Source organism: Pelmatolapia mariae, linkage group LG7 (genome assembly GCF_036321145.2).
Source record: "Pelmatolapia mariae isolate MD_Pm_ZW linkage group LG7, Pm_UMD_F_2, whole genome shotgun sequence".
Classification (NCBI taxonomy): domain Eukaryota; kingdom Metazoa; phylum Chordata; class Actinopteri; order Cichliformes; family Cichlidae; genus Pelmatolapia; species Pelmatolapia mariae.
Window position 1 is genome coordinate 28,655,962 of NC_086233.1, and position 123,312 is coordinate 28,779,273.

Genomic DNA, 123,312 nt, shown 5'->3' on the forward strand with positions numbered 1-123,312 from the left:
ACATTTGCCCCCTTTTCACAAAAAACATGTGTTTCCTTTAGCCTACCGTCCCAGAGTTTCCTCTCCAGTGTGATACTCAGCATCTCGTGAACACAGGCATTTTATCTTCTAAACGCTATTCAGTTTATTTAAATCATTAACGCTCAAACATGGAAATATTGATATATGCTTCCCAGTTGCTCCCTAAAAAATTCTGGGAACAATAAGGTCATTATCAGCTTAAGTTTTACCATACCGACATTATTAAACACACAAGTAAAGTCATAAAAATGTTCATAACACCATTGTTTTATGTTAAACTCAACTTCCCCCCCTTTTGACACAATCCCTTGTGTCGGATTCATCCGAGCTAGAAAATTAAAAGAAAAGGTTAGTGACATCATATCTCAGAAAGTATCAGAAATTCTCTTCTCCCGTGTTGTTGCTCCAGCCTTGTCTTCCTGTGCTAGGGAATGAAATCAATTTAGTTATCATGATTGACCTGTTACACTCCGGGCTCCGCCCAGAGCCTGCATCCGCAGAATTGCCTAGAAACAAAACCTGTATTAATATGAACTTCACATATAAAACGCCTTTCTAAATTTTTATTTCCCCCTTGTTTTCCCTCGCTGACCACAGCAGGGGAATCTATGTCTTGATTCAGCCATGAATCCAGCTCACCTGATTCATCACTGAGCCCAACCGTCACTGGCATCTGATAGTGTGGCACTGCATCTTCTTCTCTTAGTGTCACTATTTTCAATCTGTTAATTACAATTCTTGAACATGAAGTAGACTGTGTTTATAACAAGTCAATACAGCTGTAAATGTGGCCAATTATCAATCAATTAACAGTCAATAACAAAATCATAGCTTTTATTTTATGCATGTTTAAGTCAACCACTTACCCAGAGGATCCTCAATCCCAGAAAATTTCTTCTCCACCTTTAATACTGTCTGTCATCCGTCCATGCCCTGGCAACTGGGCTATCCAGAGCTGTATCATTTTGAAATATACATACAACAAGCCAAACCATACCTTGGTCACACCAACCCCTCTCTCCACCCTGAGGATGTCCAACGCCATCCTAGTCTGGACTGTGAAAGGTGACTTTAACGCCGACTGTTTCAACAATCCAGTTTACTGCCTTCCCTGGTCAGGTTAGCCAATGTCTGCACACTAGTATAAACATAATCAACATGGTCCGCATTATATTGCATGTTATTTCACAGTATTATAGACTCCAAACCTCCATCCTTCTGTGGGTCGCTAAATTACGTTTATCCAGAACTCCGTTCTGTCTCTAAATTTTGGAGAATTTTATGCTTGTTGTCAAGATTTGAAGAACCTTGAGTTGTTAAGTTCTCCCAATTCTTTCGGTCCTTTGGGCTAAAGGAAGGACACTGCTCGGTGTATAAATGCTTGATCGACCATTACTTTATTCCATACAATTCAACACTTTTAAGCATAAACCATCGTAAAAGCCTAAACATGCACATTCTTTCTCTCACACGGCGCCTAAGTAGCGGCCTTGGCTCCCGTTTTATCTCCTCCTGATGAGATGAGGCAGAAAACCTCTCCGGTATATTCTGCTCTCTTCTAATCAGACAAATAAGGTCATAATTCTCTAAAAACAGTATTTCTTATAACTCCCCAGTATAATGCATTATAAAACAATATCATTCATGCACAATAAATCAGCAGTCCAATGTAATACAAATCAGTTTAAACAAGTGTAATAGTTATCACCTTCTTTTAATCCAGGAGAACAATGCAAACTAAAACTACATAATAGTTTCACCATCTAGTTTCACAATATAATAATCTTACAATTCCCCCTTTGTGATCTCTTTTTTAAAGAGATCACCTACACCTCATAATCCAGTTTTGTGAGGTCCATTGCTTTCTTTTGCTCCTAAATCTAAGGTCCTCTGTCCCCCTTTAACGAGTGGAGTATAATGACTTCTATGTTAGCGCATATCAGATGCAACACAAACTAAATTTACAACAACAACCCAGTTTTTAATTATAAGAATTCAATTCAAATCTATGGTTTTATCACCCCCATCGGGGCTTACCTTTCCCACTACTGATAATATTTCTCCCTCGAATATTGGCAATTGCCCTCCTTTGGTGGCGAAAAGCTGTTGGTGTGGTCAAGCGGGTGCTATAGGAAACAAAAGCTCAGGACAGAACAGTTATCAGTCATGTACTTCATACAGAATTTGCATACATTTTGATTTCATATTGATCCTCTGAGTGTAGTGGTACATTTCACCTGAATTTGTCAAAAGGAATTTTATAAAATACACGAAACACAATAGGTTTTCTTTCTTCACTTTGCTCTTGTTCTTATGCAGCGCCACATCCTATCACATGGCCCTGTCGGTTATATTCTACTTTTTAAATTTCTGACCGTTTCAAGAAAGAACCTAATTCACATGGACCAGTGTTTGTTATTACATATCTCTTATTCTGAATGTGAAGTTTTCCATTTCCCTGATAATCATGCATTTTATTAAAGTTTTGGCTTTTTCTCCATAAACGTTAATTGACTTTTTACAGTGGCCTGCTATGGTTAATAATAACATGTTCAGTCATTAGTAACATCAAACCTTTCTTTCACTGTAGCCTTTGACATTCCCCAACATTTTTAAGGTGGATATAATGTAATGACTTTAATCGAAACACAACTAATAAAACACAATTTTCTTAATACAATACAATACAATACAATTTTATTTATATAGCACATTTAAAAACCACAGGTATGCCAAAGTGCTTCACAAAATGAGTTAAGAGCAATAATAAATACAAATATAAAGCATAAAATACAAAATACACATAAAATATACTAACAGGCAGGTGACATAACTAACCAATAATAGACCAGGCATAGTAGGCACAACCCGAAAGGCTGAAGGTTAAAACATTATAATCATTAAGAAGTAATAAAAATAAGTTCCAATACACTAAGGATGTGGGCTCTAAGAGCTGGGGAAGGCAAGGCTAAACAAATAAGTTTTTAATCGAGATTTAAAAGATTGAATTGAATCAGACGCCCGAATAGCTAGGGGGAGGTTATTCCAGAGGTAGGGTGCGACAGCGGCGAATGCGCGGCCACCTCTGGTCTTGAGCCGAGATCTCGGTTGCACCAGGAGCATTTGGCCTGCTGATCTAAGCGCTCTCCCAGGGATATAAAAACTGAGGAGATCCGTAAGATAGCTGGGCGCGGTGTTGTTTATGATTTTAAAAGTGAGCAATAAAATTTTAAAATCAATACGAAATTTAATAGGGAGCCAGTGCAGGTCGGAAAGAACTGGAGTAATAGACTCAAACCTGCCAGTTCCAGTTAAGAGACGCGCAGCCGCATTTTGAACAAGCTGCAGTTTATGAATGAGGGCAGAATGGAGACCAGTATACAGGGAATTACAATAATCTAACCTTGATGTAACAAAGGCATGGATAAGTTTCTCCAGGTGCTTACGTGGTATGTAGGGCCTGGCCTTAGAGATTAGACGTAGTTGATAGAAACTCGATTTAACTACGGAGGACACATGTTTGTCCAACTTGAAGGAACTATCCAAGACAACACCCAGGTCCCTCACAGTGTCAGAAAGGGAATCAGCAAAGGGCCCAAAAATACCAGTTGATTCAGCCCGGGAGAAGGGAGTATCAAAGATTAGAATTTCAGTCTTCTTATCATTTAGTATAAGAGAATTGCTCAGTAACCAGTTTTTAACTTCATTCATACAATCAGAGAAGTGTTGCAATGACGACGTGACATCCTCAGCTAGTTCAAAATAGATTTGAATGTCATCCGCATAAAAGTGAAAAGAGAAATTGTATTTATCAAGGATTCGACCCAAGGGTAACAAATATAATGAAAACAGCATGGGACCCAGCACAGACCCCTGGGGGACACCAGAGGTAACAGGGGCAATGGAGGAGGCATAGGTACCCATGGTGACAGAAAAAGACCTTTCTGAGAGATAGGATTTAAACCAGCTAAGGGCACTGCCTGTGATTCCCACCAGATGCTCAAGCCTCATTAAAAGGACACTATGGTCCACCAAATCAAAAGCAGAGGACAAATCAAGCAAAATTAATACCACAGGGCGCCCTGAATCAGCAATTGAGAGAAGATCATTAAAGACTCTCAGTAATGCAGTTTCTGTGCTATGGCGTGGCTTAAACCCCGACTGGAATTTTTCCCCGATATTATTTGCATCCAAATAAGCTTGAAGTTGGGAATGAACAATCTTCTCTAGGATTTTAGACAGAAATGGGAGCTTAGAAATAGGTCTAAAGTTAGCGAGGTCATTCTGATCAAGGGAGCTCTTTTTGAGTAAAGGTTGCACTACAGCGTGTTTAAAGGCAGCCGGAACACAACCCGATAACAGTGACAGGTTAATTAATGATAAGATACAGGGCCCGATAATGTTAAACCCGTCTTTAATAATGCGAGATGGAAGGATGTCATGAGCAGCGTTTGAGTTTTTTAGGTGATCAACTATACCCTTAAGAGTAGGAAGCGAAACTGGATTAAACTGATTGAGGTTAGTAGAGCATCTTAATGCTGGAGCCTGACTCATCACAGGGGGGTGTGAGACTCTAAGAGATAAGATTCTGCCTGTAAAATGAGTTAAAAATTTTTCACAAAGGGCTAAGGAAGCCAATCTAGGCGTTTCTGGACAAGGATTGATCAATGAGTTAAAAGTTTTAAATAAAAAGCGTGGGTTGTGACTGTTATCCGCAATGACACCCGACAGAAAAGCCGTTTTAGCCAACTTGGCAGATTTCTGAAATTCCAGGCGGGTCCTGCGAAGGATATCAAAAGACACCTGGAGTCCATCTTTTTTCCACCGCCTTTCAGCCTGGCGGCAAACGCGTCGTAAAGCGCGTAAAGACTCATTTAGCCACGGCTGAGAGCAGCTTCTAGGCCTTTTTACTTTCATAGGAGCCACAACGTCCAGTAAAGAGGAGCAGGTAGAGAGAAAGGAGCTAGCAAAATCATCAACTGAAGAGGGTGTAGAACAATCAATGTCAGGGAGAACAGATTTAGAGAAAGCAGCTGAAAATTCAGCTACAGTCCCAGGATTGATAATGCGCACAAGACGTCGAGGACCCTCAAAGCCCTGGTCCAATTTGCAAAGATCAGCATCAAAGATGACTGGGAAATGATCGGAAATTCCAATGTTGCTGATGTCCCTGATGCAAATGTCCAGTCCATAAGAAAAAATCAAATCAAGAGTATGACCTTTAAGGTGGGTAGGTGCATGAACCCACTGGATAAGATTAAAAGAGTCAACCAAGGTTAGAAAATCCTTGGCAAACACATCATCTTTGCAACAAATGTGAATGTTAAAATCACCAGTGATAAGAACACGATCATAATTTAGGTAAAGAGATGCTAAAAAGTCACCAAAGTCGTTAATGAAAGTCTTATTATATTTCGGGGGACGGTAAATCACAACACAGAGAGTCAAGGGGGTACCAGCAAGTTCCAGCAGCTGGGCTTCAAAGCTAGGGAACATTGGGGAGGGCAGGTGCCGTACGCGGAATTTATTCCTAAAGACCACTGCCAGTCCTCCACCCCTGCCCGAAGGTCTCGGTGAGCTAAAAAAGGCACAATTCGGAGGAAGGAGCTCTGAGAAAGGGAAAGACTCACCGGGACGAATCCAAGTTTCCGTCATGAATAGCAAATCCAGTCCTGTAGCAGTAAAAAAATCGCTCACAATAAAAGTCTTATTCGTCAACGACCTAACATTAAATAGCGCCATCCGAGTCGAAGTCGCCGAGTCGCAGTTGGAAGCACGTCTCAGGCGGCAGAGGTTGCCATAGCACACACCGCCTTTAGGAGGCTTAATCCAACATCGAGCCGACGAATAAACCACTGGGGCGGCAGGGCGGGCCTGGAACTCAGCATGGCGAATCCATCGATGCCTAAACAATCTAAAGGTAAAGTGCTCCCAGAAAGTCGGGGGAAGGCGGAGAGGATCCACATCGACGTCGAAGCCAGCCACATACCGTGCCTTTAGGTAAGCCTTAATGCGGACACGGACACCACTCCGTTTACCCCTTTTCCTGTAGCGTCTCCTGCGTGAAGGAAGCGGAGGAAGCGGAGATCGGCGGTACGTTCCTGAGAGGTGATCCGTCCGCGGCAGACTAGTATCTCCTAAATTACACCACGGGTCCGATCCATGAAAATATGACCCGTAGGTATAGGGTGGCCGGAGACTTAAAAGAGTAAGCCGGTCATAGGTTAGCAATGCAGAGCCACCTGAATAGCATATTAGCAGAAAAGTAAGAAGCAGCAGAGAGCAGTGGAGACGGCCTGCCAAACACACCGGCGCCATCTTCTTGGATTGGAAAGAACCCAAACTACCTACCTTCTGATGCAAACATCAATAACTCAAAATTAGCAACCAAACGGTTAAGTCCGCAGCTCCACACTCTCATGTGAAGCTACATTCTCCCCCTCCAGTCTCTGTTATCTTCCTACAAAAACAAGGCAAGACAAAACATCCACCCTTCTCTCACAGGCTGGGTGAATTGTCTGTCGACATTTATTAATCCTAAAGTTGGTGCAGTCTTTATCTCAGTCTCAAGTCAGTCCATCACAGTCCAGTTACATGCATACATTCACACACATTCGTACCAGATATTGCTGATAATGGAGTCTCACACGCAACCTATTCGAGTATCCATCACCAGCAAGATGACGCCATCATTTTAAAGGAAACAATTCCTTGTTTTTTAGACTGGATTGACTCGCTGCAATCCTTATAGACTCAGGACTTCTCATGTGATCAGTGTCCCATATAAGTGAAGTTCTCCCAAGCCCATTTTAATCATGGAGAAAAACACTTTGCGACTGTTTTCAGTAAGAATATTTTATCGAGCTTTAAAGTTCAATCTCTCAGGCCTGGATTAAAGAGCTGATTTGTTAAATCAGGAACTCTCAAAATACCAAAATATCACCACCGGTGGATCACACCTCTCAGATTTTCTTATCTCAGTGCACTGTAACAAAAGCAAAAACAAACGTCACCAATAAAATACTAATAAAATACCAAATACTGGGGCCCGTTGCAGACATGTCCACGCATAGACCCATCTCTCTCTCTCTTAGAGAAAGAAAACAACCCAAACCTCACTTATAAAAATCGACCTAGTGTTAAGCAAAACCCAAAAATTAACCAAAACTTCACCACAAAGTTCTCCTAACTCCACGGACAATATCGTGTAGGAATGCAGGTACCATAACTCCTTTTGCACTGAAAAACATGTTGGATTTACTTGATTCAATAGTGGACACCGGTTGCACACAAATATTTTGTATTGGCAGAAACTTAAACAACTGAGTTAAATCAACACAACTTTTCCATATTCAGTAAACCTGTGCCTTTTGTGTTCATAGAACATGATTGAAACATATTCAGATCAAGTAAGTTGAGCTCTTGGAATATTTCAATCCTTCACAATTCTGTCAATTTATTTCAACACTATTCAATAACACTTATATAAATACTACTCGGTCACTTAAATACTACATGTTGTCTTCATATCACATACTGTTTAACAAAGTCTAGGTCCCGGTTACCATAAAAATTGAATGGGCCTACAACAACTACCATCCTCCTATCTTTATCCTGGTTGCAGGAGGGCTGGGAAACAACCCTGAAGAGATAGGTTACTAGGCGGGGACGGCTCGCCAGTTTATCACATAAAAACAAACAACCATTTACACTTACATTCACTGGTAATTTAGAATCATCAATTAACCTAGCTCTAATAACTGCATGACTTCTACCTGTGGCAGGAAACCAGAATACCCAAAGAGAAACCACTGCAAACTAGCCAGACTGTGGACTTGAACCCAGGACCTTCTTTTTTTCTTCCAGTGTGTTCCTCCTTTAATTAAGTCTCCATCACCAACATGTGGTGCTCTGAAATAAAACTCACACCGTTAATTCAACATTTTCACTCTGTACCACACAGGCTGTGTGAAGCACAGTAAACAATTCAGTCGAGGCCCTGAGCCATAAACAGACATTGTTTTCATAACCAAACTGCTTTAGACCCTGTCCCTTAAATCTACACAAATGCCCTCTGGGTGACATGAAACGCATTTACCAATAAACAATCAATGGCTTCTTGTTGTTGTGACAGATTCTGTGTTTGGATGTTTGTGTGCAGCATTTTTTCTTTTTTTTTTTGCGTATCAGCATAAGCATTTGTTAGCAAAGCATTCTTCATTGCATCAGCGCATGTGTGTGTGCGCATCACTCTTCATTGCACAAGCGTGTGCATGTGTATGTATCACTTCTAATGCCTCAGCATTTCGATTCAGGTGTGTGGTTGTGTGTGTGTATGTGTGTGTGTCATTTCTCACTCAATCAACGAGTGCACATGTGTTCATGTGTGTGTTTCTCTTCATTCTGAGTCAGTGTATATATATGTGTGTGTTTGTGTGTTCATCACTTTCCTGTTCTGGTGTCTTGGGTAAACCACGGCCTGAAGCGTGCCCTGGGGTCCTGCCCTCCTCCATTTCAGCCTGTTCGCCACCCTTGCTGCTGTTCAAAGTTCAGTCTGTCCTGGTTCTGGCCCCAAATCAGGCAGTGCTTTTCTCCAGTGTCCATGTTCACCGCAGGTGAAACCTGCATCTTCTCCTTGTCCAGCTCCTCCTGAGCCATGCTCAGTTTCTGCTCTGATGCCTTGAGCTCTTACTGAGGACAGAAACCTCAGAGTCTTTTCCGTACACGTCAGATTGAAGTTTATTGATGTTTTCCTTGCTTTGCTCCACGGACTTCTGCACCTCTGCTGTCCGGCTCTTCTCAGAGGTCAGCTCCTGGCTGAGCCCCGACACCTGTGCCTTCAGCTTATTTTCTTCTTGTGCTTTTGTCCGTTCTGAGGTGCCTCCTGACCTCAGTTACTCCTCCTGTCTCTGGCACGCCTTTTTTGCTGCCGTGTTGGTCCATCACTGTCCTGCACAGTGTTAATGCAGAGTTGTTAAGGTCAGCATTCTGTTGCTCGGCCTCACCTTTCATCCGGGCTTAATGGGCGTCTCGTCACAGCTCTGTCAGCTGAAGCTGTCTCAAAATCTCCCCCGTGTAGTGAAACGAGCCTTGGGTTTAACGCGCTCCGTCTCTGCTGCATGAGATCGCTTTCCTGCAGCACTGTTTACATTTTCAGGTTGTTGTTGTGGGTCCAGCTGCTGCAGCGTTTGGTCAGGGTCACATCAAAGATGGCAGAGGGGAGAGCAGGAGTCCAGGTCAGCCTCGGCTTTCCGGGCTGGCAACGCAGCCTGCAATTAAACATAAAGAGATAAAACAAAACAAAACAAAAACAGACGAACAGGAAAATGATGTTGTTTTGGCTGTGTTATTCAGAGAGGGGAGAAACACCGGGCCAGGCCCTGTGTCAGCCTTCTCTCACCCTTTTGTTTTTTCTCACCGTATAATCAACCCACCAAGTTGACAGGACAACACAGGTACATGTTAAAATTCTTAGGATCGTGTTTAAAAGCCCAAAAAGCAATTTCCTTCCTTCAGTAATCACTTATATTATTCAATCAGCAGAAACATCTCACAATTTGACTCTTAACCACTAAATCTGTTGTTTCAACACTGGTTGGTCATACCAGTATCTTTCTTTTTGAAGTAAAGTTGTTGTCCTGCAACCCAGAGAGTTTATTTGTTAGTAGTGGATAAACTTCATCATTAAAACAACAGGTGTCTGTTCATTTTCGCTGCTTTAACCTTGCTGGAAAATCTTCACATGTTCATGAGTGTAAGCTGTTTCTTCATTGCATGTGTGTGCGTTTGTAGGTGGGTTATTTTAACTTGCTTCTCCAGCAAGGCATTCCTCTAACAAGTGCCTTTCTCATACATTTCTCTGGTTGTGTGTGTGTTTTTATTTTGTTTCCCAACTTTTGATTTCCCACCTTAAATAACAGCATTCCTTGTCTTCAGCCAGGAGTTAGGGCTTGCTCGTGAGATTCAGGGACACATGGTGCTAACAACAATTTAGCCAAAAACTTGCCTGAAAATTTCCAGTGATGGTAACCGATAACCGGATGAGAAGATGTCTTTTAAGCTTCTTCTCAGGGTGGGGACCAAGTAAGAGGTCAAGGCTGTAAAATTTTGAGCCAGTCTGTCGTCCTAATCCTGTTAATCTATCCTTTTTCGCTGTACTCAGGTTTCCAGGTTGAGAGAAATCCACCTGTATTAACACACTAAAACATTCAATTAGTATTCCATTTCTGAAAACCGCCATTCACTTCATCTACCTAGATTTTACTCTCTCTCTGTCTGGGTGCATACTCCACACAGTCTGGCAGTTGCCTTTTATGGGCATGCAGAGTTCCTGTCACACACACACACACAGCTACTCACACCCAGCAGCTGCAAAGTTGTCTTCACGGTATCTATCCGCACACTTAGCCACAATCATCCGCTCCTCAATATCAATGTATAAAACCAGTATTACCCCTAGAAACACACACACCCTCAAGAATTCACTGTATTTAATCCTTTATTCATACTCACTGAGACAAATGCAATTCATGTAAAGAAAATCCCCTATAGGTGAAATTTCAATTTGGCACGGCCCTGAAATAAGCATGCCCTTTATCTACACAAAATTAAGTTGCTACACCACATATAGTGGTGAAATTCATGCTTAATCACACCCTATATAATGATAGAACCAAACAGTAAAGTAAATTAAATGTAAATGCTTATATTATTCAACTAAAACAATAACCACTTAAAGATCTTATAAAATCATGCTTCACACCGCAAACATGATCCAAATCATTTTATGATTTTATCATTACAAATACAATTTTCTTTAAAGTCTGTCTGTAAGTACAAATCAATTTAAACTTTTCACCAGACTTAAGTTAAACTGCCCCTAACAAGTCCACTTTATTGCGTGCTCATAGATTTTTTTTATCAGAGAGATTCACCAAATGTACTTTGTTTAAGCTTATTGCTCTGTCACGCTCATTAGGCTACGTTCACACTGCAGGCGAAAGCGCATCAAATCCGATTTTTTCGACCCTATGCGACCCGTATCCGATCATGGTATGACAGTGTGAACGGCACAAATCCGATATTTTCAAATCCGATCTGGGTCACTTTCGTAAGTGGTACTGAATCCGATACGTATCCGATGTTTTAGAAAGCGACTGCTGTGTGAACGGTCAGGTCGCATTAAATCCGTCTTTTACGTCACTGACACAAGACAGACGCCGATTATCAGCGCCGGAGAAGCGCCCGATAGGACATCGCGAACGCTTCCTGGCCATCCAGTGTAGATGTTAGTGAAACTGTTGGGAAGACAACGTTGGAGAAACGTGAACATTTTATTTGTACTGTATAATCTGCAGAATCTGACAGTAATCTGCAGCTATCCTTTGAAGCACCGCTCCTCTAAAACAGCAATAAGGATAATTATTAGGTTATATACATTATTATGTAAATAACAAAATAACTTAAAGCAAAAATTGTGAAACGTAAAGTCCGAAGTCTTTATTTTAAGGGCCATCAGTCAAACAATATTGTTTGCTCTGGGTCTAAATAGCACCTTGTGTGTGACATCTTCTTTTGCGCATGCGGGCCGCTTTGAGCGTTCACACTGGAGAGCGTTTGCTGTCGCATTTTATGTGTAGTGTGAACAAGCAGACAAAAAAAATTGGATTTGATCAAAAAATCGGAATTGAGCATTAAGACCTGCAGTGTGAACGTAGCGGCTCATGACTGCTTAAAGCCTGTGTCTGGAGTTGACCACAGAGGCAGAACATCATTCAATCCTCCACGATGGCAAACTCCACTTTCTCTGTATCAAGATAGCTCATACTCTAAATACACCATACATTATACTAAAGCCAAACGGTAACTTGATTTATCAAAAATATCTATCTATGTGTTTTCAAGCTGAGAGAAAAAGAAACTCAACCTTTTGTATCATCATGTATACATTACTTGAATCAAAAGCATTTTCAAACTCTAAAACATCCAGCTTTGCATCACAATATGCCAACCACAGCCATTAATCACATATTCACAACAAAACACTTCTCATGAGGTTTTCACCAAAATCAAAACAGACCTTTACCAGTAATTTCAGTGAGCAGACTTTTAATTTTGTCAATGTCCAATTTGGCACACTTCGGAATAAATCAACAGGTAGTGCCTCACCTTTTAGATGTGACCGGTCTGCCCACTCACTTCAGCTCACTGGCTCGCGCCTGTCCGTTCGACCACCTCGGACCGTCCAAGCCTCCAGATTCAACTTCCACCCCAATACCTCAGGACGAGCCCCCATAACTGTTATGAGTTCAAAATATTGGGGATGGATACAAGAGGAAAACCAAAATAACAACACTGGTCCAGCCGGGTCAAGTCAAAACGATGATTTTAATGCACACGTGTGGGAGATGAATACTGCGCCGACAGCATCGATCTCTCACCGAAAACCACACAACAATAGTTTTTATGAACCTCAGGGTATTAGAACGCCCCCTCATGCGTAAAGTAGGTACAATACAATCAATGTTGACAACTTTTAACACATTAAAAGTAGAGATGGACCGATCCGATATTACGTATCGGTATCGGTCCGATACTGACGTAAATTGCTGGATCGGATATCGGTGAGAAATAAAAAATGTAATCCGATCCATTAAATATCAAAAAAGCACCTCACAAAACTTGCGACACGGCGTAACTCGGCTCATAACCGTAGCATGTCGGAGCAGTGTGCTCACGTGATAGAGCGGCTGTGTGTATTTGTAGCCTCGCTAGCAAACCAGCATTTCATCTCCGAGGAAGTTATCCCAGAGAGAAGTAAAGCAAGTGTGTAAGTTCATCTCTGAATGTTTGTAAAGCGTACCTACGTTAAGCTTAACAACCGATATATGGAGCGACTGCCTCTCTCTCCCTCCCTCTCCTGCCGCTACTTCATGAAACTGCTTAATGATCAGCTGATCGGCTTTTCTGTCGCGAGTCCGTCTCTCTTCTTTGTTTTTGGCTCACTTTGCACCAGAAAGAGGAAACCAGCGGCTGAACAACAGCAGCACGTTTAACCTTGATAAGCTGTCGTTAGAATTTATTTAATATTACTTTCTAGACCAGGATCCTTTGTATGTAGCTGACGGCTGGTAACTGTGCAGGGGCGGATCTAGCAAAGTTTAGCCAGGGGGGCCGATAGGGCATTAACAGGGAAAAGGGGGCACAAAGACATACTTTTCTTTCTTATTCTCATTTAAAATGTCTAGCTTTTAATAAATAATTATCTGAATCTTACACCCAAAGTTTTAATCTGATGTAAAATGTATAGAAGTCCATTACTGTATATAGTAACTGTTAAGTCTAATATACCCTAGTAAGCTATAGTACTTTTTCCTTTGGGAAGATACCATCTGTGCAGTCTGCAATTCTGTAGAAGAAAGATGTTTAATCTATTTAATTATTCTTGAAAAATAATTTATTTCTGTGCATTTTTTTTTCACACTGCATCAAATTAAAGTTGATTACGTTGATTAAGCATCATGAGGTGGGGGGTGGTTCCCTTTTTTTTTTTTTGCTGGGAGTTTGCAACCCTATTAGTTAGGTTGCTTAATATTTCTGCTAAGTACTCTTTAAAATACCAGAATAGGAAGGATGGAGTAGGTTTAAGTTTATTAGATTGATCAGTATTGCTGAACTATGAAATATTTTGGGTGCAGTGTATTTTTTACATACAGGTATAACAGAATAGCTTTAGTGTTGTTGTTTATTTAAACTTGAGTATGAACTTATACAAAATGCAGCAAGATATTAAAAAAACAGTTTTATTGATTAAAAAACACACTATATCGGATTAATATCGGTATCGGCAGATATCCAAATTTATGATATCGGTATCGGACATAAAAAAGTGGTATCGTGCCATCTCTAATTAAAAGAACATCTTCCTCTTCCCGAGGCCAGATCCTTCCTAGTAATCTTCTAACTCTGCTTATCCCCTGGAACAAACAGTCTCTCCTGCAAGCACAATCAAACAGCTACAAGGCCTTGCAAACTGTTTTCTAAATATTTGAACTCTCCCCTTCACATGAGTTTAACTACTGCTTGTGTGTGCGTGTGTGCCTCGACCTCAGCATTCACTCTGTCTGTAAGGACAGAGGCCAACTCTTCATATGTGGAATAACCTAACTGAAACCATACAGCTAATATGTTGAATAAATGTTCTAATCAAATGCCACTACTCAAAGCTTAATAAAAGAATATAAATGAATAAAGGATAATGATGCATAACATGGTATATGTGTTTTGTAAGCGTGTGCGGCCTTCTACGCTCTGAGCCACTTCCCTCAATAGATCAGTCAGACATCCCGCTGACTGTAGCTTTTAACCCTTACTGACTTGAGCACAACTCCATAATAAGCACCAGGGGGCAATATGTATAAAGATGATCATGGTTACACCTGCAATGAAAGATTATATGATTATACTAACACCTGTAAATAGAAGATTAACATGAGGTTATAACAGTCACTGTCATCCAAACTTTAATGTAATGTCAATAGCTTCAATAAATGCTTTAATGTAATGCTTATTACATATGATTCTGATGCAATGATAAAATAACAGTAAAATATATTTTCTCAACACACAATAATGTCATGAAAGCATCATTTTAAAAAGGGCTATGCAAACATGGCCAATAACTTTCATTCTAATGATGTGCAAAATGATTTGGGCACAAAACAAATTTTGCTGTTAGAAAACTTGCAGACTTCACTATATACAGTGTAAACCCTCTAAACTAAGTTTGGGGGATGTGATCTTTCAAGAAATGCAGACCAAACTGTTGTTGTTTGTTTACTTACACAGCATGTCTTGTAGAATTAACTGGAGTCACAGCAACAGCATAGTGCAGTCATATCTCAAGTCTAATAACAGAAGACAGGAAAAGATCAGTAAAGAAACAACTTTCCCAAACCATAGCAAAATTAAACAATAAGTAAAACAGGCTGATCTAAAGTATGATTAAAGTTCAGCCTGATTAATATAAATCTCACTGACAGTTGCTAATATATTGGAAAACCAAAACACTGAGTTGATTTCTTTTTGTCCAACAACAGGAGTGCTGGTCCCGAGCCTCAAAGACAGTAAGAAGCAAGCAGAGGGAGAAAAAAACAGAACATTTTTCAGAAACTGATTTCATCCTTAATGGCTGTGCAATCACGGGCAACCGTGGCTCAGGGGGTTGGGAAGGGCACCTGTAACCGGAAGGTCGCCGGTTCGATCCCCGGCCTCTGTCCTGGTCGTTGTGTCCTTGGGCAAGACACTTTACCCTACCGCCTACTGGTGTTGGCCAGAGGGATATGGCAGCCTCGCTTCTGTCAGTCTGCCCCAGAGCAGCTGTGGCTACAACCGTAGCTTGCCTCCACCAGTGTGTGAATGTGAGCGTAAATGAATAATGGCATTGTAAAGCGCTTTCGGTGCCTTAAAGCTCACAAAACTATTTCCACAACCACCAAACAGCAAATGAGAGCAGGCACACGGATTCCACACAAAGACGTAACACAGAGCGGACCCGACGCATCAGAATCAGCTTTGTCTTTCTCGGCTTTCTCACCCGATGATAACATCTTGAGCTGACGCTTCTCCAGGTTTGATCAACATATTCCATAACAAATGCTGGCACTATGAACATGCGGACTGATCCGCGAGGGAGAAGGACGGTAGTGACCTGGCATTTTCAAAACACATCTTTCATCCTTCCGCAGTGAGAAGCAAAACTTCCGGCTTACTTAGTATTTTCTAAATTAAGACAACTCAAATAAATTGAGTTTATCAGCATTTTTGCATAAAAAGTACTGGTAACTTTTGACCAGTTGGTCTTCCTCGTATACGAGAAACAGCCAATGATGTTGCCAAAATGCTGCTGTAACAAAGACTTTCTGAATCCTGCTTCTGAAGTCATGTGTAGGCAACTCCTCACAGGTTCTCTTGGTTGTCCTTTTGTGTATTGTTCTAAATAATAAAGAAAACCTCTAGGGTTTTATTTCTGCTTTCAATGTTGTGTTCAAATCATTTAATAAAAGTCTGCGTCACAGTCGTAGCCGACCCGAGAGAAAAGGACTCCAATGCAGGATGCAGATGGAGCACAGGGAACGTTTAAGTGACAAAGTTTATTTAGAAAACAAGTGAATGCAACAAGGCTATTCAACTGTGAACTAAGCAGCGAGTTTACACTTGTGCCGTGAACAAAGCCAAAACTATGGAGCACTTATGCAATCAATCTGAGCTAAGCAAACAGTAAGTGAGATTTCAATTAATGAAACTGCAGTTCTGCGATTTGGGGGCCAAAGGGAGAGTCAGACTGGATGGAGGGTCCTGGGCAAGGGTCAGAGTCACTGAAACAAGAGTAACCAAGTTCAGGTATGGTTCCAGAAGAATGCTGGCAGATATTGGCTCTGAAAGTTCCTGTAAACTGCTTCCTTGTCGCAGGTGGATCAGCAGCGTGGAGGGGAGAGTGATCCGGATGAGTGGTAAGAAATCCAAAACTCCTGATGTTGAGGCATGCAGGTACAAGGGCAAGGTAATTTACTATGACGTTTACAAAACACAACAGTGGCCTGCATTAACTGTGGTTAGCTGCGAATCTGGCAAAGCGAAGTTGAGAGCGCTGGCCTTATAATTCGACAGCTTTATTACCCACAGGTGAGAGCAATTAGCAGGGACACTGTGGATCCTCCCAGAGGGAAACTGCCGGCTCAATGAAAGAAAAAAAGAAAAAAAACAAAACACTGGCACACAAACACACCCAGACCATGACAGGTACTGAAGTAGATCACCATCAAAAACTGGGCTCTCCTTTTTAGGTAATGAAGAAAAATCATGCTGTTGGATTAATCAAGCAGTGGGTTCATTTTGCTTACTTGTGACAGATAAGATGTAACATTCTTCTTCATGACTAGAAACTTGAGAACATTGTGACAAAGTGGGTAAGAACACCACTTGTCCATATTCTTAGTTAACATTCTTGTTTTGATTTAACCATATTTCATATGTAGTCTGCAATAGGCAAACATCTACTATCCCGGGTTTGTTTATGTTTTGCTTTTTTACAGATTATGTAACATAACATCTTGGTTTAAATCAATTCCTACAAGTTTGTTAAGTTAACATGTATTTATTTTAACTGTTAATTGGTTTTGTTTGAACTCACCTACCTGTGTTCTAGGAACAAAAGGAGGAAATATTGTTTTACTTCCTGCATTTATAGCTTCCTGGTTAATCTGAGGTCACAGGAAGAGACCAGGAGAAGAAGGGGGAGAATCCCTGTAATTTAATAAAGCTGATTTTAGAGTGTTAGTAGAGAAACAGGATTTGTTGTAAGATGTCTAGAGTATACCGTAGAGTTTTATTGCTAGGAAGAGTAGCAGTATAGGTCGGAGAATATGTTTGCCTTACCTACCCTAATGGAATAGTCCAGGGTGAATTGACTATTTAAGCAGATGAACGCAGGTGTTCAGGAATAAAAAAACAAAACAGGTCAGTTTAGCTGTGTGCAGTTTGACCTTAAATCCGTTGATTTAAATGGTGAATAAATCACTTGCTACACTGGACAGCATTTTTCTCCTGCACTTCTTTGGCCACTTCAGTCAAGTCTTACCACACACACTTTTATTTTCATGTGAATTTCTAATGTTTGACTGCTATGTCAAGGGATCTTCAGAAAAAGTCTGTGGTTAATTTGGAACTTTGCCTCCAGTTAAGAGCGTGTCAATCTGCAACATTATGCTCCTTAAAGATATGCACATGTTGCTTTTCATGTACAGGATCATCAGGACTAGTATTCAATGTATTAGTTACCTTTTGTCCCTTTTCAAAATAAGACTCCATACCATCACATATTTTGGTAAGTTTACTTTTAATGCTGGATCCTTTTGAGTCTCCAAGTACTTTCATTTTTGCAACCGTGGCAGCTATATTTGTTTCCAGCTCCAGTTGCTCCCGCTGTCAAACAAAATCATTATTACATTTTGTGATGCGTCCCAACCAGTCAACATGAGTGTCTTGTTCATCTTCCGGAATCAGTAAAATGAATGCATCATGAACTGCTTCAGCATTTTGATACAAATCATTCAGTTTTTCCAATTTGAACTGCACAGCTTTTGCTTCTTTCTTTTTTTTAATCAGTTCTTTACGGTGACCCTTTCTTTCTTTACGGTTTCCAAAAGCAATAACCCAACAGACCAGTTGCAGGAATCCAAAACATGGTAGATGTGTTTTATCAAGATTCATATAATACTGATGACGGATTTTTAGGCTAACCCACTTACCTCTCATCTTTTTTCCCCCTCACAAAACCGATAGATCCTCCACTTCTTTTAAATGTCTCCCAGCGCAATTCTTGGCATATTTTGGTTCCTGCAACTGCTCCGTCGGGTTATTGTCTCCCCAGAAACACTTCCCTTGTGCTTTTGGAATTTTTTTCCCCCCATTTCAGTTGCGTTTTGCGTTTTTGCGGCGTTTTTCTTATTGCGGGTGGTTTCTGTGTTTTCTTAAGTTGCGGGCCGTTTGGCCTCTCAGGGCAACCGTAGTTCTTTAACAAAATTCAAGGGTTAACACGTGATATTAACCTGAGGTTTTCGCTCTTTCTGTGGTTTCCATTTTATAAGCACGTGATTTACCCGTCAGTTTTGCAGATCTTTTTTTCTTCCAGTTCATGTGGCTTCTTATGTTTCACTAATTGTCACTTTCTCACATGCAGCAAACACAATATTATATTCCACAGCTTGAAAGATCGATCATATCCAATGCTTTTCTTACGTGCAAACAATGCGCAGTATCCACAGCGTCACAAGCTGTCAAAATCAGACCAGCTTCCTCCAGCTTGCCAAATCAAGCACATGCAAGCACACAACGCAAACCAATGTACCCAATGGACAAGCGGTGACACAAACTGTGTTCAAAACATTCAATAATACACCGAGTGAATCTGCGTGTCCTACCGCTTCTGATGTGTATGTTGCGTCAATCTTTTTCGTGTCACTGTGGCGGTGACGTTTCCAATAACTCCTTTGAGAACAGCGTCCGACTATCTGAAAGCTTCGTGACTCCAAAACGTATATCCACAAATCCTCTTCATTGTTCTGATGCATGCGATAAAACACATTTGAATGTTGGGACTTCCATCCGCAAATGTGGATGTGTGACGTGTCTCCAATGAGCCACTTAGTCCCATTTGTGTTTGCGTATTTATTTTAAAACAAAACAACAAACTTTGCGCTTTGATTCAAAACAAATGTACAAATGTATTAACTGACGTGCTAAAATGACGGTCAGCAGAAAAGTTTGCAACCAAACCACTCCCCCAACCTCCGTGTTGAGAACGTCAGGTAAATAACGTGCGACCCCAGGATGCAATTATCTGAGGTGCGGGGAAAATCTAAAGTGCCACCATAACAAATAAAGAAAACCTAAACATTCCCTTTGGCTCTTACAGTGAAGTTCAAGTCTTATTACTCTGGTGTAGTTCTTTTATAGCATAAATGTTAGCACTGCACCTTTAGTGAAAATGTGTAAGAGAACAAAACAAAAAGTTGTTAATTTGAGAACAATATTTTCTGAACAAAACATTTCATCTCTGCTGCACTCTATACAGAAATTAAAGTCAACCAATTCCTCAAACAACATGTTCAAAAAACCAGCAAAAACTGCAAAAATCTGCCCCACAACGCAAAAATTCAGCTCAAAACCTCATTACGGGTTTCTCATACTTTAAATGATCCGTCAGTTTTGGAATACAACTTATTTTCATCAAACTTAGCACTTTTTTTCTTATATAACTAGTATATTGTCTTTTAGAAATCAAAATGTAAACATAATTAAAGCTCAGACCTAAAGCCGACTCCATGGGTCTAAACTGACTGGAGTTTTTGTTTACGCACCAAATAACATCGGTCTGCTCTTGACGCTCAGTGGAAAAACAAAGGAAACGTTCGCTGTTCAAGCTTAACAAATATAAAAATTAAAAATACACTTTTATAGTTGCGGTGGTGTTGTTTTTCTTGCACAACAAAGAACCGAAGCCTAAGCAATGGCTAAAACAGAGGTAAACAATTGAAACCCAAACACACTCCCGTTCATTTCAATACGCATGATCTGAGCATGCGCGGAATGCAAACGCTCCACTTTGATGGGTTCCAGCGACAGTGACGTCAGCGCTTTTGTATGAGAAGATCAAAGAAGATCAAAGCGCTGACGTCACTGTCGCCGCCACAGAAATGCTTAAATACCCCACTTTCACCTTCCTAAACACAGTTTCACTTGGAGCATTTTCAGAAACAGCGATTTGTTCTTGCAAACTAGTATTCTTTGAGAAAGGGAATACTTTTACATTTAAAGAATTCAACAAGCGTTCTTTTTTTTCTTTCGACACTTTGCATTAAGTTTTTAAAGAAATGTCACAGGAAAGATTAAATAATTCACCTTCTAACAGAGAGAATCGAGAGGAGTCACAAAGACAGAGAATGCAGGCAGGGTTTGAAACCATTGAGATGATGCTCCATGAGCTTCAGAAAAACCAAGTGTTTCTCCTTGAGCAGAACAGTAACATTGCTGCTGAGTTGTCCCAGGCCGAAAGCGAGAGAAATGAACAACAGAAAGAGAACACAAATCTCAGGACAGGTTTGGAAAATCCCGAGTGGCAAGTGGGAGAAGCTCTGTGTTTACTAATTAAAAATAATGAAGTAATAGAAAAACAGACCAGGGCAGAGATTAAAACCATTCAGATGCATCTGTATGAGCTTCGGGAAAACCAAGATCTTCTACTGGAGCAGAACAGCAGCATTACTGCTGAGCTTTCCATAGTTGAAAGTGAGCGAGATGGACAAATTAAAGAAAACACAGATCTCAGTCAAGAGAATGCAGATCTCAGGAAAGATTTAGAAACTCTTGAGTGCCAAATGGGAGAAGCACAGGGTTTAATAATTCAAAATAATGAAATAATAGAAAAACAGAGCAAGACAATTGTGGACAAGCAGAAACAGATAGATGAGCTTTATAAGGATTTAGAAATGAGAAGACAGATGGTCCAAGATCTTAAAGAGCTGGTCAGTATGAAGCAAAACGAAAATGTATTGGGTGACGTGAACAATGTTAGAGAGGAATGTCAGATTGCTGGTGAACCTCTGCAGCTGGAGAATCTTGCTCCTGAATCGGAGGCACTTGAGACTCCTGTTGCAAAACCAGTTCCTGACACTCATGAAGAGGTTCAGACTAGTGATTCGGGGCATCGTGGTGCTAAACATCTACCTAAAGTAGGTTTAGGGCTTGCCACAGTGGGTCTTGTTGTTCCTGCAGTTTACTGGGCCTACTCAAAGATGTTCAACTGAAGTGAATGTCCCAGCTGTTATTTGTGGAATTGTGCTCATTATCTACTCAAGCCCTACTGCAATTGTCGATGTGCGCCAGTTACATTTTAAAGAACAGTAATGATGTTTTCCAACCACGTTCTACTGACCATAGCAACCTGTGGTAACTATACTGTGCTCTCCTTTATGTTTTATTTGGCCCCTCATCTCCCAACCAGTCATGGCAGATGGCTGCCCCTCCCTGAGCCTGGTTCTGTCATAGGTTTCTTCCTGTTAAAAGGGAGTTTTTCCTTTCCACAGTTGCCTAGTGCTTGCTCATAGGGGATCATTTGATTGTTGGGGTTGATAATTTCAATCCAATTGGATTGAAATTAATTGGCTTGAAGTGAAAAACTTCAGGTGAGGGGTTCACTTGATGGGGAGCACTAAAAAAACTATGGAAAAAGAGAAAATGTAGTTAAAAGCAAATGAAAATAAAGAAAATAAAAATTAAAAAATCTCCTACTGCTTTGTTTATTTATTTAAATGAACAGTTTTACATTTTGGCCACTGTCTCATTTACTGCTAAGTAAATTATTTCAGACTGGCCAGAACATCACATGAACATCAGCCTGCTATAACTAATTTTTCAGTGACTTAGGATGAAGTAAAGGTCCTACAGACAATGTGTGTGTGTGTGTGTGTGTGTGTGTGTGTGTGTGTGTGTGTGGCCAAGCCACACAGTAAACCTGGATTAGTTGAATTTATTAAAGTAAAGAAGAAAAAAAACTGTAAAACAACATTCAGTTATCTGACATATTTCGAAGGAGTACAGGGGATGTAATCTATAGGCTAGTGTTTGGATTTTTAAGAACGACAGGTGTTTATCTGAGATAAACGGAGGCGGAGAAACCTCTCCGACCCACACTCCAGTCCAGAAGGTGGCGATAATGCAACTAAAAGTTGTTTGCAACCGCCATTAAAATGTAGAAGAAGAAGCACAAGAAGAAGAAGAAGAAGAAGAAGAAGAATTTTTTTCGCTGGTTTGCTGAGTAGCACTCGTCAGTGCAGCCCTGTTACTAGTACTAGTCTGTTGTAACTACGTTTTCTTGTATATAGATTCCTGGACCCATTTCTGTTTCCTGATCTGTTCTCCTGAGTCTGGCAGTGAGGTGTGGAGCAAACGAGAGCGTGAGTGGTGAAGAGGATTGTGAAAGTGGAGAGTGAGGAGCGGACGTGTGGTGTGTTTTGGAACCGTTTCCCTTGCATCCCTGGAAATCCCAGCCCTGTGCACTGTATATAGTTTCATCTAGTGTTGTTGTTAATAAACTTGGGACTTTTATTCTGAATTCAGCTGCTCTATGCCTGAGTCCGTTCCTCCCTTATGACAGTTTTCTAAATAATCGAATATTAATACAACGATAAAAAACACTTGAAATTGGAGAAAACTAATGAAAATAAGGTCCTGGCATTTCTGCACATTTCCTAGTAATTAGTGCATCTTTCCCTGGAATTAATTCAAGACAGACTGGTGATCACAGTCTTGAAGGAAATGTTTGATGGACTGAGATGGAATGACCCGGGAGTACATAAAAGTCCCACAGGTCTTAAACTAACAGCTTTACTTTATGTTTTCCACCAAACACCAGTCACAACATCCACACTGAAGAGTGGTCTCCAGGCTGCTGCGCTTCCGGGTAGAGCGGCAAAGAAGAAGCCAATAAAAGGAAAAAGTTGAGATGGTCAAGTCAATTGGCTTTTATTGTCATTTCAACCATGTACAGTGCTACAGTACAGAGTGAAACGAGACAATGTTCCTCCGAGGCTGGTGCTACATATGACATATAACAGACAATCAAGACAGGATTACATAAAGTGCAATATGCAAAAATTGTAAAAAAAAACCAAAAACCAAAAAAAAAAAAACCCAAGACAAGACAGTGCAACACTAGACAGAACAGGACGATACAGACACAAGACAGTATTTATTATTTTGTTCCACTTCCCCTTTGCCCCATTTATTCAGTATATTTCTGGTTTTCCTTAACAAAAAAATTGCTGTCTATGGTCTCATCATTCACACCATCTGGGCTCCTAAAGAACTTTTCTTCTGCGCGTAAGTCAGTTAAACTCACCCTGCTACGGCCCTAGCAGGGCCTCCTCCTGAAGGTGCCTGTGTGGGCGTGTCCTACAATCTCTTCTGCCTGAGGTGCCACCTTTCTCTTTTACACAGCTAACTCACATCAGTAATTAAAGGTATTTAAGCCCAGGGAAAGGTGAGCTCTGGGCCAGAGTGCCATGTGAATGGTTGCAGCTAGTAAGCTGCGTGTGCTCTGCTCCTACTTGGTGGGGAGTAGTGTGTTTGGCAATTTATCCTTCTCTGGCTTACTTCTCAGTTTAATTGACCAACGTTTGAGTTTTGTTTTGTTTCTTTAAATGGTGATAGCGGCTTGTCCGTCTCTTTCAGTTAGTATCGATAGAAACTTTAATAAAACTCTTTAATTTAACCATTTTGCCTCTGTCTCCTTTTTCTGACCCAGACACATTTTGTTACTTCCCCTTCATCGCCTGGACCCTTTTAGGGGAACGTAACACACCCATTGCAATAAATCTAGCCCTTAAATAACTTTGCATTACACTGCTTTTCTGGCTTGCCTTTTAACGGTGAGTGCAACTGTTTCATAAAGGTTTTAGTGCACCATAAACTCCAGCAGATATTTTTGTCACAATGAAAACCATTTTAGGAAAATAACAAGAAGTAAAAGAAGGAAACCCACAGAAGCAGAAAGGATAAGACGTGCACCATATCTGAGACAATAACCAGGGCCAGACCGTTTCTGACACCTCGATCATATTTATTGTGCAACAACACGGCACCAGAGGACATTTTTAATTTGTCTTGGGAATAATTCACAGGACTCAGATCAACACACAGTCTACTCTCCAAAACCAGAACCAGAACAATAGGCTGAGTTCATGGTGGACGATAAATATTCATCACTAGAACGATGAGACACAAACACAGAAGAGCCGTTTGTAACGGCAGGAGATGCAGTGTTGACAGGCGGCAAGAAATGTAAGTACAAGGCTACGTCTGTCTCTATCAATAATTATCCCATATCATACAAAAGATATGACACATATAAACAGAGAATTGTCCAGGTTCATCCTGACCATCAACCTTTCTGACTGAAGATCACTTCTGCCAGCACCACAACACTTACTGCTAAACACATTTAAAGGACCAGTTCTGTGTTTTTACAGTTTTAGCTCACTTCATTTTAATGCTATAAACAAATGCTTCATAAAAACGTGACTGAAGAAATCCTCCAAAGCTCACTGTCATGGTTTCATATCATTTTCCTACATTCAAGGCAGCCTTTGCTTTACTTCAGTCCAATCTTGTGCAGCTTGGTTTAGCAATCAGTACAAGCCCACAATGACTCCTGGGGTTCATCGGGGATCTGCTTCATATTTCCAGTTTATTTTAATGTAAACAAAAACAAATAGAAATCTAACAGCACACAGATGAAACTCTGTAGAGATTTCGCATGTCTTTCCAACCCACTGCTGTCAGACTCCACAACAAAGACTTTAACTGATCAAACACACACACCCACACATGTGCAATAACACTAAGTGCAATACTCCTTTCTGGCATCGTTGTATTTTTACTCAGTTGTGTACAACATTTTATTCTATTTTTATCCTATTGTATATTTTATTCTACTGTATATAGTATTTGATTTTATTCTATTCTGTACAGTTGTGTACTGTATTTATTCTTATTGTAGTCTAATTATTGCTTCAGAACTTTTGCACTGTCCACTTCCTGCTGTGACAAAACAAATTTCCCACGTGTGGGACTACTAAAGGTCATGTTATCTTATCTTATTTAAACATGGTGAAGGTGTTGATGAACTTACAGTGATTACATGGTTTCACACACAATCACCTGCCAATCAACTTTAAATGACATAAATACAGATGCAATTAAACTGCACATGAATCCCATAAACATGAAGCTCTGACCTCCTACATGACTGAAGGACTTCAGGTTTATCAGTGACTGAATCAGTTGATCCTAACAGCTCCCATCGTGACAGACAGATAAATAAATCTACAACATTAAACACTAGAAATGAAATATATTAGCAAGACCTTCATAAAACCTGCATTTAAAGTGATTCACATTCATGTGCTCAGACTGTCTCTACTGCCGGCATGACAGGCAGTAAATTGAGGATTTGATCTGTTTAGAAGCTCAGGCCTGCAGTCTGTCACATCAAAGTCAAGCCAATGTACGCTTCATTGTCATCTCCGCTATATACAGTACAGTATCTAGAGATGAGATGATGAGGCTCCAGTTACATTCAGTGCAATCCCCCCCCCCCCCCAAAGAAATAATAATATAAGAAGAATGAAAAAATAAATATACACTTTAAGACTTGGAGGTAAATGTATTAATAACAATTTACAATTTGAATGATTTAAAGTGACCTTGAAGTGATTTAAAGTGACCAGCGTAGCAGCTTGTAAACATGAGCAGAGTTCTTGAGTGTAAGGATTGTCCATAGAGCAGCATCTGCATTACAAAGGCAGTGGTATGTGGAGTGCAATAGAGTTAGGTAACGGTTTGTGTGGGTGTGGGTGGTGGGGGGGAGTGGGAGAGCCGGTAGTGAGTTCAAGAGTCTGATGGCTTGTGGGAAAAAGCTACTTCGCAGCCTGGAGGATTGGGCCCCAATGCTGCGATAGCGTCGGCCAGACGGGAGGAGAGAAAAGAGTGCGTGTGAGGGGTCAAGCATGATCCAGGAGGCCTTGCTAATGCAGAGCTTGGTGAAGATGTCCTGTAGCAGAGAGAGAGAGAGAGAGATGTTCCAGTGATCTTGGCAGCTGCTTTAACAATCCGTTGTAGCTGGATGAGATTGCCGAACCACACGGAGATGCAGCTGGTCAGAACACTCTCTATGGTGCTCCTGTAGAACACGGTGAGGATGGGAAGAGGAAGGCTGGCCCGCTTCAGGCGTCTCAGGAAGTGGAGGCGCTGCTAGGCTATTTTGGTGATGGAGGTGGTGTTGGTGGTCTCGCTGCACCAGAACGCCAGCTGCTCAGACTCATCTCTGTACGCCGACTCGTCGTCGTTGCTGATGAGCGAACCTGATGATGTGGTTGGAGCTGTGTAGAGCAGTGCAGTGTCAGGACAGCGAACAACAGCGGGGTGAGAACACAGCCTCGAGGAGCTCCTGTTCTCAGTCTGATGGTGCTGGAGATGTTGTCGCCGATTCTGAAGAGCTGTCTCGGTTTTACTGACCTGCTGGGAGGCAGATGTTCAATCTTCAATCTTAAGCAGAATATCCAGTGATGAGCAGCTTCTTTGTACTTCCCGTTTCACTGTTGTTTCTTCTCCCAGCAGATGACTTTCTTATTTTGGAATCATATAGTATATGTGAGGAAACCTGCTGTAAACTGCAGTCTGTGCACTTAATACACAATGAAAATATATATTTTATGTTATTAGAATAAGATGTGTAAAAGGACTTTGATGTGTGTGAGTGACTTCTATTGTTATATCATACACTGATTAGTTTTCTCTGAAATCTAAACAGAAGAAACAAAGAGGTATTTACCCTCCGCCTCTTCCTATAACTGTACAAATATTATATTTTATTATAACTGTCTTGTTAAACAGAATTCAGATGGTGGCGACAGTCTCACCCTGGCGGTTCAGCTCCTTTCCCTCGTCCATCAGGTCAGAGGTCATTTCACTGTCTTCCATAAACTGCTGGAAGCCCAGAAGATTAAGGCAGCGGGTCCTTAAACTGAAGAGAACATTGATTACGACACAGAATCACAAACATAATTACATACAGTACTGTGCAAAGCTTTCATCAATCAACAAAATGCAGTGAATGAACAAAAGAGAAATCTAAATCACGTCGCATTTTGAAGGAACTCAGCTGGTCGGTTGTTCCAAAGATCTTGGAGAACTAACCACAGATTTTCTGTGGATACAGGCTTCCTCAACCCCTTCTGTCTCTTCATGTAATCCCAGACACATTCGATGATGTTAAGATCAGAGCTCTGTGGGGGCCGTACCATCACTTCCAGTACTTCTTGTTCTTCTTTACACTGAAGATAGTTCCTAATGACTTTGGCTGTGTGTTTGGGGTCGTTGTCCTGCTGTAGAATACATTTGGGGTTAATAAACAATCATTAATCATTCATGAACTGAATTGAATGGAATGAATTGAACTGGAGATTGCTATACATGCATTTATTTCCTCACGCTTGGACTACTGTAACTCACTGTTGATGTATCTAAGCAAAGGTTCTCTGGATCGTCTGCAGGTTGTGCAAAACGCTGCCGCTAGGGTTTTGACAAAATCTGTATTCACATGTGACACCGTTGCTATCTCAGCTACACTGGCTTCCTGTTGAATTCAGAGGCCATTTTAAGATCCTGGTCTTGACTTTTAGATCAGAGATGTTGGCACCAGCCTACATCTCTGATCTGCTACAGCCCTACGTCCCTAGACTGTGGAACTCTCTCCCCCAAACCTTAAGAATTGTGGATGGAGTAGTTGTTTTTAAAAAAAACTGCTTTTGGTTAATTTTGCCTGTTTTAAATTGTCTGTTTGATATTGTCTGTTTTACCTTTCTATGACTGGTTATCTTATGTGCAGCACTTTATGACTCTGTCTAGAAAGGCGCTATATATATACAGTATATATATAATTTTATTTACTTATTTATTTTTCTGAACGCATTCTATGTTTACAGCGTTGTTGCATACCTGCCTAAACCTTTGGCACACTACTGTATATGTAACCGCTGTGTTCCTGCATTGTGTTCCTGCGATGAAAGGTAAAAAGAATGAAAGACCTCCAAGTAATTAACTTGCCCGCTCCAGTTCCTCTCCTACAGGGAATTGTAGAAAAGGGGAGAGGCCAAAGGGGTACCCCAAATTTAAAGGGTTGCACCAAAAAGGTGTAACAGCAGGTGTGTTACACAGTGTGGGTATTTACAGAGGTGTGAGCAGTCTGCAGCTTGTTGTGGTGGGAGATGGCCGAGTCCATGTGGATCAAACAGGGGAGGAGTGAGACGACAGGACAGCCTGCAGGAGGAAAACACCACAAAGTCACAAAACCTCCATCAAGTTGACTCCTCCATTATCTCCGGGTCAACATCTGGGTCACATGATATGTTGTTTAATAACACGTTGACTCACTGCACAACTCTGTAGTTTGTGTGCTTTAAGAAAAATAAGAGGAGACTTTAAGGTCTTTTGAAACAGTAAAAATGTTCGCCCTGTATATGAGGAGGAACATTCCCGAAAGAAACACGTGTACTTGTGTCTTCTCTTGGTTTACAGGGATGTGTTTCCTCACGCTTTCAGAACCCTTTCAAGTACCCTCACAGAGTGGAGTGTCTTTTAACATGATGAACTAGAGACTCACACAACCGCAGGTTACATCAAGCACTGCATGGACACTGTCTCCACGGAAAAGCCTGTCCTGCTCTACCCCAAACGTAAACCCTGGATGACGAGTAAGGTTCAGGCATTGTTAAAGGCACACAAATCTGGGGACCAGGACATGTACAGCAGAGCAAGAGCAGACCTTAAATAAGGCATCAGAGCAGCAAAGCTGGACTATTCAAACAATCTATCAGACCACCTCTGTGATAACAACTCCAGAAAGGTATGGGAAGGCCTGAAACACATCACCAATTACAAAGGCAGTGGGACAAATATAGATAATATGGACATCTCATTAGCAGAGGAACATAAGCACTTCTTTGCCCGCTTCGAGAAAACTGCAGTCAACCCCACCATGCACGACGCCCTGCCCACAGCCTCCTCTGAGCACAGTCCCCACACATTTAGCCTCCAAGAACATGAGGTCGGCAATGTGTTCAGAGCAGAATATCAGAGGAAAGCAGCTGGCCCTGACGGAATACCTGGTAGATTGCTCAAAGCCTGCGCCGACCAGCTGGCTCCCATGTTCACCAGACTATTCAATCTCTCCCTGTCACATGCCACTGTCCCTCACTCTCTGAAATCTGCAACAATAGTCCTCAAGTCCACCACCATCAGTAGCCTCAGCGACTACAGACCCATCGCACTGACTCCAGTGATTGCACAGTGCTTCGAGAAGCTGCTCCTAAGGCACATAAAGGACTGCCTCCCACCCTACAAGGCAAAAAAGTCCACAGAGGATGCAATTTGCACCGCCCTTCACTCTCCTCTGCATCACCTGGAGTATCCTGGGAAATCAGTAAGGATGCTCTTTATTGAATTCAGCTCGGCCTTCAATACCATCATCCCAGACATTTGTATAGACAAGCTTTTAAACCTAGACCCAGACCATTTCATCTCCGCCGAAGTTATCTCGGAGAGAAGTAGAGCAAGTGTGTAAGTTCATCTCTGAATGTTTGTAAAGCGTTCCCATGTTAAGCTTAACAACCGATATATGGAGCGACTGCCTCTCGCTCTCCTGCTGCTACTTCAATCGTGAAACTGCTTAATGATCAGCTGATCGGCTTTTCTGTCACGAGTCCGTCTCTCTTCTTTGTTTTTGGCCCACTTTGCGCCAGAAAGAGTAAAACCAGCGGCTGAACAACAGCAGCACGTTTAAGCTTGATAAGCTGTTGTTAGAATATATTTAATATTACTTTCTAGACCAGGATCGTTTTCTACGCAGCTGACAACTGGTAACTGTGCAGGGGCGGATCTAGCAAAGTTTAGCCAGGGGGGCCGATAGGGCATGAACAGGGAAAAGGGGGGCACAAAGACATACCTTTCTTTCTTATTCTCATTTAAAATGTCTAGCTTTTAATAAATAATTATCTGAATCTTACACCCAAAGTTTTAATCTGATGTAAAATGTGTAGAAGTCCATTACTGTATATAGTAACTGTTAAGTCTAATATACCCTAGTAAGCTATAGTACTTTTTCCTTTGGGAAAGTACCATCTGTGAATCCTGCAATTCTGTTGAAGAAAGATGTTTAAGCTATTTAATTATTCTTGAAAAATTATTTGTTTCTGTGCATTTTGTTTTCATCCTCCATCAAATTAAAGTTGATTACATCGATTAAGCATCATGAGTTGGAGGGTGGTTCCCTATTTTTTCTTTTTTTTTTTTTTTGCTGGGAGTTTGCAACCCTATTAGTTAGGTTGCTTAATATTTATGCTAAGTACTCTACCAGAATAGGGAGGATGGAGTAGGTTTAAGTTTATTAGATTGATCAGTGTTGCTGAACTATGAAATATTTTGGGTGCAGTGTATTTTTTTCCCCACACACAGGTATAATGCAGAATAGCTTTAGTGTTGTTGTTTATTTAAACTTGAGTATGAACTTATACAAAATGCAGCGAGATATTAAAAAACAGTTTTATTGATTAAGAAACACACAATATCGGATTCATATGGGTATCGGCCGATATCCAAATTTATGATATCGGTATCGGACATAAAAAAGTGGTATCGTGCCATCTCTACCCTAAACACCAAGGAAACAAAGGAAGAGGTCAGCGTACCACACGCCATCCCCGTGTGGTACGCTGGTTGCACATCAGCTGGCAAGAAGATTATGTGCAATGTCTTATGTGCAATGTCTTATGTGCAATATCTCACTCTTTCCATGCTCTGTGCAATATTTTTGGCTCATGTGCAATATTTTGGTCTCATTGGAATCACCACCCCCACCCTAAATGACCATGGCCCCTCCACCCTTATTTTATTTATTATATTATATAACTGCCCTTGTATACAACCACACAATGTTTCAATGTTTCCTACGCACACACCATGTATATAGTTCACTCACACATATATGGATACATATATATTGCTTTTTATTTATTTATTTGTTTCCCCCTCATTGTATATTGTTTTCCCTTCTTTACTTTTTCACCTTGTGGTCCAGCTACCCAGTTTCGCTGTGCAAGAAACTACACAATGACAATAAAACTCTAAGTCAATACCAGGTGCAAAGGAAGAAGATTGTGATGAAGCATGCCATCTGGTGGAGAGAGCAAGCATTACGAGGCAGTGAGCTGAACAAGAGGAGCTCAGCGGTCTGAATGAAGTGAGATCGTGTTTCAACAACGAAGCACTGAAACAAACGTCACATGTCACGTTTCCTTCATTGTAACACAACAAAGACTCAGCTGTGCAGCACTCCATCACACAGCAGCTTTAAACACTTTTAGAGGCTGTATAGAAATATGAAGCTCTGTGTCTGACGGTTTGTGTGTAAACTAGCGTCTGCCCTCTCAGGCTCACCTCGATGTACTGGTAGTTGTAGCCTCTCAGCCAACCGGATGACAATCAGCGAGAGGACGGGCCACGTGCTGAAGAAGGTGAAGAAGGTGCACTTGGACCAAACCACAGCCACGCTGAACAGAGTGAGGACGACGGAGAGGAGGCAGTAAAACCAGAGGTTCAGGAGGCACTCCTAGTACTACTCTGTGACACACACACAACCACCTACAGTCGGGATGTAGATGTATCTGCTGAGCCAGCCGGCTGGCTCTGACAACGGGAAGCTGTGGACGAATTGGTGGGTGGAGTCGTTCTCCTTCTTGGCCACATCATCCAGGTGGATGGCGTGCTGCAAGAGGATCTACCACTGCACATCAGTACTGTTGTGTCTCAGCACGGTGTAGATCACCTGCACATGATGGGTTCAGACATGAGACCATGAAAAACACAAAGTTACTGCTAACATTAACCAATCCATGAGAGCGTGACAGCAGGTGACTTATTACCTTAAAACCCCTGAGGAGAAAACCAGTACTTTAAGAGTGCACAGGAAACAGAAGATTTCAGCTGTGTGCAGCCTGAGGAGGAAACTACGAGCACAGAGAGAAACCTCATCATCACCTCGTCATTATCTTCCTCTTCTTTTTTTGCTCTGTGGTGGAACGAGGACTATCTTTTCTCCTCTTCTTCTGCTGTTTACCTGAACCACCATCAAACAAAGCTCAGCTGACAGCAGTGATTACAAAGCTATTGAGTCATGTCTTTATCGCCTTTTGCATCGTGTGCCTTAGTTTGGTTGAAGTCTATGGTACCGTCACACTGGTGCTCTTTCAATGAACCATCACAATGAATAACACGTGTGACAAGCCAGCACAGCTGCTAGGAAACTAATACTCTCCCCACGTTTTACATACAGATCTTTCTCCTGTGTGATTTCACTGTTGCTTCTTGAGATTAAAAATATAAATAAAAAGCTTTTCTTTGCCACTTTGTGTCAGGTTTATATTATTGGATTGTCATTTATGCTTAGAAATATTTACTCATGTTGGTCTTCCTTGGTCTCTTGTGTTCTGGGGGCCTCTGGATGTCTGGAGTTTTGATCTCCTCCATACCTGCTTCATGCCCTGGAGGATGAGACTGTGGCCCCCCACACCCTCTAGCAGATCATTACATTAAGGAACCTTTTAAATACAAGCGCGCTCATGCTCACAGGTGTACACACAGGTGATCACACACACAAACTACACGGCTCCTACCTCAAAGCACACTGTGCGCTGTCGATCTTACGTGCTGCACAATAATGTTTAATATTAAATATTTAGTGTTATATTCCCATATATCATTGTGATGTTGTTTATTCTATTACTCTCGTTTTCTTCTGCTTGTTTTCTTTTTTCTTTCTCAACAGGTGATCCAGGTGATCGATATATGTATTTTTTGTCTGCTTATTTTGTTGGTTTTTGTTTTTTGCCCTTTATCCCCGTCCCTCTTCTCCGCTGTTTTTTTTTTGTTTTGTTTTGTTTTGTTTTTTTCCCCCCTCTTTCTTTCTCCCTTTTCTTTTCCCCTGTCCCGTATCTAGCAAGTAAAAAAAAAAATAATAATAAAATAAAATAAAATAAACAATAAAAGGTAAATCAAATGGACCATTACGGCAAGGCTGGGATGGTCCATTTGGTAAAGTAAATCCGTTGGGCATCTTTCTTCGCTTTTAGACAACAATTCTGATGGCAAAAGAACCAAACGAGACAGGTTTAAAAAAAAAGAAAAAAAAAAAAAAAAAAAAAAAAAAGAAATATTTACTCATATATGCTTAGAGTTTTATAATCAATTGCATGTTGATAGAGGTTTGATCCTTAGCAGTCTGTAAAGACTCTGTGTGCCTTCCAGAGTGTTCTGGCATACACACTCACATCCTGCGGTCACGAGAAGAGGTTGTACCTTCTTTTATTGTTTTATGGTATAGCAAACAAGTATAAGTGTACTGTAAAATCTAATTGGTTCCCAGAACTAAAAAAAAAGTTGAGTAAAGCTTAGCTAAAAATGACTAAATTTGGACAACTTATTTATTTTGAGTACTCTGTACAGGCTCATTTGTTCCCTGAACTCTGTTTAACAGGTACCGCATCCGTATCTGCCAACGGAATGAGTCGCCACCAAAAAACCCCCCACAAAATTACTCTGGCAAAGAAAAAAAAATACACATCTCTCCATAACAAAATGGAGCCCGAAAGAAAAACGTTTCTGCTGTGTGGGATCATTTTGATCTTTTAACTGCAAATAAGGTAACTGTTTGTTTCAGTGTAATCTACCAGAATAGGAAAAACAGCAATTTGACTTGAAGTGTAAATTATTTATTTCATTTTATGCAGGATAAATGTTGCATCTGTTCTGCAGAGCTTTCTTACAAACAAAAGCAAATCCTCAGTGTTACAGAGGCATTACAGAGCCAAACATGAAAATGAGGAGACAAACACACTGAGAATGAACACAGGTCGGCCTATACTGACACTGAACAGCTTTATCATCATTTTTTTTTTTATTAGTATGCGTTTTATTTTTCAAATCAAGCATCTAGGAAGACTGTTCTGGACCAAGCAGTCCTGAATTTTATTATAAAGGACTGCCAACCCCTTAGTATTGTGGAGAGTGTCAGAGAGAAAAATTCCAAGATCAGAGGATCCTTTAACGTACTGGGGGAATAGGAAGACATCTTATCAGAACCTTTTCCACCTGACTTTACAGCTTTTGTGTACCCCAGCTTCATCTGTGCCTGTGAGTTTTCCAAAGCTGGGGAAAAGGTGTAAAAAACAAACAAACAAACAAACAAACAAAAACAAAAAAAACCCACAATAGACTAAATGCAAAAAGATTGGATAAACTTATATTTCTGAATAGAAATTTATAATAAACTGAGTCGAATGGGTAATATTACATTCACAATACTTTTATCTTAATTTTCATTTAATGTGATTCACACTATATTTTAAAGATGTAAATGGCCTGTATTTGTATAGCACTTTACTAGTCCCTAAGGACCCCAAAGCGCTTTACACATCCAGTCATCCACCCATTCACACACTGGTGATGTCTACAATATTTGCAACATAAAAGATATAAAATGATTCCATAGAAAGTACAATACCTTACAGTGTATAAGTATGACTAGGTCATTGAATTGTTGTGAAATGTTGTGAGTCTCAAGTAAGTTGCCTACAATGATATTTAAGGTCCAGCAGGTGTCAGTATGGAGCAAAACAGCAAAACTGTGTCCACACAGTTTGGGGAATGTGCTGAAACGCTTCACGAGGCCTCATCTACCCATCACTACCAATTAGTATGCCAAATAACAACTTGGCCTATGGCATCAATTAGTGCACAACTATACAAAAAACATCAAGTTACAGTCAAAATCTATCAAAGTCATTCAAGCTGCGCTCAAGCTGCGATCAACAGAAAGTTTTGCCTCATGCTCACCCTACCTTTCTGCTCACCAACATCAGGTGCAGTGAACAGGTGAGTGCAACCACATTTATCATCTACCACACCCATGAGGCACGCCCCACACCTGTGCACCAATACAGTGAGTCCATTTAAACCAACCCACTTAGTCAAAAAAGAGCAACTCATATGGCTCCTACATTACTTATATAATCAAGATAAAATACTTTTCCACTCGATAAAGGTTAACGTGAGGGTTCGTGGTGGTTAGGGACAAATGCAATCACATGGCAAGATGCTGTAAACGGACCAAACTTCAGTCAGGAGAACAACTGAGATAATCCATCCACAATACGAGGTTAGTCATTAATATACAGCAACAACATGGGAATAGAGCAGCTGTGATAGAATACAGCATTAATGAATCAATGGTACAGAAGTGGAGGAAGCAAGAAGAATGAGTAGAATAAAGTTTGATTTATCTGACTGCTTTGTTTCGCTTAATGTGCCTTATAATCCCGTGCACCTTATGGTCCGAAAAATACATATTTGGCTTTTTTATTTGGCACACTGCAGTTTAATGTTGCAAAGCACCTCTTTTTAACTTCAGTGGATATTATAAATGGTTATGCTCAGGATATGTCAGCCCATTTCTACTGGAAATGCATTTGGGTTAAACTTTCAGCAAGGAATTTGCATTTGCACTGTTAAATTTTGATATAGCTTTAATGCATAAAAAAAACAGCTGCTTGTTTAAGTGAAAATAAATGGATGGGGTTTTTTCTTTTTGCGCTAGTTGTGGAGTTGTATTTTGTCTCGCATCAATTATATCGTCAGTTATATCGTTATCGCAAATTTTCAAATATATATGGTGATAAATATTTTTGGCCATATCGCCCTGCTCTAGTCTTTAACTTCCCTTAAGTAGAGTGGCAGTGGATGTGGGTTGGAGATGCAATGAGCTTGAACCTGCAGGCGACCATCTTCACTGACCACACCATCTGTGACGGAGGACCCATCTCTCCTGTTGTCCTGCAAGCAAACAATCATATTTTTTGGAACATGAACTTAATTGCTTTCTTAAAATATTTTTTTCTGCATTTGGTATAGAACAGACTCAAATTTAGACAATCTCAGGCTCCCTCCCCACTGGAGAGTTGACATTCAATGTCCCAATTGTCAGTCTGGATAGCCCTGACCACCAACCAACACTGTTACGAGTTCAAAATATTGGGGATGGATACAAGAGGAAAACCAAAATAACAACACTGGTCCGGCCGGGTCAAGTCAAAACGATGATTTTAATGCACACGTGTGGGAGATGAATACGGCGCGCCGACAGCATCGATCTCTCACCGAAAACCACACAACAATAGTTTTTATGAACCTCAGGGTATTAGAACGTCCCCTCATGCGTAAAGTAGGTACAATACAATCAATGTTGACAACTTTTAACACATTAAAAGAACATCTTCCTCTTCCCGAGGCCAAATCCTTCCCAGTAATCTTCTAACTCTGCTTATCCCCTGGAACAAACAGTCTCTCCTGCAAGCACAATCAAACAGCTACAAGGCCTTGCAAACTGTTTTCTAAATATTTGAACTCTCCCCTTCACATGAGTTTAACTACTGCTTGTGTGTGTGCGTGTGTGCCTCGACCTCAGCATTCACTCTGTCTGTAAGGACAGAGGCCAACTCTTCATATGTGGAATAACCTAACTGAAACCATACAGCTAATATGTTGAATAAATCTTCTAATCAAATGCCACTACTCAAAGCTTAATAAAAGAATATAAATGAATAAAGGATAATGATGCATAACATGGTATATGTGTTTTGTAAGCGTGTGCGGCCTTCTACGCTCTGAGCCACTTCCCTCAATAGATCAGTCAGACATCCCGCTGACTGTAGCTTTTAACCCTTACTGACTTGAGCACAACTCCATAATAAGCACCAGGGGGCAATATGTATAAAGATGATCATGGTTACACCTGCAATGAAAGATTATATGATTATACTAACACCTGTAAATAGAAGATTAACATGAGGTTATAACAGTCACTGTCATCCAAACTTTAATGTAATGTCAATAGCTTCAATAAATGCTTTAATGTAATGCTTATTACATATGATTCTGATGCAATGATAAAATAACAGTAAAATATATTTTCTCAACACACAATAATGTCATGAAAGCATCATTTTAAAAAGGGCTATGCAAACATGGCCAATAACTTTCATTCTAATGATGTGCAAAATGATTTGGGCACAAAACAAATTTTGCTGTTAGAAAACTTGCAGACTTCACTATATACAGTGTAAACCCTCTAAACTAAGTTTGGGGGATGTGATCTTTCAAGAAATGCAGACCAAACTGTTGTTGTTTGTTTACTTACACAGCATGTCTTGTAGAATTAACTGGAGTCACAGCAACAGCATAGTGCAGTCATATCTCAAGTCTAATAACAGAAGACAGGAAAAGATCAGTAAAGAAACAACTTTCCCAAACCATAGCAAAATTAAACAATAAGTAAAACAGGCTGATCTAAAGTATGATTAAAGTTCAGCCTGATTAATATAAATCTCACTGACAGTTGCTAATATATTGGAAAACCAAAACACTGAGTTGATTTCTTTTTGTCCAACAACAGGAGTGCTGGTCCCGAGCCTCAAAGACAGTAAGAAGCAAGCAGAGGGAGAAAAAAACAGAACATTTTTCAGAAACTGATTTCATCCTTAATGGCTGTGCAATCACGGGCGACCGTGGCTCAGGGGATTGGGAAGGGCACCTGTAACCGGAAGGTCGCCGGTTCGATCCCCGGCCTCTGTCCTGGTCGTTGTGTCCTTGGGCAAGACACTTTACCCTACCGCCTACTGGTGTTGGCCAGAGGGATATGGCAGCCTCGCTTCTGTCAGTCTGCCCCAGAGCAGCTGTGGCTACAACCGTAGCTTGCCTCCACCAGTGTGTGAATGTGAGCGTAAATGAATAATGGCATTGTAAAGCGCTTTCGGTGCCTTAAAGCTCACAAAACTATTTCCACAACCACCAAACAGCAAATGAGAGCAGGCACACGGATTCCACACAAAGACGTAACACAGAGCGGACCCGACGCATCAGAATCAGCTTTGTCTTTCTCGGCTTTCTCACCCGATGATAACATCTTGAGCTGACGCTTCTCCAGGTTTGATCAACATATTCCATAACAAATGCTGGCACTATGAACATGCGAACTGATCCGCGAGGGAGAAGGACGGTAGTGACCTGGCATTTTCAAAACACATCTTTCATCCTTCCGCAGTGAGAAGCAAAACTTCCGGCTTACTTAGTATTTTCTAAATTAAGACAACTCAAATAAATTGAGTTTATCAGCATTTTTGCATAAAAAGTACTGGTAACTTTTGACCAGTTGGTCTTCCTCGTATACGAGAAACAGCCAATGATGTTGCCAAAATGCTGCTGTAACAAAGACTTTCTGAATCCTGCTTCTGAAGTCATGTGTAGGCAACTCCTCACAGGTTCTCTTGGTTGTCCTTTTGTGTATTGTTCTAAATAATAAAGAAAACCTCTAGGGTTTTATTTCTGCTTTCAATGTTGTGTTCAAATCATTTAATAAAAGTCTGCGTCACAGTCGTAGCCGACCCGAGAGAAAAGGACTCCAATGCAGGATGCAGATGGAGCACAGGGAACGTTTAAGTGACAAAGTTTATTTAGAAAACAAGTGAATGCAACAAGGCTATTCAACTGTGAACTAAGCAGCGAGTTTACACTTGTGCCGTGAACAAAGCCAAAACTATGGAGCACTTATGCAATCAATCTGAGCTAAGCAAACAGTAAGTGAGATTTCAATTAATGAAACTGCAGTTCTGCGATTTGGGGGCCAAAGGGAGAGTCAGACTGGATGGAGGGTCCTGGGCAAGGGTCAGAGTCACTGAAACAAGAGTAACCAAGTTCAGGTATGGTTCCAGAAGAATGCTGGCAGATATTGGCTCTGAAAGTTCCTGTAAACTGCTTCCTTGTCGCAGGTGGATCAGCAGCGTGGAGGGGAGAGTGATCCGGATGAGTGGTAAGAAATCCAAAACTCCTGATGTTGAGGCATGCAGGTACAAGGGCAAGGTAATTTACTATGACGTTTACAAAACACAACAGTGGCCTGCATTAACTGTGGTTAGCTGCGAATCTGGCAAAGCGAAGTTGAGAGCGCTGGCCTTATAATTCGACAGCTTTATTACCCACAGGTGAGAGCAATTAGCAGGGACACTGTGGATCCTCCCAGAGGGAAACTGCCGGCTCAATGAAAGAAAAAAAGAAAAAAAACAAAACACTGGCACACAAACACACCCAGACCATGACAGGTACTGAAGTAGATCACCATCAAAAACTGGGCTCTCCTTTTTAGGTAATGAAGAAAAATCATGCTGTTGGATTAATCAAGCAGTGGGTTCATTTTGCTTACTTGTGACAGATAAGATGTAACATTCTTCTTCATGACTAGAAACTTGAGAACATTGTGACAAAGTGGGTAAGAACACCACTTGTCCATATTCTTAGTTAACATTCTTGTTTTGATTTAACCATATTTCATATGTAGTCTGCAATAGGCAAACATCTACTATCCCGGGTTTGTTTATGTTTTGCTTTTTTACAGATTATGTAACATAACATCTTGGTTTAAATCAATTCCTACAAGTTTGTTAAGTTAACATGTATTTATTTTAACTGTTAATTGGTTTTGTTTGAACTCACCTACCTGTGTTCTAGGAACAAAAGGAGGAAATATTGTTTTACTTCCTGCATTTATAGCTTCCTGGTTAATCTGAGGTCACAGGAAGAGACCAGGAGAAGAAGGGGGAGAATCCCTGTAATTTAATAAAGCTGATTTTAGAGTGTTAGTAGAGAAACAGGATTTGTTGTAAGATGTCTAGAGTATACCGTAGAGTTTTATTGCTAGGAAGAGTAGCAGTATAGGTCGGAGAATATGTTTGCCTTACCTGCCCTAATGGAATAGTCCAGGGTGAATTGACTATTTAAGCAGATGAACGCAGGTGTTCAGGAATAAAAAAAACAAAACAGGTCAGTTTAGCTGTGTGCAGTTTGACCTTAAATCCGTTGATTTAAATGGTGAATAAATCACTTGCTACACTGGACAGCATTTTTCTCCTGCACTTCTTTGGCCACTTCAGTCAAGTCTTACCACACACACTTTTATTTTCATGTGAATTTCTAATGTTTGACTGCTATGTCAAGGGATCTTCAGAAAAAGTCTGTGGTTAATTTGGAACTTTGCCTCCAGTTAAGAGCGTGTCAATCTGCAACATTATGCTCCTTAAAGATATGCACATGTTGCTTTTCATGTACAGGATCATCAGGACTAGTACAATATTTTCTGAACAAAACATTTCATCTCTGCTGCACTCTATACAGAAATTAAAGTCAACCAGTTCCTCAAACAACAAAAGCTAAAAAACTGCAAGGGTTGCGCTTGCAAACCGCAGCAAAAACTGCAAAAAATCTGCCCCACAACGCAAAGATTCAGCTGAAAACCTCATTACAGGTTTCTCATACTTTAAATGATCCGTCAGTTTTGGAATACAACTTATTTTCATCAAACTGAGCACTTTTTTTTCTTATGTAACTAGTATATTGTCTTTTAGAAATCAAAATGTAAACATAATTAAATCTCAGACCTAAACCCAAACACACTCCCGTTCATTTCAATACGCATGATCTGAGCATGCGCGGAATGCAAACGCTCCACTTTAGCGACAGTGATGTCAGCGCTTTGAAACGAGAAGATCAAAGAAGATCAAAGCGCTGACGTCACTGTCGCCGCCACAGAAATGCTTAAATACCCCACTTTCACCTTCCTAAACACAGTTTCACTTGGAGCATTTTCAGAAACAGCGAGTTGTTTTTGCAAACCAGGAAATTTTGAGAAAGAGAAGGATTTAGTGATTTATGCGTTAAGCTCTTAAAGAAATGTCACAGGAAAAATTCAATTATTCACCTTCTGACAAAGAGAATCGAGAGGAATCACAAAGACATACAGAGGCACAGGTATCTCATAAGACAAGAATGCAGGCAAATATTAAAACAATTAAGATGCATCTGCATGAGATTCAGAAAAGACAAGAGTTTCTCCTTAAGCAGGAAATGAGCATTGCTGGCTTAGAAAGTCTTGAACGCCAAGTGGGAGAAGCTCAGTTTTTCATAATTAAAAATAATGTAATAATAGAAAGACAGAACACAGCAGAGATTAAAAACATTAATCTGAAGCTCCATGAGCTTCAGGAAAAGGAAGAATTTCTCCTTGAGCAGAACAGCAGCATTACTGCTGAGCTTTCCAATGTTGAAAGTGAGAGAGATGGAGAAAAGATAGATAACACAAATCTCAGGAAAGCTTTGGAAAATCTTGAGTGCAAAGTGGCAGAAGCACAGGATTTAATAATTAAAAACAATGAAATAATAACAAAACAGAACAGGGCAGAGATTAAAACCATTCAGATGCATCTGCATGAGATTCAAAAAAAGCAAGCGTTTCTCTTTAAGCGGAGAAGGAGCATTGCTGCTTTACACACACTTGAGCGGCAAGCGGGAGAAGCTCATCGTCTAATAATTCAAAATAATGACATAATAGAAAGACAGTACAGGGAAATTGTGTACAAGTGGGAACTGATAGATGACCTTTATAAAGTTTTAGAAACAAGGCTACAGACGGCCCAAGATCTTAAGGATGTGCTCAGTATGGTGCAAAAACAAAATGTATCGGGTGATGTGAACAATGTGCAAGAGGAATGTCAGATTGCTGGTGAACTTCTGCAGCTGGAGAATCCTCCTGACGAGGTTCAGACTAGTGATTCGTGGTGTTGTGGTGCCAAACGACTACTTAAAGTAGGTTTAGGTCTTGCCACAGCGGGCCTTGTTGCTTGCTGGGCCTACTCAAAGATGTTCAACTGAAGTGAATGTCCCAGCTGCTATTTGTGGAATTGTGCTTATTATCTACTCGAGCCCTACTGCAATTGTCGATGTGCACCAGTTACATTTTAAAGAACAGTAATGTTTTCCAACCACGTTCTACTGACCATACCAACCTGTGGTAACTATACTGTGCTCTCTTTTATGTTTTATTTGGCCCCTCATCTCCCAACCAGTCATGGCAGATGGCTGCCCCTCCCTGAGCCTGGTTCTGTCATAGGTTTCTTCCTGTTAAAAGGGAGTTTTTCCTTTCCACAGTTGCCTAGTGCTTGCTCATAGGGGATCATTTGATTGTTGGGGTTGATAATTTCAATCCAATTGGATTGAAATTAATTGGCTTGAAGTGAAAAAACTTCAGGTGAGGGGTTCACTTGATGGGGAGCACTAAAAAAAAAAAACTATGGAAAAAGAGAAAATGTAGTTAAAAACAAATGAAAATAAAGAAAATAAAAATTAAAAAATCTCCTACTGCTTTATTTATTTAAATGAACAGTTTTACATTTTGGCCACTGTCTCATTTACTGCTAAGTAAATTATTTCAGACTGGCCAGAACATCACATGAACATCAGCCTGCTATAACTAATTTTTCTTAGGATGACTTAGGATGAAGTAAAGGTCCTATAGACACCGTTTCCATGTAATTTCATGCTGTGGCTGTTTGTGTGTGTGTGTGTGAAATTAGATCATCTTTCCTTGGAATTAATTCAAGAAAGACTGATGATCACAGTCTTGATGGAAATGTTTGATGGACTGAGATGGAATGACCCACGAGTCAAACACCAGTCACAGCATCCACACTGAAGAGTGGTCTCCAGGCTGCTGCGCCTTCTGGCAGAGCGGCAAAGAAGAAGCCAATAAAAGGAAAAAGTTGAGATGGTCAAATTATTACTTTTATTGTCATTTCAACCATGTACAGTGGTACAGTACAGAGTGAAACAGGACAACGTTCCTCCGAGGCTGGTGCTATATGACATATAAGTCATATGTAGCACAGTTAGTTAGTTTCAGTTAGTATCAATAGAAACTTTAATAAAACTCTTTAATTTAACCATTTTGCCTCTGTCTCCATTTTCTGACCCAGACACATTTTGTTACTTCCCCTTCATCGCCTGGACCCTTTTAGGGGAACGTAACACACCCATTGCAATAAATCTAGCCCTTAAATAATGCGATGCGATGTCATGCGATAAAACACATTTGAATGTTGGGACTTCCATCCGCAAATGTGGATGTGTGACGTGTCTCCAATGAGCCACTTAGTCCCATTTGTGTTTGCGTATTTATTTTAAAACAAAACAACAAACTTTGCGCTTTGATTCAAAACAAATGTACAAATGTATTAACTGACGTGCTAAAATGACGGTCAGCAGAAAAGTTTGCAACCAAACCACTCCCCCAACCTCCGTGTTGAGAACGTCAGGTAAATAACGTGCGACCCCAGGATGCAATTATCTGAGGTGCGGGGAAAATCTAAAGTGCCACCATAAGAAATAAAGAAAACCTAAACATTCCCTTTGGCTCTCACAGTGAAGTTCAAGTCTTATTACTCTGGTGTAGTTCTTTTATAGCATAAATGTTAGCACTGCACCTTTAGTGAAAATGTGTAAGAGAACAAAACAAAAAGTTGTTAATTTGAGAACAATATTTTCTGAACAAAACATTTCATCTCTGCTGCACTCTATACAGAAATTAAAGTCAACCAATTCCTCAAACAACATGTTCAAAAAACCAGCAAAAACTGCAAAAATCTGCCCCACAACGCAAAGATTCAGCTCAAAACCTCATTACAGGTTTCTCATACTTTAAATGATCCGTCAGTTTTGGAATACAACTTATTTTCATCAAACTTAGCACTTTTTTTCTTATATAACTAGTATATTGTCTTTTAGAAATCAAAATGTAAACATAATTAAAGCTCAGACCTAAAGCCGACTCCATGGGTCTAAACTGACTGGAGTTTTTGTTTACGCACCAAATAACATCGGTCTGCTCTTGACGCTCAGTGGAAAAACAAACAAAGGAAACGTTCGCTGTTCAAGCTTAACAAATATAAAAATTAAAAATACACTTTTATAGTTGCGGTGGTGTTGTTTTTCTTGCACAACAAAGAACCGAAGCCTAAGCAATGGCTAAAACAGAGGTAAACAATTGAAACCCAAACACACTCCCGTTCATTTCAATACGCATGATCTGAGCATGCGCGGAATGCAAACGCTCCACTTTGATGGGTTCCAGCGACAGTGACGTCAGCGCTTTTGTATGAGAAGATCAAAGAAGATCAAAGCGCTGACGTCACTGTCGCCGCCACAGAAATGCTTAAATACCCCACTTTCACCTTCCTAAACACAGTTTCACTTGGAGCATTTTCAGAAACAGCGATTTGTTCTTGCAAACTAGTATTCTTTGAGAAAGGGAATACTTTTACATTTAAAGAATTCAACAAGCGTTCTTTTTTTTCTTTTGACACTTTGTGTAAAGTTTTTAAAGAAATGTCACAGGAAAGATTCAATAATTCATCACAAAGACAGACTGAGGCACAGGTATCTCATAAGACAAGAATGCAGGCAAATATTAAAACAATTAAGATGCATCTGCATGAGATTCAGAAAAGACAAGAGTTTCTCCTTAAGCAGGAAATGAGCATTGCTGGCTTAGAAAGTCTTGAACGCCAAGTGGGAGAAGCTCAGTTTTTCATAATTAAAAATAATGTAATAATAGAAAGACAGAACACAGCAGAGATTAAAAACATTAATCTGAAGCTCCATGAGCTTCAGGAAAAGGAAGAATTTCTCCTTGAGCAGAACAGCAGCATTACTGCTGAGCTTTCCAATGTTGAAAGTGAGAGAGATGGAGAAAAGATAGATAACACAAATCTCAGGAAAGCTTTGGAAAATCTTGAGTGCAAAGTGTCAGAAGCACAGGATTTAATAATTAAAAACAATGAAATAATAACAAAACAGAACAGAGCAGAGATTAAAACCATTCAGATGCATCTGCATGAGATTCAAAAAAAGCAAGCGTTTCTCTTTAAGCGGAGAAGGAGCATTGCTGCTTTACACACACTTGAGCGGCAAGCGGGAGAAGCTCATCGTCTAATAATTCAAAATAATGACATAATAGAAAGACAGTACAGGGAAATTGTGTACAAGTGGGAACTGATAGATGACCTTTATAAAGTTTTAGAAACAAGGCTACAGACGGCCCAAGATCTTAAGGATGTGCTCAGTATGGTGCAAAAACAAAATGTATCGGGTGATGTGAACAATGTGCAAGAGGAATGTCAGATTGCTGGTGAACTTCTGCAGCTGGAGAATCCTCCTGACGAGGTTCAGACTAGTGATTCGTGGTGTTGTGGTGCCAAACGACTACTTAAAGTAGGTTTAGGTCTTGCCACAGCGGGCCTTGTTGCTTGCTGGGCCTACTCAAAGATGTTCAACTGAAGTGAATGTCCCAGCTGCTATTTGTGGAATTGTGCTCATTATCTACTCGAGCCCTACTGCAATTGTCGATGTGCACCAGTTACATTTTAAAGAACAGTAATGTTTTCCAACCACGTTCTACTGACCATACCAACCTGTGGTAACTATACTGTGCTCTCTTTTATGTTTTATTTGGCCCCTCATCTCCCAACCAGTCATGGCAGATGGCTGCCCCTCCCTGAGCCTGGTTCTGTCATAGGTTTCTTCCTGTTAAAAGGGAGTTTTTCCTTTCCACAGTTGCCTAGTGCTTGCTCATAGGGGATCATTTGATTGTTGGGGTTGATCATTTCAATCCAATTGGATTGAAATTAATTGGCTTGAAGTGAAAAAACTTCAGGTGAGGGGTTCACTTGATGGGGAGCACTAAAAAAAAAAAACTATGGAAAAAGAGAAAATGTAGTTAAAAACAAATGAAAATAAAGAAAATAAAAATTAAAAAATCTCCTACTGCTTTATTTATTTAAATGAACAGTTTTACATTTTGGCCACTGTCTCATTTACTGCTAAGTAAATTATTTCAGACTGGCCAGAACATCACATGAACATCAGCCTGCTATAACTAATTTTTCTTAGGATGACTTAGGATGAAGTAAAGGTCCTATAGACACCGTTTCCATGTAATTTCATGCTGTGGCTGTTTGTGTGTGTGTGTGTGTGAAATTAGATCATCTTTCCTTGGAATTAATTCAAGAAAGACTGATGATCACAGTCTTGATGGAAATGTTTGATGGACTGAGATGGAATGACCCACGAGTCAAACACCAGTCACAGCATCCACACTGAAGAGTGGTCTCCAGGCTGCTGCGCCTTCTGGCAGAGCGGCAAAGAAGAAGCCAATAAAAGGAAAAAGTTGAGATGGTCAAATTATTACTTTTATTGTCATTTCAACCATGTACAGTGGTACAGTACAGAGTGAAACAGGACAACGTTCCTCCGAGGCTGGTGCTATATGACATATAAGTCATATGTAGCACAGTTAGTTAGTTTCAGTTAGTATCAATAGAAACTTTAATAAAACTCTTTAATTTAACCATTTTGCCTCTGTCTCCTTTTTCTGACCCAGACACATTTTGTTACTTCCCCTTCATCGCCTGGACCCTTTTAGGGGAACGTAACACACCCATTGCAATAAATCTAGCCCTTAAATAACTTTGCATTACACTGCTTTTCTGGCTTGCCTTTTAACGGTGAGTGCAACTGTTTCATAAAGGTTTTAGTGCACCATAAACTCCAGCAGATATTTTTGTCACAATGAAAAACATTTTAGGAAAATAACAAGAAGTAAAAGAAGGAAACCCACAGAAGCAGAAAGGATAAGACGTGCACCATATCTGAGACAATAACCAGGGCCAGACCGTTTCTGACACCTCAATCATATTTGTTGTGCAACAACACGGCACCAGAGGACATTTTTAATTTGTCTTGGGAATAATTCACAGGACTCAGATCAACACACAGTCTACTCTCCAAAACCAGAACCAGAACAATAGGCTGAGATCATGGTGGACGATAAATATTCATCACTAGAACGATGAGACACAAACACAGAAGAGCCGTTTGTAACAGCAGGAGATGCAGTGTTGACAGGCGGCAAGAAATGTAAGTACAAGGCTACGTCTGTCTCTATCAATAATTATCCCATATCATACAAAAGATATGACACATATAAACAGAGAATTGTCCAGGTTCATCCTGACCATCAACCTTTCTGACTGAAGATCACTTCTGCCAGCACCACAACACTTACTGCTAAACACATTTAAAGGACCAGTTCTGTGTTTTTACAGTTTTAGCTCACTTCATTTTAATGCTATAAACAAATGCTTCATAAAAACGTGACTGAAGAAATCCTCCAAAGCTCACTGTCATGGTTTCATATCGTTTTCCTACTTTCAAGGCAGCCTTTGCTTTACTTCAGTCCAATCTTGTGCAGCTTGGTTTAGCAATCAGTACAAGCCCACAATGACTCCTGGGGTTCATCGGGGATCTGCTTCATATTTCCAGTTTATTTTAATGTAAACAAAAACAAATAGAAATCTAACAGCACACAGATGAAACTCTGTACTTTACAAAAATAACATTGGCTGCCTGGAAGTTAAGAAAGACCATCCAAAGCTCTAAAACATGACAGCTTTGTAAGAATGACCAGCACCACGGTTACCCTCGAAGCTGAAACTGAGTTTTAAAAGGTCACTTCTCTTTTTCTTACTTCTGTAATCCATGTATGAAGCAAACACTTGTCAATATTTCCTTCGATAGCGCACAGTAATGTCCAAAAGTGTAAAGCTGCCCTTAATTTGTTTAATATTTTTGATTCAAAGTTTGGAATATTTTCTGAACAGTATGTCAAAGTCACGTCCTTAAGAAACAGAAAAACAGTTCAGCAGTGATGTGAGATATAAGACGATAACACTATCAGTCATGGGCTGGCTTTCCCAGAGCACAAAGCTCAGCATGACATAAAAGTGTGGAATCATCAACAAATGGCAGAAACATCCAAGGAAGAGCTTTGAATGTCCTTCAAGAAGCCTGGAGAAGTGTTCCTGCAGATCCTCACACAGATGACCGAGAGCTGCTCAGAGAGTTCAGAGTGAGCTGACGGATATAGGTCAGACCACACATTCACTTACAAGCTCGTTAAAACTGTAAAAGCTTTGTTTTTCCTTCATATTCTGTATTTTTTTTAATGGATATTGGAATATTTGCACGTTTCAATGAATCGTTGCGCCCAGTGGAGGTGGTGAGTGACAGGAGAATGGTGGCTAAGCTGTCATCCCTGTTGGACAACATCTCCCACCCCATGCAGGAGACTGTGACAGCACTGAGCAGCTCCTTCAGTGGCAGGCTGCAGCACCCACGGTGTGGGACGGAGAGATTTCGCAGGTCTTTCCAACCCACTGCTGTCAGACTCCACAACAAAGACTTTAACTGATCAAACACACACACCCACACATGTGCAATAACACTAAGTGCAATACTCCTTTCTGGCATCGTTGTATTTTTACTCAGTTGTGTACAACATTTTATTCTATTTTTATCCTATTGTATATTTTATTCTACTGTATATAGTATTTGATTTTATTCTATTCTGTACAGTTGTGTACTGTATTTATTCTTATTGTAGTCTAATTATTGCTTCAGAACTTTTGCACTGTCCACTTCCTGCTGTGACAAAACAAATTTCCCACGTGTGGGACTACTAAAGGTCATGTTATCTTATCGTATTTAAACATGGTGAAGGTGTTGATGAACTTACAGTGATTACATGGTTTCACACACAATCACCTGCCAATCAACTTTAAATGACATAAATACAGATGCAATTAAACTGCACATGAATCCCATAAACATGAAGCTCTGACCTCCTACATGACTGAAGGACTTCAGGTTTATCAGTGACTGAATCAGTTGATCCTAACAGCTCCCATCGTGACAGACAGATAAATAAATCTACAACATTAAACACTAGAAATGAAATATATTAGCAAGACCTTCATAAAACCTGCATTTGTTTGTTTCAAGATGGCGCCGCGGATGGCAGCCTCGGTACTGCGCTCTCTCGCACTTTTCTTGTTTTTGTTTATTTTCTGCGCTTTTGGTCACTCAGACCACATCACTTTCTCCAGAGATGAACTGCTAAACATCAGGCAGTCGTCTCACTATAGTTCTTATCCATTTTTCACAAACCCGGAAAGTTTTTTGGAGATTTTAGTTGGAGGCGCAGCAGCTCTCTGTGGCTCCTGGAGGAGACGCAGACGGGGGACCCGCGCTGGTGCACTGGTGAAACTACGTCGGCGAGGATTCCGCACGGCACTCCCCTCCATTCACCTCGCGAATCTCCGCTCTCTTCCAAACAAAGTCGACGAATTACTGCTCTTAAACCGGACTAACAAGGACTTTGCACGCTCTGCTGCCCTCTGCTTCACTGAAACCTGGCTCAGTGAGCGTGTCCCAGACGCTGTCTTAAATCTGCCGGGCTTCCAACTTCACCGGGCGGACCGCGAAACGGAGCTCTCAGGGAAAACAAAGGGTGGTGGAGTCTGCTTCTACATTAATGAAGGTTGGTGTACTGATGTCACAGTGTTACAGAAACACTGCAGCCCACACTTGGAAAGTCTTTTCATCAATTGTAAACCGTTTTATTCACCGCGGGAGTTTTCTTCCTTCATGCTGGTCGGAGTTTACATCCCTCCTCAGGCCAACGCGAACAACGCACTGTGCGAGCTGGCTGACCAGATCACCACCCTGGAGAGGAAATTCCCGGACTCCTTTACAATTATCCTTGGGGATTTTAACAGAGCAAACCTCAACCACGAACTCCCTAAATACAGACAGCATATAGACTGCCCCACCAGGGACAACATCATACTGGATCACTGCTACACCACTCTAAAAGATGCCTATCGCTCTGTGCCCCGGGCAGCTTTGGGACATTCTGATCACTGCATGGTCCATCTTATTCCAGTTTATAGGCAAAAACTCAAACGTGCCAAACCTGTAGTCAAAACTGTGAAGAAGTGGACTAACGCAGCAAAGCAGGAACTACAGGACTGTTTTGACTGCACTGATTGGACTGTTTTTGAAGCTGCATCTGATAACCTGGATGAGCTCACGGACACTGTGACATCATACATCAGTTTTTGTGAAGATGTGTGTGTGCCAACAAAGACCTTTTGCACATACAACAACAATAAACCATGGTTCACTCCTAAACTCCAACATCTTCGTAAAGCTAAGGAGGACGCCTACAGAAGTGGTGACAGGGCCCTGTACAAGCAAGCCAGGAACACACTGACCAAGGAGATCAAAGCAGCTAAAAGGATCTACTCCCAGAAGCTGGAAGAACGGCTCTCAGCCAACGACCCTGCGTCAGTGTGGAGGGGCCTGCAGGAAATCACCAGCTACAGACGCCCCCCACCCACTGTTGAAGCAAACAAAGACCTGGCCAACGAGCTAAATACATTCTACTGCAGGTTTGAGACGGACAGACTCCCACGCCTCATCCTCCCCTCCCCAGAGACACTGCTTCAGACAATGACCCCCAACACACCTTCCACTTCTCCCCCCTTCACCCTCCCCCTCCCCAATCCAGTCTCAACGACAACCCCCACCCTCCCCAATCCAGACCCAACGACCACCACCACCCTTCCCATTTCAGACTCAACGACCGCCACCACCCTCTCCAATCCAGACTCAACGACCTCCATCACACCTCCCACCCCCCTTTCCTCCTCCCTGGAACTCAGAATACACACTGAGGATGTGAGCCGACTATTTCAGAAACAGAAGCCCAGGAAAGCCCCCGGACCAGACGGTGTTTCACCCTCCTGCCTCAAGACCTGTGCTGAACAGCTGGCTCCCATCTTCACTCACATCTTCAACAGATCCCTGGAGCTGTGTGAAGTTCCATCCTGCTTCAAACGCTCCACCATCATCCCTGTTCCCAAGAAACCTACCATCACAGGACTGAACAACTACAGACCTATCGCCTTGACGTCTGTGGTCATGAAATCCTTCGAACGACTGGTGTTAGCCCATCTGAAGGACATTACAGGCCACCAGCTGGACCCTCTGCAGTTTGCCTACCGGGCAAACAGGTCGGTGGATGATGCAGTGAATATGGGGCTGCATTACATCCTGCAACACCTCGACCGCCCGGGAACTTATGCCAGGATCCTGTTTGTGGACTTTAGTTCGGCTTTTAACACCATCGTGCCTGAACTTCTCTCTTCCAAACTCTCCCAGCTCAGCGTGTCTCCAGCTACCTGTCAGTGGATCACCAGCTTCCTGACAGACAGAAAGCAACAAGTGAGGCTGGGGGAGATCACCTCTGAAACTCGGTCCCTCAGTACTGGTGCCCCTCAAGGATGTGTCCTCTCACCACTACTGTTCTCCCTCTACACTAATGACTGCACCTCCAAGAACTCGGCTGTTAAACTCCTAAAGTTTGCAGATGACACCACCGTCATTGGCCTCATTCAGGATGGTGATGAGTCTGCATACCGGCAGGAAGTTGAGCGGCTGGTACTCTGGTGCAGTCAGCACAATCTGGAGCTGAACACTCTTAAAACTGTAGAGATGACAGTGGACTTCAGGAGACACCCCCCAACTCTGCCCCCCCTCATCATATCAGACAGCCCTGTGTCGACTGTGGAGATCTTCAAGTTCCTGGGTACCACCATCTCCCAGGACCTGAAGTGGGAGACCAACATCAACTCCATCCTCAAAAAGACCCAGCAGAGGATGTACTTCCTGAGACAACTGGGGAAGTACAGTCTTCCACAGGAGCTGCTGATCCAGTTCTACACTGCAGTCATTGAGTCTGTCCTGTGCTCCTCCATCACAGTCTGGTATGGTGCAGCCACTAAACAGGACAGGAGCAGACTGCAGCGGACTGTACGGGCAGCAGAAAGGATCATCGGTGCCCCCCTGCCCTCCATCCAGGATCTGTACCTCTCAAGAACCAGGAAACGGGCAGGGAAAATCGTCACAGACCCCTCACACCCTGGACACAGACTTTTTGACCTGCTGCCCTCTGGCAGACGGTACAGAAGCCTGCAAACCAAGACCACCCGACACAGGAACACTTTCTTTCCCCTCGCCATCTCCCTCCTAAACAGTTGACCTGTCACACTGCTTCCCACTGCCAGACTGCACCTTATGTACATTCTGTAGTATTCATTCCACCTCATTTCATTTCTGTATCTTATGTACATAAGTTTAGTTATTTATAGTTGGTTCACACAGCTTTGTGTATGTATGTGTATGCATGCGTAATGTACATATAGGTGTGTGTGTGTGTGTGTGTGTGTGTGTGTGTGTGTGTGTGTGTGTGTACGGGTTCGTACTATCCTGGTGGGGACCAAAATCTGACTTTTACTATCCTGGTGGGGACTTTCTGCACCGTGGGGACCAAAATCCAGGTCCCCTCGGGGTTGAAAGCAATTTTCACACTCAAAATGCGGTTTTACTGTCAGGGTTACAATTAGGTTATGGTTAGGTTTAGGGTAAGGGTTAGGGTTAGGCAGTCATTTTTAATGGTTAGGGTTAGGGTAAGGGGCTAGGGAAAGCATTATGTCAATGGGATGTCCCCACGAGGATAGCAAACCAGACATGTGTGTGTGTGTGTGTGTGTGTGTGTGTGTGTGTGTGTTTTTACATTGCTGTGCTTGAGAGCCACCATCTACCGGAACCAAATTCCTTGTATTTGTCTGCACATATACTTGGCCAATAAACACGATTCTGATTCTGATTCTGATTCTGATTCTGATTTAAAGTGATTCACATTCATGTGCTCAGACTGTCTCTACTGCCGGCATGACAGGCAGTAAATTGAGGATTTGATCTGTTTAGAAGCTCAGGCCTGCAGTCTGTCACATCAAAGTCAAGCCAATGTACGCTTTATTGTCATCTCCGCTATATACAGTACAGTATCTAGAGATGAGATGATGAGGCTCCAGTTACATTCAGTGCAATCCCCCCCCCCAAAGAAATAATAATATAAGAAAAGTGAAAAAATAAATATACACTTTAAGACTTGGAGGTAAATGTATTAATAACAATTTACAATTTGAATGATTTAAAGTGACCTTGAAGTGATTTAAAGTGACCAGCGTAGCAGCTTGTAAACATGAGCAGAGTTCTTGAGTGTAAGGATTGTCCATAGAGCAGCATCTGCATTACAAAGGCAGTGGTATGTGGAGTGCAATAGAGTTAGGTAACGGTTTGTGTGGGTGTGGGTGTTGGGGGGGAGTGGGAGAGCCGGTAGTGAGTTCAAGAGTCTGATGGCTTGTGGGAAAAAGCTACTTCGCAGCCTGGAGGATTGGGCCCCAATGCTGCGATAGCGTCGGCCAGACGGGAGGAGAGAAAAGAGTGCGTGTGAGGGGTCAAGCATGATCCAGGAGGCCTTGCTGATGCAGAGCTTGGTGAAGATGTCCTGTAGCAGAGAGAGAGAGAGAGAGATGTTCCAGTGATCTTGGCAGCTGCTTTAACAATCCGTTGTAGCTGGATGAGATTGCCGAACCACACGGAGATGCAGCTGGTCAGAACACTCTCTATGGTGCTCCTGTAGAACACGGTGAGGATGGGAAGAGGAAGGCTGGCCCGCTTCAGGCGTCTCAGGAAGTGGAGGCGCTGCTAGGCTATTTTGGTGATGGAGGTGGTGTTGGTGGTCTCGCTGCACCAGAACGCCAGCTGCTCAACCTCATCTCTGTACGCCGACTCGTCGTCGTTGCTGATGAGCGAACCTGATGATGTGGTTGGAGCTGTGTAGAGCAGTGCAGTGTCAGGACAGCGAACAACAGTGGGGTGAGAACACAGCCTCGAGGAGCTCCTGTTCTCAGTCTGATGGTGCTGGAGATGTTGTCGCCGATTCTGAAGAGCTGTCTCGGTTTTACTGACCTGCTGGGAGGCAGATGTTCAATCTTCAATCTTAAGCAGAATATCCAGTGATGAGCAGCTTCTTTGTACTTCCCGTTTCACTGTTGTTTCTTCTCCCAGCAGATGACTTTCTTATTTTGGAATCATATAGTATATGTGAGGAAACCTGCTGTAAACTGCAGTCTGTGCACTTAATACACAATGAAAATATATATTTTATGTTATTAGAATAAGATGTGTAAAAGGACTTTGATGTGTGTGAGTGACTTCTATTGTTATATCATACACTGATTAGTTTTCTCTGAAATCTAAACAGAAGAAACAAAGAGGTATTTACCCTCCGCCTCTTCCTATAACTGTACAAATATTATATTTTATTATAACTGTCTTGTTAAACAGAATTCAGATGGTGGCGACAGTCTCACCCTGGCGGTTCAGCTCCTTTCCCTCGTCCATCAGGTCAGAGGTCATTTCACTGTCTTCCATAAACTGCTGTAAGCCCAGAAGATTAAGGCAGCGGGTCCTTAAACTGAAGAGAACATTGATTACGACACAGAATCACAAACATAATTACATACAGTACTGTGCAAAGCTTTCATCAATCAACAAAATGCAGTGAATGAGCAAAAGAGAAATCTAAATCACGTCGCATTTTGAAGGAACTCAGCTGGTCGGTTGTTCCAAAGATCTTGGAGAACTAACCACAGATTTTCTGTGGATACAGGCTTCCTCAACCCCTTCTGTCTCTTCATGTAATCCCAGACACATTCGATGATGTTAAGATCAGAGCTCTGTGGGGGCCGTACCATCACTTCCAGTACTTCTTGTTCTTCTTTACACTGAAGATAGTTCCTAATGACTTTGGCTGTGTGTTTGGGGTCGTTGTCCTGCTGTAGAATACATTTGGGGTTAATAAACAATCATTAATCATTCATGAACTGAATTGAATGGAATGAATTGAACTGGAGATTGCTATACATGCATTTATTTCCTCACGCTTGGACTACTGTAACTCACTGTTGATGTATCTAAGCAAAGGTTCTCTGGATCGTCTGCAGGTTGTGCAAAACGCTGCCGCTAGGGTTTTGACAAAATCTGTATTCACATGTGACACCGTTGCTATCTCAGCTACACTGGCTTCCTGTTGAATTCAGAGGCCATTTTAAGATCCTGGTCTTGACTTTTAGATCAGAGATGTTGGCACCAGCCTACATCTCTGATCTGCTACAGCCCTACGTCCCTAGACTGTGGAACTCTCTCCCCCAAACCTTAAGAATTGTGGATGGAGTAGTTGTTTTTAAAAAAAACTGCTTTTGGTTAATTTTGCCTGTTTTAAATTGTCTGTTTGATATTGTCTGTTTTACCTTTCTATGACTGGTTATCTTATGTGCAGCACTTTATGACTCTGTCTAGAAAGGCGCTATATATATACAGTATATATATAATTTTATTTACTTATTTATTTTTCTGAACGCATTCTATGTTTACAGCGTTGTTGCATACCTGCCTAAACCTTTGGCACACTACTGTATATGTAACCGCTGTGTTCCTGCATTGTGTTCCTGCGATGAAAGGTAAAAAGAATGAAAGACCTCCAAGTAATTAACTTGCCCGCTCCAGTTCCTCTCCTACAGGGAATTGTAGAAAAGGGGAGAGGCCAAAGGGGTACCCCAAATTTAAAGGGTTGCACCAAAAAGGTGTAACAGCAGGTGTGTTACACAGTGTGGGTATTTACAGAGGTGTGAGCAGTCTGCAGCTTGTTGTGGTGGGAGATGGCCGAGTCCATGTGGATCAAGCAGGGGAGGAGTGAGACGACAGGACAGCCTGCAGGAGGAAAACACCACAAAGTCACAAAACCTCCATCAAGTTGACTCCTCCATTATCTCCGGGTCAACATCTGGGTCACATGATATGTTGTTTAATAACACGTTGACTCACTGCACAACTCTGTAGTTTGTGTGCTTTAAGAAAAATAAGAGGAGACTTTAAGGTCTTTTAAAACAGTACAAATGTTCGCCCTGTATATGAGGAGGAACATTCCCGAAAGAAACACGTGTACTTGTGTCTTCTCTTGGTTTACAGGAATGTGTTTCCTCACGCTTTCAGAACCTTTTCAAGTACCCTCACAGAGTGGAGTGTCTTTTAACATGATGAACTAGAGACTCACACAACCGCAGGTTACATCAAGCACTGCATGGACACTGTCTCCACGGAAAAGCCTGTCCGGCTCTACCCCAAACGTAAAACCTGGATGACGAGTAAGGTTCAGGCATTGTTAAAGGCATGCAACTCAACACACAAATCTGGGGACCAGGACATGTACAGCAGAGCAAGAGCAGACCATAAATAACCACCATCAGTAGCCTCAGCGACTACAGACCCATCGCACTGACTCCAGTGATTGCACAGTGCTTCGAGAAGCTGCTCCTAAGGCACATAAAGGACTGCCTCCCACCCTACAAGGCAAAAAAGTCCACAGAGGATGCAATTTGCACCGCCCTTCACTCTCCTCTGCATCACCTGGAGTATCCTGGGAAATCAGTAAGGATGCTCTTTATTGAATTCAGCTCGGCCTTCAATACCATCATCCCAGACATTCGTATAGACAAGCTTTTAAACCTAGACCCAGACCATTTCATCTCCGCCGAAGTTATCTCGGAGAGAAGTAAAGCAAGTGTGTAAGTTCATCTCTGAATGTTTGTAAAGCGTTCCCATGTTAAGCTTAACAACCGATATATGGAGCGACTGCCTCTCGCTCTCCTGCTGCTACTTCAATCGTGAAACTGCTTAATGATCAGCTGATCGGCTTTTCTGTCACGAGTCCGTCTCTCTTCTTTGTTTTTGGCCCACTTTGCGCCAGAAAGAGTAAAACCAGCGGCTGAACAACAGCAGCACGTTTAAGCTTGATAAGCTGTTGTTAGAATATATTTAATATTACTTTCTAGACCAGGATCGCTTTCTACGCAGCTGACGGCTGGTAACTGTGCAGGGGCGGATCTAGCAAAGTTTAACCAGGGGGGCCGATAGGGCATGAACAGGGAAAAGGGGGGCACAAAGACATACCTTTCTTTCTTATTCTCATTTAAAATGTCTAGCTTTTAATAAATAATTATCTGAATCTTACACCCAAAGTTTTAATCTGATGTAAAATGTGTAGAAGTCCATTACTGTATATAGTAACTGTTAAGTCTAATATACCCTAGTAAGCTATAGTACTTTTTCCTTTGGGAAAGTACCATCTGTGAATCCTGCAATTCTGTTGAAGAAAGATGTTTAATCTATTTAATTATTCTCGAAAAATTATTTGTTTCTGTGCATTTTGTTTTCATCCTGCATCAAATTAAAGTTGATTACATCGATTAAGCATCATGAGGTGGAGGGTGGTTCCCTATTTTTTTTTTTTTTGTTGCTGGGAGTTTGCAACCCTATTAGTTAGGTTGCTTAATATTTCTGCTAAGTAGTCTTTAAAATACCAGAATAGGGAGGATGGAGTAGGTTTAAGTTTATTAGATTGATCAGTGTTGCTGAACTATGAAATATTTTGGGTGCAGTGTATTTTTTTTCCCCACACACAGGTATAATGCAGAATAGCTTTAGTGTTGTTGTTTATTTAAACTTGAGTATGAACTTATACAAAATGCAGCGAGATATTAAAAAACAGTTTTATTGATTAAGAAACACACAATATCGGATTCATATGGGTATCGGCCGATATCCAAATTTATGATATCGGTATCGGACATAAAAAAGTGGTATCGTGCCATCTCTACCCTAAACACCAAGAAAACAAAGGAAGAGGTCAGCGTACCAAACGCCATCCCCGTGTGGTACGCTGGTTGCACAACAGCTGGCAAGAAGATTATGTGCAATGTCTTATGTGCAATATCTCACTCTTTCCATGCTCTGTGCAATATTTTTGGCTCATGTGCAATATTTTGGTCTCATTGGAATCACCACCCCCACCCTAAATGACCATGGCCCCTCCACCCTTATTTTATTCATAAGTCATTTATGCTTAGAAATATTTACTCATATATGCTTAGTGTTTTATAATCAATTGCATGTTGATAGAGGTTTGATCCTTAGCAGTCTGTAAAGACTCTGTGTGCCTTCCAGAGTGTTCTGGCATACACACTCACATCCTGCGGTCACGAGAAGAGGTTGTACCTTCTTTTATTGTTTTATGGTATAGCAAACAAGTATAAGTGTACTGTAAAATCTAATTGGTTCCCAGAACTAAAAAAAAGTTGAGTAAAGCTTAGCTAAAAATGACTAAATTTGGACAACTTATTTATTTTGAGTACTCTGTACAGGCTCATTTGTTCCCTGAACTCTGTTTAACAGGTACCGCATCCGTATCTGCCAACGGAATGAGTCGCCACCAAAAAACCCCCCACAAAATTACTCTGGCAAAGAAAAAAAAAATACACATCTCTCCATAACAAAATGGAGCCCGAAAGAAAAACGTTTCTGCTGTGTGGGATCATTTTGATCTTTTAACTGCAAATAAGGTAACCGTTTGTTTCAGTGTAATCTATCAGAATAGGAAAAACAGCAATTTGACTTGAAGTGTAAATTATTTATTTCATTTTATGCAGGATAAATGTTGCATCTGTTCTGCAGAGCTTTCTTACAAACAAAAGCAAATCCTCAGTGTTACAGAGGCATTACAGAGCCAAACATGAAAATGAGGAGACAAACACACTGAGAATGAACACAGGTCGGCCTATACTGACACTGAACAGCTTTATCATCATTTTTTTTTATTAGTATGCGTTTTATTTTTCAAATCAAGCATCTAGGAAGACTGTTCTGGACCAAGCAGTCCTGAATTTTATTATAAAGGACTGCCAACCCCTTAGTATTGTGGAGAGTGTCAGAGAGAAAAATTCCAAGATCAGAGGATCCTTTAACGTACTGGGGGAATAGGAAGACATCTTATCAGAACCTTTTCCACCTGACTTTACAGCTTTTGTGTACCCCAGCTTCATCTGTGCCTGTGAGTTTTCCAAAGCTGGGGAAAAGGTGTAAAAAACAAACAAACAAACAAACAAACAAAAAAAAAAAAAACAACACAATAGACTAAATGCAAAAAGATTGGATAAACTTATATTTCTGAATAGAAATTTATAATAAACTGAGTCGAATGGGTAATATTACATTCACAATACTTTCATCTTAATTTTCATTTAATGTGATTCACACTATATTTTAAAGATGTAAATGGCCTGTATTTGTATAGCACTTTACTAGTCCCTAAGGACCCCAAAGCGCTTTACACATCCAGTCATCCACCCATTCACACACTGGTGATGTCTACAATATTTGCAACATAAAAGATATAAAATGATTCCATAGAAAGTACAATACCTTACAGTGTATAAGTATGACTAGGTCATTGAATAGTTGTGAAATGTTGTGAGTCTCAAGTAAGTTGCCTACAATGATATTTAAGGTCCAGCAGGTGTCAGTATGGAGCAAAACAGCAAAACTGTGTCCACACAGTTTGGGGAATGTGCTGAAACGCTTCACGAGGCCTCATCTACCCATCACTACCAATTAGTATGCCAAATAACAACTTGGCCTATGGCATCAATTAGTGCACAACTATACAAAAAACATTAAGTTACAGTCAAAATCTATCAAAGTCATTCAAGCTGCGCTCAACAGAAAGTTTTGCCTCATGCTCACCCTACCTTTCTGCTCACCAACATCAGGTGCAGTGAACAGGTGAGTGCAACCACATTTATCATCTACCACACCCATGAGGCACGCCCCACACCCGTGCACCAATACAGTGAGTCCATTTAAACCAACCCACTTAGTCAAAAAAGAGCAACTCATATGGCTCCTACATTACTTATATAATCAAGATAAAATATATTTATTGTTCTGTCACAAGTGCAGTCTCTAATTTAAACAACACATTTGTTTTTCATTCCAACACAGGAGCTGGAATATTGTAATATTTTAAAGATGACTTGTTTCCAGTCCAGGCATTACTGCCTGAATGACTGTCATGGATCGAGGTGATCCAAATGTAGGTGCAGAAGAAAGTCTTTAATAGGGCTGGGCCATATTATACCGTTCACGGTAATACCGGTACAATGTTAGGCAACGATAAGAAAATGAAATATCGCGATAGAATATGGGTAAAACGCGCATGCGCAGTGCCTTTGTTTTCATACGCACATGGCTGATTGTTGAGTGAAACGGATGAAACAGAATCGGTTTGTAAAAATGGTGCAACTTCAGTGATGTGGAACTGGTTTGGTGTTTGTCCGTCAGATACACAGCAAAGCACATTTTTTTGTAGAACATGCAAGCGGGCCGTCGTTATTGCCATATTTGTCGGACTAAGGTGCTTGTAAATCTGGGAGTCATCTGGGTCCTAAACTCCGTCGCCTCAGGTCCCAAAGTCAACCGAACACACAGCATCACTGAGAGTTAAAAACTGTCTAAATTCTTTCATCTTTAATAAAACGATCAGCATTGCTGCTTTACCAGGTGTTTAACATCCAGGCATCCATGAAAACAGAATTTATTACATTTAAGCGGAAGTTAGCTCGCTAGTTACCTAAGCATGGTATAGCATGTTCTGACTGAGTGATTTCTGAAAAAATTCAAACGTATAGCTCTGCTATCACTTCCAACATAAATGAAGACAGAAAATTAAACAGCAGTGACGTTTGTAGGGTTACTGAAGTTGGGCTAGGTGGTATATAATGATGTGCTACGTGATCGCTAGCGACACAGCTATGTTAGCATAACATAAACAGTGAAGCTGGAGGATAAACGCTAACACTTTTCCACTCGATAAAGGTTAACGTGAGGGTTCGTGGTGGTTAGGGACAAATGCAATCACATGGCAAGATGCTGTAAACGGACCAAACTTCAGTCAGGAGCACAACTGAGATAATCCATCCACAATACGAGGTTAGTCATTAATATACAGCAACAACATGGGAATAGAGCAGCTGTGATAGAATACAGCATTAATGAATCAATGGTACAGAAGTGGAGGACGCAAGAAGAATGAGTTGAATAAAGTTTGATTTATCTGACTGCTTTGTTTCGCTTAATGTGCCTTATAATCCCGTGCACCTTATGGTCCGAAAAATACATATTTGGCTTTTTTATTTGGCACACTGCAGTTTAATGTTGCAAAGCACCTCTTTTTAACTTCAGTGGATATTATAAATGGTTATGCTCAGGATATGTCAGCCCATTTCTACTGGAAATGCATTTGGGTTAAACTTTCAGCAAGGAATTTGCATTTGCACTGTTAAATTTTGATATAGCTTTAATGCATAAAAAAAAACAGCTGCTTGTTTAAGTGAAAATAAATGGATGGGTTTTTTCTTTTTGCGCTAGTTGTGGAGTTGTATTTTGTCTCGCATCAATTATATCGTCAGTTATATCGTTATCGCAAATTTTCAAATATATATGGTGATAAATATTTTTGGCCATATCGCCCTGCTCTAGTCTTTAACTTCCCTTAAGTAGAGTGGCAGTGGATGTGGGTTGGAGATGCAATGAGCTTGAACCTGCAGGCGACCATCTTCACTGACCACACCATCTGTGACGGAGGACCCATCTCTCCTGTTGTCCTGCAAGCAAACAATCATATTTTTTGGAACATGAACTTAATTGCTTTCCTAAAATATTTTTTTCTGCATTTGGTATAGAACAGACTCAAATTTAGACAATCTCAGGCTCCCTCCCCACTGGAGAGTTGACATTCAATGTCCCAATTGTCAGTCTGGATAGCCCTGACCACCAACCAACACTGTTACGAGTTCAAAATATTGGGGATGGATACAAGAGGAAAACCAAAATAACAACACTGGTCCGGCCGGGTCAAGTCAAAACAATGATTTTAATGCACACGTGTGGGAGATGAATACGGCGCGCCGACAGCATCGATCTCTCACCGAAAACCACACAACAATAGTTTTTATGAACCTCAGGGTATTAGAACGCCCCCTCATGCGTAAAGTAGGTACAATACAATCAATGTTGACAACTTTTAACACATTAAAAGAACACCTTCCTCTTCCCGAGGCCAGATCCTTCCCAGTAATCTTCTAACTCTGCTTATCCCCTGGAACAAACAGTCTCTCCTGCAAGCACAATCAAACAGCTACAAGGCCTTGCAAACTGTTTTCTAAATATTTGAACTCTCCCCTTCACATGAGTTTAACTACTGCTTGTGTGTGTGCGTGTGTGCCTCGACCTCAGCATTCACGCTGTCTGTAAGGACAGAGGCCAACTCTTCATATGTGGAATAACCTAACTGAAACCATACAGCTAATATGTTGAATAAATGTTCTAATCAAATGCCACTACTCAACGCTTAATAAAAGAATATAAATGAATAAAGGATAATGATGCATAACATGGTATATGTGTTTTGTAAGCGTGTGCGGCCTTCTACGCTCTGAGCCACTTCCCTCAATAGATCAGTCAGACATCCCGCTGACTGTAGCTTTTAACCCTTACTGACTTGAGCACAACTCCATAATAAGCACCAGGCGGCAATATGTATAAAGATGATCATGGTTACACCTGCAATGAAAGATTATATGATTATACTAACACCTGTAAATAGAAGATTAACATGAGGTTATAACAATCACTGTCATCCAAACTAATGTAATGTCAATAGCTTCAATAAATGCTTTAATGTAATGCTTATTATATGATTCTGATGCAATGATAAAATAACAGTAAAATATATTTTCTCATGACCTCTGGATTACTCCAGAGGTCACCACACTTAGTTTTGTGTCACTCCTCGACCTACACAGCCACCTCCATGTCCATTAATGGCATCATGGGCCCCGGAACCACCGTTCCCAGGTCCACTGCCCTCGCTCTGACCCTCTCAAGCCGTCCTCTGGCTCAGGAATGAGTCAACAACCTCAGGTGTTCAAAGAGGCGTTCTCACCCCCTTACCCCGTTGAAATCCCCCTTACACTCGTCAGACACGTCGTCTGGTGTCCGTGCCTTTCTCTGTAAGAGACAGAAAACCAAAACACCGCCCTACCTAATCTTCATAATCTAACTTTATTGTTCATTGTTCTTTCAGTACTGCAAATTTGGTTTAGAATATCATGTTCAGGGCTCTCTGACCCAGCAACTTATTCTAACCATAATCTATGTGTGTGTAAGCGTGTTTGCATTTACCCCTCTGCACTCAAGGCCAATACCTACAATATATCAGTCCGGACAATCACGCCGAACGAAGCTTATGACCTTCAAGACCGAGCGCTAACTCATTATGAGCACATTTGCAATGTGTGTATGAAAATTATTAGAACCACTCATTTTAATCAAAGACAGCAAAAACAAATTAACCATTTCAATTCTAACATTTGCCCCCTTTTCACAAAAAACATGTGTTTCCTTTAGCCTACCGTCCCAGAGTTTCCTCTCCAGTGTGATACTCAGCATCTCGTGAACACAGGCATTTTATCTTCTAAACGCTATTCAGTTTATTTAAATCATTAACGCTCAAACATGGAAATATTGATATATGCTTCCCAGTTGCTCCCTAAAAAATTCTGGGAACAATAAGGTCATTATCAGCTTAAGTTTTACCATACCGACATTATTAAACACACAAGTAAAGTCATAAAAATGTTCATAACACCATTGTTTTATGTTAAACTTCCCCCCTTTTGACACAATCCCTTGTGTCGGATTCATCCGAGCTAGAAAATTAAAAGAAAAGGTTAGTGACATCATATCTCAGAAAGTATCAGAAATTCTCTTCTCCCGTGTTGTTGCTCCAGCCTTGTCTTCCTGTGCTAGGGAATGAAATCAATTTAGTTATCATGATTGACCTGTTACACTCCGGGCTCCGCCCAGAGCCTGCATCCGCAGAATTGCCTAGAAACAAAACCTGTATTAATATGAACTTCACATATAAAACGCCTTTCTAAATTTTTATTTCCCCCTTGTTTTCCCTCGCTGACCACAGCAGGGGAATCTATGTCTTGATTCAGCCATGAATCCAGCTCACCTGATTCATCACTGAGCCCAACCGTCACTGGCATCTGATAGTGTGGCACTGCATCTTCTTCTCTTAGTGTCACTATTTTCAATCTGTTAATTACAATTCTTGAACATGAAGTAGACTGTGTTTATAACAAGTCAATACAGCTGTAAATGTGGCCAATTATCAATCAATTAACAGTCAATAACAAAATCATAGCTTTTATTTTATGCATGTTTAAGTCAACCACTTACCCAGAGGATCCTCAATCCCAGAAAATTTCTTCTCCACCTTTAATACTGTCTGTCATCCGTCCATGCCCTGGCAACTGGGCTATCCAGAGCTGTATCATTTTGAAATATACATACAACAAGCCAAACCATACCTTGGTCACACCAACCCCTCTCTCCACCCTGAGGATGTCCAACGCCATCCTAGTCTGGACTGTGAAAGGTGACTTTAACGCCGACTGTTTCAACAATCCAGTTTACTGCCTTCCCTGGTCAGGTTAGCCAATGTCTGCACACTAGTATAAACATAATCAACATGGTCCGCATTATATTGCATGTTATTTCACAGTATTATAGACTCCAAACCTCCATCCTTCTGTGGGTCGCTAAATTACGTTTATCCAGAACTCCGTTCTGTCTCTAAATTTTGGAGAATTTTATGCTTGTTGTCAAGATTTGAAGAACCTTGAGTTGTTAAGTTCTCCCAATTCTTTCGGTCCTTTGGGCTAAAGGAAGGACACTGCTCGGTGTATAAATGCTTGATCGACCATTACTTTATTCCATACAATTCAACACTTTTAAGCATAAACCATCGTAAAAGCCTAAACATGCACATTCTTTCTCTCACACGGCGCCTAAGTAGCGGCCTTGGCTCCCGTTTTATCTCCTCCTGATGAGATGAGGCAGAAAACCTCTCCGGTATATTCTGCTCTCTTCTAATCAGACAAATAAGGTCATAATTCTCTAAAAACAGTATTTCTTATAACTCCCCGGTATAATGCATTATAAAACAATATCATTCATGCACAATAAATCAGCAGTCCAATGTAATACAAATCAGTTTAAACAAGTGTAATAGTTATCACCTTCTTTTAATCCAGGAGAACAATGCAAACTAAAACTACATAATAGTTTCACCATCTAGTTTCACAATATAATAATCTTACAATTCCCCCTTTGTGATCTCTTTTTTAAAGAGATCACCTACACCTCATAATCCAGTTTTGTGAGGTCCATTGCTTTTTTTTGCTCCTAAATCTAAGGTCCTCTGTCCCCCTTTAACGAGTGGAGTATAATGACTTCTATGTTAGCGCATATCAGATGCAACACAAACTAAATTTACAACAACAACCCAGTTTTTAATTATAAGAATTCAATTCAAATCTATGGTTTTATCACCCCCATCGGGGCTTACCTTTCCCACTACTGATAATATTTCTCCCTCGAATATTGGCAATTGCCCTCCTTTGGTGGCGAAAAGCTGTTGGTGTGGTCAAGCGGGTGCTATAGGAAACAAAAGCTCAGGACAGAACAGTTATCAGTCATGTACTTCATACAGAATTTGCATACGTTTTGATTTCATATTGATCCTCTGAGTGTAGTGGTACATTTCACCTGAATTTGTCAAAAGGAATTTTATAAAATACACGAAACACAATAGGTTTTCTTTCTTCACTTTGCTCTTGTTCTTATGCAGCGCCACATCCTATCACATGGCCCTGTCGGTTATATTCTACTTTTTAAATTTCTGACCGTTTCAAGAAAGAACCTAATTCACATGGACCAGTGTTTGTTATTACATATCTCTTATTCTGAATGTGAAGTTTTCCATTTCCCTGATAATCATGCATTTTATTAAAGTTTTGGCTTTTTCTCCATAAACGTTAATTGACTTTTTACAGTGGCCTGCTATGGTTAATAATAACATGTTCAGTCATTAGTAACATCAAACCTTTCCTTCACTGTAGCCTTTGACATTCCCCAACATTTTTAAGGTGGATATAATGTAATGACTTTAATCGAAACACAACTAATAAAACACAATTTTCTTAATGCAAACATCAATAACTCAAAATTAGCAACCAAACGGTTAAGTCCGCAGCTCCACACTCTCATGTGAAGCTACATTCTCCCCCTCCAGTCTCTGTTATCTTCCTACAAAAACAAGGCAAGACAAAACATCCACCCTTCTCTCACAGGCTGGGTGAATTGTCTGTCGACATTTATTAATCCTAAAGTTGGTGCAGTCTTTATCTCAGTCTCAAGTCAGTCCATCACAGTCCAGTTACATGCATACATTCACACACATTCGTACCAGATATTGCTGATAATGGAGTCTCACACGCAACCTATTCGAGTATCCATCACCAGCAAGATGACGCCATCATTTTAAAGGAAACAATTCCTTGTTTTTTAGACTGGATTGACTCGCTGCAATCCTTATAGACTCAGGACTTCTCATGTGATCAGTGTCCCATATAAGTGAAGTTCTCCCAAGCCCATTTTAATCATGGAGAAAAACACTTTGCGACTGTTTTCAGTAAGAATATTTTATCGAGCTTTAAAGTTCAATCTCTCAGGCCTGGATTAAAGAGCTGATTTGTTAAATCAGGAACTCTCAAAATACCAAAATATCACCACCGGTGGATCACACCTCTCAGATTTTCTTATCTCAGTGCACTGTAACAAAAGCAAAAACAAACGTCACCAATAAAATACTAATAAAATACCAAATACTGGGGCCCGTTGCAGACATGTCCACGCATAGACCCATCTCTCTCTCTCTTAGAGAAAGAAAACAACCCAAACCTCACTTATAAAAATCGACCTAGTGTTAAGCAAAACCCAAAAATTAACCAAAACTTCACCACAAAGTTCTCCTAACTCCACGGACAATATCGTGTAGGAATGCAGGTACCATAACTCCTTTTGCACTGAAAAACATGTTGGATTTACTTGATTCAATAGTGGACACCGGTTGCACACAAATATTTTGTATTGGCAGAAACTTAAACAACTGAGTTAAATCAACACAACTTTTCCATATTCAGTAAACCTGTGCCTTTTGTGTTCATAGAACATGATTGAAACATATTCAGATCAAGTAAGTTGAGCTCTTGGAATATTTCAATCCTTCACAATTCTGTCAATTTATTTCAACACTATTCAATAACACTTATATAAATACTACTCGGTCACTTAAATACTACATGTTGTCTTCATATCACATACTGTTTAACAAAATCTAGGTCCCGGTTACCATAAAAATTGAATGGGCCTACAACAACTACCATCCTCCTATCTTTATCCTGGTTGCAGGAGGGCTGGGAAACAACCCTGAAGAGATAGGTTACTAGGCGGGGACGGCTCGCCAGTTTATCACATAAAAACAAACAACCATTTACACTTACATTCACTGGTAATTTAGAATCATCAATTAACCTAGCTCTAATAACTGCATGACTTCTACCTGTGGCAGGAAACCAGAATACCCAAAGAGAAACCACTGCAAACTAGCCAGACTGTGGACTTGAACCCAGGACCTTCTTTTTTTCTTCCAGTGTGTTCCTCCTTTAATTAAGTCTCCATCACCAACATGTGGTGCTCTGAAATAAAACTCACACCGTTAATTCAACATTTTCACTCTGTACCACACAGGCTGTGTGAAGCACAGTAAACAATTCAGTCGAGGCCCTGAGCCATAAACAGACATTGTTTTCATAACCAAACTGCTTTAGACCCTGTCCCTTAAATCTACACAAATGCCCTCTGGGTGACATGAAACGCATTTACCAATAAACAATCAATGGCTTCTTGTTGTTGTGACAGATTCTGTGTTTGGATGTTTGTGTGCAGCATTTTTTCTTTTTTTTTTGCGTATCAGCATAAGCATTTGTTAGCAAAGCATTCTTCATTGCATCAGCGCATGTGTGTGTGCGCATCACTCTTCATTGCACAAGCGTGTGCATGTGTATGTATCACTTCTAATGCCTCAGCATTTCGATTCAGGTGTGTGGTTGTGTGTGTGTATGTGTGTGTGTCATTTCTCACTCAATCAACGAGTGCACATGTGTTCATGTGTGTGTTTCTCTTCATTCTGAGTCAGTGTATATATATGTGTGTGTTTGTGTGTTCATCACTTTCCTGTTCTGGTGTCTTGGGTAAACCACGGCCTGAAGCGTGCCCTGGGGTCCTGCCCTCCTCCATTTCAGCCTGTTTGCCACCCTTGCTGCTGTTCAAAGTTCAGTCTGTCCTGGTTCTGGCCCCAAATCAGGCAGTGCTTTTCTCCAGTGTCCATGTTCACCGCAGGTGAAACCTGCATCTTCTCCTTGTCCAGCTCCTCCTGAGCCATGCTCAGTTTCTGCTCTGATGCCTTGAGCTCTTACTGAGGACAGAAACCTCAGAGTCTTTTCCGTACACGTCAGATTGAAGTTTATTGATGTTTTCCTTGCTTTGCTCCACGGACTTCTGCACCTCTGCTGTCCGGCTCTTCTCAGAGGTCAGCTCCTGGCTGAGCCCCGACACCTGTGCCTTCAGCTTATTTTCTTCTTGTGCTTTTGTCCGTTCTGAGGTGCCTCCTGACCTCAGTTACTCCTCCTGTCTCTGGCACGCCTTTTTTGCTGCCGTGTTGGTCCATCACTGTCCTGCACAGTGTTAATGCAGAGTTGTTAAGGTCAGCATTCTGTTGCTCGGCCTCACCTTTCATCCGGGCTTAATGGGCGTCTCATCACAGCTCTGTCAGCTGAAGCTGTCTCAAAATCTCCCCCGTGTAGTGAAACGAGCCTTGGGTTTAACGCGCTCCGTCTCTGCTGCATGAGATCGCTTTCCTGCAGCACTGTTTACATTTTCAGGTTGTTGTTGTGGGTCCAGCTGCTGCAGCGTTTGGTCAGGGTCACATCAAAGATGGCAGAGGGGAGAGCAGGAGTCCAGGTCAGCCTCGGCTTTCCGGGCTGGCAACGCAGCCTGCAATTAAACATAAAGAGATAAAACAAAACAAAACAAAAACAGACGAACAGGAAAATGATGTTGTTTTGGCTGTGTTATTCAGAGAGGGGAGAAACACCGGGCCAGGCCCTGTGTCAGCCTTCTCTCACCCTTTTGTTTTTTCTCACCGTATAATCAACCCACCAAGTTGACAGGAATACACAGGTACATGTTAAAATTCTTAGGATCGTGTTTAAAAGCCCAAAAAGCAATTTCCTTCCTTCAGTAATCACTTATATTATTCAATCAGCAGAAAACATCTCACAATTTGACTCTTAACCACTAAATCTGTTGTTTCAACACTGGTTGGTCATACCAGTATCTTTCTTTTTGAAGTTAAGTTGTTGTCCTGCAACCCAGAGAGTTTATTTGTTAGTAGTGGATAAACTTCATCATTAAAACAACAGGTGTCTGTTCATTTTCGCTGCTTTAACCTTGCTGGAAAATCTTCACATGTTCATGAGTGTAAGCTGTTTCTTCATTGCATGTGTGTGCGTTTGTAGGTGGGTTATTTTAACTTGCTTCTCCAGCAAGGCATTCCTCTAACAAGTGCCTTTCTCATACATTTCTCTGGTTGTGTGTGTGTTTTTATTTTGTTTCCCAACTTTTGATTTCCCACCTTAAATAACAGCATTCCTTGTCTTCAGCCAGGAGTTAGGGCTTGCTCGTGAGATTCAGGGACACATGGTGCTAACAACAATTTAGCCAAAAACTTGCCTGAAAATTTCCAGTGATGGTAACCGATAACCGGATGAGAAGATGTCTTTTAAGCTTCTTCTCAGGGTGGGGACCAAGTAAGAGGTCAAGGCTGTAAAATTTTGAGCCAGTCTGTCGTCCTAATCCTGTTAATCTATCCTTTTTCGCTGTACTCAGGTTTCCAGGTTGAGAGAAATCCACCTGTATTAACACACTAAAACATTCAATTAGTATTCCATTTCTGAAAACCGCCATTCACTTCATCTACCTAGATTTTACTCTCTCTCTGTCTGGGTGCATACTCCACACAGTCTGGCAGTTGCCTTTTATGGGCATGCAGAGTTCCTGTCACACACACACACAGCTACTCACACCCAGCAGCTGCAAAGTTGTCTTCACGGTATCTATCCGCACACTTAGCCACAATCATCCGCTCCTCAATATCAATGTATAAAACCAGTATTACCCCTAGAAACACACACACCCTCAAGAATTCACTGTATTTAATCCTTTATTCATACTCACTGAGACAAATGCAATTCATGTAAAGAAAATCCCCTATAGGTGAAATTTCAATTTGGCACGGCCCTGAAATAAGCATGCCCTTTATCTACACAAAATTAAGTTGCTACACCACATATAGTGGTGAAATTCATGCTTAATCACACCCTATATAATGATAGAACCAAACAGTAAAGTAAATTAAATGTAAATGCTTATATTATTCAACTAAAACAATAACCACTTAAAGATCTTATAAAATCATGCTTCACACCGCAAACATGATCCAAATCATTTTATGATTTTATCATTACAAATACAATTTTCTTTAAAGTCTGTCTGCAAGTACAAATCAATTTAAACTTTTCACCAGACTTAAGTTAAACTGCCCCTAACAAGTCCACTTTATTGCGTGCTCATAGATTTTTTTTTATCAGAGAGATTCACCAAATGTACTTTGTTTAAGCTTATTGCTCTGTCACGCTCATTAGGCTACGTTCACACTGCAGGCGAAAGCGCATCAAATCCGATTTTTTCGACCCTATGCGACCCGTATCCGATCATGGTATGACAGTGTGAACGGCACAAATCCGATATTTTCAAATCCGATCTGGGTCACTTTCGTAAGTGGTACTGAATCCGATACGTATCCGATGTTTTAGAAAGCGACTGCTGTGTGAACGGTCAGGTCGCATTAAATCCGTCTTTTACGTCACTGACACAAGACAGACGCCGATTATCAGCGCCGGAGAAGCGCCCGATAGGACATCGCGAACGCTTCCTGGCCATCCAGTGTAGATGTTAGTGAAACTGTTGGGAAGACAACGTTGGAGAAACGTGAACATTTTATTTGTACTGTATAATCTGCAGAATCTGACAGTAATCTGCAGCTATCCTTTGAAGCACCGCTCCTCTAAAACAGCAATAAGGATAATTATTAGGTTATATACATTATTATGTAAATAACAAAATAACTTAAAGCAAAAATTGTGAAACGTAAAGTCCGAAGTCTTTATTTTAAGGGCCATCAGTCAAACAATATTGTTTGCTCTGGGTCTAAATAGCACCTTGTGTGTGACATCTTCTTTTGCGCATGCGGGCCGCTTTGAGCGTTCACACTGGAGAGCGTTTGCTGTCGCATTTTATGTGTAGTGTGAACAAGCAGACAAAAAAAATTGGATTTGATCAAAAAATCGGAATTGAGCATTAAGACCTGCAGTGTGAACGTAGCGGCTCATGACTGCTTAAAGCCTGTGTCTGGAGTTGACCACAGAGGCAGAACATCATTCAATCCTCCACGATGGCAAACTCCACTTTCTCTGTATCAAGATAGCTCATACTCTAAATACACCATACATTATACTAAAGCCAAACGGTAACTTGATTTATCAAAAATATCTATGTGTTTTCAAGCTGAGAGAAAAAGAAACTCAACCTTTTGTATCATCATGTATACATTACTTGAATCAAAAGCATTTTCAAACTCTAAAACATCCAGCTTTGCGTCACAATATGCCAACCACAGCCATTAATCACATATTCACAACAATACACTTCTCATGAGGTTTTCACCAAAATCAAAACAGACCTTTACCAGTAATTTCAGTGAGCAGACTTTTAATTTTGTCAATGTCCAATTTGGCACACTTCGGAATAAATCAACAGGTAGTGCCTCACCTTTTAGATGTGACCGGTCTGCCCACTCACTTCAGCTCACTGGCTCGCGCCTGTCCGTTCGACCACCTCGGACCGTCCAAGCCTCCAGATTCAACTTCCACCCCAATACCTCAGGACGAGCCCCCATAACTGTTATGAGTTCAAAATATTGGGGATGGATACAAGAGGAAAACCAAAATAACAACACTGGTCCAGCCGGGTCAAGTCAAAACGATGATTTTAATGCACACGTGTGGGAGATGAATACTGCGCCGACAGCATCGATCTCTCACCGAAAACCACACAACAATAGTTTTTATGAACCTCAGGGTATTAGAACGCCCCCTCATGCGTAAAGTAGGTACAATACAATCAATGTTGACAACTTTTAACACATTAAAAGTAGAGATGGACCGATCCGATATTACGTATCGGTCCGATACTGACGTAAATTGCTGGATCGGATATCGGTGAGAAATAAAAAATGTAATCCGATCCATTAAATATCAAAAAAGCACCTCACAAAACTTGCGACACGGCGTAACTCGGCTCATAACCGTAGCATGTCGGAGCAGTGTGCTCACGTGATAGAGCGGCTGTGTGTATTTGTAGCCTCGCTAGCAAACCAGCATTTCATCTCCGAGGAAGTTATCCCAGAGAGAAGTAAAGCAAGTGTGTAAGTTCATCTCTGAATGTTTGTAAAGCGTACCTACGTTAAGCTTAACAACCGATATATGGAGCGACTGCCTCTCTCTCCCTCCCTCTCCTGCCGCTACTTCATGAAACTGCTTAATGATCAGCTGATCGGCTTTTCTGTCGCGAGTCCGTCTCTCTTCTTTGTTTTTGGCCCACTTTGCACCAGAAAGAGGAAACCAGCGGCTGAACAACAGCAGCACGTTTAACCTTGATAAGCTGTCGTTAGAATTTATTTAATATTACTTTCTAGACCAGGATCCTTTGTATGTAGCTGACGGCTGGTAACTGTGCAGGGGCGGATCTAGCAAAGTTTAGCCAGGGGGGCCGATAGGGCATTAACAGGGAAAAGGGGGCACAAAGACATACTTTTCTTTCTTATTCTCATTTAAAATGTCTAGCTTTTAATAAATAATTATCTGAATCTTACACCCAAAGTTTTAATCTGATGTAAAATGTATAGAAGTCCATTACTGTATATAGTAACTGTTAAGTCTAATATACCCTAGTAAGCTATAGTACTTTTTCCTTTGGGAAGATACCATCTGTGCAGTCTGCAATTCTGTAGAAGAAAGATGTTGAATCTATTTAATTATTCTTGAAAAATAATTTATTTCTGTGCATTTTTTTTTCACACTGCATCAAATTAAAGTTGATTACGTTGATTAAGCATCATGAGGTGGGGGGTGGTTCCCTTTTTTTTTTTTTTGCTGGGAGTTTGCAACCCTATTAGTTAGGTTGCTTAATATTTCTGCTAAGTACTCTTTAAAATACCAGAATAGGAAGGATGGAGTAGGTTTAAGTTTATTAGATTGATCTGTATTGCTGAACTATGAAATATTTTGGGTGCAGTGTATTTTTTACATACAGGTATAACAGAATAGCTTTAGTGTTGTTGTTTATTTAAACTTGAGTATGAACTTATACAAAATGCAGCAAGATATTAAAAAAACAGTTTTATTGATTAAAAAACACACTATATCGGATTAATATCGGTATCGGCAGATATCCAAATTTATGATATCGGTATCAGTATCGGACATAAAAAAGTGGTATCGTGCCATCTCTAATTAAAAGAACATCTTCCTCTTCCCGAGGCCAGATCCTTCCCAGTAATCTTCTAACTCTGCTTATCCCCTGGAACAAACAGTCTCTCCTGCAAGCACAATCAAACAGCTACAAGGCCTTGCAAACTGTTTTCTAAATATTTGAACTCTCCCCTTCACATGAGTTTAACTACTGCTTGTGTGTGTGCGTGTGTGCCTCGACCTCAGCATTCACTCTGTCTGTAAGGACAGAGGCCAACTCTTCATATGTGGAATAACCTAACTGAAACCATACAGCTAATATGTTGAATAAATGTTCTAATCAAATGCCACTACTCAACGCTTAATAAAAGAATATAAATGAATAAAGGATAATGATGCATAACATGGTATATGTGTTTTGTAAGCGTGTGCGGCCTTCTACGCTCTGAGCCACTTCCCTCAATAGATCAGTCAGACATCCCGCTGACTGTAGCTTTTAACCCTTACTGACTTGAGCACAACTCCATAATAAGCACCAGGGGGCAATATGTATAAAGATGATCATGGTTACACCTGCAATGAAAGATTATATGATTATACTAACACCTGTAAATAGAAGATTAACATGAGGTTATAACAGTCACTGTCATCCAAACTTTAATGTAATGTCAATAGCTTCAATAAATGCTTTAATGTAATGCTTATTACATATGATTCTGATGCAATGATAAAATAACAGTAAAATATATTTTCTCAACACACAATAATGTCATGAAAGCATCATTTTAAAAAGGGCTATGCAAACATGGCCAATAACTTTCATTCTAATGATGTGCAAAATGATTTGGGCACAAAACAAATTTTGCTGTTAGAAAACTTGCAGACTTCACTATATACAGTGTAAACCCTCTAAACTAAGTTTGGGGGATGTGATCTTTCAAGAAATGCAGACCAAACTGTTGTTGTTTGTTTACTTACACAGCATGTCTTGTAGAATTAACTGGAGTCACAGCAACAGCATAGTGCAGTCATATCTCAAGTCTAATAACAGAAGACAGGAAAAGATCAGTAAAGAAACAACTTTCCCAAACCATAGCAAAATTAAACAATAAGTAAAACAGGCTGATCTAAAGTATGATTAAAGTTCAGCCTGATTAATATAAATCTCACTGACAGTTGCTAATATATTGGAAAACCAAAACACTGAGTTGATTTCTTTTTGTCCAACAACAGGAGTGCTGGTCCCGAGCCTCAAAGACAGTAAGAAGCAAGCAGAGGGAGAAAAAAACAGAACATTTTTCAGAAACTGATTTCATCCTTAATGGCTGTGCAATCACGGGCGACCGTGGCTCAGGGGGTTGGGAAGGGCACCTGTAACCGGAAGGTCGCCGGTTCGATCCCCGGCCTCTGTCCTGGTCGTTGTGTCCTTGGGCAAGACACTTTACCCTACCGCCTACTGGTGTTGGCCAGAGGGATATGGCAGCCTCGCTTCTGTCAGTCTGCCCCAGAGCAGCTGTGGCTACAACCGTAGCTTGCCTCCACCAGTGTGTGAATGTGAGCGTAAATGAATAATGGCATTGTAAAGCGCTTTCGGTGCCTTAAAGCTCACAAAACTATTTCCACAACCACCAAACAGCAAATGAGAGCAGGCACACGGATTCCACACAAAGACGTAACACAGAGCGGACCCGACGCATCAGAATCAGCTTTGTCTTTCTCGGCTTTCTCACCCGATGATAACATCTTGAGCTGACGCTTCTCCAGGTTTGATCAACATATTCCATAACAAATGCTGGCACTATGAACATGCGGACTGATCCGCGAGGGAGAAGGACGGTAGTGACCTGGCATTTTCAAAACACATCTTTCATCCTTCCGCAGTGAGAAGCAAAACTTCCGGCTTACTTAGTATTTTCTAAATTAAGACAACTCAAATAAATTGAGTTTATCAGCATTTTTGCATAAAAAGTACTGGTAACTTTTGACCAGTTGGTCTTCCTCGTATACGAGAAACAGCCAATGATGCTGCCAAAATGCTGCTGTAACAAAGACTTTCTGAATCCTGCTTCTGAAGTCATGTGTAGGCAACTCCTCACAGGTTCTCTTGGTTGTCCTTTTGTGTATTGTTCTAAATAATAAAGAAAACCTCTAGGGTTTTATTTCTGCTTTCAATGTTGTGTTCAAATCATTTAATAAAAGTCTGCGTCACAGTCGTAGCCGACCCGAGAGAAAAGGACTCCAATGCAGGATGCAGATGGAGCACAGGGAACGTTTAAGTGACAAAGTTTATTTAGAAAACAAGTGAATGCAACAAGGCTATTCAACTGTGAACTAAGCAGCGAGTTTACACTTGTGCCGTGAACAAAGCCAAAACTATGGAGCACTTATGCAATCAATCTGAGCTAAGCAAACAATAAGTGAGATTTCAATTAATGAAACTGCAGTTCTGCGATTTGGGGGCCAAAGGGAGAGTCAGACTGGATGGAGGGTCCTGGGCAAGGGTCAGAGTCACTGAAACAAGAGTAACCAAGTTCAGGTATGGTTCCAGAAGAATGCTGGCAGATATTGGCTCTGAAAGTTCCTGTAAACTGCTTCCTTGTCGCAGGTGGATCAGCAGCGTGGAGGGGAGAGTGATCCGGATGAGTGGTAAGAAATCCAAAACTCCTGATGTTGAGGCATGCAGGTACAAGGGCAAGGTAATTTACTATGACGTTTACAAAACACAACAGTGGCCTGCATTAACTGTGGTTAGCTGCGAATCTGGCAAAGCGAAGTTGAGAGCGCTGGCCTTATAATTCGACAGCTTTATTACCCACAGGTGAGAGCAATTAGCAGGGACACTGTGGATCCTCCCAGAGGGAAACTGCCGGCTCAATGAAAGAAAAAAAGAAAAAAACAAAACACTGGCACACAAACACACCCAGACCATGACAGGTACTGAAGTAGATCACCATCAAAAACTGGGCTCTCCTTTTTAGGTAATGAAGAAAAATCATGCTGTTGGATTAATCAAGCAGTGGGTTCATTTTGCTTACTTGTGACAGATAAGATGTAACATTCTTCTTCATGACTAGAAACTTGAGAACATTGTGACAAAGTGGGTAAGAACACCACTTGTCCATATTCTTAGTTAACATTCTTGTTTTGATTTAACCATATTTCATATGTAGTCTGCAATAGGCAAACATCTACTATCCCGGGTTTGTTTATGTTTTGCTTTTTTACAGATTATGTAACATAACATCTTGGTTTAAATCAATTCCTACAAGTTTGTTAAGTTAACATGTATTTATTTTAACTGTTAATTGGTTTTGTTTGAACTCACCTACCTGTGTTCTAGGAACAAAAGGAGGAAATATTGTTTTACTTCCTGCATTTATAGCTTCCTGGTTAATCTGAGGTCACAGGAAGAGACCAGGAGAAGAAGGGGGAGAATCCCTGTAATTTAATAAAGCTGATTTTAGAGTGTTAGTAGAGAAACAGGATTTGTTGTAAGATGTCTAGAGTATACCGTAGAGTTTTATTGCTAGGAAGAGTAGCAGTATAGGTCGGAGAATATGTTTGCCTTACCTGCCCTAATGGAATAGTCCAGGGTGAATTGACTATTTAAGCAGATGAACGCAGGTGTTCAGGAATAAAAAAACAAAACAGGTCAGTTTAGCTGTGTGCAGTTTGACCTTAAATCCGTTGATTTAATTGGTGAATAAATCACTTGCTACACTGGACAGCATTTTTCTCCTGCACTTCTTTGGCCACTTCAGTCAAGTCTTACCACACACACTTTTATTTTCATGTGAATTTCTAATGTTTGACTGCTATGTCAAGGGATCTTCAGAAAAAGTCTGTGGTTAATTTGGAACTTTGCCTCCAGTTAAGAGCGTGTCAATCTGCAACATTATGCTCCTTAAAGATATGCACATGTTGCTTTTCATGTACAGGATCATCAGGACTAGTATTCAATGTATTAGTTACCTTTTGTCCCTTTTCAAAATAAGACTCCATACCATCACATATTTTGGTAAGTTTACTTTTAATGCTGGATCCTTTTGAGTCTCCAAGTACTTTCATTTTTGCAACCGTGGCAGCTATATTTGTTTCCAGCTCCAGTTGCTCCCGCTGTCAAACAAAATCATTATTACATTTTGTGATGCGTCCCAAACAGTCAACATGAGTGTCTTGTTCATCTTCCGGAATCAGTAAAATGAATGGATCATGAACTGCTTCAGCATTTTGATACAAATCATTCAGTTTTTCCAATTTGAACTGCACAGCTTTTGCTTCTTTTTTTTTTTAATCAGTTCTTTACGGTGACCCTTTCTTTCTTTACGGTTTCCAAAAGCAATAACCCAACAGACCAGTTGCAGGAATCCAAAACATGGTAGATGTGTTTTATCAAGATTCATATAATACTGATGACGGATTTTTAGGCTAACCCACTTACCTCTCATCTTTTTTCCCCCCTCACAAAACCGATAGATCCTCCACTTCTTTTAAATGTCTCCCAGCGCAATTCTTGGCATATTTTGGTTCCTGCAACTGCTCCGTCGGGTTATTGTCTCCCCAGAAACACTTCCCTTGTGCTTTTGGAATTTTTTTCCCCCCATTTCAGTTGCGTTTTGCGTTTTTGCGGCGTTTTTCTTATTGCGGGTGGTTTCTGTGTTTTCTTAAGTTGCGGGCCGTTTGGCCTCTCAGGGCAACCGTAGTTCTTTAACAAAATTCAAGGGTTAACGCGTGATATTAACCTGAGGTTTTCGCTCTTTCTGTGGTTTCCATTTTATAAGCACGTGATTTACCCGTCAGTTTTGCAGATCTTTTTTTTCTTCCAGTTCATGTGGCTTCTTATGTTTCACTAATTGTCACTTTCTCACATGCAGCAAACACAATATTATATTCCACAGCTTGAAAGATCGATCATATCCAATGCTTTTCTTACGTGCAAACAATGCGCAGTATCCACAGCGTCACAAGCTGTCAAAATCAGACCAGCTTCCTCCAGCTTGCCAAATCAAGCACATGCAAGCACACAACGCAAACCAATGTACCCAATGGACAAGCGGTGACACAAACTGTGTTCAAAACATTCAATAATACACCGAGTGAATCTGCGTGTCCTACCGCTTCTGATGTGTATGTTGCGTCAATCTTTTTCGTGTCACTGTGGCGGTGACGTTTCCAATAACTCCTTTGAGAACAGCGTCCGACTATCTGAAAGCTTCGTGACTCCAAAACGTATATCCACAAATCCTCTTCATTGTTCTGATGCATGCGATAAAACACATTTGAATGTTGGGACTTCCATCCGCAAATGTGAATGTGTGACGTGTCTCCAATGAGCCACTTAGTCCCATTTGTGTTTGCGTATTTATTTTAAAACAAAACAACAAACTTTGCGCTTTGATTCAAAACAAATGTACAAATGTATTAACTGACGTGCTAAAATGACGGTCAGCAGAAAAGTTTGCAACCAAACCACTCCCCCAACCTCCGTGTTGAGAACGTCAGGTAAATAACGTGCGACCCCAGGATGCAATTATCTGAGGTGCGGGGAAAATCTAAAGTGCCACCATAACAAATAAAGAAAACCTAAACATTCCCTTTGGCTCTTACAGTGAAGTTCAAGTCTTATTACTCTGGTGTAGTTCTTTTATAGCATAAATGTTAGCACTGCACCTTTAGTGAAAATGTGTAAGAGAACAAAACAAAAAGTTGTTAATTTGAGAACAATATTTTCTGAACAAAACATTTCATCTCTGCTGCACTCTATACAGAAATTAAAGTCAACCAATTCCTCAAACAACATGTTCAAAAAACCAGCAAAAACTGCAAAAATCTGCCCCACAACGCAAAGATTCAGCTCAAAACCTCATTACAGGTTTCTCATACTTTAAATGATCCGTCAGTTTTGGAATACAACTTATTTTCATCAAACTTAGCACTTTTTTTCTTATATAACTAGTATATTGTCTTTTAGAAATCAAAATGTAAACATAATTAAAGCTCAGACCTAAAGCCGACTCCATGGGTCTAAACTGACTGGAGTTTTTGTTTACGCACCAAATAACATCGGTCTGCTCTTGACGCTCAGTGGAAAAACAAAGGAAACGTTCGCTGTTCAAGCTTAACAAATATAAAAATTAAAAATACACTTTTATAGTTGCGGTGGTGTTGTTTTTCTTGCACAACAAAGAACCGAAGCCTAAGCAATGGCTAAAACAGAGGTAAACAATTGAAACCCAAACACACTCCCGTTCATTTCAATACGCATGATCTGAGCATGCGCGGAATGCAAACGCTCCACTTTGATGGGTTCCAGCGACAGTGACGTCAGCGCTTTTGTATGAGAAGATCAAAGAAGATCAAAGCGCTGACGTCACTGTCGCCGCCACAGAAATGCTTAAATACCCCACTTTCACCTTCCTAAACACAGTTTCACTTGGAGCATTTTCAGAAACAGCGATTTGTTCTTGCAAACTAGTATTCTTTGAGAAAGGGAATACTTTTACATTTAAAGAATTCAACAAGCGTTCTTTTTTTTCTTTCGACACTTTGTGTAAAGTTTTTAAAGAAATGTCACAGGAAAGATTCATTAATTCATCACAAAGACAGACTGAGGCACAGGTATCTCATAACACAAGAATGCAGGCAGGGTTTGAAACCATTGAGATGATGCTCCATGAGCTTCAGAAAAGGCAAGAGTGTCTCCTTAAGCAGGAAACGAGCATTGCTGATTTAGAAGGTCTTGAATGCCAAGTGGGAGAAGCTCAGTGTTTTGTAATTAAAAATAATGAAATAATAGAAAGACAGTACACAGCAGAGATTGAAACCATTAATCTGATGCTCCATGAGCTTCAGGAAAAGGAAGTGTTTCTCCTTGAGCAGAAAAGGAGCATTGCTGTTGACCTGTCCAATGTTGAAAGTGAGAGAGGTGAACAAAATAAAGACAACACAAATCTCAGGAAAGCTTTGGAAAATCTTGAGTGCAAAGTGGCAGAAGCACAGGGTTTAATACTTAAAAACAATGAAATAATAACAAAACAGAACAGGGCAGAGATTAAAACCATTCAGATGCATCTGCATGAGATTCAAAAAAAGCAAGCGTTTCTATTTAAGCAGAAAAGGAGCATTGCTGCTTTAGAAAATCTTGAGTGCCAAGCAGGAGAAGCTCAGCATTTAATAATTCAAAATAATGAAATAATAGAAAGACAGTACAGGGAAATTGTGTACAAGTGGGAACTGATAGATGACCTTTATAAAATTTTAGAAACAAGGCTACAGACGGCCCAAGATCTTAAGGATGTGCTCAGTATGGTGCAAAAACAAAATGTATCGGCTAATGTGAACAATGTGCAAGAGGAATGTCAGATCGCTGATGAACTTCTGCAGCTGGAGAATCCTCCTCTTGAACCTGAGGAAGTTGAGACTCCTGTCTCCGAACCACCTCCTAATGAGGTTCAGACTAGTGGTTCATGGCGTCGTGGTGCCAAACGCCTACTTGAAGTAGGTTTACATCTTGCCACAGCAGGCAGTTCAGAGAGTCCTACCTCTGAACCACCTGCTGACGAGGTTCAGACTAGTGGTTCATGGCGTCGTGGTGCCAAATGCCTACTTGAAGTAGGTTTACATCTTGCCACAGCAGGCAGTTCAGAGAGTCCTGCCTCTGAACCACCTGCTGACGAGGTTCAGACTAGTGGTTCATGGCGTCGTGGTGCCAAATGCCTACTTGAAGTAGGTTTACATCTTGCCACAGCAGGCAGTTCAGAGAGTCCTGCCTCTGAACCACCTGCTGACGAGGTACAGACTAGTGGTTCATGGCGTCGTGGTGCCAAACGCCTACTTGACATAGGTTTAGGTATTGCCACACTGGGCCTTCTTGCTCCTGCAGCTTATTGGGGATTCTCAAAGATTTTTGGCCATCTGAATTTACGCAGAGTGTATAAGTCAGTGGAGAGAGAACTATCTGAACATATAGAGCTTAAACAGAAAATTAAAGATCTCCAGTTGGAGATGAACACTCTAAAGCTCGAAAAGAATTATCATCAATTATCATCAGAAGACCTTGAAAAAGAGAGATTAGTTTCAGATGAGATTGAAGACAACCTTGATGATAAAGTGGCCCATCTGGAACATCTGATGGAGGAATATCAAAAAGAGATGAGAAGTCTCAGAGCGGCCCTGTATGATCGTCAGAAAAAATTAGGCAGAAAATTACAATCTGCAGCTAAAGGTTCATGCCCTTCGAGTAAATAAGAAAATCAAAACTGAAAATAATGAAAAGCCTGTACTCAGATCTTAAGGAAATATGCTGTGCTCTCTTTTATGTTTTTGGCTCCTCATCTCCCAACCAGTCATGGCAGATGGCTGCCCCTCCCTGAGCCTGGTTCTGTCATAGGTTTCTTCCTGTTAAAAGGGAGTTTTTCCTTTCCACAGTTGCCTAGTGCTTGCTCATAGGGGATCATTTGATTGTTGGGGTTGATAATTTCAATCCAATTGGATTGAAATTAATTGGCTTGAAGTGAAAAACTTCAGGTGAGGGGTTCACTTGATGAAGAGCACTAAAAAAAACTGCGGAAAAACATCAAATGTAGTTATTTGCAAATCAAAATAAAGAAAACAAATATTTAAAAATTCCCTACTGCTTTGTTTATTTATTTAAATGAACAGTTTTACATTTTGGCCACTGTGTCATTTACTGCCAAGTAAATGGTTTCAGACTGGCCAGAACGTCACATGAACATCAGCCTGCTATAACTAATTTTTCAGTGACTTAGGATGAAGTAATCGTCCTATAGACAATGTGTGTGTGTGTGTGTGTGTGTGTGTGTGTGTGTGTGTGTGTGTGTGTGTGTGTGTGTGTGGCCAAGCCACACAGTGAACCTGGATGAGTTGAATTTATTTATTAACCTCCTAGGACCTGCCGTCCACATATGTGGACATCACATCTTGCGTTATTTAGACCAAAATATTCAAATTTGCTCTACACGGGCCTGATATCTACTTACGAGGACATTATACTGCTACTGTTCTATCAACATTTTAAATGAATATCCTCATTTGTGGCTCTCATTTTTTAAAAAACAAAAACTAAGGTAAAAATCTGGAAATTCTTTGTTTTTACATTCATTGGGCCCCAATATGCACAAATATCCAAGAGAAATTAAAAATGCATGTCGTGGCAGAGTTCGGGTCTTGGGAGGTTAAAGTAAACAAGAAAAAAAACTGTAAAACAACATTCAGTTATCTGACATATTTCGAAGGAGTACAGGGGATGTAATCTATAGGGTAGTGTTTGGATTTTTAAGAACGACAGGTGTTTATCTGAGATAAACGGAGGCGGAGAAACCTCTCCGACCCACACTCCAGTCCAGAAGGTGGCGATAATGCAACTAAAAGTTGTTTGCAACCGCCATTAAAATGTAGAAGAAGAAGCACAAGAAGAAGAAGAAGAAGAAGAAGAAGAATTTTTTTCGCTGGTTTGCTGAGTAGTATTGAGATTTAAATTTATAATCTGAATACGTACTTCCTGGCCACATTATTTTATAGAAGAGAAGGTCTAACTTTAGGCCTACACGGTCTTGACAGGAGACACAGGCTTGTGCAGAGTATGCTTTTGCAGAAGCGAAACTGAAACCAGAGTCTAAGTGCAAGTTAAGAGTAGGGTGTCTTGTATGCATTTATCGCTGATTAAGCTTTAAGTAGTTGTATTAGATTGGAACATTTGTTTTATACATTTTACATATAAGTCAAGATCGGCACACACAGGATAGCCTTAGCCTGGTTGCTTAAGCTGAGGTCAACTAAGGTGCAGAGAGCATATGCAAACTCTGTGCACGCACAGACAGACATACACACATGCACACACATAGTTTCAGTTGTGCTGGCCTTCTGTCTAGTGGAAAGGTTACAAGGTCTAGCTGGGGAGCTGAGAGGTGAAACAAAGTGCAAGCAGAGGCTGACACATACACACACACACATCGTAGATAGACTCAGTTATATAGGTAAAAGTTAATCTTGTGTTTTGCTTGCAACTGCAAAATTGTGCGTGCATATGTGACTGTTTGAGAAACAGCTGCAGGATGTTCCAGACCGATAAGCGAGCGTCCGGGGACAACAGGAAGGCACCTGGATGGAGACGCGACGATGTTCTTTTTAAACTATGTTAAAAGTCATTGTGGTTTTGGTTTCTGCCTGGCAACAGAAAGGGGGGCTGTACTGTTTCACCCCTATAAATATTGGGTTCTGACTATTGTAAGAGAGTCCAACACTGAATCTGTACAGTGTTGGCTCCACGCTGCGTGTATTCATTAAAATGCCGTCTAATTGCACACGGCCGGATCAGTGGTGGTTATTTTGGATTCCTCCTCAATATCTGAACCTTAACATTTGGGGGCATCGTCCGGTGAGAGGGGGAATTTTGGAGGTGTAGACGGAGAGATCCGGGGTCCGTGGTGATTAGACGGGCAGACGCTAATCAGTAGTGAAAGTGAGGAGGCATTCCCCGGGGCATTTAAAGGTAAGACACTGCCTGTTGAAATTGTAACCCCTATAGACATGGTTACTAGTATTTTGTTTGTTTTACCTTGTATTATTATTTCCGACACCCCTCTAACACACTTTGATTTTCCGTAGTTCAGTGAATGCGACAAAAGCACGCTGCTGCATTAAGCTAGGCAAAACGGAGCAAGACACCCGAGAGCAATTAACAAGCTACACAGTGAGTCTTTCGATATAAAATAAGTGTTATAAAGTATTTTTAACAGTCTCTAACTTAAAGTTATGTACTTTTCAGAGGCCTTTATGTGTTTTACTCTCGACCAAAACCAGGCAGAGCGTGTGTTTGTTTCTTGGGAACTCCGGTGAGTTACTAAAGATGATAAGTTAGCAGGAAAACCTATGCTAATTTTACATGTGGTAAATACTGCAACAGTGTGAATTCTGCATTGTCTAAGAAGCCTAAAACCAGTCGGAGTACTTGAATTGTATGTGAAATGGGGTGTCGTATCTTATTTTATTGTCTATTTGATTGGGCATCTTCACAAATGTGCAAAACTAATGCAGGATACACGTTTCTTTTAGCCATGAACATTGTTCAGTGCTTTTTCTGCACTTTGTGATTTCAGTTATGGGTTGATTCATGTAAATAAGTTATTTAAAACTAGTTACGTTACAAACATTTCATGATGTGATTACATATGCCTTAAAAAGGGGGTATATAAATACAATTGATTGTAATGCTGTAAAGCAATACAAATGGAATTCATAGAGACAGAACAATGTTAAAACAACAGTGTACTTGATTTTGAAAACGTTATGAGATCTGATTTTATTTAGAAAAACTGTTAAGAACTGTTTTGTTTATTGCTCTGTACTGTATGTGCAGACTGGTTTTTTGTGATCCTGGATCTGAAGTGGTTCTGGATATGGATGGCGAGCCAGACCCTGTGAAAACTCTTGGCGAATCCAAAAGCAGTGTGGCCAGCTGTTCTGGATGCAGGAGTAGAGCTACAGTCTGACTTACTTCGGATCACAGGATTTCAGATAAGCAAGAGCAAAACTGCTTACTTCATACGGATCGTTTCTCCGGAAACTATTGAACTCACAATATCCTGTTCATCAGGAGTCAGGTCTAAAGGGACTCTTTATTTTATTTTGTTGTTATTTTCAAAAGAGCGCTCTTCTCTGTTGATCTTCTGTTAATTTTCTATGTTGTTTACATTGGGTTACCGCACCATTGTGACATTGTAATAAATCTGCCGGCTGTTCAACACTCAATTATCTCAAATTTATTTTACTCCTCTCGAATCTAGTTGATAAGCTTAACCTTACTATACTAAGTAGGTGTTACATAACAGTGGCGAGCCAGCCAGGAGGAGTTGGCTATTTAATGCCTTTAATCCAATCATTGGCACACAGTTTGGCAGTTTTATGACAATTTTTGCACATTTTTCCACTGAAGTAACATGGATGTCATTGAACGTGAACGTATCAAGGTACCAAATGCTGTACTAATAAGTGGGTTTTCTAGTACAGAGACTGATGAAGAAGTTGTTACGTTTTTGCAACACTATGGTTCTATTGCACGAACAGTGAAAATTACTAGTTCTGACCCCGACTTTAAAGATACAGCTATAGTTGAGTTTGAGTATGGCACAGCCATTGAGTCGATTCAGGGTGAACTACCCTGTCAAAGAACAACATCTGACCCAAATGTAGTTCATGGCATCCAACTCTTATCCCCAATTTACAGTGCTAAGCTAACGGCTAGTAGTACAGAGTCCTACCTTTCTAAGTTAAAAGGGATTGCTAAGGTGAGTGGGGTCGATTATGAGAAAATACTACTCAGTGAACTTAACAAACTTCAGGCCTCTGCTGGGGAAAGGGAGGGTACAGCCCCCTCTAAGGTCATTTCAGTAGATGACCCAGTCCCTTTAATACCTGGTTCTGTTTTGAGGCGACCAAGCAGTGAAACTATCCCACCCACTCTGACCACTGATACCATCAATCCTTCCCTTATTGACAGACCAGCCCCTGTTTTGAACCCTGAACACTTGACCACACCTGAAGTCCAGAGGGTCATTGTGGAGCACATTGTCAAAAGTACTGACATGTCCCAATCCTATCCAAGCTCTGCAAAGTTCAGGTCCTTTTCTGGAAAAACTCCATGCCCTAATACGGAGGTTGACTATGACACTTGGCGAAGTCATGTTGAGTTTTATCTTGCAGATTCTTCTGTTCCTGAAAGACAAGTAGTGCGGAGGATCATTGAAAGCCTCTTACCGCCAGCTGCAAACATTGTTAAACAATTGGGTCCCTTGTCCAGCCCCAAAGACTTTTTGAGCTTGCTTGATTCTGCATATGGGACTGTAGATGACGTTGATGAGCTGTTCGCAAAATTCTTGAGTACAAACCAAAATGCTGGCGAAAAACCTTCAGCCTATGTGCACAGGCTGCAGACTACCCTTGACAAAGTTGTAAAAGGGGGAGGAGTCCCAGTTAGTGATTTCGATCGGCAGCTTTTGAAGCAGTTCTGTAGGGGATGCTGGGATGATAACCTAATCGCTAGCCTCCATCTAGAGCAAAAGAAATCCAGTCCACCCTCCTTTTCTGAGCTGCTTTTACTCTTGCGAACAGAGGAAGATAAGCAGGCAGCCAAGTCAACTCGCATGAAGCAGCACTTGGGAATTTCAAAAGTGAAGGTGCAGTCCAATCCTTTAAATGTTTACTCAAACACTGAGTTTCAAGCTGCTGCTGCTGACAGCTCAGCTCAAGCATCTGCCAAGAAACTGCAAAAGCAAATTGCTCAGCGGCAAGAACAGTTAACTTCCTTAAAAGCTTCAATGGAAACCATGGTTGCAAAGAAACCTAAGGCAAAATTCCCAAAAGCTGTAAAGAAACAGCAGCTAAAGGAAGCACAAACCCAGAACTCTCAATTGAAAAATGAAGTCTTTGGCAAAAACAAAAAGCCTCGCCCATGGTTCTGCTTTAACTGTGGCGAGGATGGCCATATAGCTCCCTCTTGTGACAATGAGCCGAATCCCAGTACTGTTGAAGCCAAGCGGAAAGAGCTAAGGGCGAAACAAAAAGCTTGGGAAGACCAATGTGACTCTGATTTAAACTAGTTCCTGTTTCAGTTGAGGGACAAACTGGAACTAGAAGCGACACAAGTCCCACTCAAAAGCCCCCAAGAAAACATTCTTGTGCACAAACAAGTATGCATCATTCTAGCTTTCCAGAGGGCTTAATTGGCAAGAAGTGCACAGCTAATGTCAACATAGCTGGAGTGAGTTGCAATTCTTTGTTAGACTCTGGGTCGCAAGTAACGACTATTTCACACTCATTTTACCAGAGACATTTGTCTGATCTCCCCATCCAGCCGATCAGTGACTTAGATGTTGAGGGTGCAAATGGACAAGTTGTACCTTATCTAGGGTATGTAGAAGTTCCAATTGGCTTTCCAAAAGAGTTTGTTGAGTCTGAGCCCCAAATTTCTACATTAGCTCTCATTGTCCCTGACTTACGTTCCAGCACAGACTTACCAGTTTTAATTGGTACAAATGCCCTTGATGTTTTATATGAAGAACACTGTAGGGATACTCCCATTTCATCAGCAGTCTATGGCTATAGTCAGATTTTAAAAATCCTTGAACATAGACATGAAACAAAAAGTACAGGAAAGCTTGGACTAATGACACTGAGGGGCAACACACCTTACGTAATACCAGCTCATGAAAGGGTTTGCCTAGAGAGTTACGCCCACCTAAATTCACCACCCACTGACAGATGGGCAGTTGTAGAGCAGCCAACTTCCTCAGCCCTTCCGGGAGGAATCTTTGTCGATTGCTGCCTTATCACAGTGCCACGGCGAAGTCCTTACAAGCGTCCTATTTGGATCAGAAACGAAACTGATCATGACATCATGCTTCCTGGCAACTGTGTTCTTGCTGAACTACACATTGCAGACCAAGTTCTTGAAACTCAATCCACGTCGAGTGCAAACTCTGTAGGGTGTTGCAGCCTGTCTGCAGACTCATGTTCATTACCCAGTGACCAGTTGACTTTTGATTTTGGCGATTCACCTCTGCCCGAGGAATGGAAAAGTCGGGTCACACAGAGTCTTAGTGCCTACCATGACGTTTTTGCATGCCACGATCTCGACTTTGGCCATGCCACTAAAGTTAAGCATAAGATCAAGCTTAAAGACGAAACGCCTATAAAACAGAGATCGCGGCCCATTCATCCAAATGACTACGAAGCAGTCAGGAAACACCTTAAAATGCTTCTCGATGCTGGGGTAATAAGACCATCAGAATCTCCCTTCTCATTCCCCATCGTTGTAGTCAAGAAAAAGAATGGTGAGGTACGCCTCTGTGTGGATTACCGTAAGCTTAATGTGCAAACGGTGAAAGACGCTTACGCGTTGCCAAACCTCGAAGAGACCTTCTCCGCCCTATCTGGTTCAAACTGGTTCTCTGTCATGGACTTGAAGTCAGGCTATTACCAGATAGAGATGGAGGAGGAGGATAAAGCCAAAACAGCCTTCGTATGCCCACTGGGGTTTTATGAGTTCAATCGAATGCCCCAAGGCATCACAAATGCTCCCAGCACATTTCAGAGGTTAATGGAGAGGTGTATGGGAGACATTAATCTCAAGGAGGTACTCGTCTTCCTAGACGATTTGATTGTTTTCTCAGACTCCCTCGAGCAACATGAACAGAGGCTAAAGCATGTTTTGGACCGTCTTCGTGAATATGGCTTAAAGTTGTCCCCGAAAAAATGTCGCTTTTTCCAGACATCAGTTAAATATTTGGGCCATATTGTCTCCAAAAATGGTGTGGAGACAGATCCTGAAAAGGTTGCTGCTATCAAGACCTGGCCAGTGCCACAAAACTTGAAACAGCTGAAGTCATTTCTAGGGTTCACAGGCTATTATCGCCGATTTGTTAAGGACTATTCAAAGATAGTCCGGCCCTTAAATGACCTCACATGCGGCTATCCACCTCTCAGAAAAGGCCAGAAACAAACAGGCACTTCCAAATATCTCAATCCTCGAGAACCCTTTGCAGACAGATGGACATCTGTTTGTCAGTCAGCCTTTGAATGCATTAAGGAGAAGTTAACATCATCCCCTGTATTGGGGTTTGCAGATCCAAAGCTCCAATATGTTCTGCACACTGACGCTAGCACCACGGGCCTGGGTGCCGCTCTTTATCAGGAGCAGGATGGTAAAATGCGCGTCATTGCCTATGCTAGTAGGGGATTGACACCAAGCGAGACCAGATATCCAACTCATAAGCTAGAATTTCTAGCTCTGAAATGGTCCATTGTCGAAAAATTCTATGATTACCTTTACGGTAACGAGTTCATTGTTGTAACGGATAACAATCCGCTTACATATATTCTGACCACGGCAAAACTTGACGCAGCGAGTTATCGCTGGTTAGCAGCGCTGTCTACCTTCAACTTCCAAATCAAATACAGAGCTGGGAAGGCTAACCAGGATGCCGACGGCCTATCAAGGAGGCCTCATCAAACTCTGGCTGCAGATAGTGTGACACTGGAAGAGGAAAACAGGATTCAACAACTCACCTCACGTCTTCTCGGATTCCTTCCAAGCTCTAACAGTGTATGCCCTAACACTGTAGCAGCTATATGTAATAAGCATCTTGTCAATGAGAAAAGTGAAAACTCACCTTATGTCACTCTGGTTGAGTCCTTGGCTATGAGTGCTGATGCCATTCCTGATGCATACAGTGATGCTGAAACATCTGGTCAAGTAGCTGCTCCCTTGTTTTCTGAGCATGAGCTTAAAGAACACCAAAGAGCTGACCCAAGCATAAACCACGTCATTCAGTTACTAGAATCTGGTGCTGATGTTCCACGTGAAAACAGGTCTGAAGCATTTGACATAAAACTGATGCTCAGAGAATGGAAACGTTTTGAAATGAGAAATGGCCTTTTGTTTAGGAAACGACAGTGTGACTCAGTTACAACTTACCAGCTTGTACTCCCTGTCTCTCTTAGGTCTACTGTTCTCAAGCTGCTCCATGATGATATGGGTCATATGGGGTGGGAGAGGACTCATGATCTAGTGAGGGCGAGATTCTATTGGCCTAAGATGGGTACTGATATTGAGACCAAAATAAAGAACTGTGGTCGTTGTGTTAGAAGGAAGTCCTCGCCTGAAAAGGCAGCGCCGCTGGTTAACATCAAAACCACACGCCCAATGGAATTGGTGTGTATGGACTTTCTTTCTATTGAACCTGACAGTAAGAGTACCAAAGATGTGTTGGTCATCACAGATCATTTCACGAAATACGCAGTGGCCTTGCCCACCCGAGACCAAAAGGCAACCACTGTGGCCAAAAACCTTTGGGAAAACTTTTTAGTTCACTACGGGTTCCCCGAACGCCTTCATAGTGACCAGGGGAGGGATTTTGAGTCACATGTGATTAGGGAATTGTGCTCTATCACAGGCATTAAAAAAGTAAGGACCAGTCCTTATCACCCGAGGGGTAACCCCGTTGAGCGATTCAATCGCACCCTGCTTGGTATGCTGGGCACCCTGAAGGATGAGCAAAAGATTCATTGGCGTGATTTTGTCAAGCCTCTTACCCATGCCTACGACTGTTCAAAGAGTGAGGTTACCGGGTTTAGCCCTTATGAGCTAATGTTTGGTCATAAACCCAAGCTACCAGTCGACCTTGCCTTTGGGTTGCCAGTTACAGGGGACTCACCAACATCCCATTCCCAGTATGTGCGCAATCTGAAAGCTAGGCTTGAGGAAAGTTACCAGATTGCACTCGAAAACTCCAAGAGGATTGCTGAGCGAAACAAGAACAGGTTTGATAAAAAAGTCAGAGAGTCCACACTTCAAGCTGGGGACAGAGTCTTAGTCAAGAACGTTCGCCTGCGCAGTAAACACAAACTTGGCGATAAATGGGAACACATGGTGTACCGTGTTGTTAAGAAACTGGAAAATGTTCCTGTGTATGTGGTCCAACCAGAGAAGGGTGATGGTCCGAGCAGGACTCTTCATCGAGACCTTTTACTTGCATGTGGTGATCTCTCAGACATTGAGGATGAGGTTGAGACTAAGCCCAAACCTCCACGTCGACCTAAGACTCGTCAGAGCCCTTCTGAACCTAAAGATACAGAAATGTCAGAGTCTGAGGAGGAGTATGAATGCATTTTAGGTCATCCCTCAGTCCAAACCGAGACGTTTATCAGGATTTGTGACCAAACTCAAAACCATTCCAATGTGACAACCAGCTCAGAAGTTCAAAATGATTCATGTACGCTCAAAAGTGACAACCCTTTGCTCCAACCAATAGAGACAATCTCGGACGAGATTGACCATGGACAGAGAAATCAAACTGAATCTGAACTGTTCAATGAGGAATCTCACTCCAACATCATGGGAGAGGATCATATTGTCCAAGTTCAAGGAGAACCAGATGTTGAGATAGAAAACACAGAGCAGAGTGAAAGTGTCATTGACATACATGTTGACCAAATGCCTGAAATAACTCCTGAAACATCTCAAGTGAGAAAATCTGAGAGATTAAAGCGACCCCCAGGACGGTTTCATTACCCCCAGTTGGGTCAACCCCTTATATCCTTTGCACAACAATTTCTGGATAACTTTAACCAAGCTCTTGAGTCGTTTAGTAGCTATGAAAACACTCAAATCTATGATGTTTAGATAAAATTTAAGTACATGAAGGGACTCATGTTTATTCAAAGGGGGAGGGTGTAACCCCTATAGACATGGTTACTAGTATTTTGTTTGTTTTACCTTGTATTATTATTTCCGACACCCCTTGAACACACTTTGATTTTCCGTAGTTCAGTGAATGCGACAAAAGCACGCTGCTGCATTAAGCTAGGCAAAACGGAGCAAGACACCCGAGAGCAATTAACAAGCTACACAGTGAGTCTTTCGATATAAAATAAGTGTTATAAAGTATTTTTAACAGTCTCTAACTTAAAGTTATGTACTTTTCAGAGGCCTTTATGTGTTTTACTCTCGACCAAAACCAGGCAGAGCGTGTGTTTGTTTCTTGGGAACTCCGGTGAGTTACTAAAGATGATAAGTTAGCAGGAAAACCTATGCTAATTTTACATGTGGTAAATACTGCAACAGTGTGAATTCTGCATTGTCTAAGAAGCTTAAAACCAGTCGGAGTACTTGAATTGTATGTGAAATGGGGTGTCGTATCTTATTTTATTGTCTATTTGATTGGGCATCTTCACAAATGTGCAAAACTAATGCAGGATGCACGTTTCTTTTAGCCATGAACATTGTTCAGTGCTTTTTCTGCACTTTGTGATTTCAGTTATGGGTTGATTCATGTAAATAAGTTATTTAAAACTAGTTACGTTACAAACATTTCATGATGTGATTACATATGCCTTAAAAAGGGGGTATATAAATACAATTGATTGTAATGCTGTAAAGCAATACAAATGGAATTCATAGAGACAGAACAATGTTAAAACAACAGTGTACTTGATTTTGAAAACGTTATGAGATCTGATTTTATTTAGAAAAACTGTTAAGAACTGTTTTGTTTATTGCTCTGTACTGTATGTGCAGACTGGTTTTTTGTGATCCTGGATCTGAAGTGGTTCTGGATATGGATGGCGAGCCAGACCCTGTGAAAACTCTTGGCGAATCCAAAAGCAGTGTGGCCAGCTGTTCTGGATGCAGGAGTAGAGCTACAGTCTGACTTACTTCGGATCACAGGATTTCAGATAAGCAAGAGCAAAACTGCTTACTTCATACGGATCGTTTCTCCGGAAACTATTGAACTCACAATATCCTGTTCATCAGGAGTCAGGTCTAAAGGGACTATTTATTTTATTTTGTTGTTATTTTCAAAAGAGCGCTCTTCTCTGTTGATCTTCTGTTAATTTTCTATGTTGTTTACATTGGGTTACCGCACCATTGTAACATTGTAATAAATCTGCCGGCTGTTCAACACTCAATTATCTCAAATTTATTTTACTCCTCTCGAATCTAGTTGATAAGCTTAACCTTACTATACTAAGTAGGTGTTACAAAATATATTTCCAAAAGGTGTCACATTGGGCATGTCAAATTAAAGCCTAATCACTGGAAATTACTGGTGAATGTCTGTTTCGATTTTGGTGAAAATTTAATGGAATTGACATTAAGATAATGAAAGTAATAAAGTACAGTATTGAGAGAATTAAAAGCGGTTGGAGCCGCTGAGAGAATTAAGAACGGTTGGAGCCGTCGAGAGAATTAAAGCAGTTGGAGCTGCTAATTTAGTGTGGTAGGGAATTTGGTCATTTTGTGGGTTGGAGCCCGATTGATCATTGACTGTATTCTGTGATGGTCATTTTGTGGGTTGGAGCCCCTATGTCCACAAGGATAAGTCGGCCTGAATCTTACTCCTGTTGGGGAGTGTAGATGGTGGGTTTAAATTACTCCAAATCTTTCTAGAACAACAGCGGCGTCTGTTAAGAAGCGCATTTTCTCCTTGGTAACGCTTGCGCCTGGGCAGGACGCTGACCCTTGACCTACCGGCGAGTAGGGATAGTACCGTCGACAGCGGGGAAGGAATGTTGGGAACCTTCAAAACTGCTAGGAGTTAAAGTCTCCTATTTCTGCGCTTGTTTGGCTACCTGTAAATTAAAGTTAGGGTTAGAAATCTGGACGGAGCAGTTAAAGTCTGTTCTGGTGAAGTGGACGCAAAAAAGTCTGGGACTTTATCGGTTGGAGCCGTTAGGTTAAATTTATCGAAATTTGTTAGGAACCACTAGGCCGAAAATCTGTGCAGTTGTGTATATATGACGTCTGTGTAAAGTTATGTATAAACAGAGTGGTGTGTGATGAGTCTGACTGAGTGACAGGATGCTACGGTCCTGTGAGTTATTTTTAGAGAGTCTGTGAACATGCACGGTGTGTGTGTGAGAATGCAAATGAGGAGCGGTGACGTGCATGGAGAGTGTTGCTTTCAGTTTAGAGTGTGATTGAGCTTTATAACTATTGTTTGAAAATGGCTAAAAGCCTGTGACTGAGATGCTGGTTTTGCTCACTACAATTGTATAAATAGAGTGTGAATTGATTACTGTAGATGTATAGGAGTTGACTGACTTTTGATAGATATATATAGATTGAGTGCATTGTACAGTACCTAAGACCAATATATTATTGTAAAGTAGTAACCTATCTTGAGCCACAAATGCTGGAGAGGGTATTTTGAGTGATTTTAACTGTGTGAATGATGTAAGTATTTGAGTGACTGTGCGTGATTTGTATAAAATAAGTAAATAGGTAATAATAACACTCAGGAGGTTGATAGTAGAGTGAGCGAAAAAGTGGAAGTGTGAGAGAAAAGGCAGTGTGTGTGAGACGATTCATGATGTCTGAAAGAGGTTAGAATAGTTAAAAGTGTGCAGGAAATAAAGGTGTATTTTAGATTAAGATTTAGTAGAATTAAAGAGGGTCTGTAGACTATAAATACGATGAAAAACAAAAGAGTTAGATTAGTCTGAAGAAACAGGAAATATGGCTCTGTGTGCCTGTGTGTGTGTGTAACCGGGGCTGCATGCCCATAAAAGGAACGGAGTGTGTGAAGAGAGAACCCAGAGAGAGAGACGAGTTAAACTCTGGGTGGAGAAAGCACAGAAGAGAAAAGAAATGAAAAGGATATTAATTGTATGCTTTAGTGTGTTAATACAGGTGGACTTCTCTCAACCTGGAACCCTGAGTACAGCGGCAAAAGCGTAGATTAACACAATTGGGAAAACAGGCCACTTTTTTGGCTAAAAGTTGATAGCTTCACCTGTCACTTTGTCCGGACTCTGAGAAGAAGCTTAAAGGACAGTTAATCTCCTGAGGAAGACCGACAGAACATCATGGAAGAATTGACTGCAGCCAAAAGGCAGTGCAAGTGAAAGCATTAACACTGACGACGACTGATGAGTCCAGCAGTATGAATGAAAGCACGTGATGCAATATGCCCAGTTGCTGGTAAAGAGCAGTGTGACTGGACTGGGGGGCACTGAGTCGAAGGCACTGAACGTGATATTTTGCCAGACTGGAACTCAACTTAAAAGAAGAATACTGAAACATCAAAACAGAGAAGAAACAGACTGTGTTTGTTGGAGCTTTGAAGGCCGCACAGGACACTGTGAAGAGAGGGACCGGTGTCAGGTGAAGCAGGACAAGTTTGACTGCGAGAATATAGGATATGATTGGGTTGAAATTGAAGGCTGGACTTATGATGGTTTAGGGAGGTCCACCACGTCACAACAAACAGGTAAACAATAGAAAAGGTAAAATAATGAAAGTAAATAACTGACAACTATATTAATGGATAGAAAACACACATGCACAAATTGTTACATGTGAAAGTATTTTTGGAGAGAAGCAGAAGTGAGATAGTTTGAATCCAGAACTCAGAGAAAAGACGCATGAATTAAACCTGATTATAACGTAAGATGCAATGAAGAAACAGCTTACACTGCATTTACATGACCCCATAACGCAAGGAAGAACACGCTTACATACATGACATAAGTTGGTATTTCTGACCAGAGAAAGAGAAATGGGTCGTTTAGGTACCCGTGATAATAATGAAAACGTTTCAGTTTTGTTATTTTCAGGAGCAAAGCAGACCTGGACCAATTCTCCACAGCAGCGGTCGGAAGAAATTATAGGTTAACATCAATGGATATGTTAAGGCAAGTTTCTGGTTGAATTGTTCACAGCATGATGTGTCCAGGAACCTGAAAGCAAGCCCTAACTCCTGGCTGAAGACCAGGAGGGCTGTTATTTAAGGTGGGAAATCGAAAAGTTTGGGCTAGTAATTCGGGGAAGGAGAAAACTGACTGTTTAACTGGAGAATTGTGAAGGAGTCTGAATCACTGGAAAAGCAACACATACAAAATGACCCACACAAACAGAAAATGCACTAACCTTAAGAAGATAGAGACAAGCTTGTGAAGAGTAATGCAAAGATAGTGATTAAACTTGGCTAAAGGACACAAACACATGCAATTAAATCAGCTTGCTAAGTGTATGAGTGATAGAAGGGTGTGAATGTTTAATAAGATAGATTAAAGCTTGAAGTTGACTCAAAAGAAGCTGTATGACAAGGGAGTGAGTTATGGAAAAAACAAACAGAACAGTGATTAAAGTAGTTTTTATAAGAGTGAGTTAGGAGTGCTTTTGCGCTGAATGATCAAAGCAAGTGATTAGTATAGAAAGAAAATGAAAATAATTGAATGATGTGATAAGGTTTAAACATGCATTTTTCTTGTCACAGTAACTTCTTGAGATATGACTCAGTATGCAAATTAGCTGGAGTGAGTGGTGAAGAAGACACTTCCTGTGTGCGTGTGAGACTCAGGCTTTCAGTGAGCAAACGGAGCAGTGACTGAGAAGGATTATTGGGCGAAATATATGATGGTAAAGTAACAGGATAATTGATTATGGTGGTCAGGTCTGTTCAGAGATGCAGATTTGGACAGGAAATTTATAATGTAGTGATGATACGTTGTTGTAATGGGTGTATATCTTATGCTGAATCTAAGTATGGTGAAGTGTCTAGGGAGACATTGTTGTGTGGAAAACGGTGCAGCTTTTGACGGGGTTTTCGGTGTGTTGAACGGGTGACATTTGGGATTGGTTAAGATTTGTGAGGTTGCGGTTTTTATTTTAATAGAAGGAGTTTTAATAAACATGGACATGTCGAAAAGGGCCCATAGTTTTTGTAGTAGTGCACTTAGAAAAAACCTGTCAGGTGATTTTGTTTTGTACTTTGATGAGCTAATAAGCAGCTCTCTTTTTCTCATTTTTGTTCTGAAGCAGGCCTGGAAGAGGGTGAGCAGCGCTGACAAAATTCTCGGGAGAACAAAATGTAGGGTGGGCTTTTCAGATTGTAATTGGCTGAAGAGGAGTCCATCGTGGGGACCTGATTGGCTGTGAGTCTCTGTCTAAAAGGATTGTAGCGATTCAATCCAGTCAAAAGCCTAAAGGACTATTTTCTTAAAAAGGACAACGAAATAAAACAAATGATTGAGCTCATTTTGCTGATGTGGAGTATCTGATTATTTGGAGGCTCGATATCAGCAAACATCATGTGTGAATGCGTGTGAGTGAATGTGAGTGACTGGACCAAAGAGGGGATGAATGAATGTGGACAAACAGTTTACCATGCCAGGAAGAGAAATGGGATGCTTTGTTTTGCTTTTGTCATAAGCAGGACAAGGGGGAGACTTAATTCGGGGGATGCTGACTTTTGAGTTGCTTTGAGGGAATTTCTGTTTTACTGACTGGGGTTAGATTCGTATTTTGCTGATATTTCTGCTGCTATTTTTTATAACTCATGTTACCATTAACAGAAGAAACACATGTTTCATATTTTGCTGCTATTTTTGCTGCTATTTTTTATAATGTATTTGCTTGATAATTGTGCTTTGTTGGGGTTTCTTTCTTATAACACGGATTGGATCATAAAGGGGGAGTTGGTTATGAAATGTAAAGTACAGTTCTGTTTCCAGGAATTTTCAAGGATCCAGATTTCGAAAGGAGCAAGGAGATGGGTCATGATGATTAAATTGATTTTATTCCTTGAACACAGGTTTTTAGGGCAAAATACCTGGGAGGAGGATGGCTGTAGTGTTTGAGTGTTTAGAGAGATGATATGACTAACCTTTTTTCCCTTTAATTTCTTAAGCCTGGGTGATGCATTTTGAGTTTTATTTGGACACACATGTGAAGTCCAAATAAAAAGGGGGATTTAATTTGAAATGGGTTTTAGGATGAGTTTATAATTATGGGGTTTTTTGTGATAATTTAGATATGGTAAAACTGAGGCAGGAATTGTTATTTTCATGTTTAAGTTAAAGGAGTAAAATGAACTGAATTCTGTTCAGAAGATAAATGGTGTCCATGAGAAGTTGTACACCAAATTTAAAGGAAAACTGTGGGAATAAAAGATAGGCTTAGATAATTTGGGGAAAACTAGTGAAGATTTTAGGAGTAGAAAATGTTTGATTTATTTTTATTTGTAGAATAAGCTGTTATAATGTAGGCTTTAGAAACAGATATTAAATAGATTTATTTCTAGGGTAGAGGAGAGCTTTTTATGAGGATGTTAAAAGTGTCACTGACCCAAAGGAATAGCATTGAATATTACATACATAGAAATGATTTCATACACATTGCATTTTGTGCTTATTAAAGAAATGTTGCTCAAGTCAATAACTGAAGGTCAGAAGCTTTGTTTGGCGCGATGTCCAAGCAATTTATTGTGCAAGATGACAGAGCATGGAAGGCCGCACACGCTTACAGACATATAGAGTCCATAACCACACATGACAGTATTGATTCCAGGCCAAAGGCCTCAAATCCATTTAGCCTCTGTTTGAATAGGAGTTTTGCTTGTAACTAAACTGTGTGACATGTAAAATATTGCGATAACACATGCAGCTCTAAATTAGTCTTATTATATAAAATGCAGTTACAGAATAACAAATGCTTGGTGAAGTGACCAAGTTTTTTGTTTTAAAACAGAAGTAAATGGGGAAAGCATATATATTTTGGTTAAGTCTGATAAAGTATAAATTAGAATGTACCCTTACATTAAGAGCAGCAAAGTGAAATAAAATGTTATACCAAGAACCGGAATAACACAGGAAATGTGAGTTTAAAATGAAGTTAGGGTTAACATATAGAACTTGTGTTTAGGGAGCTTTTAGCTAGGATGAGTAATTAAGTATATGCTTACACTTGGCTGATTAGAATGGTTGTTTTTTTCTTCAATCCTTTAGTAGAATAGGCGTTTATGATGATTTTTCTTGTGAAATGTGATTTTAGATGAGAGTTACATGCAGCTGCGACAGTACAGGATGTTGATGATCAGATAAGGGGAGCAGCAGGAAATATATGCGGGGGCGTGAAAGCAGTGCTTTAAGACTGTTAGAATGTTGTAGATTACAATAAGTGCTGTTTAAGACTATATATGAACAAAAATCAGGAAGAGTTTAAAGTAGGATTGAAAGAAAACTAAACTGGGTGAAAAGGGGGTGAAGGAAGTAGATTTAGGACCGGTCATAGCTTATTTGTTTGATTTATTTGTTGTGGATAGAAGTAATTATGACAAAATAATGAGGAAACATTGAAAATATACAACCCTTTGAGGGGACAGATAGGGTGAAAACTAGGAATTGTGTTGTGTTTCTAGGGAAACACAAAAAGGGGGAATTATTGAGATTTAAATTTATAATCTGAATACGTACTTCCTGGCCACATTATTTTATAGAAGAGAAGGTCTAACTTTAGGCCTACACGGTCTTGACAGGAGACACAGGCTTGTGCAGAGTATGCTTTTGCAGAAGCGAAACTGAAACCAGAGTCTAAGTGCAAGTTAAGAGTAGGGTGTCTTGTATGCATTTATCGCTGATTAAGCTTTAAGTAGTTGTATTAGATTGGAACATTTGTTTTATACATTTTACATATAAGTCAAGATCGGCACACACAGGATAGCCTTAGCCTGGTTGCTTAAGCTGAGGTCAACTAAGGTGCAGAGAGCATATGCAAACTCTGTGCACGCACAGACAGACATACACACATGCACACACATAGTTTCAGTTGTGCTGGCCTTCTGTCTAGTGGAAAGGTTACAAGGTCTAGCTGGGGAGCTGAGAGGTGAAACAAAGTGCAAGCAGAGGCTGACACATACACACACACACATCGTAGATAGACTCAGTTATATAGGTAAAAGTTAATCTTGTGTTTTACTTGCAACTGCAAAATTGTGCGTGCATATGTGACTGTTTGAGAAGCAGCTGCAGGATGTTCCAGACCGATAAGCGAGCGTCCGGGGACAACAGGAAGGCACCTGGATGGAGACGCGACGATGTTCTTTTTAAACTATGTTAAAAGTCATTGTGGTTTTGGTTTCTGCCTGGCAACAGAAAGGGGGGCTGTACTGTTTCACCCCTATAAATATTGGGTTCTGACTATTGTAAGAGAGTCCAACACTGAATCTGTACAGTGTTGGCTCCACGCTGCGTGTATTCATTAAAATGCCGTCTAATTGCACACGGCCGGATCAGTGGTGGTTATTTTGGATTCCTCCTCAATATCTGAACCTTAACAGTAGCACTCGTCAGTACAGCCCTGTTACTAGTACTAGTCTGTTGTAACTACGTTTTCTTGTATATAGATTCCTGGACCCATTTCTGTTTCCTGATCTGTTCCCCTGAGTCTGGCAGTGAGGTGTGGAGTAAACGAGAGCGTGAGTGGTGAAGAGGATTGTGAAAGTGGAGAGTGAGGAGCGGACGTGTGGTGTGTTTTGGAACCGTTTCCCTTGCATCCCTGGAAATCCCAGCCCTGTGCACTGTATATAGTTTCATCTCGTGTTGTTGTTAATAAACTTGGGACTTTTATTCTGAATTCAGCTGCTCTATGCCTGAGTCCGTTCCTCCCTTATGACAGTTTTCTAAATAATCGAATATTAATACAACGATAAAAAACACTTGAAATTGGAGAAAACTAATGAAAATAAGGTCCTGGCGTTTCTGCACATTTCCTAGTAATTGGTGCATCTTTCCCTGGAATTAATTCAAGACAGACTGGTGATCACAGTCTTGATGGAAATGTTTGATGGACTGAGATGGAATGACCCAGGAGTACATAAAAGTCCCACAGGTCTTAAACTAACAGCTTTACTTTATGTTTTCCACCAAACACCAGTCACAACATCCACACTGAAGAGTGGTCTCCAGGCTGCTGCGCTTCCGGGTAGAGCGGCAAAGAAGAAGCCAATAAAAGGAAAAAGTTGAGATGGTCAAGTCAATTGGCTTTTATTGTCATTTCAACCACGTCATATCCAATGCTTTTCTTACGTGCAAACAATGCGCAGTATCCACAGCGTCACAAGCTGTCAAAATCAGACCAGCTTCCTCCAGCTTGCCAAATCAAGCACATGCAAGCACACAACGCAAACCAATGTACCCAATGGACAAGCAGTGACACAAACTGTGTTCAAAACATTCAATAATACACAGAGTGAATCTGCGTGTCCTACCGCTTCTGATGTGTATGTTGCGTCAATCTTTTTCGTGTCACTGTGGCGGTGCCGTTTCCAATAACTCCTTTGAGAACAGCGTCCGACTATCTGAAAGCTTCGTGACTTCAAAACGTATATCCACAAATCCTCTTCATTGTTCTGATGCATGCGATAAAACACATTTGAATGTTGGGACTTCCATCCGCAAATGTGGATGTGTGACGTGTCTCCAATGAGCCACTTAGTCCCATTTGTGTTTGCGTATTTATTTTAAAACAAAACAACAAACTTTGCGCTTTGATTCAAAACAAATGTACAAATGTATTAACTGACGTGCTAAAATGACGGTCAGCAGAAAAGTTTGCAACCAAACCACTCCCCCAACCTCCGTGTTGAGAACGTCAGGTAAATAACGTGCGACCCCAGGATGCAATTATCTGAGGTGCGGGGAAAATCTAAAGTGCCACCATAACAAATAAAGAAAACCTAAACATTCCCTTTGGCTCTTACAGTGAAGTTCAAGTCTTATTACTCTGGTGTAGTTCTTTTATAGCATAAATGTTAGCACTGCACCTTTAGTGAAAATGTGTAAGAGAACAAAACAAAAAGTTGTTAATTTGAGAACAATATTTTCTGAACAAAACATTTCATCTCTGCTGCACTCTATACAGAAATTAAAGTCAACCAATTCCTCAAACAACATGTTCAAAAAACCAGCAAAAACTGCAAAAATCTGCCCCACAACGCAAAGATTCAGCTCAAAACCTCATTACAGGTTTCTCATACTTTAAATGATCCGTCAGTTTTGGAATACAACTTATTTTCATCAAACTTAGCACTTTTTTTCTTATATAACTAGTATATTGTCTTTTAGAAATCAAAATGTAAACATAATTAAAGCTCAGACCTAAAGCCGACTCCATGGGTCTAAACTGACTGGAGTTTTTGTTTACGCACCAAATAACATCGGTCTGCTCTTGACGCTCAGTGGAAAAACAAACAAAGGAAACGTTCGCTGTTCAAGCTTAACAAATATAAAAATTAAAAATACACTTTTATAGTTGCGGTGGTGTTGTTTTTCTTGCACAACAAAGAACCGAAGCCTAAGCAATGGCTAAAACAGAGGTAAACAATTGAAACCCAAACACACTCCCGTTCATTTCAATACGCATGATCTGAGCATGCGCGGAATGCAAACGCTCCACTTTGATGGGTTCCAGCGACAGTGACGTCAGCGCTTTTGTATGAGAAGATCAAAGAAGATCAAAGCGCTGACGTCACTGTCGCCGCCACAGAAATGCTTAAATACCCCACTTTCACCTTCCTAAACACAGTTTCACTTGGAGCATTTTCAGAAACAGCGATTTGTTCTTGCAAACTAGTATTCTTTGAGAAAGGGAATACTTTTACATTTAAAGAATTCAACAAGCGTTCTTTTTTTTCTTTCGACACTTTGTGTAAAGTTTTTAAAGAAATGTCACAGGAAAGATTCATTAATTCATCACAAAGACAGACTGAGGCACAGGTATCTCATAACACAAGAATGCAGGCAGGGTTTGAAACCATTGAGATGATGCTCCATGAGCTTCAGAAAAGGCAAGAGTGTCTCCTTAAGCAGGAAACGAGCATTGCTGATTTAGAAGGTCTTGAATGCCAAGTGGGAGAAGCTCAGTGTTTTGTAATTAAAAATAATGAAATAATAGAAAGACAGTACACAGCAGAGATTGAAACCATTAATCTGATGCTCCATGAGCTTCAGGAAAAGGAAGTGTTTCTCCTTGAGCAGAAAAGGAGCATTGCTGTTGACCTGTCCAATGTTGAAAGTGAGAGAGGTGAACAAAATAAAGACAACACAAATCTCAGGAAAGCTTTGGAAAATCTTGAGTGCAAAGTGGCAGAAGCACAGGGTTTAATACTTAAAAACAATGAAATAATAACAAAACAGAACAGGGCAGAGATTAAAACCATTCAGATGCATCTGCATGAGATTCAAAAAAAGCAAGCGTTTCTCTTTAAGCAGAGAAGGAGCATTGCTGCTTTAGAAAATCTTGAGTGCCAAGCAGGAGAAGCTCAGCATTTAATAATTCAAAATAATGAAATAATAGAAAGACAGTACAGGGAAATTGTGTACAAGTGGGAACTGATAGATGACCTTTATAAAATTTTAGAAACAAGGCTACAGACGGCCCAAGATCTTAAGGATGTGCTCAGTATGGTGCAAAAACAAAATGTATCGGCTAATGTGAACAATGTGCAAGAGGAATGTCAGATCGCTGATGAACTTCTGCAGCTGGAGAATCCTCCTCTTGAACCTGAGGAAGTTGAGACTCCTGTCTCCGAACCACCTCCTAATGAGGTTCAGACTAGTGGTTCATGGCGTCGTGGTGCCAAACGCCTACTTGAAGTAGGTTTACATCTTGCCACAGCAGGCAGTTCAGAGAGTCCTGCCTCTGAACCACCTGCTGACGAGGTTCAGACTAGTGGTTCATGGCGTCGTGGTGCCAAATGCCTACTTGAAGTAGGTTTACATCTTGCCACAGCAGGCAGTTCAGAGAGTCCTGCCTCTGAACCACCTGCTGACGAGGTTCAGACTAGTGGTTCATGGCGTCGTGGTGCCAAATGCCTACTTGAAGTAGGTTTACATCTTGCCACAGCAGGCAGTTCAGAGAGTCCTGCCTCTGAACCACCTGCTGACGAGGTTCAGACTAGTGGTTCATGGCGTCGTGGTGCCAAACGCCTACTTGACATAGGTTTAGGTATTGCCACACTGGGCCTTCTTGCTCCTGCAGCTTATTGGGGATTCTCAAAGATTTTTGGCCATCTGACTTTACGCAGAGTGTATAAGTCAGTGGAGAGAGAACTATCTGAGCATATAGAGCTTAAACAGAAAATTAAAGATCTCCAGTTGGAGATGAACACTCTAAAGCTCGAAAAGAATTATCATCAATTATCATCAGAAGACCTTGAAAAAGAGAGATTAGTTTCAGATGAGATTGAAGACAACCTCGATGATAAAGTGGCCCATCTGGAACATCTGATGGAGGAATATCAAAAAGAGATGAGAAGTCTCAGAGCGGCCCTGTATGATCGTCAGAAAAAATTAGGCAGAAAATTACAATCTGCAGCTAAAGGTTCATGCCCTTCGAGTAAATAAGAAAATCAAAACTGAAAATAATGAAAAGCCTGTACTCAGATCTTAAGGAAATATGCTGTGCTCTCTTTTATGTTTTTGGCTCCTCATCTCCCAACCAGTCATGGCAGATGGCTGCCCCTCCCTGAGCCTGGTTCTGTCATAGGTTTCTTCCTGTTAAAAGGGAGTTTTTCCTTTCCACAGTTGCCTAGTGCTTGCTCATAGGGGATCATTTGATTGTTGGGGTTGATAATTTCAATCCAATTGGATTGAAATTAATTGGCTTGAAGTGAAAAACTTCAGGTGAGGGGTTCACTTGATGAAGAGCACTAAAAAAAACTGCGGAAAAACATCAAATGTAGTTATTTGCAAATCAAAATAAAGAAAACAAATATTTAAAAATTCCCTACTGCTTTGTTTATTTATTTAAATGAACAGTTTTACATTTTGGCCACTGTGTCATTTACTGCCAAGTAAATGGTTTCAGACTGGCCAGAACGTCACATGAACATCAGCCTGCTATAACTAATTTTTCAGTGACTTAGTATGAAGTAATCGTCCTATAGACAATGTGTGTGTGTGTGTGTGTGTGTGTGTGTGTGTGTGTGTGTGTGTGTGTGTGTGTGTGTGTGTGTGTGTGGCCAAGCCACACAGTGAACCTGGATGAGTTGAATTTATTTATTAACCTCCTAGGACCTGCCGTCCACATATGTGGACATCACATCTTGCGTTATTTAGACCAAAATATTCAAATTTGCTCTACACGGGCCTGATATCTACTTACGAGGACATTATACTGCTACTGTTCTATCAACATTTTAAATGAATATCCTCATTTGTGGCTCTCATTTTTTAAAAAACAAAAACTAAGGTAAAAATCTGGAAATTCTTTGTTTTTACATTCATTGGGCCCCAATATGCACAAATATCCAAGAGAAATTAAAAATGCATGTCGTGGCAGAGTTCGGGTCTTGGGAGGTTAAAGTAAAGAAGAAAAAAAACTGTAAAACAACATTCAGTTATCTGACATATTTCGAAGGAGTACAGGGGATGTAATCTATAGGCTAGTGTTTGGATTTTTAAGAACGACAGGTGTTTATCTGAGATAAACGGAGGCGGAGAAACCTCTCCGACCCACACTCCAGTCCAGAAGGTGGCGATAATGCAACTAAAAGTTGTTTGCAACCGCCATTAAAATGTAGAAGAAGAAGCACAAGAAGAAGAAGAAGAAGAAGAAGAATGTTTTTTCGTTGGTTTGCTGAGAAGCACTCGTCAGTACAGCCATGTTACTAGTACTAGTCTGTTGTAACTACGTTTTCTTGTATATAGATTCCTGGACCCATTTCTGTTTCCTGATCTGTTCCCCTGAGTCTGGCAGTGAGGTGTGGAGCAAACGAGAGCGTGAGTGGTGAAGAGGATTGTGAAAGTGGAGAGTGAGGAGCGGACGTGTGGTGTGTTTTGGAACCGTTTCCCTTCCATCCCTGGAAATCCCAGCCCTGTGCACTGTATATAGTTTCATCTCGTGTTGTTGTTAATAAACTTGGGACTTTTATTCTGAATTCAGCTGCTCTATGCCTGAGTCCGTTCCTCCCTTATGACAGTTTTCTAAATAATCGAATATTAATACAACGATAAAAAACACTTGAAATTGGAGAAAACTAATGAAAATAAGGTCCTGGCATTTCTGCACATTTCCTAGTAATTAGTGCATCTTTCCCTGGAATTAATTCAAGACAGACTGGTGATCACAGTCTTGAAGGAAATGTTTGATGGACTGAGATGGAATGACCCGGGAGTACATAAGAGTCCCACAGGTCTTAAACTAACAGCTTTACTTTATGTTTTCCACCAAACACCAGTCACAACATCCACACTGAAGAGTGGTCTCCAGGCTGCTGCGCTTCCGAGTAGAGCGGCAAAGAAGAAGCCAATAAAAGGAAAAAGTTGAGATGGTCAAGTCAATTGGCTTTTATTGTCATTTCAACCATGTACAGTGCTACAGTACAGAGTGAAACGAGACAATGTTCCTCCGAGGCTGGTGCTACATATGACATATAACAGACAATCAAGACAGGATTACATAAAGTGCAATATGTAAAAATTGTAAAAAAAAAAAAACCCAAGACAAGACAGTGCAACACTAGACAGAACAGGACGATACAGACACAAGACAGTATTTATTATTTTGTTCCACTTCCCCTTTGCCCCATTTATTCAGTATATTTCTGGTTTTCCTTAACAAAAAAATTGCTGTCTATGGTCTCATCATTCACACCATCTGGGCTCCTAAAGAACTTTTCTTCTGCGCGTAAGTCAGTTAAACTCATCCTGCTACGGCCCTAGCAGGGCCTCCTCCTGAAGGTGCCTGTGTGGGCGTGTCCTACAATCTCTTCTGCCTGAGGTGCCACCTTTCTCTTTTACACAGCTAACTCACATCAGTAATTAAAGGTATTTAAGCCCAGGGAAAGGTGAGCTCTGGGCCAGAGTGCCATGTGAATAGTTGCAGCTAGTAAGCTGCGTGTGCTCTGCTCCTACTTGGTGGGGAGTAGTGTGTTTGGCAATTTATCCTTCTCTGGCTTACTTCTCAGTTTAATTGACCAACGTTTGAGTTTTGTTTTGTTTCTTTAAATGGTGATAGCGGCTTGTCCGTCTCTTTCAGTTAGTATCGATAGAAACTTTAATAAAACTCTTTAATTTAACCATTTTGCCTCTGTCTCCTTTTTCTGACCCAGACACATTTTGTTACTTCCCCTTCATCGCCTGGACCCTTTTAGGGGAACGTAACACACCCATTGCAATAAATCTAGCCCTTAAATAACTTTGCATTACACTGCTTTTCTGGCTTGCCTTTTAATGGTGAGTGCAACTGTTTCATAAAGGTTTTAGTGCACCATAAACTCCAGCAGATATTTTTGTCACAATGAAAAACATTTTAGGAAAATAACAAGAAGTAAAAGAAGGAAACCCACAGAAGCAGAAAGGATAAGACGTGCACCAGATCTGAGACAATAACCAGGGCCAGACCGTTTCTGACACCTCGATCATATTTATTGTGCAACAACATGGCACCAGAGGACATTTTTAATTTGTCTTGGGAATAATTCACAGGACTCAGATCAACACAGTCTACTCTCCAAAACCAGAACCAGAACAATAGGCTGAGTTCATGGTGGACGATAAATATTCATCACTAGAACGATGAGACACAAACACAGAAGAGCCGTTTGTAACGGCAGGAGATGCAGTGTTGACAGGCGGCAAGAAATGTAAGTACAAGGCTACGTCTGTCTCTATCAATAATTATCCCATATCATACAAAAGATATGACACATATAAACAGAGAATTGTCCAGGTTCATCCTGACCATCAACCTTTCTGACTGAAGATCACTTCTGCCAGCACCACAACACTTACTGCTAAACACATTTAAAGGACCAGTTCTGTGTTTTTACAGTTTTAGCTCACTTCATTTTAATGCTATAAACAAATGCTTCATAAAAACGTGACTGAAGAAATCCTCCAAAGCTCACTGTCATGGTTTCATATCGTTTTCCTACATTCAAGGCAGCCTTTGCTTTACTTCAGTCCAATCTTGTGCAGCTTGGTTTAGCAATCAGTACAAGCCCACAATGACTCCTGGGGTTCATCGGGGATCTGCTTCATATTTCCAGTTTATTTTAATGTAAACAAAAACAAATAGAAATCTAACAGCACACAGATGAAACTCTGTAGAGATTTCGCAGGTCTTTCCAACCCACTGTTGTCAGACTCCACAACAAAGACTTTAACTGATCAAACACACACCCACACATGTGCAATAACACTAAGTGCAATACTCCTTTCTGGCATCGTTGTATTTTTACTCAGTTGTGTACAACATTTTATTCTATTTTTATCCTATTGTATATTTTATTCTACTGTATATAGTATTTGATTTTATTCTATTCTGTACAGTTGTGTACTGTATTTATTCTTATTGTAGTCTAATTATTGCTTCAGAACTTTTGCACTGTCCACTTCCTGCTGTGACAAAACAAATTTCCCACGTGTGGGACTACTAAAGGTCATGTTATCTTATCTTATTTAAACATGGTGAAGGTGTTGATGAACTTACAGTGATTACATGGTTTCACACACAATCACCTGCCAATCAACTTTAAATGACATAAATACAGATGCAATTAAACTGCACATGAATCCCATAAACATGAAGCTCTGACCTCCTACATGACTGAAGGACTTCAGGTTTATCAGTGACTGAATCAGTTGATCCTAACAGCTCCCATCGTGACAGACAGATAAATAAATCTACAACATTAAACACTAGAAATGAAATATATTAGCAAGACCTTCATAAAACCTACATTTAAAGTGATTCACATTCATGTGCTCACACTGTCTCTACTGCCGGCATGACAGCCCCCCCCCCCCCCCCCCCCCAAAGAAATAATAATATAAGAAGAGTGAAAAAATAAATATACACTTTAAGACTTGGAGGTAAATGTATTAATAACAATTTACAATTTGAATGATTTAAAGTGACCTTGAAGTGATTTAAAGTGACCAGCGTAGCAGCTTGTAAACATGAGCAGAGTTCTTGAGTGTAAGGATTGTCCATAGAGCAGCATCTGCATTACAAAGGCAGTGGTATGTGGAGTGCAATAGAGTTAGGTAACGGTTTGTGTGGGTGTGGGTGTTGGGGGGGAGTGGGAGAGCCGGTAGTGAGTTCAAGAGTCTGATGGCTTGTGGGAAAAAGCTACTTCGCAGCCTGGAGGATTGGGCCCCAATGCTGCGATAGCGTCGGCCAGACGGGAGGAGAGAAAAGAGTGCGTGTGAGGGAGAGAGATGTTCCAGTGATCTTGGCAGCTGCTTTAACAATCCGTTGTAGCTGGATGAGATTGCCGAACCACACAGAGATGCAGCTGGTCAGAACACTCTCTATGGTGCTCCTGTAGAACACGGTGAGGATGGGAAGAGGAAGGCTGGCCCGCTTCAGGCGTCTCAGGAAGTGGAGGCGCTGCTAGGCTATTTTGGTGATGGAGGTGGTGTTGATGGTCTCGCTGCACCAGAACGCCAGCTGCTCAAACTCATCTCTGTACGCCGACTCGTCGTCGTTGCTGATGAGCGAACCTGATGATGTGGTTGGAGCTGTGTAGAGCAGTGCAGTGTCAGGACAGCGAACAACAGCGGGGTGAGAACACAGCCTCGAGGAGCTCCTGTTCTCAGTCTGATGGTGCTGGAGATGTTGTCGCCGATTCTGAAGAGCTGTCTCGGTTTTACTGACCTGCTGGGAGGCAGATGTTCAATCTTCAATCTTAAGCAGAATATCCAGTGATGAGCAGCTTCTTTGTACTTCCCGTTTCACTGTTGTTTCTTCTCCCAGCAGATGACTTTCTTATTTTGGAATCATATAGTATATGTGAGGAAACCTGCTGTAAACTGCAGTCTGTGCACTTAATACACAATGAAAATATATATTTTATGTTATTAGAATAAGATGTGTAAAAGGACTTTGATGTGTGTGAGTGACTTCTATTGTTATATCATACACTGATTAGTTTTCTCTGAAATCTAAACAGAAGAAACAAAGAGGTATTTACCCTCCGCCTCTTCCTATAACTGTACAAATATTATATTTTATTATAACTGTCTTGTTAAACAGAATTCAGATGGTGGCGACAGTCTCACCCTGGCGGTTCAGCTCCTTTCCCTCGTCCATCAGGTCAGAGGTCATTTCACTGTCTTCCATAAACTGCTGGAAGCCCAGAAGATCAAGGCAGCGGGTCCTTAAACTGAAGAGAACATTGATTACGACACAGAATCACAAACATAATTACATACAGTACTGTGCAAAGCTTTCATCAATCAACAAAATGCAGTGAATGAACAAAAGAGAAATCTAAATCACGTCGCATTTTGAAGGAACTCAGCTGGTCGGTTGTTCCAAAGATCTTGGAGAACTAACCACAGATTTTCTGTGGATACAGGCTTCCTCAACCCCTTCTGTCTCTTCATGTAATCCCAGACACATTCGATGATGTTAAGATCAGAGCTCTGTGGGGGCCGTACCATCACTTCCAGTACTTCTTGTTCTTCTTTACACTGAAGATAGTTCCTAATGACTTTGGCTGTGTGTTTGGGGTCGTTGTCCTGCTGTAGAATACATTTGGGGTTAATAAACAATCATTAATCATTCATGAACTGAATTGAATGGAATGAATTGAACTGGAGATTGCTATACATGCATTTATTTCCTCACGCTTGGACTACTGTAACTCACTGTTGATGTATCTAAGCAAAGGTTCTCTGGATCGTCTGCAGGTTGTGCAAAACGCTGCCGCTAGGGTTTTGACAAAATCTGTATTCACATGTGACACCGTTGCTATCTCAGCTACACTGGCTTCCTGTTGAATTCAGAGGCCATTTTAAGATCCTGGTCTTGACTTTTAGATCAGAGATGTTGGCACCAGCCTACATCTCTGATCTGCTACAGCCCTACGTCCCTAGACTGTGGAACTCTCTCCCCCAAACCTTAAGAATTGTGGATGGAGTAGTTGTTTTTAAAAAAAACTGCTTTTGGTTAATTTTGCCTGTTTTAAATTGTCTGTTTGATATTGTCTGTTTTACCTTTCTATGACTGGTTATCTTATGTGCAGCACTTTATGACTCTGTCTAGAAAGGCGCTATATATATACAGTATATATATAATTTTATTTACTTATTTATTTTTCTGAACGCATTCTATGTTTACAGCGTTGTTGCATACCTGCCTAAACCTTTGGCACACTACTGTATATGTAACCGCTGTGTTCCTGCATTGTGTTCCTGCGATGAAAGGTAAAAAGAATGAAAGACCTCCAAGTAATTAACTTGCCCGCTCCAGTTCCTCTCCTACAGGGAATTGTAGAAAAGGGGAGAGGCCAAAGGGGTACCCCAAATTTAAAGGGTTGCACCAAAAAGGTGTAACAGCAGGTGTGTTACACAGTGTGGGTATTTACAGAGGTGTGAGCAGTCTGCAGCTTGTTGTGGTGGGAGATGGCCGAGTCCATGTGGATCAAACAGGGGAGGAGTGAGACGACAGGACAGCCTGCAGGAGGAAAACACCACAAAGTCACAAAACCTCCATCAAGTTGACTCCTCCATTATCTCCGGGTCAACATCTGGGTCACATGATATGTTGTTTAATAACACGTTGACTCACTGCACAACTCTGTAGTTTGTGTGCTTTAAGAAAAATAAGAGGAGACTTTAAGGTCTTTTGAAACAGTACAAATGTTCGCCCTGTATATGAGGAGGAACATTCCCGAAAGAAACACGTGTACTTGTGTCTTCTCTTGGTTTACAGGGATGTGTTTCCTCACGCTTTCAGAACCCTTTCAAGTACCCTCACAGAGTGGAGTGTCTTTTAACATGATGAACTAGAGACTCACACAACCGCAGGTTACATCAAGCACTGCATGGACACTGTCTCCACGGAAAAGCCTGTCCTGCTCTACCCCAAACGTAAACCCTGGATGACGAGTAAGGTTCAGGCATTGTTAAAGGCATGCAACTCAACACACAAATCTGGGGACCAGGACATGTACAGCAGAGCAAGAGCAGACCTTAAATAAGGCATCAGAGCAGCAAAGCTGGACTATTCAAACAATCTATCAGACCACCTCTGTGATAACAACTCCAGAAAGGTATGGGAAGGCCTGAAACACATCACCAATTACAAAGGCAGTGGGACAAATATAGATAATATGGACATCTCATTAGCAGAGGAACATAAGCACTTCTTTGCCCGCTTCGAGAAAACTGCAGTCAACCCCACCATGCACGACGCCCTGCCCACAGCCTCCTCTGAGCACAGTCCCCACACATTTAGCCTCCAAGAACATGAGGTCGGCAATGTGTTCAGAGCAGAATATCAGAGGAAAGCAGCTGGCCCTGACGGAATACCTGGTAGATTGCTCAAAGCCTGCGCCGACCAGCTGGCTCCCATGTTCACCAGACTATTCAATCTCTCCCTGTCACATGCCACTGTCCCTCACTCTCTGAAATCTGCAACAATAGTCCCCAAGTCCACCACCATCAGTAGCCTCAGCGACTACAGACCCATCGCACTGACTCCAGTGATTGCACAGTGCTTCGAGAAGCTGCTCCTAAGGCACATAAAGGACTGCCTCCCACCCTACAAGGCAAAAAAGTCCACAGAGGATGCAATTTGCACCGCCCTTCACTCTCCTCTGCATCACCTGGAGTATCCTGGGAAATCAGTAAGGATGCTCTTTATTGAATTCAGCTCGGCCTTCAATACCATCATCCCAGACATTCGTATAGACAACCTTTTAAACCTAGACCCAGACCATTTCATCTCCGCCGAAGTTATCTCGGAGAGAAGTAGAGCAAGTGTGTAAGTTCATCTCTGAATGTTTGTAAAGCGTTCCCATGTTAAGCTTAACAACCGATATATGGAGCGACTGCCTCTCGCTCTCCTGCTGCTACTTCAATCGTGAAACTGCTTAATGATCAGCTGATCGGCTTTTCTGTCACGAGTCCGTCTCTCTTCTTTGTTTTTGGCCCACTTTGCGCCAGAAAGAGTAAAACCAGCGGCTGAACAACAGCAGCACGTTTAAGCTTGATAAGCTGTTGTTAGAATATATTTAATATTACTTTCTAGACCAGGATCGTTTTCTACGCAGCTGACAACTGGTAACTGTGCAGGGGCGGATCTAGCAAAGTTTAGCCAAGGGGGCCGATAGGGCATGAACAGGGAAAAGGGGGGCACAAAGACATACCTTTCTTTCTTATTCTCATTTAAAATGTCTAGCTTTTAATAAATAATTATCTGAATCTTACACCCAAAGTTTTAATCTGATGTAAAATGTGTAGAAGTCCATTACTGTATATAGTAACTGTTAAGTCTAATATACCCTAGTAAGCTATAGTACTTTTTCCTTTGGGAAAGTACCATCTGTGAATCCTGCAATTCTGTTGAAGAAAGATGTTTAAGCTATTTACTTATTCTTGAAAAATTATTTGTTTCTGTGCATTTTGTTTTCATCCTGCATCAAATTAAAGTTGATTACATCGATTAAGCATCATGAGTTGGAGGGTGGTTCCCTATTTTTTCTTTTTTCTTTTTTTTTGCTGGGAGTTTGCAACCCTATTAGTTAGGTTGCTTAATATTTATGCTAAGTACTCTACCAGAATAGGGAGGATGGAGTAGGTTTAAGTTTATTAGATTGATCAGTGTTGCTGAACTATGAAATATTTTGGGTGCAGTGTATTTTTTCCCCACACACAGGTATAATGCAGAATAGCTTTAGTGTTGTTGTTTATTTAAACTTGAGTATGAACTTATACAAAATGCAGCGAGATATTAAAAAACAGTTTTATTGATTAAGAAACACACAATATCGGATTCATATGGGTATCGGCTGATATCCAAATTTATGATATCGGTATCGGACATAAAAAAGTGGTATCGTGCCATCTCTACCCTAAACACCAAGAAAACAAAGGAAGAGGTCAGCGTACCACACGCCATCCCCGTGTGGTACGCTGGTTGCACAACAGCTGGCAAGAAGATTATGTGCAATGTCTTATGTGCAATATCTCACTCTTTCCATGCTCTGTGCAATATTTTTGGCTCATGTGCAATATTTTGGTCTCATTGGAATCACCACCCCCACCCTAAATGACCATGGCCCCTCCACCCTTATTTTATTTATTATATTATATAACTGCCCTTGTATACAACCACACAATGTTTCAATGTTTCCTACGCACACACCATGTATATAGTTCACTCACACATATATGGATACATATATATTGCTTTTTATTTATTTATTTGTTTCCCCCTCATTGTATATTGTTTTCCCTTCTTTACTTTTCACCTTGTGGTCCAGCTACCCAGTTTCGCTGTGCAAGAAACTACACAATGACAATAAAACTCTAAGTCAATACCAGGTGCAAAGGAAGAAGATTGTGATGAAGCATGCCATCTGGTGGAGAGAGCAAGCATTACGAGGCAGTGAGCTGAACAAGAGGAGCTCAGCGGTCTGAATGAAGTGAGATCGTGTTTCAACAACGAAGCACTGAAACAAACGTCACATGTCACGTTTCCTTCATTGTAACACAACAAAGACTCAGCTGTGCAGCACTCCATCACACAGCAGCTTTAAACACTTTTAGAGGCTGTATAGAAATATGAAGCTCTGTGTCTGACGGTTTGTGTGTAAACTAGCGTCTGCCCTCTCAGGCTCACCTCGATGTACTGGTAGTTGTAGCCTCTCAGCCAACCGGATGACAATCAGCGAGAGGACAGGCCACGTGCTGAAGAAGGTGAAGAAGGTGCACTTGGACCAAACCACAGCCACGCTGAACAGAGTGAGGACGACGGAGAGGAGGCGGTAAAACCAAAGGTTCAGGAGGCACTCCTAGTACTACTCTGTGACACACACACACACACACACACACACACACATACACAGGGCAGTGTTTACTCTTCGATGTCACTGCCACTAGCACCCAAAGGAAAACTGTAGCAGGACACCTGTGCAGGTGATCACAGCAGGAATCTGATTACACCCACCTACAGTCAGGATGTAGATGTATCTGCTGAGCCAGCCGGCTGGCTCTGACAACGGGAAGCTGTGGACGAATTGGTGGGTGGAGCTGTTCTCCTTCTTGGCCACATCATCCAGGTGGATGGCATGCTGCAAGAGGATCTACCACTGCACATCAGTACTGTTGTGTCTCAGCACGGTGTAGATCACCTGCACATGATGGGTTCAGACATGAGAGCATAAAAAAAAAACACAGAGTTACTGCTAACATTAACCAATCCATGAGAGCGTGACAGCAGGTGACTTATTACCTTAAAACCCCTGAGGAGAAAACCAGTACTTTAAGAGTGCACAGGAAACAGAAGATTTCAGCTGTGTGCAGCCTGAGGAGGAAACTACGAGCACAGAGAGAAACCTCATCATCACCTCGTCATTATCTTCCTCTTCTTTTTTTGCTCTGTGGTGGAACGAGGACTATCTTTTCTCCTCTTCTTCTGCTGTTTACCTGAACCACCATCAAACAAAGCTCAGCTGACAGCAGTGATTACAAAGCTATTGAGTCATGTCTTTATCGCCTTTTGCATCGTGTGCCTTAGTTTGGTTGAAGTCTATGGTACCGTCACACTGGTGCTCTTTCAATGAACCATCACAATGAATAACACGTGTGACAAGCCAGCACAGCTGCTAGGAAACTAATACTCTCCCCACGTTTTACATACAGATCTTTCTCCTGTGTGATTTCACTGTTGCTTCTTGAGATTAAAAATATAAATAAAAAGCTTTTCTTTGCCACTTTGTGTCAGGTTTATATTATTGGATTGTCATTTATGCTTAGAAATATTTACTCATATATGCTTAGAGTTTTATAATCAATTGCATGTTGATAGAGGTTTGATCCTTAGCAGTCTGTAAAGACTGTGTGCCTTCCAGAGTGTTCTGGCATACACACTCACATCCTGCGGTCACGAGAAGAGGTTGTACCTTCTTTTATTGTTTTATGGTATAGCAAACAAGTATAAGTGTACTGTAAAATCTAATTGGTTCCCAGAACTAAAAAAAAAAGTTGAGTAAAGCTTAGCTAAAAATGACTAAATTTGGACAACTTATTTATTTTGAGTACTCTGTACAGGCTCATTTGTTCCCTGAACTCTGTTTAACAGGTACCGCATCCGTATCTGCCAACGGAATGAGTCGCCACCAAAAAACCCCCCACAAAATTACTCTGGCAAAGAAAAAAAAATACACATCTCTCCATAACAAAATGGAGCCCGAAAGAAAAACGTTTCTGCTGTGTGGGATCATTTTGATCTTTTAACTGCAAATAAGGTAACTGTTTGTTTCAGTGTAATCTACCAGAATAGGAAAAACAGCAATTTGACTTGAAGTGTAAATTATTTATTTCATTTTATGCAGGATAAATGTTGCATCTGTTCTGCGGAGCTTTCTTACAAACAAAAACAAATCCTCAGTGTTACAGAGGCATTACAGAGCCAAACATGAAAATGAGGAGACAAACACACTGAGAATGAACACAGGTCGGCCTATACTGACACTGAACAGCTTTATCATCATTTTTTTTTTATTAGTATGCGTTTTATTTTTCAAATCAAGCATCTAGGAAGACTGTTCTGGACCAAGCAGTCCTGAATTTTATTATAAAGGACTGCCAACCCCTTAGTATTGTGGAGAGTGTCAGAGAGAAAAATTCCAAGATCAGAGGATCCTTTAACGTACTGGGGGAATAGGAAGACATCTTATCAGAACCTTTTCCACCTGACTTTACAGCTTTTGTGTACCCTAGCTTCATCTGTGCCTGTGAGTTTTCCAAAGCTGGGGAAAAGGTGTAAAAAACAAACAAACAAACAAACAAACAAACAAACAAACAAACAAACAAAAAAAAAAAACAACACAATAGACTAAATGCAAAAAGATTGGATAAACTTATATTTCTGAATAGAAATTTATAATAAACTGAGTCGAATGGGTAATATTACATTCACAATACTTTCATCTTAATTTTCATTTAATGTGATTCACACTATATTTTAAAGATGTAAATGGCCTGTATTTGTATAGCACTTTACTAGTCCCTAAGGACCCCAAAGCGCTTTACACATCCAGTCATCCACCCATTCACACACTGGTGATGTCTACAATATTTGCAACATAAAAGATATAAAATGATTCCATAGAAAGTACAATACCTTACAGTGTATAAGTATGACTAGGTCATTGAATTGTTGTGAAATGTTGTGAGTCTCAAGTAAGTTGCCTACAATGATATTTAAGGTCCAGCAGGTGTCAGTATGGAGCAAAACAGCAAAACTGTGTCCACACAGTTTGGGGAATGTGCTGAAACGCTTCACGAGGCCTCATCTACCCATCACTACCAATTAGTTTGCCAAATAACAACTTGGCCTATGGCATCAATTAGTGCACAACTATACAAAAAACATCAAGTTACAGTCAAAATCTATCAAAGTCATTCAAGCTGCGCTCAAGCTGCGCTCAACAGAAAGTTTTGCCTCATGCTCACCCTACCTTTCTGCTCACCAACATCAGGTGCAGTGAACAGGTGAGTGCAACCACATTTATCTTCTACCACACCCATGAGGCACGCCCCACACCCGTGCACCAATACAGTGAGTCCATTTAAACCAACCCACTTAGTCAAAAAAGAGCAACTCATATGGCTCCTACATTACTTATATAATCAAGATAAAATATATTTATTGTTCTGTCACAAGTGCAGTCTCTTATTTAAACAACACATTTGTTTTTCATTCCAACACAGGAGCTGGAATGTCGTAATATTTTAAAGATGACTTGTTTCCAGTCCAGGCATTACTGCCTGAATGACTGTCATGGATCGAGGTGATCCAAATGTAGGTGCAGAAGAAAGTCTTTAATAGGGCTGGGCCATATTATACCGTTCACGGTAATACCGGTACAATGTTAGGCAACGATAAGAAAATGAAATATAGCGATAGAATATGGGTAAAACGCGCATGCGCAGTGCCTTTGTTTTCATACGCACATGGCTGATTGTTGAGTGAAACGGATGAACCAGAATCGGTTTGTAAAAATGGTGCAACTTCAGTGATGTGGAACTGGTTTGGTGTTTGTCCGTCAGATACACAGCAAAGCACATTTTTTTGTAGAACATGCAAGCGGGCCGTCGTTATTGCCATATTTGTCGGACTAAGGTGCTTGTAAATCTGGGAGTAATCTGGGTCCTAATCTCCGTCGCTTCAGGTCCCAAAGTCAACCGAACACACAGCATCACTGAGAGTTAAAAACTGTCTAAATTCTTTCATCTTTAATAAAACGATCAGCATTGCTGCTTTACCAGGTGTTTAACATCCAGGCATCCATGAAAACAGAATTTATTACATTTAAGCGGAAGTTAGCTCTCTAGTTACCTAAGCATGGTATAGCATGTTCTGACTGAGTGATTTCTGAAAAAATTCAAACGTATAGCTCTGCTATCACTTCCAACATAAATGAAGACAGAAAATTAAACAGCAGTGACGTTTGTAGGGTTACTGAAGTTGGGCTATGTGGTATATAATGATGTGCTACGTGATCGCTAGCGACACAGCTATGTTAGCATAACATAAACAGTGAAGCTGGAGGATAAACGCTAACACTTTTCCACTCGATAAAGGTTAACGTGAGGGTTCGTGGTGGTTAGGGACAAATGCAATCACATGGCAAGATGCTGTAAACGGACCAAACTTCAGTCAGGAGAACAACTGAGATAATCCATCCACAATACGAGGTTAGTCATTAATATACAGCAACAACATGGGAATAGAGCAGCTGTGATAGAATACAGCATTAATGAATCAATGGTACAGAAGTGGAGGAAGCAAGAAGAATGAGTTGAATAAAGTTTGATTTATCTGACTGCTTTGTTTCGCTTAAAGTGCCTTATAATCCCGTGCACCTTATGGTCCGAAAAATACATATTTGGCTTTTTTATTTGGCACACTGCAGTTTAATAAGGAGCTTGGAAAGAAAAGCGTCTGGACTTCTTGAGTTGCTTGAAGACGTTTCACCTCTCATCCGAGAAGCTTCTTCAGTTCAGTTCTTCTTCAGTTCCCCTTAGAACTGAAGAAGCTTCTCGGATGAGAGGTGAAACGTCTTCAAGCAACTCAAGAAGTCCAGACGCTTTTCTTTCCAAGCTCCTTAGTCTACGATGACCTGGATGACTGAGAACCTTCACAGACACACTGCAGTTTAATGTTGCAAAGCACCTCTTTTTAACTTAAGTGGATATTATAAATGGTTATGCTCAGGATATGTCAGCCCATTTCTACTGGAAATGCATTTGGGTTAAACTTTCAGCAAGGAATTTGCATTTGCACTGTTAAATTTTGATATAGCTTTAATGCATAAAAAAAAAACAGCTGCTTGTTTAAAGTATGAGAAACCTGTAATGAGGTTTTGAGCTGAGTCTTTGCGTTGTGGGGCAGATTTTTGCAGTTTTTGCTGGTTTTTTGAACTTGTTGTTTGAGGAATTGGTTGACTTTAATTTCTGTATAGAGTGCAGCAGAGATGAAATGTTTTGTTCAGAAAATATTGTTCTCAAATTAACAACTTTTTGTTTTGTTCTCTTACACATTTTCACTAAAGGTGCAGTGCTAACATTTATGCTATAAAAGAACTACACCAGAGTAATAAGACTTGAACTTCACTGTAAGAGCCAAAGGGAATGTTTAGGTTTTCTTTATTTGTTATGGTGGCACTTTAGATTTTCCCCGCACCTCAGATGATTGCATGGCTGGGTCACACGTTATTTACCTGACGTTCTCAACACGGAGGTTGGGGGAGTGGTTTGGTTGCAAACTTTTCTGCTGACCGTCATTTTAGCACGTCAGTTAATACATTTGTACATTTGTTTGGAATCAAAGCGCAAAGTTTGTTGTCTTGTTTTAAAATAAATACGCAAACACAAATGGGACTAAGTGGCTCATTGGAGACACGTCACACATCCACATTTGCGGATGGAAGTCCCAACATTCAAATGTGTTTTATCGCATGACATCGCATCGCATCGCATTATTTAAGGGCTAGATTTATTGCAATGGGTGTGTTACGTTCCCCTAAAAGGGTCCAGGCGATGAAGGGGAAGTAACAAAATGTGTCTGGGTCAGAAAAAGGAGACAGAGGCAAAATGGTTAAATTAAAGAGTTTTATTAAAGTTTCTATTGATACTAACTGAAACTAACTAACTGTGCTACATATGACTTATATGTCATATAGCACCAGCCTCGGAGGAACGTTGTCCTGTTTCACTCTGTACTGTACCACTGTACATGGTTGAAATGACAATAAAAGTAATAATTTGACCATCTCAACTTTTTCCTTTTATTGGCTTCTTCTTTGCCGCTCTACCAGAAGGCGCAGCAGCCTGGAGACCACTCTTCAGTGTGGAGGCTGTGACTGGTTTTTGACTCGTGGGTCATTCCATCTCAGTCCATCAAACATTTCCATCAAGACTGTGATCATCAGTCTTTCTTGAATTAATTCCAAGGAAAGATGATCTAATTTCACACACACACACACAAACAGCCACAGCATGAAATTACATGGAAACGGTGTCTATAGGACCTTTACTTCATCCTAAGTCATCCTAAGATAAATTCGTTATAGCAGGCTGATGTTCAAGTGATGTTCTGGCCAGTCTGAAACCATTTACTTGGCAGTAAATGACACAGTGGCCAAAATGTAAAACTGTTCATTTAAATAAATAAACAAAGCAGTAGGAGATTTTTTAATTTTTATTTTCTTTATTTTCATTTGCAAATAACTACATTTGATGTTTTTCCGCAGTTTTTTTTAGTGCTCTTCATCAAGTGAACCCCTCACCTGAAGTTTTTCACTTCAAGCCAATTAATTTCAATCCAATTGGATTGAAATTATCAACCCCAACAATCAAATGATCCCCTATGAGCAAGCACTAGGCAACTGTGGAAAGGAAAAACTCCCTTTTAACAGGAAGAAACCTATGACAGAACCAGGCTCAGGGAGGGGCAGCCATCTGCCATGACTGGTTGGGAGATGAGGGGCCAAATAAAACATAAAAGAGAGCACAGTATAGTTACCACAGGTTGGTATGGTCAGTAGAACGTGGTTGGAAAACATCATTACTGTTCTTTAAAATGTAACTGGTGCACATCGACAATTGCAGTAGGGCTCGAGTAGATAATAAGCACAATTCCACAAATAGCAGCTGGGACATTCACTTCAGTTGAACATCTTTGAGTAGGCCCAGCAAGCAACAAGGCCCGCTGTGGCAAGACCTAAACCTACTTTAAGTAGTCGTTTGGCACCACAACACCACGAATCACTAGTCTGAACCTCGTCAGGAGGATTCTCCAGCTGCAGAAGTTCACCAGCAATCTGACATTCCTCTTGCACATTGTTCACATCACCCGATACATTTTGTTTTTGCACCATACTGAGCACATCCTTAAGATCTTGGGCCGTCTGTAGCCTTGTTTCTAAAACTTTATGAAGGTCATCTATCAGTTCCCACTTGTACACAATTTCCCTGTACTGTCTTTCTATTATGTCATTATTTTGAATTATTAGACGATGAGCTTCTCCCGCTTGCCGCTCAAGTGTGTGTAAAGCAGCAATGCTCCTTCTCCGCTTAAAGAGAAACGCTTGCTTTTTTTGAATCTCATGCAGATGCATCTGAATGGTTTTAATCTCTGCTCTGTTCTGTTTTGTTATTATTTCATTGTTTTTAATTATTAAATCCTGTGCTTCTGACACTTTGCACTCAAGATTTTCCAAAGCTTTCCTGAGATTTGTGTTATCTATCTTTTCTCCATCTCTCTCACTTTCAACATTGGAAAGCTCAGCAGTAATGCTGCTGTTCTGCTCAAGGAGAAATTCTTCCTTTTCCTGAAGCTCATGGAGCATCAGATTAATGTTTTTAATCTCTGCTGTGTTCTGTCTTTCTATTATTACATTATTTTTAATTATGAAAAACTGAGCTTCTCCCACTTGGCGTTCAAGACTTTCTAAGCCAGCAATGCTCATTTCCTGCTTAAGGAGAAACTCTTGTCTTTTCTGAATCTCATGCAGATGCATCTTAATTGTTTTAATCTTTGCCTGCATTTTTGTCTTATGAGATACCTGTGCCTCTGTATGTCTTTGTGATTCCTCTCGATTCTCTTTGTCAGAAGGTGAATAATTGAATTTTTCCTGTGACATTTCTTTAAGAGCTTAACGCATAAATCACTAAATCCTTCTCTTTCTCAAAATTTCCTGGTTTGCAAAAACAACTCGCTGTTTCTGAAAATGCTCCAAGTGAAACTGTGTTTAGGAAGGTGAAAGTGGGGTATTTAAGCATTTCTGTGGTGGCGACAGTGACGTCAGCGCTTTGATCTACTTTGATCTTCTCATTTCAAAGCGCTGACGTCACTGTCGCTGGAACCCATAAAGTGGAGCGTTTGCATTCCGCGCATGCTCAGATCATGCGTATTGAAATGAACGGGAGTGTGTTTGGGTTTAGGTCTGAGCTTTAATTATGTTTACATTTTGATTTCTAAAAGACAATATACTAGTTACATAAGAAAAAAAAGTGCTCAGTTTGATGAAAATAAGTTGTATTCCAAAACTGACGGATCATTTAAAGTATGAGAAACCTGTAATGAGGTTTTGAGTTGAACCTTTGCGTTGTGGGGCAGATTTTTTGCAGTTTTTGCTGCGGTTTGCAAGCGCAACCCTTGCAGTTTTTTAGCTTTTGTTGTTTGAGGAATTGGTTGACTTTAATTTCTGTATAGAGTGCAGCAGAGATGAAATGTTTTGTTCAGAAAATATTGTACTAGTCCTGATGATCCTGTACATGAAAAGCAACATGTGCATATCTTTAAGGAGCATAATGTTGCAGATTGACACGCTCTTAACTGGAGGCAAAGTTCCAAATTAACCACAGACTTTTTCTGAAGATCCCTTGACATAGCAGTCAAACATTAGAAATTCACATGAAAATAAAAGTGTGTGTGTGGTAAGACTTGACTAGATGTTTGCCTATTGCAGACTACATATGAAATATGGTTAAATCAAAACAAGAATGTTAACTAAGAATATGGACAAGTGGTGTTCTTACCCACTTTGTCACAATGTTCTCAAGTTTCTAGTCATGAAGAAGAATGTTACATCTTATCTGTCACAAGTAAGCAAAATGAACCCACTGCTTGATTAATCCAACAGCATGATTTTTCTTCATTACCTAAAAAGGAGAGCCCAGTTTTTGATGGTGATCTACTTCAGTACCTGTCATGGTCTGGGTGTGTTTGTGTGCCAGTGTTTTGTTTTTTTTCTTTTTTTCTTTCATTGAGCCGGCAGTTTCCCTCTGGGAGGATCCACAGTGTCCCTGCTAATTGCTCTCACCTGTGGGTAATAAAGCTGTCGAATTATAAGGCCAGCGCTCTCAACTTCGCTTTGCCAGATTCGCAGCTAACCACAGTTAATGCAGGCCACTGTTGTGTTTTGTAAACGTCATAGTAAATTACCTTGCCCTTGTACCTGCATGCCTCAACATCAGGAGTTTTGGATTTCTTACCACTCATCCGGATCACTCTCCCCTCCACGCTGCTGATCCACCT

The 123,312-nt window shown here is 40.9% G+C and overlaps 2 protein-coding genes and 4 long non-coding RNA genes across 18 annotated transcripts; all 6 read right to left on the bottom strand.

Moving 5' to 3' along the window:
- Positions 1-14,873: 14,873 nt before the first annotated feature.
- On the bottom strand, positions 14,874-28,622 carry LOC134632133 (G-protein coupled receptor-associated protein LMBRD2B-like). Of its 7 annotated transcripts, XM_063480742.1 has the most exons (5): positions 28,370-28,622; positions 27,280-27,524; positions 27,060-27,163; positions 26,656-26,765; positions 26,458-26,519 (listed from the first exon to the last, which is right to left on the bottom strand). In XM_063480742.1, the coding sequence occupies exons 1-4, from the start codon at positions 28,418-28,420 to the stop codon at positions 26,674-26,676; spliced, it is 492 nt and encodes a 163-aa protein (XP_063336812.1). In that variant the 5' UTR covers positions 28,421-28,622; the 3' UTR covers positions 26,458-26,519; positions 26,656-26,673. The 7 variants fall into 7 exon arrangements, 6 of the variants coding, with proteins under 6 accessions (XP_063336814.1, XP_063336812.1, XP_063336813.1 ...); XM_063480744.1 differs by lacking the exons at positions 26,458-26,519; positions 26,656-26,765 and adding an exon at positions 14,874-14,927; XR_010573746.1 differs by having other exon boundaries at positions 26,473-26,761; positions 27,337-27,524.
- A 5,958-nt stretch (positions 28,623-34,580) lies between these two features.
- On the bottom strand, positions 34,581-44,181 carry LOC134632134 (uncharacterized). The gene is made up of 3 exons (XR_010094449.1): positions 43,995-44,181; positions 37,445-37,507; positions 34,581-36,081 (listed from the first exon to the last, which is right to left on the bottom strand). It is a non-coding gene; the product is annotated as an uncharacterized LOC134632134 (long non-coding RNA).
- A 9,480-nt stretch (positions 44,182-53,661) lies between these two features.
- Positions 53,662-54,366, bottom strand: LOC134632135 (uncharacterized). Its single transcript, XR_010094450.1, has 3 exons — positions 54,306-54,366; positions 53,902-54,011; positions 53,662-53,765 (listed from the first exon to the last, which is right to left on the bottom strand). It is a non-coding gene; the product is annotated as an uncharacterized LOC134632135 (long non-coding RNA).
- A 16-nt stretch (positions 54,367-54,382) lies between these two features.
- On the bottom strand, positions 54,383-56,838 carry LOC134632136 (uncharacterized). Its single transcript, XR_010094451.1, has 3 exons — positions 55,616-56,838; positions 54,583-54,770; positions 54,383-54,409 (listed from the first exon to the last, which is right to left on the bottom strand). It is a non-coding gene; the product is annotated as an uncharacterized LOC134632136 (long non-coding RNA).
- A 4,434-nt stretch (positions 56,839-61,272) lies between these two features.
- Positions 61,273-78,740, bottom strand: LOC134632137 (uncharacterized). Of its 2 annotated transcripts, none has more exons than XR_010094452.1 (3): positions 78,564-78,740; positions 74,427-74,489; positions 61,273-61,490 (listed from the first exon to the last, which is right to left on the bottom strand). It is a non-coding gene; the product is annotated as an uncharacterized LOC134632137 (long non-coding RNA). The 2 variants fall into 2 exon arrangements; XR_010094453.1 differs by lacking the exon at positions 78,564-78,740 and adding an exon at positions 75,179-75,264.
- Positions 78,741-109,212: 30,472 nt separating this feature from the next.
- LOC134632138 (G-protein coupled receptor-associated protein LMBRD2B-like) lies at positions 109,213-111,377 on the bottom strand. Of its 6 annotated transcripts, none has more exons than XR_010094454.1 (5): positions 111,125-111,377; positions 110,092-110,279; positions 109,815-109,918; positions 109,411-109,516; positions 109,213-109,274 (listed from the first exon to the last, which is right to left on the bottom strand). XR_010094454.1 is itself a non-coding variant. In XM_063480751.1 (5 exons), exons 1-4 carry the CDS (start codon positions 111,173-111,175, stop codon positions 109,429-109,431), a joined length of 435 nt encoding a protein of 144 aa, XP_063336821.1. In that variant the 5' UTR covers positions 111,176-111,377; the 3' UTR covers positions 109,213-109,274; positions 109,411-109,428. The 6 variants fall into 6 exon arrangements, 5 of the variants coding, with proteins under 5 accessions (XP_063336821.1, XP_063336824.1, XP_063336823.1 ...); XM_063480751.1 differs by having other exon boundaries at positions 109,411-109,520; XM_063480754.1 differs by lacking the exon at positions 109,411-109,516 and having other exon boundaries at positions 109,222-109,410.
- Between the last annotated feature and the right edge of the window lie 11,935 nt (positions 111,378-123,312).

Bases quoted from the DNA above. Each gene is read 5' to 3' on its own strand.
- LOC134632133 (XM_063480742.1), bottom strand. From the start codon at position 28,420: ATGGACTCGGCCATCTCCCACCACAACAAGCTGCAGACTGCTCACACC. The intron at 27,525-28,369 runs GTAAATACCCAC...TGTATTCTACAG, and splicing joins TGCAGACTGCTCACACCTCT to CAGGACAACGACCCCAAACA. The intron at 26,766-27,059 runs GTGAGACTGTCG...TTCCAAAATAAG, and splicing joins AAAGGAGCTGAACCGCCAGG to AAAGTCATCTGCTGGGAGAA.
- LOC134632138 (XM_063480751.1), bottom strand. From the start codon at position 111,175: ATGGACTCGGCCATCTCCCACCACAACAAGCTGCAGACTGCTCACACC. The intron at 110,280-111,124 runs GTAAATACCCAC...TGTATTCTACAG, and splicing joins TGCAGACTGCTCACACCTCT to CAGGACAACGACCCCAAACA. The intron at 109,521-109,814 runs GTGAGACTGTCG...TTCCAAAATAAG, and splicing joins AAAGGAGCTGAACCGCCAGG to AAAGTCATCTGCTGGGAGAA.